Below are 121,896 nucleotides of genomic sequence, written 5' to 3' on the forward strand. Positions count from 1 at the left end.
CTCCTCTGTTTAGAGTAAAGCCATGCCAGTGCTTTTAGGTTTGGGTGGAAGGTGAACTTTACTTTTCCCAGGAGTCCCATCATCTGCTGACCCCAGAGGCCCCCAAGGTGGCCTTAACCAGAAGTTACAACCTCCTCCCACACTGTCAGGCAGACCCAGTAGATTTCTACTTTAAGACTCTAAGATCACCAAAAAGAGACATAACCTCTTTGGGAAATGTCTTGGTTGTTAAGATATAACAACAAACTTGGCTTATTGAATATTGTCAACATCATCTCTTTGGACACAAAATAGCTTCCCAGGAGAGTTAGTTTGATAAAATAAAAACGAGAGGCCAGTGTTATGATTCAGTAGAAAGACAACCCTTGCAGAAGTCACACCCAGGCCCCTGAGGAAAGGCTGATAAACATTTGGCAGACAGGACATTGAGCCCTGGAAAAGCCTGGTATCTGCTGTGCATGTCTGTGGGAAAATAGGAGCTTAAGAAAAGCAAGTCCAAGTCTGTGTTTCCTAAGCTCTGCAGACACATATGCTTGTATGCATGTATGTACATGTGTGTACACACACACACACACACACACAGAGCACCCTGGATTTGTCTTAATCAGGGATGGTGAGACACCCAGACATGGAAATGACCGACAAGAAGAAGAAAGTTCATCACACTCACAGACAAACAGGAGGCCCAGCGAGCCACACAGGGCCACTAGGGTCTGTCGGGAGTTAGAGGAAGTGAGGGGAAAAAGAAGCAAGAGCCTTTCTTGTGGTTTTTGCAGGAAGGAGAGAGTGAGGTAAGCAGGTTTAGGATTGACTGTTCTGCATGGCTTTGGTGAGCTCTAAGGTACAAAGTCACATCCTAGTTGTTGAGTACCCGGTCCTGGTGTGACAAGAGCAGGTAGATAGTGGCCTGGAGTGTGGGAGTCTGAGAGGGTGGTGGTTGGGTCTGGATTTCTGGATTTGAAAGTCATCCTCCTGAGGAGTTTGCTCCCTCTAGAAATTAGCTCACCCCGGGGAAAGGCAACCTTCATGGGGGTCAGGAAGTTCCCAGGGATCAAACCATCCAAATACAGAAAATGAATCTCTCTCTCTCTCTCTCTCTCTCTCTCTCTCTCTCTCTCTCTCTCTCTCTCTGTCACACACACACACACACACACACACACACACACACACACGCAGAGCACTGTCGTGGAGCTGGTCTTGGCAGCACAATGGTGCATGCCAGGAAGCTGTCTGGTTTCTGGTGCTTCTTCAATAGACCCTCTGTTGGCAGTGTAGACACTGCTGCCTCCCCCTCTGAGTGCGGCCTTCTGGTAGCAGACGCTGCTGCCCTGTCTCGGCACAGGCATAAGGTTCTGCGTAGCGGTGGGAGAGGAGGGGTGAAAGAACAGGCGACACCAACTGCCAGTCCACCGGAGAAGTTCCGCTTTATTCGGAGACTACACGCCCTTTTATAGAGTGGAGAGAAGCCTCATGGGCCAGGGTATGGGACAGGGCGGTAGGTGATTGGGCAAGCTTCGTCGCTGGGGGATTGAGGCAGGGCGGTGGAGAGTGATTGGGTGCGGCCCCCGGCGGGAAACTGACACTCCGGAAGAGAAGCAGGATATGCGCCTTATTGCCCAGGTGTGGTCCCAAGGCGGGGGGTGCTTTTGCAGCTGCTTGTGGGGGGTTAGGCCTTATAAGGGGCCAGGATGGACTTTGCAGGTTCTTTAGGAGCTGCCTCAGCACCAAGAGAGGATAAGACCCAACATGGTGTGAGTCTGAGAAGATGGATCAAAGCCGGGGCAGACTGATGAGAACGCTGATGATAACAATTCCTTAAATTATTGCTATGCCAAGTTGCTGAGATCTTAGCAGACATATAGGCTCCAGGATCCTCCTGAGGCAAACCATGGGCATGGGGAGTGTTAGTGTTGGCTTGCCCAGCCCTCACCTCCTTGGTGCTCTCTGATAACACTATCACCACCTCTCACCACTGTCACCACCAACCAGGGCGTGTGACCAGGCGAGGTCCATCGCTCTAGCCACCTGGAATTTTGCCTGAGCTGGAACTACCCCAGGCTCTCCCTGGGATTTCTCTGCTGGTGTCTCTGGGTTCACAGAGCTAACTTTTTTTTTTAAACAATAACTAGTACTCGCTGATTCTTAAGTACCAGTCATGTCAGAACACTCAGCATAGTTCACCTCTTTTAACTGGATCTTTGCAGTTATCCTAGAAGGTGAGTGCTATTATCATCCTATTGTACACCGGGGGAAACTGGCACAGGGGACAGTTGAGTCATGAGTTCACTGTCACAGGCTGTGAGTGGTGGAGTCGGGATTCTGCCTCTGCCAGCCTGGCCCAGAACCTTGGCTTGCTATCAATGATGCATATTTTCTCTGGAGTTGCTAGCAATTGTGTTCCCAGCTGTTTGGGGAAAGCTGATCTGTGGTAGAAAGGAATAAACTGCTTCCATTAGGAATAATTTTCAGCTTTATATAACAGAAAACCCAAATCATAGGTTTACTTAGGAGGTTACTTTTCTCTTATATACTATGAAGTACAGAAGTAGGCAGGACAGGCTAGGATACAGGTTTTCCATGCCAACTCCATCCTTAGTGCCCGGTGTCCATCAGCAAGTCTGCTTTCATTATCCAAGATGACTGCTAGAGCACCAGCCATCGGGTTATGATTCCAGGAAAGAAACAGGAAGTAGAAAAAAGGGAAGAAATGATGATTCTCCCAGCAGACACTTCTCCCTGTACATTTTGCTTAAATTTCACTGGCTACTCTGGACTGAAGGGAACTTGGAAATAGAGTCATGGAATGGTAATGTGTAGCAACTGCCAGTATCGACCACAAGCACAGATACCTTCTAATAAGGACAGTAATGAAAAAGCTTCCATTTAAGAAAATACTTCAGTCTTCTGAAGTCCAGAACATAGAATTTGTCATTACAAAGAGCTTACCTCCTAGAAATAGCAATTTAGCATTCTTTTAACCTCATGAAAATTTGGCCAAGTTTAGCAGAATCCTCCAGCATGAAAACCTAGTGCAGGAGAACCAGGTTGTGAGCAAGGAAATGTGCAGCCTGCTGATGCCAGCTTTCTCTAGGGGTTGCCAGACAGCAATTCCAGACACCCCCGGCAAAGCACATGAGTAGACTTTGAAGTCCTTTTGCATATCCCAACCCACCAAGGGACTCAGACCACCAGATCCATGCCATAAGAACCTAATGATGCAGCTACAAAAAGATCCCCAGAGCAAATGAGAATGCTTTGTTCACCAAATCAAATAGCCCTTGTAAACACATCCTGAATTAGACTTCTCTCTAAGTTTACGAGAGCAGTGAATTTCTGTTATTTCATATATCAAATAAAAACGGACAGTGCTGTGACATTTTTAAGACCCTTCCCTCCTGTACTATACTTTCCTTAATATATATTCATATGCACACGTAGTGTTAGACTTGACTCATTCTTTAGGAAATAGGTCAAGAATGCAAGAGGGAAAGAATTGCTAAATGTCTCTCTGCGGTTAAGATGGAAGAAGACACTGATTCCTCGCAGATGCATACACACCCTACACATGCATTCAGATAATCTTAAATGGCCCTCTCCAGACCCCTAAATACCCCCACAGGCTTACTTTTTTTTTTTTTTTTTTTTTTTTTTTGCTCATTTCTGCTTCCAAGACTTTGCAAATGCTATCCTCTCTGACTAGAGTAATTTTCTCTTCCTTTCAGTCTGGTGAATTCCAATCTTTCCTTTAAAACTCTACTTAGATGTCCTAAAAATTCCTAGGGGAAATTCCCAGGACCCCCCAATACAAATTCACTGCTTTTTCTCTTATTCCATTCAGATAATTCATGTTAGCATAATCCTCATAATAAGTTGTGTCTTTTTGTCTGTTTGTTTTTATGTCTCCCTCCCTGGCGTGACTGTGAGCTCACCAACAAGAGCTATGCCCTATTTACTTCTGGGTCCAATACTAGGCATCCAGGAAGTGCTCATGAATGTGACTGAATTTCAGAATGAATCAAATTGGGTGTTAGCTCCTGTTTTATACTAGTTTTCCTTGAATTTCTGTTTTCCTCACTCATTTACTTTGGCTCTTCTAGGAATGATGTCAAATCTTATAAGGCTCAAGTTGCCCCATTTGCCTAAGCAGCTGAGTCCAAAATTCTGAAATTTTCAAATTCTGATGTAGAAAATGCTCTTTTCGCTTTGTACCCCAGCTATTTGTATTAGCTTCTCTGGTCTAAAATATCAATACCTGGGAAAATGGGAAATGTGTCTTATAGGTATTAACTTTAACAATAACTCTCTATTGGGTCCAGGAAAGTAAAGTGAACATTATTGGATCAGTAAAGTGATGAAAAGCATGCCAGTTCTCTAAGAGAGATTGGCAAGCTCTGAGCTAGGCCGGAGCCTAGCTGGCCGCAGAGCTTGGCTGGATGGAATGAAAGACTGAATGAATGTTTTGGCAAAGGACATTGAAGGAAGAAGAGCGAGGTGCCTGGATCAGATGTGGTTCATTTACAAGGTTGCTGGCTTAGTTTTCAGATTCATTTTTATCTGGTTAACGGAGGCCCAGCTTGGAGTTGGGCACATTAAAGCTTGAGTGACGGATGGCTCAATTACTAAGATGTGTGAATTTGGGCACATTCTTTACTGGTCCTCAATTTTCTCATCAGTAAAATGAGAACAGTGAGACTTTAATTCCCCTGTTGGAAAACAACAAATGTATCCCTTTCCTGTGTCCAGGGTCACAGACCTGGAACATAGCAGGCTGAGTGTCAATCTTCTTTCATGTTTGAAAGGTTTGGATCAAGAGAAGCAGAGGCCATTGTCCCTAAATGTTGTCCCGGTTCACCCTTCTCCCACCACTTTTGGAAAAAAAAAAAAATTGCTTGTCTTGCTATCATATAGAAACAGCGTAGGAGCTTTTTTTCATTTGAAAAAATTAAATATTTGAAAAATTAAATATTTAATTATGAATTGACTACAGTCCCTTCTCTCAAAGGACTTGCAGTCTAGAGAGAAGACAGATGTGATCTAGAAGTTGAAACATGGGACTCAAAATATAGACAGTAGATGATCAGCTGGGATTTTATTTTTTTATTTGTTCTTTTTAGATATACATGACAGTAGAGTGTATTTTGACATATTATAAATACATGGCATATAATGTATTCTAATTAGGATCCCATTCTTATGGTTGTACACAATGTGGAGTTTCACTGGTGTTGTATTCATATATGAACACAGGAAAGGTATGTCTGATTCATTCTACTGTCTTTTTTATTCCCATCTCCTCTCCCTTCCTTCATTCTCCTTTGTCAAATTCACTGAACTTCAATTCTTCCCCACCAATCCCCCTTGTTGTGTGTTAGCATCCGCATAATGGAGAAAACATTCAGCTTTTGATTTGGGGAGATTGGCTTATTTCACTTTGCATGATATTCTCCAGATCCATTCATTTATCTGCAAATGCCATAATTTCATGCTTCTTTATAACTGAGTAATATTCGTGTGTGCGTATATGTGTGTGTGTGTGTGTGTGTGTGTGTATGTGTGTGTGTGTGTGTGTGTATCTCACATGTTCTTTATCCATTCATCTGTTGAAGGACACATTGGTTGGTTCCACAGTTTGGCCACTGTGAATTGAGCTGCTATATACATCGATGTGGCTGCATCACTGTACTATGTTGATTTAAACTCCTTTGGTTATATACTGAGGAGTGCTTTAACCAGGTCAAATGGTGTTCCTGCCCCTAGTCTTTTGAGGAATATTTATACTTCAGCTGGGATTATCTAAGAAGGGACGGGAAAGTGCCATTGCATCAAAAATCTATAATTGGTTTTATATGGTTTGAAGGTGGTGGCTGTGCCTGGCTTTGTGGGCACCTCTTCCCCAAACAAGTCTGGATTTGATCACTACTTAGATAAAAGCCAGAGATGCAGTTGAGCTGATTCATGTCATATATACCTGTCTTCCTAATTCAAATTTTCACAAAGAATTGTAAGATGCAAATGAGTATGGGCAAATGCTATAACAAGACTTCATGTCAATTTGCAAACAAGATGATCCTTCTCTCAATGAGTAACCTTCTTTATAAAGATATCTTCCAATTAGATCTTTGGTTTTCAAAATTCAACTCAGTGTGTTCTAGGTACAGGGGTGGTTTCTACCTGGACCAGTTGGCCACGTGAGTAGCACATGAGCAAGCCCCCACAATAGGAGCACACCTGGAATAATGTATGACCTCAAGATGTCCTTGAGGGTCACATTACACAGCAAGATATTCATCCCAAGAAAATGGATCCAACCTTAACTGCTCTCTTCTTGACCAAAGGACTCTCCAGGCATTTTTACAAATAGCATAGGTCTATTGAATGCAAGTCTTAGCATATATAACACTGAGGTCACTGTCTAAGAAAGCTAATGTTGGCAGGTCTATTCACTCAAAATTAAATCCCATATGAGGAAATACAGTTTATCATGGATGCAGTCAATCTCCTATAATGACTATTTGGCAGTCTTAAGCTCAGGCTTCATTGATACATGGACTAGCTTCCCTCTGTGGCTTCATATCTATTAGCAGTAACCTTGGCATCTGTTTCCCAATATTTAAAATGCAAATAATAATAGAGCTGGGGATATACGTCAGTGATAACACACTCGCTTATCATGCACAAGGCCCTGTGTTGGAACCCCAGTAACAGAAAAAGAAAGTTGATAAAATTAAAATAATAATCCTACCCACTTCACTGGGTTATTGTGAATTAAATACATGTAAATTTTTATAGTGCCTGGTACATAATAAATGCTCAATAAATGTTAGGAACTATTATATCTATGACTATTTCCACAACCTTTCTAGAAGGAGGATTGTGTACTCAAAGTTGTCTCAGTCTCACATAGTTATCCAAGGAAAACAGCCGCACAAATATGGGATTAATTAAGAAAAGGTGCGTGGGAGTATGTCATAGACCAACTTAGAAGAGCCGTAGTGGCAATGCCAGCAGTTGGTGACAACTTGCAGGAGCTAAGATCATCCCTGTGTCATGAAGAGGCCAGAGCAAGACGCAGGGTCCAGTTAGCTCTGACTAACCACATTCTAATGACCTGGGCACAAATCAGTAAAAAACACATGGACTAGATTTCCTTTTGAATACACATGGGTTTAAAAATTAAGGGGAAAGGGTGCTTGCCAAAATGCATTTCATAATAAGCACTGTAATAATAAATGGTTCACTAAGCCAGAAACATCAATGGATCATCTGTGATGCTCATTAAACCCACGAGGCAACAGGTTGAAATACTCAGGAAATACTTAGAAAGAGATCAAAGAAGCTCTGACCCAGCAACCATTGACATTGAAGCATAAATAGATTTGGGAAGGAAGAGAGAGGGTGTTTCCTAACTCTGGTGAGGAACACAGCTTTAAAAAAGAGAAAAAAGGACAGAGAGGTGACAATATTACCTCTCTGACCAAATGCAGTAATGCATGCTGGGAGACTGGTTCCTGCTTCCAAATCCACCTTAGTTAGTGACTGGGCCTTGGATCCTTCCTTCTTCCTGGCCTCATTCCTTTTCTGCAAAATGAAGAACTTCCATACATACTTTGAAGGTCTCTTACAGTTTGAAACATGAACAGACAGTTTTCAGCAGAAAATAAGGAATTGTATTCTTTGTACAGTAAGCAAACATCATATCTAAATTAGAAATAGTAAGTTAGGTATTGGAAATGAAGAGACAGTTCAAGAAGAGAAAACATTCCTAAGAAAAGCTCTCAGCCTTTATAAACTGAAGGACCCTCTGGGAACGCAGACAAACCCACATTTGGGCTGCAATGTTTTCATAAGGCAATTCTGGCTCAATCTCCCACTGAGGCAGCCAGCAGCAGTTTTGCTAATGAGCTTTGACAGCATCAGAAAAATTAAAGTAAATTCAAGATGTGCCAAATTCATATTTGACTCAATTCCGTGTCTAGATGAAAAAACATTCAATATTCATCCAAAGTCAAATATCCCTATCAGAAAATGTATTTCTGGAATAACAACAATAAATCTAAAGTTTTAGGATTACCATTATTGTAACTTTTTTATTAAACTCATTATTACCTCAATTTTATGAATTTGCCATTAAGATATTGGTGCAATAATTTCTGAGCTTTGTTAGTTGCACTAAATAGTTGTTCATTTTAAACTGAGGGTAGAAGAAAAGGAAGAATTCTTTTACTATATTTTCCTCTACCACTTTCTTGGTTTCATCACAAGTTTTTCTTTTGTCTATTTGGATACTGCCACACGTGATTATCAAGGTTTTCACATTATCAAGGTTTTCCTCCATATAAAAATGTGAGGTAGAAAAGTTGGCATTCTGCCTTGAATTCATTCATGAAACTCTATAAAGTTATTTTTCTTGAATCAGAGCCTAAATGAGATTAAACCACTCAAAATGAAATAACTTATTTAAAGTTATTTTGTTTAAGGTTAGGAATGTTAGTACTCAAAAAGATTTGGCAAAAATTTAAATCATGATAAAAACCTGATCTCTATTGTTCTGCCTTTTATTATAAGTTTAATTTGTATAAGCATCTGTTGGCTAGAAAAGGACATCATGTTCTTCCTGAAATTGTCTAGCAAATGTGTTCTTTTAGTGTTCATATTAAAATGAATCAATTTACCTACTTAACAGTTGCAATTCTCATTGTACATAAGAATGTTTGAAATTCTTATTGTACCAACTGTCAACAGCTTTTACAGTAATCAGTAATTATTGCAATATTCTTGTAATGAATTGGGATACACATACTTCAAATAAATAATAAGATTTTCACACATAAAATACATAAAGATTTTTTTTACTCCAATTTTCATCAAGAGCACTTACTTCCATTTAAAAGTAAGCATTCAAACATCAATAAGTTTGACTGACATGCATTGTTCCAATTTTGACTTTGTTAGGATGATTAGATGAGATAGAACCTAATTACAAAACCATTGGGCTTGCACAAGCTCAAAGACCAGAATGACTCTTCAGCCTTCCAAAGATGGAAAGGGAAGTCAAACCTGAATGGCAGCCTTTGACCAAAACCAGCATAGAGGACATTCCTGCAATGTCCAGGGGCTTCCCCTCCCAAACTTCTTAAGAGAATTCTTTACTTCTTCCATTTCTGGACCCTCTTTGCACTAATCAAAAGTATGGCTGGAAATAAAAGTTACAGAGGCAGAAGAACTTGGGTTTTTTTACACACACAAGGCATAGACCTGGACCTGGAAAGAAGAAGCCCCGAATGAATGAAGTCCCCTGAGCTGGAGAAAGCCTGAGACCAGGGACCTGGAGAGCAGCAGCTGCTGTCAAGATGCCACTCTGAGGAGGCAGACTTCAAGATCATTTCTAAGAAGCTGTGCTGTCTATTGGGTGGCAGAGTTTTCTGTCTGCTGCTTCTTCAAAGCTACTCTCATTGATGTTCTTTGGAGACTTTGATGCGAAATTTCTTTTCTGTCTAGATGAATCGCAGGCATCTTATTTTTGACAACAAGAAGGCTGAGTCTCATTCAAATGGCAAGGAAGAAAGTCCTGTTGTCCTTGCCACAGTGTCACATTTAAATACATTTAAATGCCTCTTAATTAGGAATGACAAATGCAAATATGTTTCAAGCACATGAGAAATGTTCATTTTGACTCAGCAATTCCACTTCTAATAATCTGGACAATTAGAAACGTGGGAAAGACCTTGTAGCTCAGTGGTAGAGCGCTTGCCTAGCATGTGTGAGGTACTGGGTTCAATGCTCAGCACCACATAAAAATAAATGAATAAAATAAAGGTCCATCAACAACTAAAAAGTATTTTTTAAAAAAGAAACATGGGTAAGATCTATGTGCTCAGGTATTTATTGTATCATTATTTATTGGAGCAAAATGGGGGAAATCTCCACAAGGGATGTAACTCAGTTAATTATGTACAATCACAAGATGGAATACTATGTATCTATTAATAGGCTGTTTACAAAGAGCCACTTGTTGATTTGGATACATCTCATGTACAATTTAAGAGTTTATAACAGTATAGATTATAATTTTATGAAACCGTGGTTTATTGTTACCAATATGAAATATACGTCTGTCATAGGTGTTTGGTTTACATCTTCCTGAAACTTTTCTAGGTTAAAACTTTTGGCTAGGCCAATGAAATAGAACTTTGGGCTTCAATACTTACCTATTTGCTCTTTGTAGCCCTTTGAAAACAATTTCCCCAGGGAAGGGTCTGATCCAACGGGGAACAAGCATTTCTTCAACTCACTTAAATGGAAATAAAATGACTTTCTTAGGAAGCAGATAAGATTAGGCCACTCAGTTTTCAAAAGATGTTAGCCTTTCCCTCAGCATTCCTTTTCCACTGGATGGAATTCCACGCCCCAACCCGCTCCAGAGTCACCCTGAACTGTCCCTCAAGGATCGTGTATGGGACTGTATTAATGGTTCTCAGGAGAACCACTGGGGCAGCCAAAGCATCATCTGAGAACTTGCCAGAAGTTGCAGGTTCTCAGGTCCCAACTCAAACCCTCTATCAGAAAATTGTAGGGTGGGTGGGTAATTTTAAGTTTTAAGAAGCCCTCCTAGGGAGTATAGTGAGGCTGAAGTTTGAGAACCACTGGCCCGTATTTAACTTCCATTGATCTTTTTTTTTTTTTTTTTTTTTTATTCCTTTGCTTTGTTTTAATGGACAAATAATCATTCATACCTATAAGGTGACGTGTAACGGTCGATACACATATGCATTTTATAATGATCAAATCAGGGTCATTAGCTTTCATCACCTCAAACACTGTTTCTCTGTGGTGAGATTATTCAAAATCCTCTTTTCTACGTATTTTGAAATCTTAAAGTATATCATTAACTACAATCATGCTGTTGTGCAACAGGACACCAGAATTCACCCCTCCTAACTGGGACTATACACGGGACATCGTCTCCCCTCCCCCCACCCAGCCCCCACCCACCTTTGGTGACCACGGTTCTTCTCTCCACTTCTATGCATTCAGTCCTGTTTAGATCCCACAGATGAGTGAGATCCCACAGTGACTGTCTCTCCATGCCTGACTTAATTTCCTTCACATAGTGTCCTTGGGTTCCATTTCTGCTGCTGCACTTGGTGTGAGTCTCACCAACATACTTACCAATCCCAATGAAAAACATTTTAAAACTGTTTTTATAGATGAGTCGTTACAGGATATGAAGTCCACCTATGTTTCCTTGTTATCTAGAATCTGCCTGTGTAGATCAATCGACTTGTGCTGGTCCCCATGTTATCACCTTTCCTGAAATGCCATTGGTCTTTATGGAAGACCATAAGACACAGGCCACAGAATTCCTCATTGACCCCAGGTGGGAGATTCCTGAGGTAGGCCGTCGCTTCTTTCTCCCTGGTAACATTCTCAGTTCTCTCCCCCTCCTTGAGATGATATTTTAAATTTAATTACTTGCTTATTATTTCTTCTACTACAATGTGAGATCTTTAGCACAAAACTAATCTTACTCATTGGTGCTTTGCTAACACTTAAAATAGTGCCTGATTCCTAGCAGGTACCTGATAATAAAAAATTATAATTGGATAAATGATGAGCGTCATCCATTGATCACACGTTTGCCAAGTTTCATGAAATGACTTCTAACTGGCCACTATATTAGCAGCAGCAGTATTTTTACAGTCCATTTGATCTGCTTTAATCTTATGAACACCAGGAATTTTGTAATTGACCAGGTTCCCTCTTTGGAATTGGTGACTTACAAACTTAGAGTAAACTTGGTGGAGCACCAGAAGTACGGTTTGATATTTTTATGGTTCAGAATTTTTAGTCAGTTCCTGAATTGTTTTCCAATCTCACCTGGGTTTTTCCATATGCCATTCCTATTTTTAGCCCATGTCTGATCACCAAGTTTTGTAACTTCAAATGCCAGCGCGAGTGTTCCGGTTCAAATCCCTGTCCCAGTACTTACCTGCCATGTGCCCTAGGGTAAATGATCACTTTAGTCTGCCTCACATGGCTCGTATGTAAAATGAAGATCCTAAGAATAGCTGCTACCATGGTAAGTGCTGAAAAAAAGGTCAAACCCTCAGTCGGAGCTCAGGAGTCTTTGGCAGCCATGGTGGTGGCGATTATTTTAAAAGAAGCCAATAAATAAACACAGAAACATAAAGAAAATATGCTGAAGTGCTCATGGGACCTCTATCTAGAGGTGGGGGCTTGGGGAATCATTGTCCTCTCATTTTCTGTTTTTAAAATCTTAAAGAGTATGTTAAAAAAAAAATGGCACCCAGCATCCTGGACTTTGGTAGCTGAATTTAAAACATATGACAGGAGGATTTACTTCAATCTAATCCCTAAAAAGCAATATACAAATCTGTCAGAAAAAAACCCAGCCCTCTAGTTTATCCTAGGCTACGTGGAGGGAGCACAGAGCTGGGGGAGAGACAGAGAGATGTCCAGTGGTAGACATAATGGTGGTGGGCAGTTTCCCTAAGAATTCCTAATATCTGCTTATGGACATGAGGGAAGGCAGCAGTGGTCTTATATGTCTCTTATGTGTTTTCAATCACAATAAATGGTGTTATTTTAGGATTCACTGCTATTCCTAAATCTGTACCCATTTATTTGTTATACTCAGGCTAATTTCAAATTAAAAAAAAATAATGAGATAAGTAGCAAACAATAACAGGAAATCACAGTTGTAATGAAACCCACTTAAAATGTGAGACCTATCACTGGCGAAGGAGGTGGGCCAGATGAGTGTGGATCGTCCTCACTTGCTCTTTGACCCTTGACCCTTCACCCAGAGCTGCAGCCTCTGGAGACTGCCCTCTCTAGCCTGTCTCACTTGAGCTCCTTTAGTCTCTGGTTTCTCTCTGTTCTGGATAGTGGGTATTCCTGGCAAGTGGTTGGAGGGAAGGAAGAGAAGGACATGGGGATGTTTGGTCCAGGTCCCTTCCCTGGATGGTCTTCCACCAGCGGCCGCAGCTCGCCTCAGGCCGCCCACTTCAGCAGCTGTAAGCTCCTGCCATTTCTTCTCTAGGCCCAGGCTGGAATGGCTTGCTTCCAGCTTCAGAAAGCCCCAGAATGTTCCACCAAAACATGTTGCTTGCCCTTCATTTTCCCCAGAACTTTGTTGAACTCTCCACAATGACTTTGCTCAAGGGGCTGTTTCTCTCCAACTAGGAGTTCTAGTAAGACCCCCAACTGTTACAGAAGGAAATATATCAGAAGAGACACAACAAAGAAACCAACAGGACTTGCACACAAAACAGCGAGCCTCCTAGCAGCCAAGTCAAAAAGAACAAAGCATATCAGGTAGCAGAATAAGATTTTTTCTCTTTACGCTGAGCTCTGAGTAGAATTTTCCATGTGTCTTTACACAGTGGACAATGTCTCAATACACATGCATTCCGCCACTATGATGCATGAATTCTCACAGAAGAGGAAAGCGATCGGCATCAGGGGCTAGCTGAGAAGGGTATGAGTGAGGAAGACTAGGCACCATGAGAGAAGGTCACCATGTGGTGACCATGTGGAGTCATGCCAGTGGGGTAGCCAGACTTGCCAGCTATTTGTCTGTGTTGTTCTGAGGTGTCCCCATCCCCTTCTAAAACTGTACCTGGCACAGAGAAGATTCTCAGTAAATCACGGGTGAGCAGAACAGTCAGTATCCTAACATCTCTACGGGGTCCCCTTTTGGCTTCTCGTTATCTCACAGCTTCTAGATGCACCCTTCCCTCAAGAAGGAAGTGCGGTGCTGTAGGATCAGAGCTGTGCGGTGGGGCTGCACCTGAGAGGTGCTCCAGTTGCTGCGCCAGTTCTGTGTGTCACCGGGCACGCTGCCCGGTCATTCTGATTCCACTGGTCCGGAGCTCAGCAAGGCATCGGGCTGTTTTTTAAGTATCCAGATGCTTATGATGTGCAACCCAGATTGAGACTGTGAGTGTGCAAAACGTTCTGAAACTAAAGGCAGGACCCTGGAGTCCAGGCCTTCGTCGGCAGGGACAGGCTGGCCTGTCGCGAGCACAGCGTTCAACTCCTCTGAGCCTCAGTTTTCCTACATGCAAAATGAAAACAGCAACACTTTCCAGGAGTGCTTCGCAGGTCTGCCATATTGATTAAATAAAATTATCTGTAAAAATGCTTAGTAAATTCTAGAACACTCTATGCAGACATCATCGTCAACAGGCATGTGAAATGGGTTAATGTGTTAACAATAAACATAAAAACCTGCTCAGAGTATTCAATACTTTTCCTCTGCTTGGATTTTAAACTCCCCACAAAAGTCCATGTGAAGGGTTTTCTTTTGTTTTGTTTTCCTTCCCACCGCCCCCCTTTTCTTTGCAGTACTGGGAACTGAACCCAGGGCCTCACGCGTACTAGACAAGTGGTCTACCACTGAATTACACCCCCAGTTCTGAAAGATTTTTCTTGAGATAGTACTAGAAGTTCCTAGATCATCATCCCTCAAGTGAAACAAAACACCTCTTATGCAGCCCAAGACCAAGAGCTCAAACTACCCAGGAGAAGGCCTTTTCTCCAAATTTGATAAGCTTAGTTAAAAAAAAAACCACCACCAACAACAAAAAAACATGACTGGGCACCATGACACAGTCCTGTAATCCCAGCAGCTCAGGAGGCTGAGGCAGGAGGATTGCCAAGTTCAAAGCCAGCCTCAGTAACTTAGCCAGACCCTGTCTCAAAATAAAAAATAAAAAGGACTGGAGATGTGGTTCAGTGGTTCAGTGCCCTAAATTCAATCCCCAGGACCCCCCCAATAAAAAGGGCTCAGAATGTGTGTTTCCATTCTTGTCTTATTGCGTGTACATTTAATTTCAAGTTTTATCATGTCGGAAAGTCTGTGGCCCCGGTGGCTGGACCTGACCCAGCATTGTTCTCTCCCTTGCAGGTGTGCGCCTTGGTGGAGATCTTTATCTGTGGTCCTCCCGCCCACTGGTCTGCTGGCCCCCTTCAACTGTTTATCCATCCTAGTAATAATATGTGTGATCGTTGGAGATTACATTATTTTCCTTTCCACAAACCCCAGTAGATATTTATAAGAATTCAGTCCAAAAATGTTAGTATTCTACATTCTGCAAGTATAATTCTCTTTAAATCCAATGAAATATTTTGAAACTCTGGAGTCTAACCAATAGCAGAATTCAAATAACACATTTCTATAAAAATATAAATTGTCTTCTATTCAACTTGAAAAATCTGTTTCAATTAAAAAGAGTTGCATGATTAGAGCTCTTAATTTGCCAAGATGGGGGTATAAGGAGGTGAACCCTATAGGGCTTTTCCAACCTAAAATAGTCTGTAAGTTCCTTTCACCATGCAAATCTCATGTTGGCTCATCACACAGCCATTTCCTAGAGGAAAAAAAAAAAATTCTCAATTTCCCTTACAAGTCTGCAAGCCTTGTCAATCAAGACAAATTCCTTAGGAAAGCTACTTCCTGTTCATGTCATGATTTTAATTGGACCAAGTGCCCTTTGGCATCTCTTGAAGCTTACTCTATGCCCGGCTGTCAACTCACTTGTACAGATCCTACTGAATCAGGATGGTGGAAACTCTAAGTGGCCTGGGGGACTCTGAGGGTGCAAAAGGAAGGTGGGTGTAGAGAAGGTCACTTTGCCTGAAGAATATGCCTGAGGAGACCTAACTAAACATGAGTTCTGTAGACAGAAAACAACAGTATCCTTGCAACTTCAAAAATATAAGTAAACGTGCTTAGAGACTGGAGAAATCAGATATGAAGCAAGATAGGTTTCGGGGAAATTTAGAAAAGCCTTTGTACATTTCTGATACGATATGTTGGAATACTTTTATTTCTTGGTGACATTTGCCTGTGTGCCAATGATGTTGTATTTTCACTTGAAAGCTTAATAATTAGGGGGTAAATTAAAAGTACGGTCATGCCAAGATATATTTAAAGAGACTTATTTTAAATTGAAATAAAAGATATTTATGCATAAAATATTTTTAAAAGTTAAACTGTAATAATAGTTATATTGAGATATAATTCAAGCAATATAAAATTCTCCCTTTTAAAGTGTAAGATACAATGGGTTTTAGTAAATTCACAGAATTCACATCTATCATCACTATCTAGTTATAAGAACATTGTCATCATCCCCAAAATAAAACTAGACCCGTTGGCAGTCACTCTTCCATTTTCCCACACCCTAAAACCTGGTAACCACTAACCAACTTTCCATCTCTATGGATTTGCCTATTTTGGACATTTAATAGAAAGGAAGTCACCAACATGTGGTCTTTTGTTTCTGGCTTCTTTCATTTAGCATGCTTTCAAGTGTTGTCCATGTTGAAGCTTGGATAAGAATTTCATTCTTTTTTTCATTCATTCATTTTTATTACCGAGTAATATTCCATTGGATAGATATATCACATGTTGTTTATCCACTCATCAGTTTATGGGCACTTGGGTTGTTTATACTTTTTGGCTATTATGAATATTCACATGCAGGTCTTGTGCAGATATATGCCCCACCCTCTCTCTGTCTCTCTCTCTCATACCAGGGACTGAATACAGGGGTATTTAACCACTGAGCCACACCCCCAGTCATTTTTATTTTGAGAAAGGATATTACTAAGTTGCTTAGGTCCTCACTAATCTGCTGAGGCTGGCCTCAAAATTGCAACCCTCCCATCTTAGTCTCCCAAGTAGCTGGGATTATAGGTGTTCACCACTGCACCTAGCTTGCTTTCGTTTCTCTTGATTCTATACATAGGAGTAGAATTGCTGGGTCATAAGACAACTCTGTGTGTAACATTTCAAGGGGTGCCATGCTTTTTTTAAAGTGGCTGCACCATTTTCCAATTCCAGTAGCAATATATAAGGATTCCAGTTTCTTTATATGCTCACCAACACTTGCCATTTTCTGTATTTTTTTATTTTAGCCATCCTAGTAAGTTATTAAGTGGTGTTTAGAATGCCTGTCATTTATATTTTCTGAGTGGTTAATGATACTTAGCGTTTTCCATGTGCTTATTAGCTGTGTGAATATCTTTGGGAAAATGTCCATTCGAATCCTTAGTCCACGTTTAAATTGGTTTTGTTGTTGATGTTTTCTTGCTGAGTTGACGAATCCCTCGCCAGATCATGCTTTACCCATATTTTCTCCTATTCTATAAGTCATCTTTTCATTTTCTTGATGGTGTTCTTTGAAATTCAAAAGCTTTTTTCATTTCAGTAAAGTCTAGTTTTCTCATTTCTTTCATTTATTGTTGGTGTTTTGCAGCCATATGCAGAAGCCATAGGCTATTTCTGGGCAGCAAGTATTTATTCCTATGATTTCTTTAAAGAGTTTTATAGTTTTCTCTCTTATATTTAAGTCTATGGCCCATTTTGTATTCATTTTACCTATGTTATGAGGTAAGGATCCAACTTGATCCTTTTGTGTGTAGATATCCAGTCTCTTTCACCCATTCTGAAATCTCTGCCATTGATTGAAATGTTTAATGAATTTGTTTAATTACTGACAAGGTGGGATTCATATCTATGATTTTGCTATTTGTTTTCTATATGGCCTTCTTTACTTCTCTATCCCTCCATTCCTGTCTTCTTTGTGGTTAAATAGGTGTTTCAACCATACCATTTTATTTCTCTTGTTTATTTTACTATGTATTTTTTTAGATAGTTTCATTGGTTATAGTGGAGATTAAAATTAACATCTTAAAACAACCAACTTTGTATTTACATCATCTTAACATTGCATTATTTCATATTCTTAACTGGTATACAAAATCTTGGTTTCTACAGAGCTCCATTCCTTGGAACATTATTTTCATACAATTTATATCTTTATACACTATAACCTGTCAACATAGTTTTATAATTATTGCAGAATGCAGTTGTCTTTTAAATGAGATACTAGAAAAGACTTTAAACACTGCTTTTATACTGTCCTTTCTACTTCCCGTTTATACTTTCTTTATATTTACCTATCCAAACTTATGGTTGTTAATTTTACTGTGGCTCTTTATTTCCTAGTGGGACATAGAGTAACTGGTGTCATTTCGGTCTGAACATTTCCCTTTAGTATTTCATGTCCAGAAGGTCTGACAATAATGAGTTCTCCCGACATTTGCTTATTTGAGAATGTCTTAACTTCTCCTTAAAAAAAAAACAGGACTTTGTTTTTTTAGAACACTTTCACATTTACCAAAAAGTATAGGAAGATAGTCCAACGCCCCAAATGCTCCAGACACAGTTCCTCCTGTTAACCACATGGCACATGAGTCTAGTGCATTTGCTATAGTTAATGAACTGCTACTGATACATTACTAACTACAGTGCAGTTTATTTAGATCTCCGCAGATTTTACCTAGTGCTCTTTTCTTGTTCTGGGATTCCATCCAGGATACTGTAATGTATTTAGCTGTCCTGTCTCTTTAGGCTCCTCTTGCCTGACTGGCTCAGCTCTCCTTGGCTCAGACCTCCCTTGTTTTTATTACCTTGACAGTTTTTTAAAGTACTAGTAGGGTGTTTTGTATTTTCCTCCTGTTGGAATTTGTCTGTCTCTCTCGGTGAGATGGGGTGATGGGTTTTGGAGAGAAAGATCACAGTAGTCAAGTTCCATTTTCAGCACATCTGATCAAGGGCACATCGGATCAGCATGACTTACCACGCTTGATTTTGACCTGGGTCACCTGACCAATTATTATTTCTCAGGTTTTCCTGCTATAAAATTACTTTCCCCCATTCTTCATATTATATATTTTGGAAGGAAGTCCTGTGTACAGGATTTATGCTCCCCCTCCCTGACAGCAAAGTATTCACATAAATTACTTAGAATTCTGCTGCAAGGGAAATTTGTCTCTTATTTATTTATTTATTTATTTATTTATATCAGTATAGACTTGTGGATATTTATTTTGTATTTTAGTTTACGATCCAATAATACTTTATTCTGTTGCTCCAATTGTGCCTGCTTGGATTCTAGTTCTTTCCATCAGTTTCTGTGCTTCTTCGACATACCCCACCAATATAAGCTTGGCTTTGGGGGTTTGTGACAATTTTTGAATACTCACTTCCTGTCACTACAAGATACTCCTTGTATCTTTCCTGCTCCAGTCCTAGACTTGACCATTTCTCCAAGAAGCCCTGGAGAATGGGGTCTAGACACCGAGGTGTCTAAATGATTACTGGGTCTGCTCATTTCTCCTGCAGCATTGTGACTTTAGGCCCACTCAGACAGGAGGGGAAGGAAACACAGAGTATAGTCTAACTCTTGTATTTACATACGATTATTTTAAGTTACCATGAGTTCATACTAATGCCTAGTACTGCCTGAATCATCCTAACCTGCTCCTTGCTTAGAAGTAAATTCCTGACTCCCACCATCCCCAACTTAATTGCTCAATTCCTATGCCTCCATGGGAAAGAATTTTATCAATTAGCATGCGATGCTTAGGGACAATCCCCACTGTCTTTAGTCTTACAAACTCCATTAACATTTAAAGTCACCTAGTCACCTAGGCCACCATCCCTGAAGTTTCAGGCATTTGTAATACAGTTAGATTCTCTTGTCAAAGTCAACATTCCTTCCTTGGACTCTATGACCTCCTAAATTACTTTTCAATTTTTATACATTCTGGTTTATTCTTTAAACTCTAAAGTCTTATGGGTTCTGACAAATTCATAACATCATGCACCTACCATTATAGTAGCATGCAGAATAGTTTCACTGACCCAGAAATCCTCTGGGCTTTTCCTATTCATTCCTTCTCTTGCCCCTGAATTCCTGGAAACCACTGATAAGTTCAGTGTCTATATATTTACTTTATCCAGACATTGCTTCCTATCATTATTGGCACATATTAATATTTATCCAGAATAAGATAGAGTTAGAATCATAATGTGTAGCCTTGTCAGACTGACTTTTTTTTTTTTTTTAGCAATATGCATTGAAAGTTCATCCTCGTATTTTTGTAGCTTCTAGTTCATTTCTGTTTTCACTAAATAACCTTCCACTGTAGGATTTTACCACAGTTTGTTTAACTTTTTACCTTTTGAAGGACATGTTGGTTCCAGTTTTTGGTGATTGTGAATAGAACTGCTATGAATAATCACATGCTAACTTTTGTGTGGACATGTTTTTTAAACCAGTTGAGTAAAGAGCAAGGAGCATAAATTTTTAATTATATGCTAAATTTTTGTCTATCTTCATAAAAAAAAATTCCTAAACTCTTCAAGAGTAGCTATACTTCTCATTTTTGTGAGATAGTTGTGCTGGATATGGAATTCTTGATGACATTCTTCTTTCTTTCAGAATCTTGAAGGTGTCTTTTTTCCTTTGGGGTTTTTGATGAGATGTCAGTTGTTACCCTTGAGGATACCTTGTACATGGTGCATCATTTTTCTCTTGCTGCTTTCCAGGTCCCTTTCCCCTTTGCTTTGGCTGCAATAGTTTGACTATGATGTGTCTAGATATAAATTTATAAATTTTTCCTACATAGACTTCTTTGAATTTCTTAGATATGTAAATTAATGTTTTCCACCAAAATTGGGAAGCATTTGGCCTTGACTATGCAACAATTCTTTCATCCCCTTCCTCTCCTTCTCTTCTTCTGGAATCCCCCATGTGCACGTGTTGATGTGCTTCATGGTATCCCACAGTCCTCTGAGGATCTTTCATTTCTTTTATTTATTTTCTCTTCTGCTCTTCAGACTAAATTATCTCAGCTAACCCATCTTCAACCCATCAAGTTTATTGTGCCAACTTAAATCTGCTATTGAATTTCCCTAGTAATATTTTTTTTAATTTTTTCACATTAGTTATTGGATTTTCAACCCCAGACTTTCTATTTGTTGTTTTCAATAATTTCTCTCATTATTGATATGGTCTATTGGATGATACATTTCATTTTTACCTTCCTTTAACTTTTTAGACGTTGTTTCCTATCATTCTTGGCACATAATAATAGCTGATTTAAAGTCTTTATCTAGGAAACCCAACATTTGTACATCTTTACAGATAGCTTCTATTGACTTCTTTTCCTCCTGTGTGTGGGCTGTGTATTTCTGTTTTTAGTTCATGTCTCATAATTTTTTGTTGGGTATTTTATACAATATCATATGGTAGACCCAGAAATAAGATTCTCTCCCTCTCCAGGGTCTATTTAGGCTGCTCTTTGTTAATCACTTTCCTAATTTTGCAAATGCTATATTGTTTTATTTGCGGTCACTAAAATATTGCTTTGGTTAGCTTAGTCATCATCTAATGATTGGACAGAGATGTCCTCAAATGACCTTTAAAAAAAAAAGTTAGGAGAACTTTTCTGAAGGGCTGTGTGTGTGTGTGTGCGTGTGTGTATAGTAGTTTATTTTGGAAGTTTACAGTTCTGCCCTAGTCTTCAATAATTGCTTATACAGAGTCCCAAGATCAACCAGACAAAGATATTAAGGTCATCTTGGATCTCTCCTGGGCAGACAGATGTGTGTGACCTTCTAGACTCCCGGGAAAACGTTGAGGTTTTTCCAAGTCCCTTGTGGACTTCACATTCTTCAGCTTTTCCTATTGAAAAATCTATCTGCTGTCACTACCTCCAGCAGCTGTGATGTAAAACAGTTGCCACTGATTATTTTCAACACACATCCTAGGGGAAAAAAGGACTACTGCCACTGAGTAAGGTCTGAGGTTAAAAATAAGTGAGGGATATAAAGGCAGTTTTCAGGTAACTAACAGCCATGATAAATCTCTGGACATGGACTTGGGGGAGCACAAACCTATCTTCAATCTCCAGATACTGCTGGGCTGTGGATTTCCATAGTCACTGCGGTTGTGCTTGTTCTCAAGTCCGCTCTAAAGCTGAGAGGAGGTCAATAGGGATAGAGATAATTAAAATGCCACAAATCTTTCTGTTCTTATGAAGATTCAACCATTTTTCATGAATAAACACTCCTCAGATTATTCCTTAGATGCCTTTGATTAATTTCCATAGTTCTGAAAAGTTAATTTTGACCTTTTTTTCCCCATTGTTCCTGTTGTTTTTATTCTTGTTTAGAGGTTCTTTCTGTGCTGTTTGGAAGTGCTTCTCTCTTGCAGTCAGCAAGCTCTTAAATTTTATTGATGGAAATAGTCCTGGTTTTGATCATAGCTCCCACCCTTGTCAGCCATGTGACCTTGGGCTGGATATTCACCTTCCTAGCCTTGGTTCCCATTTCATAAGATTTCTGTGAGGATTCTCTAGGAAAACACATGCAAGAGCCCACAGCAAATGCTTGATGAATGTTTATTTTTCTTTTCACTTTGCCCAATATGAAATGCACTCCACTCTAGGAACAGATCTGCTATCCATTAACTGTCAGCCTAGACATATTACTTAACTTTCAGGTTTGTGGTGTGGTTTATTTACCTCCCAAGTCCATTCTAACACTCTGTTTCTATGCAAACTTTGTGTTTTGCTTTTTTGCTAAGCAAATTGATAATGCAAACAAAGCAGAACACTATCTGCACAGTATCTCTAAGCTTTTTCAAGGTCACTACAGCATGATTGCTTACATACACAAAATATGTTCATTGAAAATTATTTTTGTCAGTTTATTAAATCAGGAATTTGTTTAAGCAGAGTCTTATTAACTTTGGTGGTATTAAATCATTTGTTATTAGTGGCATTTCAACTTTTAAGTCTGATTTTTCATGAATACAAACTGAGAATCTACAAATATTTTTTCTGAATTTCTAAAGACACCTTAAACTAAAAAGTAAACATTCAACTATCCAAGAATAATAAAAGTTTTAATATAGAATAAAAATATAAGTGGTTATATTAAGAGATAAAAATTATCTTATGTATATGTGCACATAACATTTTTTCATTCAAAAATGAAAAGCATGTTTAATCTTTATCTGAAAGGAAGTAAAACAAAATCACTAATAATTTCACCTCACCTGGAAGGGCAGTCTTTTCCTACAGAGGTTTTGAGTAATTACATTTCTAAGTCACAGGATCTCTGAGATTTGATTACAGTTAAGTACACTAATACATGCATCTACAGTACATCTCTCTTCATTCTGAAATCCATTCTGAAAGAAACAACATGGTTTCAGACTGCGATGAGTCATATGGTCTACTGACAGTCTTCTGGAATCACTGTGTATGAAGTTACTCTTTACTCATTTCTCATGTCTATGTGAAAAACTGTGTTTTATGTCAATAAATCCCCCTTTCCCAAGCAGCTGAAAATGCTGGGCAAATTGAGGATGGGAGGGCACAAAATTCATATCTTAAATGTAATGGTGGGTTCTTCCAAAATTTTTTTGCTTTCAATTGCAGAAATGTTATATTTCATGGTTAAAATTATTTTAAAATATCTGCAAGTACAATAAGAATAAAGACATCTATAATCCGATTAGATAGATATAAACATTTTTAATAGTATGGTACCTTTATCTTCTGTGCTGCACACAGGCACACACACACACACACACACACACACACACACTCAACTGCCTTATCATTTTGTGATGCTGATTCCAGTCAGACAGCATGCAGAAAAGGAGTTATTTTACTGATGGAGGGAGCCAACCATGAGAAGCTAAGGTTTCTACGACGTGGAAGCAGAAAAGTGTATGGCACTGGTGAATTCACTGCAGTGGTGGTGGTGGCAGGGAGATGTGGGAACAGATGTGGTGATAAAGAGTAGGTCTTGATCCTGCTCTGTTCAATCATAATTGTGACCAGCTAACTATGCTATCAAAGCTTCACAAGGGCAAGGTAACCAGGGCTCAGACACTTTAGAGAAGAAGGTCTGGGTCATTCCACTGTGCAAGCAGCCTAGGCCTGAAATGCTGGCCCAGAGTAAAAGGAATCTAGAAAGAATGGGGGCGAGTGACGGATTTCAATGGCCTCAGATCCAGCTGCAACAACAGGACAGGGACTGCACTTTGTTTTGTAAGCCCTTTCAATTTATTCTTTTTCTCCTTTTTGAGTTTGTGCCTGACCACTCCTTTGAAGATAACAGAGTGGGCTCATGGGATATAAACGCATCCCAGTGGTGCAAAGTGTAGACTGTAACCATATTGTTGCCCTTCCACCCCTGACCCCAGAGAGGACTCCAGGCAGGACACTGGCTGCCTTTCTTAGTCACCCACCTCTTTCTGCTTCTCTGCCTGAGGGCTTTCTCCAGCATCCCCAGGATAGTTGCCCAGCCTGCTCAAGGGCAGGGCAAAAGCAAGGGATGTTGCAAACCCAGGAACAACCCCCAACCAGTGAGGCAAAAGAAACAAATACTTAAGCTTCCTTGCCCTGATGAAGGTCAATTCTGAGGCATATACCATGTCCCTGCTCAAATGGTCCCAGAGGGACTGAGCCCCATCACCCCCGTGTTAAGTCCTCATTACTGCATCCTTTATCAGCTTTTATCCCTACTCTGACTTGCTTGTGCTTCTTGAGATCATCTTCCTAAATGGCCTATCTGTAGTTCACTCTCAAATGGCTTCTGTGTCTACTTTTGGGAAAACTCAAATTAAGACAGTACTTTAAACATTAAAAACAAAACAAAAAGCCAACAGGGAGTGGACTGAGACAGAGAAGGTGCCCAGGAAATATGGGTGGGCAGTGCAGAGACCATGGGCACATCCTCACCCTAAGTCTAGGTCAAGGACTAGAAAGAGGGACGTGAGTCCACATAGACACTCTTCAAAGACAGAGTCTTAGGCAGGACACTCTTACCCACTCAAATGATAAGAAAATCGGAGGGAAACATTCACTGGAATCTCATCAAAGGCAAGGAACGCAAGTCTGGCAGGATACATAGAGCTTGAAAAGGCATCGAACATTCATTCAACAAAGACCGATTGAGGGTTTACTATGTACCAAGCACCATCCTTGGCACCGGGGGATAGAACTAAGAACAAAATAGGAAAAAAAAAAAAAAAAAGGATAAAATCTGCCACATGACACTGTATTCAAGGCCTTGGTGACAGGATTGCATGTGTCCGCTCACTTTCTCTCTCATCAATACACTCCCTTAGTTTATGCTCAGAGATTCTGGACTATTTGCAGTTTCCTTACAATCCCTGCATTCTCAAACCTCGGCCTGTCTGCTAACTCTTCTTTCATGTCCTAAACCTCCCACCCCATGTCTCCACTTGTCTCCCTGAAAAACTGAAGTCAAGGCAATCTAAAGTTTTTCTATAATGAAAGTATATTTTAGAAGAAAATAGCAAGCAAGTTGAGTAGCTTGTGACTGTGTGATCTGTGAGCCTCTAAAATTCTTGTCAGTATTTCTTCACTTTGTTCAAAATGGTTATTTAGAGACCCGTGTCTTCTGTGTCATGAAAGGTAGGAAAGAAATGGGAGAGGGAGCAGGTGAGGTCAGAGAGCTGGGTGTTTCCTGTCAAGCATTTCATGTTCTTCATCCTTGGTACAGGAGATCCTTGACTAAAATGAACAGACTTAAGAACCCGTGGCTTGTGTGCCCCAGCAACCAGGTATGATACCCGCCCAGACACACAACTCCCAAACCCAGCTGTGCCCCAGGACTGCTTAAAATGACCAATGCCTGTGCCAGGGCCCAAACCTACTGAATCAAAATCTCTAAGAAAATCTCTAAGAGACCTGCACTTCAAGGTCCCAAAAGTGATTCCGATGCCCAGCCACTGCTTAGCAACCATGTACATCTCATCGGTTACGTCCCATGCAGACACACACAGTGGTGATTGAACCTTTCACCAAATTGCAAACCAAGATTAACAAATTCAAAATTCCCAGACGATAGAGAACAGCAGGGATTATAGGAAACGGAACACCCTTACCCAACCACTGCTTAGCTTCAGGCAATGCCCATCCCAAAGTTGTGGTGTGTCGGATGGTGACTCCAAAAGTGATTTAACCATGTCTTAGTCTCCAGAACAGTATTTAGAAAGGGAGCTTTGCTGATGTCATCAAGTGAAGGAAGATCCGCTTCCTTCCAAGAAGAGATTGTCCTGGATTTTCTATGTAGACCCTAAATCCAATGACCCTAAATTCAATTTAACACAGAGGAAAGACAACATGGAAGCAGAGGCAGAGACTGGAGGCCTGCAACCACAAACCAAGGAATGCCTCCTACGCCAGAGGCTAGGAGAAGCAGAGAAGAATTTTCCCTCAGTGTCTTCAGAATGAGTGCAGATCTGCCAACACCTTGATTTCAGACTCTGGCCCCCAGAAATGTGATGAAATAAATATTTGTTATTTTAAGCCACATAGTTTGTAGTAATTTGCTATAGCACCCTTGGAAACTAATATGGGAGTACAGCTAATGTTACTGGGTTTTCTCACTTTCTAACAGAAAGCAGAAACCCAGAATTCTTTACATGTGAAATCTCCTTATATTTAAATGTTGACAATTTTAAACACTGAGCTGGCCAACCAATACAACTTTTCTGGCCAAATAATGCCACTTTTCTGTTAAATATTCCCAAAGCCTTCCCTGTGCCTGACCACTCATTAGTCAACTTCGAGTTCAATACACATCCAAAAATTATCTCTCTCTTCTATTTACTTATTTATTTATTCATTCTTTTTGTTCTTTAGGAGACTTGTTCTGGTAATAGGCTTATTTGATTTCTTTATTCACAAGGTAGGAAGCAAAATAGTATTTACATTCATCATTTTTTAACATTAAAAGTGGAAACATTTCAGATAGCCCATCCAATAAACTTGGGAATATAAGCATATTGATTGTTTTTAGTTCTTTTTTTTTTTTTTTTTTTTTTTACTTGACATGTTTTATTGGACTGTTTCAATGCCTACCCTTATTCAAGTTTGTCCAGCAAACACTGATTTGAAGTCCAATGGCCCCATCAGAAGAAATCAGTCATCAGCCATGGGTCCATCTCAGTTACCTCTTTGTATTCCCAGGAAACCCTGAATAATAGCTGTGAGATACATTCCTCTAAGTAGTTTTAACTTGGCACTTTTAGATTGCTAAATCTTTTTGCCTGGATTTTAAAGGATTTTTGCAAGAGGAAATAGCAACTATGCTTCTCCTTATTTGGGCTAGGACTGGCCAGCAGGAGACCTGGGCTTCAGTCCCAATTTGCCACTAAACAGCTGCATGACCTTGGCCAACTCTCTTGACCTCTCTAGGCCTCAATTTCCTGTAGTTGATCTCTGAATTTCCTTTTAGCTTTCAAAATTATTTTGACAGTGTAATTTAATTATGTAATAAAATCTCAAATCTAGTTCATCTTTCCTCAGGCTTACCCAAGGGTGGAGAAAGCAGGACGCGAGCTTTCATTTATTCACCAAACACTCATTAGGATTCTACCATGTGCCAGATAGGCTGTCAAGAGCTGGGGGCACAAACTTGAGTGTAAGACAGACATTGCCTCAAAGTTGCAGTCTTTTGGGGGTTAGGGATGCAGCTCCAAAGAAATCAGCAATTGCAACATAGCCTTATGTTAGAGGGATGTAGAGAGCTCAAGGGAAACCTAGGGAAGATTCTGCAATTCATGTAGGAAGAGTCAGGGGAGTGTCCCTTGAGGGAATGATGCTGAGATTGTGTTTGCAGAACAAGCAGAAGCTATGCATTCAAAGAAGAGACAAAATAGCCCATGCAAAAACATAAAGGAATAAAATAACCTGGAAAATACATAGTACTCAGAGAATGACCAATAATTATTAGCTAGACAAGCAAAAACAAAGCTGCAGCCTATTATTTCCTGAGACTTCAGGCAGCAGCTGGATCTGCGACTGCCCCACCTCCAGCTTTTTCAACTCCTGGGCCAGATGTGCTTTTGGCTTCATGATAGAGACAACTTCTCCTGCAAGGTGCCCAGCATCAATTCGGAACTGAACTAGGTTCCAGGTGGTCCTCAAGGGCTCCAGCTTGCCCTTGCTCTCTCCCACTCTCATCTGTCTTCCCTTCCCAGGTACCTCCCCTGTGAACTTCAAGTTCACACATCAGACATGCAGACAACAGCCAGAGCATCAGACAGAAAATACATCTTGAAATAAACATGGCGTAAATATGACACGCAAAAACATACCCACATATGCATATATGTGTATATAAATGATTCTGCTGTGATCATTGACTGATTCAGGACTCTGCAGGGTGGGCCCAGATGCTACCCTGGACATGCACTCTTCTCAGGTCACATTAATTTCCACCCAGATTGTTATGAGCAAACCATGGGACATGCTTCTCTGCCCACTAGAGCCCAGTCATTTTTTATAATTCTATTTTTTATTAGAGCACTGAAGTTATACTGATAGTTGGGTTCATCCCGACAAAATCATACTTTCATAGAATTCAGTTTCAGTTCATGATCGCTCCCTTTTTCCTTCCCCTCTTTCCCATCCTCCCTTCCCTTCTCTGTCCTCCCTTCTCTACTCTGCTAGACTTCCTTCCATTCCTCTATTTATTTATACTTGGTTGGTTCTTTCCACTTATTCATAAAGGTGAAATTCCCTGTGGTATATTTATGTATACTTAACATGATTTTTTAAGAATTCCTTCAACATTGCTTTCCCTTTCACATTCTCCCACTCTGCCTCTCCTGCTCCTTCTTCTACACTTCTAATCTTCCCCATGTCTTTAAAATATCCTATCCTTTCTTCCCCTTTCCTTTATTTTACTCCAGCTTCCACATATGAGGGAAAACATTTGATCTTTGAGTTTCTGAGTCTGGCTTATTTCACTTAGCATGATGTTCTCCATTTCCATCCATTTACCAGCAAATGCCATAAATTTGTTCTTCTTTATGACTAAGTAGAATTCCACTGAGTATAAATACCACAATTTCTTAATCCACTTGTCTATTGGTGGGCATATGGGGTTGATTCCATAATTTAGTTATTATAAGACCCTAGTCATTTCTGAACAATGTTTCAGATAGTCCCAGCTGGTAATTTGCATTAAATATTCTATTTCTCATTGCAAATGAGAAAAACTAATTATTCTTACACTGATAATTTTTTTAAATCTCTCTTTATAGTAAAAAGTCAATGATGAGCTATGCCATCTCTGTGACTCCATTTTTTCACCTGTGAAATGGAGCTACAGTGGGATTGTTCTGGTCAATAAAAATAATGCAAGCAGAAAAATTTTTACAACTTTGGGCACATGATAATTTTTTTAATTAAAAAAAGGAGAGAAAATCAAGGAGGTCTTGATTTTGTATGAAGGAAGGAGAGAAACTGAAATCTAAAGAGAACCTGAAATTTAAAGATCAGGTGCAGGTAATTGCAAATGAACCCAGGAACTTTCATACTCATTCCAATATCTTGACTAAAGAATATTTGAAGATCTTTTAAAAATGGAAAAGGACTGAGAACTTCTTCAGTTAGTTGATGATTGTGCTTGAGAGACAGAGGAGCCTGCTTCTAGAGACCACAGGATAAATGTAAGACCTTCAGGATACTGAGAAACAAATAACACTTTGACTTTTAAAAAATTAATTGCATTTACCGTTTTAAATTAGAACAATTGTTTGTGGTACAAAATATACCAACAGATGTAGAGAAAAACAGTTCTCCTCCCCGTACTCCAGCACCCAACTTCCCTTTCCTCTATTGCCCATTTCTTGTGTATCAATCCAGAGAAATTCTATACCCATACAATTATACACACACACACACACACACAAAATACACATATATCCATCAACAGAGTACAAATCAGATAATTACATAGGTCTTTTATACATAATTTTACTTGCAATTGGATGTTCTGCATAGTCTTCTCTATTTTGCTTCTTGTACTTTACAATGTCCCTTGGTACATCTCCATATCAGGTACAAATATGCCTCATTCTTTTTGTGTGTGTGTGTGTGTCTTCTGCCATCAGGATCAGTGTGGGTACTTCTTTTATTGTTGTTCTAATTAGTTATACATGACATTAGAATGCATTTTGACACATCATATATAAATGGAGTATAACTTCTCATTCTTCTGGTTATACATGATGTAGAGGTACACAGTTGGTGTAATCATATATGCATAATGTCCAGTTCATTCTACTATCATTCCTATGCCCATACCCCCACCCCTCCCTTCACTCCCTACTGTCTAATCCAAAGTACCTCTATTCTTCCCTAGCTCCCATCCCCCCTTATTGTGTATTAGCATCCGCATATCAGAGGAAACATTCAGCCTTTGGTTCTTTGGGATTGGCTTCTTTCACTTAGCATGATATTCTTCAGTTCTATCGATTTACTGACAAATGCCATAATTCCATTTCTTTAAGGTTGAGTAATATTCCATTGTGTATATATACCTCATTTTCTTTATCCACTCATCTGTTGAATGACTCCTAGGTTGGTTCCATAGTTTAACCATTGTGAATTGAGCTGCTATAAACATTAATATGGCTACATCACTGCTGTACACTTATTTTAAATTCTCTGGGTATATACGGAGGAGTGGGGATAGCTGGCTCAAATGGTGGTTCCATTCCAAGTTTTCTGAGGAATCTCCATACTGTTTTTCATAGTGGTTGCACCAATTTGCAGTCCCACTAGCAATGTAGCCTCATTCTTTTTAGTGGTTGCATAACACTCAATTGTCTAGATGTGCAAGCATCACAATAACTTTTGATGTGTACATTTACATTGTTGCCAATCTTTTACTATTAAAAGAATGCTGCAACAAGGAGACTTGTACACATATATGAGTGACAGTATCTTAGGATAAAATCCTAGAAAAGAAAATCTTTGAGTTAAAAAGTTCAGACTGCAAATGGAATTTTGTCAAAAATGTATCAATTTATACTCCCACTATCAAGTTACCTATTTCCTGATACTGACAACACTGTGTGCAAGCATAAGTTTGTTTTTATCATTCTGATTAGCAAAAGATCTATCTCATTTTCATTACTGCTAGCCTTTCTCTTGTCATGAGAAAAGGCAGAATCTTTTCATGTATTTAGAGTTACAAAAAATTTTCTCTTTTGTGAAGTACCTTCTAATATGTTCACCCAATTTTTTATTCAGTGACTGATCTTCCTTGTACCCAACTACAAGAACACTTTCTATGTCAAAAAAATATAAATGATATGAGTTGCAAATATAGTTTGTCTTTGGGCTTCTGACTTACAGTGGTTTTTACCATTAGATTAAAACTCCCAAATAATATGAATTTAATAAAATATGTTTGGGTCTAACCTAATTTTGAAATTACATGGGACAGTTTCTCTAAAAATGCCTATCACAAAAAAAAGGTAGGGAAATTCCATAAATGTATATTGGCTGTTTTAAAATGTCAAGTTTGGGACCAAAAAAACCTTCTTAAGCATATTTCTGTTTTAAATTTCAATGTTTTAGATCAGAGAGAAGTATTAATTTATAATAATGAAATTTTTATTGGTGTAAAAAAAATTAAGAGTAGTGCCAATAGCTGCAAGACACACTGATACCCTGACTAGATTATAACACTTTGCACCCATGTGTGGAATTACTTAAATTTACTCCATAAAGATGTATAACTATTATGATTCAATAAAAAGAAGACACACTGATGTCTCATAGGAAGAATACCCCTACCCCCAAAAAACCCAAAACTTTGAATCTGCAAACGCCAAGCTAGCCTAGAAACACTTCAAAAACCTGCATCCTCCCGGAGACTCTTCCACACGAGCTGTTCAGAGAAGTTTATGCTAGGTAGCAAAAGAAAACCCATCTCCGGAAACCAGAGCCACTGACCTCTTGTAGCATCTCTGACTGCACAAAGGAGTCTCAGTGAACTTTGTCCCCTGAGATGGGAAGAAAATGGAATCATTCTATTCTCCATTGTGCAGTAAGAGCTGTTCCAGAGCCAAAACTGCAGAAAGGATACAGGAAGAAAGATACAGGCAACCCCGGCAAAACAGGAAGGGCAAGCGGAGCCTACAGATTTGAATGGACAAAAAGCAAACCCAGCAGGTAGTCAGAAAAGAAAACATCTATCCCCCTGGAACAGGTTGCATTGCTATCCTGGGAAAGGAGCCATCATTTAGCAAGACCTCTCTTTCTAGCCCTCCCTGAAAAACAGTCGAACTCTCAGCTGTGGAGTCGCATGTCTGTGACCTAAGACTTCCAACCATTGCTTCTATTCATGCCTGGTGGTGTGGTGGACACTCCTATTTGCCTTGCAGTCTCTGTCTGACTCAAGGACACTTTTCCATTCCTCCATGTTGACTTCCCTTTGGATTCCCTTTCCAGTTTCTACCAATTCTGGTTCTGGAGATAGCTTTTCAGTTTGTGGTCTTCCATTTCAGTAGCTAAAGGGGACACTATCAAGAGGTGCAAGAAAATAATATTGTGAAAAGAAGCTACTTTCTACCCCCTCTTAGTCAACAGAAAGCCAGAAAAAGCAATGCATTCTTTTTATTGTTTTGATCTGGGTCAATGTGTCAAAAATTTGGTCGGGGAGAATGGCAGTCAAGTGGATTCTCCTGTGGCCAACGACAGAGGAAACTTTCTAAACTCAGCATAATTGACTCACCACCAGTTCACACTTTGAATCTTGATCAGACTTTCTGCCCCTTTCCTTGTCTGCTCACACATTCTGCTTGAAAGCACTTCAGATTTCACAGAACATTGAGCAGCTAAGAAATATTAGGACTTATGGAGGTAACAAATTATGCAGATGCTGTTGATAATTTGGGTCTCTAAAACCAGCTGCTTGTAGATATGCCAAAGTCTTGGTTAAAAAAATGTAGGTCAGAGCTCTTAGAACCAGCAGGGACCCTGGAGACCAAGCGACATGAACTCCCTTCTTTCAGTTGAGTCTAATCGGCCAGGGGAAGTTAGATGTCTTGTCCCACATCATTCAGCAGCAGAGGCAGACCCAGGATCCTGATCCAGAACTTCTGGCTATAGGTACAGTGCTGTTTCCGTAGCACAGCTGTTAAATGATGGTGCAATGAACATCTCACTGTATATAGGTTGATTTCTGTAAAAGATTCGCTATACTTTGAACCACAATGAGCAATGGAAATGTCACACACACACACACACACACACACACACACACTTTCCCTGAAGTCAGACAGCAAACCTTTAAGCCCTTGAGCCTCTAGCAAGTTGTATATAATTCTCCATCCCAGAAGTTGGAATGCTTTCTGTAGTATCAAACCACACACAATTTATTGGAGTCAGTTAAAAATTTTAACCAATCCACAGAAGTTCATTTCATAAATACCTCCAATACCATTGCTCAGAGGAGGTATTTTCAAAATTTGAGAATTAAAAATAGCTTAATAAGCACATGTTGCTCTTTGATTTTTAACCTTGGTGACACTACAATGAGTGTTGTCCAAAAAAAAAAAAAAAAAAAAAAAATTAGGGAAAGGAACTTTTAACAAAAGCCTGGAATTAAACGTTTTATTTGGCTCACATTATTTTGGACCTTGGGAAGCCAGAGTTTTGCATTTATTTTACCCTAATATTGAATGTCTTAACCACCTTCCTATTTAACAGATATTTCATCTTTAAAACTGCAAACTTGGAGTAAATCCTAAGACCGGCTAGGAGCAGTCAAAGTGCACAGAGAAATCCGGAGCAGCAATCTAACTGGCGAAGGTCACCTTCCTCTGCAGACAGCGGGAGCTGCCAGTCAGCCCCAGCTGCTGGCTGAGTCTCCTACCACAGGGACTAGACACCTTCAACTTCCTTAACTCCTAAGAAAGGAAAGGGCTCTGCTGAGGTTGAGTATAGGGGGCTCCTGTCACCCACCCACAGCTGCTGTAGGCAAAGTAATGAAATCAGACCTTGTCAGTTCACCATGCTCTTCCCTGCTGATGACCTCAGAGGAAGTCACTTGCCACAGAGGAAGTGTGCCAGGATCCGTCTCAGGAGAGGCCTTATCTCTCTCCTCTTGTACTGAGAACAGAGTTGGGAGGTCAATGGCTGTGGATGACAGGTGGGGACAAGTTGGTGGTCCATGCTATTGGCACACAACTGTCCCTCTCTCAGCCAGCTCTGACTATCACGGGGTCTGCCCTTGACCTTCAGCTGTAGCTCCCTCCCTCTTAAGAGCAACCATGAAGGTCAAACCTCAAGGCCTCCCTGAGAAGGACCCCTGTCTCTCTTGTCTTCTTAATACATTCTGTTAGAAAACCAAATCTCATTCCATCAGTCTGTAGCTGGGAAAAAAGGAAGAGTGAGCATAGTCCAAGGTCTGTCATAATTTATCATTTCTCTAAATCGTAAACAATTTCAACTTAAAATACATAAATATTATTTAAATTATACATTTTCAATATGTTGTATATTAAAGAACAAATGACAAATGTTCCTTACCTTATCATGGAGTTTCCTTCTGATAAATCCATTACAAGTTAAAAATATCTTAAATCAAAAATGTATTTGAATCATCATCCAATTATCAGGGAAAACATTTGGCCTTTGGTTTTTTGGGCTTGGCTTATTTCACTTAGCATGGTAGTCTCCAATTCCATCCATTTATCTGCAAATGCCATAATATTATTCTTCTTTATGGCTGAATAATATTCCATTGTGTATATGTACTGTAATTTCTTTATCCATTCATCTGTTGAAGGGCATCTAGGTCAGTACATAAGGGGGGTGAGGGGTGGGGGTAAGAGAAGAATGAAGGAACTTTGGATTACATAGAAGAAAACAAGATGGGGGAGGGGTGGGGATAAGAAAGTTGGTGGAATGAAACAGACATCATTACCCTATGCACATGTATGATTACCCAAATGGCATGAATCTACATTGTGCACAACCATAGAAACAAAAGTTGTACCCCATTTGTGTACAATGAATCAAATACAGTCTGTATAAATAAAAAAACAAATAAATAAATAAAATGTATTCGACACACCTAACCTTTCAAACATCATGGCTCTGCCTGGTACCTTTAAAGTTCAGAACACTTACATTAGCCTAAAGTTGGGCAGAATTACCTCTCAGAAAGCCTATTTTATCATGAAGTGTTGACTATCTCATCTAATTCACTGACTACTATACTGAAAATGAAAAACAGAATGCTCACATGGGTACTCACTATAGAGTGCAGTTAAGGTACAGTAAAGCATGGTTCCTACTAAACGCACTTCATTTGAAAAGAAGAGCCATCCTAACCCGGGGACAATCCATATGTGTATACATTAACATATATATTTATAATATAAATATATAAAAGTACAATTTATTAATAGGTAGGGTCAAAGCATTGTCTTTCCTTGTGAGTTCACCATTCACTGATCCATAGAATCTTCCTGACATCGACCAAACATGTAAGCACCGTCCACTGCTCCTCACATCAATGCTTTAAGGATCAACGGAGGAGCTGGGAATGTGGCTCAGTGGTGTGGGGGAGGCCCTGGGTTCAATCCCCAGCACAGCATTTAATCAATAAATAAGAACAGAACGTTTAAGGCACATCCTCATCACTCAAAGTGTAGAATTCCTGAGCCTCTATAGTTTTCTCACACATACAGCAAAACCTTTTCATTTCTAGTAATGAATACTTTTTGTGATTTTTTATCTATGATCGTAGAAAAAATAGAACCATCACCATTTACTTAACTGATTTCCTGTATGATCTTGCTTTACGTCACATTTGTGATTTTGTTTTCACCGTTAGCACACTGAGAAGGCAGAATATAACATTGTACGGTGGGGGCAGGGGGAAATGTCCAAAAACACTTGTGCATAACTGTTCATAGCGGCAGCATTCACAATAGCCTAGAGGTGGAAGCACCCCAAACGCCATCCCTGATGGATGGATAAACAATCTGTGGTATATGCATACTATGGAACCATTACTCACCCCAAAAAGGAATTAAGTACACCCACAGTAAGGTTGCACCTAAAAAAGATGATGCTATGTACAAGAGCTACACACGAAGATCACATTTTGTATGACTCCGTTTACATGAAACACCCAAGTAGATAAAGTCATCAAATCAGAGAGCACATGCGTGGTTTCTGGGGGCTTGGAGGAAGAGGGATGTGAGAGAGATTGCTTATGGGTACAGGGATAAAACCCTCTTGGGGTGGCAAAGCGTTGATAGAGGTGATGGTCACGCAGCATTGTGACTGTACTAAGTGCCATGGAGTTCTGTATTTAAATGCTTAATTTTGTTCTGTGAATTTTAGGTCCCAAGAATCGACAACTGTCCTCCCCACGCGCGCATGCCACACACATTCGCACAGCCTGCGTGTGCAAGCAGGAGCACACTGCCATCCTTGGCAGCAGTCCTCTGCCTTCCCAGGCTCACTGCTCAGTCACTCCTCCTTTCCGTACCAGGGCCTGGAGATCTCTCAGAGCCCTAGAGACTTTGCAACCATCACATGAGTTTCTCGTCCTCCCTCCCAGACTAAATTCCATCCTTCTCAAGTCTGCATTAAAGGAACTCTCAGGATCAGTTTGAGGGGCCTTTTGGACAGTTAGGAGACCTGACAGGTCCCTCTGGGCCTCTTACTGCTCCGTGAAAGTGAATAGGAACATTGGCTGCATGGCCCCCTCCACCTGCACTCCCGAGGGCCACTGTTTCTTTTCAGCAGCACAGATGTGCCGCATCTGCAGAGCGAGTCGAACACACCTATTGCCTCTGGAAAGATGCAGACCCTAAGGTAAGCCCTGCTGGTAAGCACACGTTGCCTGAAATGTGTATCTTGAGATAGGACAGGCTCAACCACCTTTAACTGAGGCTTCCAGATGTTCCACAAGGAGGAAGAGGAAGAACTCCAATGAGACAGCTGAGCTCTGACTGGGAGAGTCTCCCATCCTTATCTCTGAAAGCCGCACACAAAGCAGACCTGGCCCTGGGAGCCCATTGTGAGACCATTGTGAGCCTAGGAGAGGGGGATTAAAGCTAACAGAAAGCAAATGTCTACTTTGGCAAGGTCCACAGCTGACGTCAGTTTATTTTCCTCTCCATTGTTAATGGAAAAAAAAAAAAAAAAGTTGTAACAAGACAGTTCTGGTGGAAATGCTAAATACAAAGTGTTCTGTTTGACTTTGATCATCTGTGCTTACTGTGATAAGCAACACATCGCAGCAGCCTTGACTTCTGTAGTAAATTATCAATTTAAACATCTTTTCCACAAAAGTTTACCTGCTAAGGAAAGAAAATGTCAAAGAACTAAGACAAGAAGAGTTACCTCAACAAAGACACAAAAACATGCTTGAATTTACACATTAGTGTGCGCTGCTAAACACAGGCTCCACCTCTTCTTAATAGAAAGCCCTCACAGAAACTTCCAAGTTTCAGGACTTTCGTGACCATCGTCATATCCTTTTTGGTGTGTGTGGCTAAATATTTATAACACAAAATTTACAATTTAACCAGTTTTAATTGTGCAGTTCAGTGACATTAAGTACATTCACATTGCTGTGATTTGCAAATATTCTTCTCTCATACAATGGAATGAATGGATTGTCTTTTCCCTCTCTTGATATATCATTTGATGTACAAAAGTTTTCTAAAGTTGGTAATGTACAAGTTATCTACATTTTCTTTTGTCGTCTGTGTTTTGTTGTTATCCAAAAAAATCAGTCGAATCTACTGTCATGAAGATTTTTCCCCTTTTTATCATTTTTACTCTTATATTTAAGTCTTTGATTCATTTTGAGTTAATTTTTATATATCATATAAGGTAAATGTTCAACTTCATTCTTTTGTTTGTGGATATCCAGTTCTCCCAGTTCTTAGTATTTAGCATTTCCACCAGTTCTCTATTTTAATTTTTTTAAAAGATTGTCCTTTCTCCACTGAATGCTGTTGGCACCATTGTCGAAAATCAATTCACCATACAGACAAGGATTTATTTCTGGGATCTCTACTTTATTCCATTAGTCTATATGTCCAGATTCATGCCAATATAATACTGTTTTGATTACTGTAGCATTGTAGTAAGTTTCAAAATTATAAAGTAGGAACCTTCCAACTTTACTCTTGTTTTTCAAGATTATTTTGACTATTCAGTCCTCTGGAGATTTCATATGAATTTTCAGGCAGATTTTCCTTTCTCTGTGAAGTAAAATCATTAGGACTTTAATAAGGATATCATTGAATCTTTAAGTTTCAAGATGGTTGCAGTCTTTTTTTTTTTTTTTTTTTTTTTTTTTTTGGTAAAGAAATTGTGTCTTTAATTGTCTCTTTTTTTTTTTTTTTTTTTTTTTTTTATTTTTTTCATTCTGTTATTTTTTTCCCCTTCCCCCCACCCCTCCCATCCCTCTTTTCCCTCTATACAGTCCTTCCTTCCCCCATTCTTGCCCCCCTCCCTAACCCTCACTCTAACCCTAAAACTAACCCCTCCCACACCCCATTATGTATCATCATCCACTTATCAGCGAGATCATTCTTCCTTTGGTTTTTTGAGATTGGCTTATCTCACTTAGCATGATATTCTCCAATTTCGTCCATTTGCTTGCAAATGCCATAATTTTATCATTCTTTATGGCTGAGTAATATTCCATTGTATATATATGCCACAGTTTCTTTATCCATTCATCAACTGAAGGGCATCTAGGTTGGTTCCACAATCTGGCTATGGTGAATTGAGCAGCAATGAACATTGATGTGGCTGTATCTCTGTAGTATGCTGATTTTAAGTCCTTTGGGTATAGGCCAAGGAGTGGGATAGCTGGGTCAAATGGTAGTTCCATTCCAAGTTTTTTAAGGAATCTCCATACTGCCTTCCAGAGTGGTTGCACTAATTTGCAACCCCACCAGCAATGTATGAGTGTACCTTTTTCCCCACATCCTCGCCAACACCTGTTGTTGCTTGTGTTCTTGATAATCGCCATTCTGATTGGGGTGAGATGGAATCTTAGGGTAGTTTTGATTTGCATTTCTTTTATTACTAGAGATGTTGAACATTTTTCCATATGTTTGTTGATTGTTTGTAGGTCTTCTTCTGTGAAGTGTCTGTTCATTTCCTTAGACCATTTGTCGATTGGATTATTTGTAGTCTTGGTGTTGAGTTTTTTGAGTTCTTTATAGATTCTGGAGATTAGTGCTCTATCTGAAGTATGATTGGCAAAGATTTTCTCCCACTCTGTAGGCTCTTTCTTCACATTGCTGATAGTTTCCTTTGCTGAGAGAAAGCTTTTTAGTTTGAATCTATCCCAGTTGTTGATTCTTACTTTTATTTCTTGTGCTATGGGAGTCCTGTTGAGAAAGTCTGGTCCTAAGCCGACATGTTGAAGATCTGGACCTACATTTTCTTCTATAAGATGCAGGGTCTCTGGTCTGATTCCGAGGTCCTTAATCCATTTTGAGTTTAGTTTTGTGCACGGTGAGAGATATGGGTTTATTTTCATTTTGTTGCATATGGATTTCCAATTCTCCCAGCACCATTTGTTGAAGAGGCTATCTTTTCTCCATTGCATATTTTTGGCCCCTTTGTCTAGTATGAGGAAATTATATTTGTTTGGGTTTGTGTCCGTGTCTTCTATTCTGTACCATTGATCTACCTGTCTATTTTGGTACCAATACCATGCCGTTTTTGTTACTATTGCTTTGTAGTAAAGTTGAAGTTCAGGTATTGCAATACCCCCTGCTTCATTTTTCCTGCGAAGGATTGCTTTAGCAATTCTGGGTTTCTTATTCTTCCAGATGAATTTCATAATTGCTTGCTCTATTTCTGCAAGGTACATCATTGGGATTTTAATTGGAATTGCATTGAATCTGTATAGCACTTTTGGTAGTATGGCCATTTTGACAATATTAATTCTGCCTATCCAGGAACATGGGAGATCTTTCCATCTTCTAAGGTGTTCTTTAATTTCTTTCTTTAGTGTTCTGTAGTTCTCATTGTAGAGGTCTTTCACCTCTTTTGTGAGATTGATTCCCAAGTATTTTATTTTTTTTGAGGCTATTGTGAATGGAGTAGTTTTCCTAACTTCTCTTTCTGAAGATTCATCACTTATGTATAAAAATGCATTGGATTTATGAGCATTGATCTTGTATCCTGCTACTTTACTGAATTCACTTATGAGTTCTAAGAGTTTTCTGGTGGAATTTTCTGGTTCCTCTAAGTATACAATCATATCATCAGCAAATAGGGATAGTTTGAGTTCTTCTTTTCCAATTCGTATCCCTTTAATTTCTTTGGTCTGTCTAATTGCTCTGGCTAGAGTTTCAAGGACGATATTGAATAGGAGTGGTGAGAGAGGGCATCCCTGCCTTGTTCCAGATTTTAGGGGGAATGCTTTCAGTTTTTCACCATTAAGAATAATATTAGCCATGGGCTTAGCATAGATGGCCTTTACAATGTTAAGGAACGTTCCCACTATCCCTATTTTTTCTAGTGTTTTGAGCATGAAGGGGTGCTGTATTTTATCAAATGCTTTTTCTGCATCTATTGAAATAATCATGTGGTTCTTGACTTTAAGTCTGTTGATATGGTGAATTACATTTATTGATTTCCTGATGTTGAACCAACCTTGCATCCCTGGGATGAAACCCACTTGATCATGATGCACTATCTTTTTAATACATTTTTGTATGCGATTTGCTAAAATTTTGTTTAGAATTTTTGCGTCGATGTTCATTAAGGAAATTGGTCTGAAATTTTCTTTCCTCGATGTGTCTCTGTCTGGTTTAGGTATCAGGGTGATATTGGCTTCGTAGAATGAGTTTGGGAGGGTTCCCTCCTCTTCTATTTCATGGAATACTTTGAAAAGTATTGGAATGAGCTCTTCTTTAAAGGTTTTGTAGAACTCGGCTGAGAAACCATCAGGTCCTGGACTTTTCTTTGTTGGTAGGCTTTTGATGACTTCTTCTATTTCATTACTTGAAATTGGTCTATTTAAATTGTGCATGTCCTCCTCGTTTAGTTTAGGCAATTCATAGGTCTCTAGAAACTTGTTGATATCTTCGAAATTTTCTATTTTGTTGGAATATAGATTTTCAAAATAGCTTCTAATTATGTTTTGTATTTCAGTCGTGTCTGTTGTGATACTTCCTTGTTCATTCCGAATTTTGGTGATTTGGGTTTTCTCTCGTCTTCTCTTTGTTAGTGTGGCTAAAGGTTTATCAATTTTGTTTATTTTTTCGAAGAACCAACTATTTATTTTGTCAATTTTTTGTATTGTTTCTTTCGTTTCAATTTCGTTGATTTCAGCTCTGAGTTTAACTATTTCCTGTCTTCTACTACTTCTGGTGTTGGTCTGTTCTTCTTTTTCTAGGGCTTTGAGCTGTAGTGTTAGTTCATTTATTTTTTGAGTTTTACTTCTTTTATTAAATGCGCTCCATGAAATAAATCTTCCTCTAAGTACGGCTTTCATAGTGTCCCAGAGATTTTGATACGATGTTTCTTTGTTCTCGTTTACCTCTAAGAATTTTTTAATTTCCTTCCTAATATCTTCTGTTATCCATTCCTCATATAATAGCATATTGTTTAATCTCCAGGTGTTGGAGTAATTTCTGTTTTTTGCTCTTTCATTTATTTCTAGTTTCAATCCATTATGGTCTGATAAAATACAAGGAAGTGTCTCTATCTTCTTGTATTTGCTAACATTAGCTTTGTGGCATAATATATGGTCTATTTTAGAGAAGGATCCATGTGCTGCTGAGAAGAAAGTGTATTCACTCTTCGTTGGATGGTATATTCTATAAATGTCTGTTAAGTCTAAATTATTGATTGTGTTATTGAGATCTAAGGTTTCTTTATTCAATTTTTGTTTGGAAGATCTGTCCAGTGGAGAGAGAGGCGTGTTAAAATCACCTAGTATTATTGTATTGTGGTCTATTTGGTTTCTGAGATTGAGAAGGATTTGTTTGACATACATGGGTGAGCCACTGTTTGGGGCATAGATATTTATGATTGTTATGTCTTGCTGATTTATGGTTCCCTTAAGCATTATGAAATGTCCTTCTTTATCCCTTCTGATTAACTTTGGCTTGAAGTCCACTTTATCTGAAATGAGGATGGATACCCCAGCTTTTTTGCTGGGTCCATGTGCATGGTAAGTTTTTTCCCATCCTTTCACCTTTAGTCTTTGGGTATCTCTTTCTAAGAGATGAGTCTCTTGCAGGCAACATATTGTTGGATCTTTCTTTTTTATCCAATCTGCCAGTCTATGTCTTTTGATTGATGAATTCAGGCCGTTAATATTCAGGGTAATTATTGAGATATGATTTGTATTCCCGGTCATTTGACTCATTTTATTCATTTATTTGCTTATTTTTGACACGACTTGGTTCCTCTTTATTTGAGAGTTCCTTTAGGATATCTCCTCCCTTTGCTGATTTGCTTCTTTGTTTTTCATTTCTTCTTCATGGAATATTTTGCTGAGAATGTTCTGTAATGCTGGCTTTCTTTTTGTATATTCTTTTAGCTTTTGTTTATCATGGAAGGATTTTATTTCGTTGTCAAATCTGAAGGTAAGTTTTGCTGGGTATAAGATTCTTGGTTGGCATCCATTTTCTTTTAGGGCTTGAAAAATGTTATTCCAGGCCCTTCTAGCTTTTAGGGTCTGGATTGAAAAATCTGCTGATATCCGTATTGGCTTCCCCCTGAATGTAATTGGTTCTTTTCTCTCACAGCCTTTAAGATTCTGTCTTTATTTTGTATGTTAGGTATTTTCATTATAATGTGCCTTGGTGTGGGTCTGTTGTAATTTTGTGTATTTGGAGTCCTGTAAGCCTCTTGAACTTGATTTTCCATTTCGTTCTTCAGATTTGGGAAATTTTCTGAAATTATCTCATTGAATAGGTTGTTCATTCCTTTGGTTTGTTTCTCTAAGCCTTCCTCAATCCCAATAATTCTCAAATTTGGCCTTTTCATGATATCCCATAGTTCTTGGAGATTCTGTTCATGATTTCTTACCATCTTCTCTGTTTGTTCGACTTTGTTTTCGAGGTTAAATATTTTGTCTTCAATATCTGAGGTTCTGTCTTCCAGGTGTTCTATCCTATTGGTTGTGCTTTCTATGGAGTTCTTAATTTGGTTTATTGTTTCCTTCATTTCAAGGATTTCTGTTTGGTTTTTTTTCAATATCTCTAACTCTTTATTGAAATGGTCTTTTGCTTCCTGTATTTGCTCTTTTAACTGTCTATTGGTGCGTTCATTCAATGCCTGCATTTGCTCTTTCATTTCATCGTTTGCTTCCCTTATCATGTTGATTATGTACATTCTGAACTCCCTTTCTGACATTTCTTCTGCCATGCTGTCATTGGATTTTATTGATATAACATCCAGATTTGTTTGAGGCATTTTCTTCCCTTGTTTTCTCATATTGTTCAGGTATCAGTGGACTGCAGAGATGTTGCAGATTTCCTCTATTGACTTATAATGTCCCTGAAGATTGCTAGTGTATCCCCTCTTATCCTTCAGTAGCCTGAAGTCTTAGAGGAAGTTGATACTTTGGTGTTCCCCTAGGTAGCTGCCTCTCTAGGGGTGGTGGTCTTCATGTGGGGTATATTCCCTGCTAGAGGGCAGAGGTGCCTCTACTTGTTGACCAATGGTCATCCAAAGGGGAGCTAGACTGCGGGCTAAGGCAATGCCTGTTTGGGCCTGTGTCTCTGGTTTTACTGTCTTTGTGGGAAAACCTCACTCTGCGGGGAAGACCCACCCGGTGGGGAGGTCTCACTAGTCCGTTCCCCTCCTAGAGGTTCTCCTCAGTCCACAACTACCGCCTGTGCAGGGCAGCCTTCCCAAGCAGCGTTTCCAGGGGCCTGGACCTACCTCCTGGGCTTGGGAGCCCTGCCCTTTGCAGACGAGTCTCCTTTGGTGGCCCCTCCTCAGAGAAGCTGCCCACAGTCCTGGAACCTTCGCTCCACCCCTCAGCTGGTCTCTGTGTAGCTCTTTCAAGAAAAGGTGCTTAGATCCCCGGCTCAGACCGTGCTTTGCACCTAATCACTTGGCTATGCGACCCCTCCTCTGAAGAGTCACTTGGAGCCTCGTACATATGCTCCAAGCCCCAGTGACCCGTCACTCGTCTCTTCCTCCAGGCAGGTGTTCTGTGTGGGCGCTTGGAGACCAAGCCACTCACTGCGCTCCTCCACCTCCTCAGGACAGCCCCCTCCCCGTTGTTCAGGCAGTTGCTGAATCCAAATAGTTCGCCACCCAACTCTTTCTCTGGCAGCCCCCGGAGCCCTGGCAGATTGGTCCAAAAAACCAAAAAACCAAGCGGTGTGCTGCTCGGCCTCCTCTGCAAGGTCTCCCACTTTCCGAGCTCACTGTTCCAATGAGGGTAGATGTGTCTTGCTGCCTGGGCAGGGCAGCCTTCCCAGGGGCCCAGACCTACCTCCTGGGCCTGGGAGCCTCACCCTTCGTAGACGAGTCTCCTTAGGTTGTCCCTTCTCAGAGACGCTGCCTGAAGTCCTGGAACCTTCACTTCGCCCCTCAGTTTGTCTCTGTGTAGTTCATTCAAGAAAAGGTGCCTAGGTCCCTGGACCGGACCTTGCTATGCACCTAATCGCCTGGCTATGCGACCCGCCCTCTGAGCAGTCACTTGGAGCCTCGTACATATGCTCCAAGCCCCAGTGACCCGTCGCTCGTCTCTTCCTCCAGGTGTGGGCGCTTGGAGACCAAGGCACTCACTGCGTACCTCCACCTCCTCTGGGCAGCCCCCTCCCCGTTGCTCAGGCGGTTGCTGGATCCAAACAACTCGCCGCCCCACTCTTTCTCTGGCAGCCGCTGGAGCCCTGGCAGATCGCTTCAAAACCAAGCAGTGTGTCGCACAACCTCCCTTGCAAAGATCCCCGCTTTCCGAGTTCACTGCTCCAGCAGGGGAGTGTGTCTTGCCGCCTGGGCAGGGGCAGCCTTTGCAGGCAACGTTCCCAGGGGCCCGGACCTCCCTCCTGGGCTTGAGAGCCTCACCCTTCGCAGACGAGTCTCCTTAGGTTAGAGAATCTGCCCGCGGTCCTGGAAACTTCAATCCGCCATTTTTCGCTCCGCTTCGCTGTCCGTTTTTACCGCTCCGGCGGGGGAGGGGCGACCCGCCGAGTCACTGTACTTCACAAAGTTCTCTGCGTTCCAGGGCTACTGCCCCTTCGGGGACGCCTCCCCTATGGGAGAAACTCCCCGGGCGGCTTTGAGTTGGTCCCAAGTCACTATCTCCTCTTTTGAATCTTGAGTCCTGGAGCAACATGAAATGCAGCCACCCTCTAGTCCGCCATCTTGAACCCCCGGTTGCAGTCTTTTATAAGTTAAAATGCTGTTGGCTTTAAGTACCGAAGCCCATCTCCACCTCAAGAGATAAGGTGGGCCCAGATGTGTGTCAATCTGGAGTCCCTTGCTCTAGAATTACCTGGGTTCTGGTAGCTTAATGGTAGGGACTTGCTTAGCATGTGCAAGGTGGTGTCCCCTAGATTTCTACATCTATGGTCTTTGGGTTTGATCCCTACCACCACAAAAAAATTAAAATAAAAGTCCAAGAATTCTCTTGGCCCTTCCCTTGTAATAAATTATATTTATTCCCTGCAATCTAACTGCACTGGTTAAAATTAACCATGCACCCAGTTATCAATAATGGTAAAGACAGATGTTGATTACCTTAGTTCCTGAGCCAATCACAAGAAAGATAATAGAATTACTACAACTGGAGGCTGGGGAGATAGCTCAGCTGGTAGAGAGCTTGCCTAACAAGCACAAAGCCCTGAGCTCGATCCCCAGTACCGAAAAAAAAAAAAAAAAAAAAAGAATTACTACAACTGTAATGAGTCAAATTATACCATTGGAGGTAAGGAGGGGGGTAGTTTCCTGAGTTGTGCAGCAAAAAGAGATGCTTAATCAATAGTATGATGCTCTTGGAGTGGAAGGGGATGAAGATGAATCCTACATAGTGAACTGGTGGTGTCCCCTAGATTTCTACATCTATGGTCTTTGGAAATGGGCTGGGGTTTGTGAATAATAAAAGATGTCTTACAGCATCGACAAAGTAAGGGGGAAAGGGGGAGATTTGACACCATAAAGCTATAGGGAAGATCAGTGGAGTAGAAGGATTAGACAGAGGGAGGAGGGATGGGAAAGGGGAGGAAATGCAGAATGAATTTGACAAAACTGCACTATGTGCATGTGTAAATATATCACAACAAATTCACCTTTATGTATATCTATAAAGCACCGATTAAAACTAAATAAATAAATGAGTGAAAGGAAGTCCAGAGGAAGAAAGGGAATGAGGGAAGGAGAAAAGAAGGGAAAGCAGAGGTGCAGGAACTGAAATGAAGTAAACTGAATTCCATGCATGCATAATTATGTCTACTTGAACCCGCTGTTATGTATAACAATAATGCACTAATGAAAATAAAAATAAAAAAGATCTTTTACAAATAAGAGATGTTTGCCCTTAGGTGCAATAAGTCCAAATATTGTCAAATATGGAGGGAGAATACAACTGTGGAATCAAGGTGATTTTATGTAGCAATAGCAATGGATTATGTAAAAGTACTAAGAAATCTCCAAACAGATCAAACTCCAAAGGTCCTAAATTTAAACCATCTGGAACAATGTTTATGCCTTAAACTTCAGAAATAATATTTTGCCTAAGTCAATACATAGGAAAGTGCACAGTGGTGGAACAATAATGAACTTGTATGGCACTTTAATACTTAATATCTGAATTTTAATCTAATTTCCCATCTGATCACGCTTAAAAGGGCCACAACTAGGTGGTTCATTCTGCCTGTTGGACTTTTAAATATTTCATTTCTTTTTTATGTACCACCATTTTATAGAGGTATTCAACCTCCTCCAGCACATTCTGGCCTGAACAAGCCCTGAGAAGATAGAGGAACATGCAGTGGCTGATTGTTTCCATTTGGAAAAGGAAGAAAGATCCGCCATGTTGGTAGTGCTTTCTAGAGGAATCAACTGAAACTGAACAATCACATGTGAGTATTGACAGTAGTTCTTCCTCTTTGTGAAATACTTGATGCTTCTAAATATATATTTTTAAATATAACCTTCTAAAAACTTTTTAATTCTTGAGTGCGAATATAGCTGAGCCAGTGTTTTATTGTTAGCAACAAATCGTATTAAAACATCTGAGAAGCATTCACCTGGACAGAAATTGATTATGAAAATGATGCCACTGGAAATGGTGACATCAGAACCCTTCTGAGGGAAGTGTCACGGATGGATGGACCAATAGCCATTTCTCAGCTTAAATTGTCACTGAGTTCATCAGAACAAAATCCTCAGAATACTTATTTCCGGCGAACTATGGTAAATCCCTTTAGGATGTTGATTATGCCTGTTGAAAGACATTTACATTAAAGATTATAAAAGCCTAAGACAAATTAGGCTACCTGGAGTTTGTGGGATGTGCTCTTTAAATTAACTTAGACCGGTGTGCACTGCGAACAAATTAATATTTCACAAAATCAGGTCAGCTTGACATCTCCAATTCATGTATGCTCCTGAAGACCAGAGATCTGTTTCTCTAGCGGATCCAAAGAGAGAAATCCCTGAGGAAAGATTTCAGGCAGAACATTTCAGAGCTTATGTTTCATTGCAATTATCTCTTTGCTTCCTGTGGATATTTGATTTATTACTGCTGTCAAGAAACACCTCAGTTTCCAGTAAGAAAATGAAGAAAGGCTGAGCCGCCCACATCCCAGCTGGCCAAGGTTTTAGTCACGTGGCATCTGTAAAAATATGTGATAAAATTCTGGTCTCCGATGTTAGTTGAAAAAAAATCAAGCTTTCAATTTTGCCTATCCATCTAGTGGTTTTATGTCTTTCGAGCCTCAGACTTTAAAGTAATAACTTTAAGAATAGTATCAACGAGGGATGCAAACACATTTTGGGAAAGTATAATTATTCTACAAAATATTCTTCCACAAAAACAATACCCACCCCTAAGCCCTCCGAAGTCGATTTAGTAAAACAATACAAATCTCAAATAACTAAAAGCCTCAAGAAATAAATGCCTTGTCCTCAGGTGGAGTAAGACATACATAAAGGGAAGGAAATCTACATTCAAAAATGTTTGAATCTGATACAGTCTGGCCAACTGAAGCCTTGGATGCTTATTCAGAAGACTTTATATCTATTTGTTACAGATCAAGCTTCCAGAAACTCTAAAAATTTGCATTTTGTCAGAAAGTTTGTATGTATACTTGGAAATGCTGGGGTTTAGTCTTAGTTTGGGGGCCATTTGGGGAGATTGTAGTTGGAGACCAATAAATATGAACCCTTGGGGCTTTTACAAGGTTCCAGAGTGACCATGGGCATGCAGTAGACTGCTAGTCTTCTACACAGAACCCATCCCTCCCTCTTCCTCCTACCAACTTTGGTTGAGCTCCTCCAGCAACAAACACTGAAGTAAGGACTTGTGCACAAGTCGTTTGTCTGAGCAGTGATAACAGAGGACACTTGGTAGGTAAGTAAGGTAGTGACCCAAGAAAGGAGGCAGCCCCAGTCCAGAGTGTATCAACAGACTAAATTTGAGGGCCCCTGGAGTTTAATACCACTGGGGACCTGTGGGAGGCAGGGAGAATATACCACAGAGTTTTTCCACTGCTGACTGAGAGACCCTCTGGAACATCGATGCTCTGCACTTTACAGCCTGCCCCATATGCACAGCAAGCAAGGTTCTGTCCAGAGAATTCCTCAGACAGACAGCAGTAGGTGCAGCCGGCAGCTATCAGTGGATACCAGAAACAGTGCACCTCAGAAAGATAAGGGCAGTCACCGATGGCCCTTGCTACACTACACAGATTCCAGTTTGACCAGGCATTACTTCTCTCTAAAACATCCATTGCCCATCTGGAGGTTTGGCTTCCTCCTTTCCTGGGACTAGTATTGGGTATTATATGTAATACATGACTATGTGTTAAGTATTTTATAATACATGGCTATTGTATTTACAAGTATGTATTTATAGGGACACAGGTAGTTCATCCAAAACCTTATAATTTTTATTCGTGTTTACCAGGATAGTGTAATAAGATATTTATAATCAGAAAAACCTCATTTTGTACTCTAGCTCTGCTAGATTTACTAAACAGTGCCATGGTTTGGATGTGCCCACACACACACAAACACAAATTCATATGTTGGAATCCTAATTACCAGTGCAATCGTGCTGGGAGGGGAAGCCCTAATAAGAGGTGATTAGGTAAGAGTAGATTAGTTATAAAAGCAACTTCAGCCTCTCTTGTTCACTCAGTCTTGCCCTCTGTTGCCCTTGTACCTTCTGACATGTGGTGATGCCAATGCCATGCTCTTGAACTTTCCAGCCTCCAGACTGTTGTCAAACGCATCTGTTTTAAATAAATTACCCAGCCTCAGGTATTCTGTTATAGAAGCAGAAAATGAACTTAAGACAGTAAGCACTCACAGACAAGCTTGGAGTTCCATTTTCTCTAGCATAAAATATAAAGAATAATATTAACTGTCCTTCTATCTTACTAATTTGTCAAAAAAACAAATAACATGGTATATGTAAAAGCATCTACAAACTGCATAGCTCTACAAAAAAAAAATCACTTTTTATTTCTATCAATGATACGTCCTCTGGCTTTGTTACCTAGTACATGAAGGATAATATTTTAAGTTGATAAATTAGGGTTTTCTCTTCCAGACTTGAGGATACCAGTACCTTTCTCTGCCTTTCCTTTACTTGGCTCATAAAATCTGCACCCTAGGGGAAGCCCTGACTTTACCGTGTGGAAAGAAACCAAAGAGAGGAGGAATCAGGCTTTGAGCCTCTGTGTCCCTTTGCAGCCTCACTGCCTGCCAAGGGGGCAGGTGTGGGGACCCCTGGGATCCAAGAGAACAGCCTGAGATTCCAGGAGAGGAGATGGGGGAGCAGAGGGGAACATGAACCCAGGCGGGTCCCAGCTGGGAAATAAAACAAGCCAAACCAAGAGCGCTGCTCACTCACAAATCAAAGGAAAGCCCTCTGGGGGGAAGTTGTCGGGAGCAACCTGGATGCTGGCCAGAGGGAACACAGGCAGGATTACAGAGCCCCATTAGAACGCATCCACAGAAGAAAGCAGATCCGTCCCCTAATGAGGAGCGGGGTGGCGTCAGTGCGGCCTCTGTCCACGCAGGTTGTCTCCCTCCTTCCTTCCAGCACACTTACAGGACGGGGTGCCTCATCACACATGTGCCTTGCAGTGCCGGGCACAACAACTCGTATTTGTTATCGGAATTCTATCGAACCAAACTTGTGGTCAACAAAAAGAAATCACTTAAGAACCATTTCTGAGCATGCGCCCTGCACAATGAACGCTGAGCGTAAGGGTTGGACGGCCAAGGGGCCGACTTCCCTGCGTGCTGGTGCGAGCAGCTCAGTGACTGCACAGTGCCACTCACACTTTACCCACACCAAGCCCACTTGTGTGACAAGGATCAGGGACCTCATCTCAAGATGAAGTACCCAAAAGTGTCAAGAACCTCCTCCCCGCCTTGAGTTGTGTCCAGGTTGAAGATCATCCCTTTGACAAAAGAGGAAACTCGGCATGGAGCTAAGTGAGGTAACCGAGATTCAAACTCAAATGTGTGGCATCCCAGGGTTATGCTGACCACTAGGAAGTCTCTGTCACTGGACAGCAGAAGACCTAGAAAAGTGGGCCACCCGAGAACTCCATCCAAACAGATCTGAGCATACAGAAGCAGTAATGCCTGGGCCATCAGCAGGGGGAAACAGGCCACGGTGACTCTGGCTTAATGTGGAAGGTGAGAGGGCCCCGAGAAGATGAGTTCTGGACTCTGAGAAGAAACTTTTAATGACCCTTCTCACATCCTTCATCCAAAATTTCCTCATTCTCAAATATCTCCATCTTCACTATTTACACTTAGGAATGCCCATACTTGATGCTCCAGAAGGTAATTCAGCATTTCCAGGATGCAATTACCATGATCACAAGTGTGATCTTCTGAATGGGCCACATGCCTACCTCCAGATGGGAGCTGACCCGCAACACTCCATCTGGAAACTGTCACCAGACAAACCAAGCTGTGGACCAGAGGAAGACGAGATGGATAGTGGATGGGCAAAAGCAGCAAATGTCTGCTGCCTGGATGGTATTTTATATGCATAAGTCTTATCCCTACCCACCTGTGAAAAGATGGCCCAGGCCTAAAAATAGAAATACAAGGGACAGAAACAAGAAACTTCCTATTTTCATTCAGTAAAAGATAATTCCATACTTCCTTTCTTTTTTGACCATCTTCAATGCTGACTATCTTTTTGTATTTTTTCTCAAATAATCGTACAGACTCTGGCTTAACAGTTTGAAGTACAACATATTTAGAAGGAGTTTATTCCATTTGAGTGATTCGTTTGTTTTTTGACCAGATTCTGTTTTCTTCCGCTCCCCACCCCTGCCTCACTCTCCAGGGACTAAGGCTGAGTATAAGATTTTGGCTCAGCCATGGATCCACTCCTGCTGGGGTGGATGGCAGAGGTGACTCACACTGTTGGTGGTAGGCAACTGCTATGGTTTCAATATGGTTTGAGTATGTCCCCCATGTGACAGGGTGAGAGATGGTGGAACCTTTAAGAAGTGGGCTCAGTAGACAACTAGGTCAGTGAGGGATTCATATAGTTATTTTGGGACTCCAGTTATTTTCAGCAATTTCAAGTAGTTATCAAAAGGTCAAGACAAGCCCTCCATTGTCCCTGACTTCCTGTGTCACCATATAACCTTTTCTGAACATGCTCCCACCATATCCTCCTTCATGACACTACTGGGGATGTGTGGTTCATTAGAGCCAGTATTATGCTATTGGGACTTTCAGACTCCAAAACTGTAGGATAAATATACCTCTTTTCTTTATAAGGTACCCATCCTCGGGTATTTTGTTACAGCAACAGAAAGCAGACTAAAAGAGCCACTCCACGTAGTTCACAGAGCAGCACTAGCAGATCTGGCATTGGCAGAGCATAGATTGAGATAAGAGGGACCCTATCCTAAGTTTCCAGTTTAGTAGATCTCTGCTGGCTCTCCTTTTTTTGTACTTCACCCCTTGAAACAAGGAATCTACAAGTCCAAAGGATGTGCCCACTCAGAGCCTAATATCATTCCTGCTTCTTAACTGTACTCCAAGCACACAGGTTCCCTAAAGTTCTTGCCCAAATGACCCTAAGGTCATTTCCAGAACCTGTGTGCTCCTCTGGCCTGTATCTATTCCCCTGACTACAGACCTTTCACACATATAGCCCCAAAGGGAGGTCAAGAGATGACTTTAGCAGATAACATGACTGATACTTTTATATCTGGCTAATGTAATAAGAAGAGGGATATGCTTAGGGCTGGGAACAAGGTCTGATTTCCCCCTTTAAGATGTCAGAAACCCTAAATTTGAACCTGACTTTTCAGCTGATTATAAAAGTATATTGGTCAAGAAAAGATGATGTAACATTTTTCTTAAAAGATTATCTTTTGACTTATAACTTATTTATAACCTATGTCATATTTAGATGTATATTGGGTATCCACTGAACTCTTGACACAGGTCCTTCACTTGTTGGAATGGTGGCCAGCAGCAAGACAGGGTTGAAGTCCTCACTAGTTTCTTCCAGTTTTGTTAGCATACTCTGCCTGCCTGCGACCTCTGCTGCCTACTTTCTAAGCCTCATTCCCTCACCTTGATAGAAATTGCCTCTCAGCAATATTCTTTTTTGCTTTAGTGAGTCAGAATTGATTTCTTTGCATGCAACTCAATATACCAAATGGGAAACAAAAACTTCAGTGGTCTGTGAATTAGCTAAATGGCATGGAATCATCTAGTAGAAATCTTTCTATCCTGCTAACTTACCCTACCTAGATTCTTTTAAAAGGTTATTCTCGATTCATGAAACTCCAGCTTTTCTAGTCCTCACATGATCCAGGGAGAGTGAAGTGCTCTCTGGAATCACAGCCTTGGTTAGAGGGCCTCTGGGGACTATAACCTACACAGCTGCAGGTCTGGAAAATATTGTTCCAACTCTTTGCAGCCCAGTTCTTGAGCCAGAGTCGCCTTTGGGACTTCCATGCAATGTATCACTCTCCAATCACAGGTTTAGGCATCTCATCTCGGGGGATGTCACAAAAGTCAAAAGTTGAGAGGATTTAGATAGAGAATAAAAAACAACTTATAAAAAAAATATCGTGCTTTGGCAGGGACCCCTCTAACCCAGATTTCGACTAAGATATCAGACCTTTCCTCATCTCGTACCATGAATCCAAACACATTATGAATCTCTGTCTAATGGCATTATCAACTGTCTTAGAATTATAAATTACACACACACACCACCATGTTGAAAAACCTTCTGGAGCATCAAGTATGTACATTCCTACCTGTAAACAGTGAAGATGGAGATATTTAAGAAAGAGGAAATTTTGGATGAAGGATATGAGAAGGGTCATTAAAAGTTTCTTCTCAGAATTCAGAACTGTATGTTCATTGTGATTATTGATGGCTGACAAGATTACAGATTTTTTTTCCTTCTGCTTATTTATATTTCCTACTTTTCAACAATAAATAGATTTCAATTACATAATTAGAATTCAACACATATGAAAAAAAAAAAAAGCAAAAGGAGACTGAAAAAAATTCAAATCTAAAACTGAGAGTTCACGATTTATGCAGAAGTACTAGACCAAGGCTCATGAGTCTCCATCCCTGAGAGGACATGGCCAAAATCTCATTAGTTTTGTTTGTTGAGAACTTCAGAATTATATTCAAATTTGCCCCCAAATCACCTGGCTCATCATGTGTTAATATTCTCCTCAAAAAGATTTGGAACAAGTCATCTCTGCCTCTGTGTCCATGGTGTTGGCCTGTGTGTCCTCCCATTCTGTAGAGCTTATGGAGAATTCTTGGAACTGCTGTCAACATGCACCACTGGATCTCTCAACAGAGAAGCCTTCTCACCAATTTTCACATAAAAGCTGGAAGTTCACCTGAAAAGTTAGGGGCCATTTTTCCTTTCATTCAAACTTTAGGGACATCCTCAAAGAGCTCTCAAAAGCAGCCATTTTTAGACAGTCTTCTAATTTTCAAGGAACTGAAATCATTTGATCAATGCTAGTATGTTTGCAGAGGAAATTTACTATTTTTTAAACTCTCAACCTAAATCTGCCTGATATGCAAGGAGAAAAAGTCAAGATTCTCAATAAACTGATGTTCTGTACAAAAGGAAAACCTGAAAACAGTCTCTGACATGATGGAGCCTGTAGCATTCTCCAGCTGTCACTCAGTGGAGGGAGAACAGAAAGTTGAGAACGAGTTTTCTGCAAAGGATAAGCTCTGTGACAATGGGCATATGACAAATCAAGACATTTTTCACAGTTTCCTTTAAGCAATAATTGGTAGATACAGCAGAAATAGAAAGAGACTAGTTAAGAACATGCTTTTGGCAGCAATCACACCTGGATGCAAACCCCAATCTCAAAAATATTGGCCTTATCAGACGTTGAAAACACCACTCGCTCTCTCTGTATCCTGATCTCCCCACTTATAGAATGAGAAATATAATAGTACCCTTTTATAATTCTATTTTTATGTGCTTTTTTCCAGAAAGTCAATAGTCACATGTTTTCTTTCATATGTGGAAGTTAGAAAAAAGTGTGTGTGGGGGGGTGTCTTATGAAATTTGAAGGAAGAGCAGTAGGTAGAGGAAGGAGGGAAGAGGAGACAGGAGGAAGAAGAGGGCACATAAAGGGGAGGTACTGGGGAATGAAAGAGACCAAATTCTGTTGTTCTGTTGTGTGCACGTACGAATACGTAACAACAGATCCCACTGTTATCTGTAACAATAATGCACCAATTAAAAATCCATCTAGAGCTGGGGTTGTGGCTTGCCTAGCATGTGTGAGGCACTGGGTTCGTTTCTCAGCACCACATATAAATAAATGAATAAAAGAAAGGTCCATCGACAACTAAAAAATAAATTAAAAAAAATAAATAAATAGCTTTTTAAAAAAACAATCTAATGGGAAAATAGTGGAGGAAAATCATATGATTAATAAATGCCAAAATTCAAAAGCACATTGGAAAACACTGGAAAAGAAATGGACAGATGAGAGAAAAAAGACAGCAGGGATCCTTTTAAAATCAATTGAAAATCTATATTGAAATCTTTCTTAAACTTTAAATTTTTTTTGAAAAATCTGTCTGAGAGCTGCAAGAAAAGAGAATTTCTGCTGATAATTCTGTTCAGGAATCTGGAAACAAATACTTTGTGTCAAACTTCACAGCTTTCTCAGCCAAGAGAAAAAAGTAAGCAAAATAACTAAACTTCAAAAACTACTCTTTTTTTCGAGACTTTTCCCCTGATTTCTGAGATTTCATACTGAATTGCATAATAATTCAGTGGAAATACACAAGAATTACAGTTCCAGTTTTCCCATGTATCCTCATGAATTTATAGTCCCACAGTATCTTCTTAATATGGATCAAAACCATTAACAACTGTATAATGTAGATGAAAATTCTTTTTGTTGCTATATTCCTAACAGATCAGGATTAACTATTTAAGACATTTGAGAGACATACATTTGTTCTTTCTCTGCTTCTCTCACTCTTTTCTGTTCTCCTTTTATTTGGCACAAACATTAAACAGTGAATGTCAAAAGTCCCTGGCAGACAAATAAAGAAATAAAATAATTGCTATTTTTTCAAGCAACAATTGTTTCACCCATGTGAAAACGAGTGGTTAACTGTGCTTGATCTTATTAAATGAAAAAGAAAGGGTATTGAAAGCATCACAGTCACATAAATAAGGAATTATTAAATCTCATTTATAATGCAATGAAATCTATGCTGGAAAACTTTTGCCCATGGATAGTTGTCTCACTATGAGCATCTGAACCTTCAAAGAATTTTAGCAATAATAGATGAAGAGCTTTCTAAATATAATTTTAAATATATAGTAATATACATTTACATTTATATGTTACCAATAGACCAATGGCATACATCCATTTTAATTTGGAATTTAATTTCCTCTTGATTGTCTTGATCTGTCTAATAAATTTCAAGCAATTGTTGGGTTGCACCATATTCCAAAACTGAATGGGTTTGGCAAGAAATAAATAGAAGTTTGATATTTATCTTCATCTGTTCATCAAGGCTATTGTTTGATATTTGTTTTGTTCTCCAGTCCCCTAGCTCAAAAATCTATTTTATTGGAAAGCAATATATGATTTATAGAAATTTAATCCAGGTTGACCTCCTGGAAATCAGCAGGCAAAAGTGAAGACCAAATTTGTCAGCCCTTGTTGCCTTAAGGAGCATTTTTGAGAAAAGAGCATTTCTTTTTTCCTTCTTTATTTGCAACAGAAAATGAAAAAGTAAACCCTGGAATCATCTCCTTGCCAACACTCAGGTCTTCATTTTCTCTGATTCTAGTGGAAAATGCTTCAATTCACCTAAGATGCCTTCAACCAAATTTTGAAAAGAGATAATTGTGAGGTTATGTTCTTAGGTGGATTTATTCTTCATAAATGATACCCCCCTTTTTTTTTCTTTCCTTTTAACTCTCTTTTTAAACAAATATTTCATTGGCTTTTCCAAAAGTAAGAAATTGAACTAATTTATTTTGTACATGCTTTCTTCTTAAAACCTTCTAATTTCAGCAACTTGGTTCCAGCCAGCTTCCTAGGTATGTGATTTGTGCTTCACTCAGAAACTTCCATTGGAAGGGCCCCAGGCTTGGCTCAATGCTCTGCCTTTGCCATCTTGAAATTCTTTGAACCAGGAGCCCTGAATTGTTGTTTTGTACTGAGCTCCCACAAATTATGTAGCAAGTCCTGCTCAGTTCATGTAATTAATCACTAGAATTCAAATGAAAGACTATATGAGCTTTATAGAATATAATAATAATAATAGAGAATATTTGTTGACCTTTTTATATTAGAACACTAAGAACTTCATAGGCATTAATTCATTCGAACCTTGAACAAAACTGTAACAGTATTATCAGGAGCTCCATTCTATAGATGAGGAAATTGAAATACAAAGAGGATCATGAAATAGCCTAGAATCACTTCTAATTATAGGGCCAAAATTCGACCCCTGAAAGCCTAACTCCAGAGCCTGTTATGCTAAAAATAGTGAAAATGGTTTACAGAAAATTTCAGGATCACCTGGCTTCCATAACACAGCCCCTATCCCCAGAAACTCATAAAGCCAAACTTGTTTCGTGTGTCTACTTCCCTTATTTGCCCCCAAGTTTCAGACTTTAAATTATAGGTACACTGTGTATGTTGTAGCAGAATTTATAGGGTGCCCCCATTTCTTTGATCCATGAAGTAGCCCACTTGCAGTTTGTCGATGGACCAAAGGATTACAATTTAATGCTTCTGGGAGCATCCACGTTAATGTAGATGCATTTCAGAGGTTTCAGGTTGATTTCCCAACTCATGTATTTGCTAACCCAAGAGACATTCTTACTTTTTACTTCTTATTTAAGATGGGTTCAGTTCCTTGGCTGCACTAAAAGTGCTTTTTGCCCCATAAAACTTGCTCCAGCAGGCTTCTAATTAGTTTGCCTTCTGCCAAAATGGGAAACCAGCTTCTGAAGTCTAGTGTTTTTTAGGCAGGGAAGGTAATAAACCTAGCAGTCAGCATCTATGAATAAAAACAAAGAAAGGACAAAGGAATTCCCATTTCATGAGAGGTGGTAATAATTCAAGGCCAAAATGTCTATGTACTAAGTGATTTATTCAAAGTATTTTTAAAGAAAGGAAGTTATAGCGTAACTACCTCATTGGAAGAATCATGACTGACGTGCTGGAAGGGATTGCCAGGACAGGTCCAATACAGATAGAGAGTAGAGTGTATCCTGCTATCCCTGAGCTGTGTAGTCCAAAGACCAGGCATTAAACCCTGGCTTTACCATTTGCTAGAAAGTAAAACCTTACGCAAAGCTTTCTCACATGTAAAGCAAATATATATCAAGTGCCAGGTATTGCACTAGATTCTGGATATGCAGATGTGCCTAAGAAACAAACAAAGATGGCGCCCTGTCTCAAGGCTCTTGTGGTCAAGTGGGACACGACAATCGCCCTTATGTATATTAAGTACAGAAGACATATAGGGGATTCATCTTATAGGTCTATCTCTGAGGAACTTGTTCTTATAAGCCTTCATGAGCTAAAAGAATGCCTTCTGCTACCATCCCTGACTAGGCAGGCATGATGCAGTAGGTACAGGTCAATTCTTATTGCTAGGTGTTTCCATGAAAAACATGAGAAAAACACAGATCCACCTTATTCTTGAGCACATTCCCACATCACCCAACACATTTAAAGCTAGAATTTTCAATCTAAAAGACGCTTTAGAAACCATGTCATTTGGAAGTCTTCAACCTGTACGTTGACAAGGCCAGTGCAAAGGCAGCATGAGGCCAAGTGGGAACGCTGTGTCCCCGACCTCAGCCCCTCTCTACCCCATTGCCCCTCTCCCATGTCAGCCACATCAGTAGGATCCACTTTTATTCTCTTTCTATTTGTCTTGGATTTCCAAGTCAGATTTCATTTAAGGAAACTGTTCTGGGGGTGAAGGAGTGGGGCTTAAAATATTTGATCTAGTCCAACCTTTTTGATTTTTTGACTATAACAGTCACATTATGCCCCATCTCAGTTCCACCCACCCTGCCCTAAAACCAGTAAGTACTTAACTACAGGGACCCAGAGAGAGACCACTTTCAGCTTCAGCTTCAGCACAACAGGAAAAGATCTCCAGTGTCATGTATATAGCTGTTGCCAGGATATTTTTTTTCCAGTGTTGGGGATGGAACTCAGGGCCTTACCCGTGCTAGGCAAGTGCTCTGCCACGGAGAGACACCTCCAGCTCTAGGAATTTCTTTTCATGGTACTGCTGATTGAACCCAGTTTGTCATTCATGTACCCCCTTTACAATTTTTTTCACATCTCTCTACCGATCACTCTTTCATTTACTGAATATTTTCTTTAAATCAGTTCATGTTTCAATTTTAGGCATGCCCTAAGCAATGACATCCACGAAATCATGGAAAAGTGTGTGATTTGACTAATACATTTTAAAATAAATACAAAATCATTAAAATACAAAATTTTGCATCCAAGTTAAATCATCTTGTGCAATATTTTTTGGAAAACAGTGATAAAATTCAGTCATTCAGCAAATATCCTTTAAATCCCTACTTCCTGCCAGATACTGCACTAGGTGTCAGTAATACACCAATCAGCAAGGGGTTATGGTGAGTTTGTTATTTCTGGTTAAGGTGATGTGCATGGTACTGAGGTTCCAGGTGCCAAAATGAAGTTATGTTCTCACTTTATGCCAGAGGTAAACCTGTATCCTTGAAAGAATCCATTTCATGAAAGGTATGCCAGTGCATTTAATTTTTTCACTTTATTTTGTTTTTTAATCATGGCATGTTACCATATCATTCAACATTCAGAGTTTAATCATTGTCACTAAAAATTCCTGGAATAAGAAAAGTGCATGCTTTTTTTTTTTTTTTTTTTTTTTTTTTTTTTGTACTAGGGATTTAAACCAGGGTTGCTCAACCACTGAGTCACATCCCAGTCCTTTTTATTTATTTTGAGACAGGGTCTCCCTAAGTTCCTTAGGGCCTCACTAATTGCTGAGGCTGGCCTTGAACTTGCAATCCTCCTGCCTCAGCCTCCCAAATCACTGGGATGATTTGGTAGGTAGGTGAGTGCTACTGCGCCCAGCTGAGTTTGTGCTCTTTGAAAACACTTTTGGAAGGAAAGGGGATGCCCACGCCTCAATGGGTCAGGCACATAAGTGGCCAAAGACCAACCCCCCAGCTCCTACTTCAGTATAATGACAGAATTTGCCAAACTTCTTAGAGTCTTTATTATTATTCTTAAAAAGATTCCCTGGACAAACAAGTGGAAACCACTGAATTATAAAAGGAGAAGATGTGGTTCTTTACTGGAAAACCTCTCAGAGCATTTATCTGCTAATATGTATTGTAACTTTCCAAAAGAGGGTTGTGGCTTCATTGTTCTCAAAGTCATCTGATTCTGGAACCCTTTCTTAAGAATCATTGTATTGGACTTGTTTCTCATAAATACACTTTGGGAAAATATTCTGGAAACATCCTGCAGTATAACATCAGTCAAGATCAAAAGACTTGGGAGAAGAGAGGCAGAAATTTTGTCCCTTTCTCCTTCACAATGGATCCTGACTGGCAGAGAACTTTCCTATGCTCGATTCCTGAGTGTTGGAGAAATGGAGTTTCATTAAGAATTAATAATTCTCAGGCTCAATTAGAATAAGAAGAGAAATTCTAGAGTTTAGAACATACCCTGAGCCCCAGCAGAAGGGAAGAGCTTCAGCTCACTCAGGAGACATGTCCTAGATGCTGGGGTCAAGAGAGGACAGACAGCTTGAGGTGTATTTGGGGCAGAGGTGGGCTCAACACTGACCTTCAGAAGTTGATGGTGTTTGGAGTTCTTCCCTTGGAACATCTGAAGTCCCACACAGAGCCAATGAAGATGATTCCAAATATTTTCCTAGGGCTGAGAATATAAATTCAACTACAAAATTGGAAAATTTTCAAACCTATTTCTCCATAATGTGGGTGTTTGGGCTTCTTTTAAAATACCGTTCCAGTAAAATTGCACAGTGCTTATCCACAGACATAAACAGCGGCCCAAGGGCAGATGGTGAAAACCATGGCTGTCCGACCACGAGTTGTAAGAACATTTCTCCCTCGCTCGTCACTGGACTTCTGAAGCCAAGTGAAGCACAACATGTGTGCCATATTTATTCCCAAGGCAGCTCTTACTCTTATTCTCACCAGCAAAGGTTGTGAGTCATGTTTGGGTGTCTCGGGACTTCATAAATTATGGTAAATTGAGTCAAATTTGTCTTTTTTCCAATGTAATTGAGCAACAAAAATCACTACTCTTGAAAACACAAAATTTGAGATGTTGGCATGGGCTTACGGGACCTGTGACAGGTTTATAGGCACCTTTCACAAGATCTCCCATATTTTAAGGTCTACGCATTTCCAGGGAAGACTTGAGTGCCTGCTAGAGTGATTTATTATTATTATTATTCTATTGGTCTCTTGCATTAAAATCCTAGGCTCTGGTCAAGTTCGACTTTTCAATTAAAAGCCTTTAAATAGATAAAATAAAAAGTGCCAGGGATATAGTCAAGTGCATCTAGAAAAAGGGTCTAAAGGCCCTAAGTAACCTCACAGGGACAGATAAGCAGAAAATTTCCTTTCATATCAATTTGGTAGATTTCCTGAACAAAGATGATGGTAACTATCCCCTCTCTGCACCCAAATCCCTTGCAGAATGATACAGCACTTCCTATTATTAAGAGGTATAGTCTGTTTCTTCAGTCCTTGGATTCAGGCTGAACTCATAACTGTGGCCAATAAAATGTAAAAGAAGTAACAATATGCTAGGTCTTGCACACTTGCCCTCCCTTGGACACTTGTGAATAACCTAAACCAGCTGCTGGAGGACTCAAGAACAAATGGCCTGTGGTCAGTCAATGCCAGCAGACCAGCTGAGGCCTGAGCTGTTACATTTGGTACATGTGGTATATAGTACAGGAACCCCATGCAACAAAGCTCAGCCAACATGAGCAGCCTGGCTTAGATCAGCCAAGCCTGCCCAGATCATCAGAACCCACCCTGTTGCTCCATTAACTTGTGAGCAATAATGCTTAGTTATTGTCTTAAACCACTCAAGTTTGGAATGGCTTGGTAGGCAGCCTTAACTAACTGATACAAGCTTAACTATCATAATCATCTTCATTGCCAATACCATCATTCATTTTAACAGTGTACACCCTCCCCACAAGTTCCCTCTATTATTAACCTTTTGCATGAATCGTGGTACCATTTTTTTTACAAGTGTTGAGCTAATATTGACACTGTATTTTTAATTAAAGTCCACAGCTCCATGAGGGTTCACGTGTTGTACATCCTGTGTGTTTTGACAAAAGTATAAAGACGCATATCCACCATCACAGAATAGTTTCACTGCCCTTTAAAATCCCTGATACTCTACCTATTTGTCCTTCTTTCTCTCCCCTGGATTCATGGCGACTACTCAACATTTTACTGTCTCCATCATTTCCAGAATATCGTATGGTTGGAATCATACACTACATAGCCTTTTCAGATTGACTTATCTTACCAGATTCTATGTGTCTAGCACTATACTTCTTTTAACCCTGGAGTTATGATGCTTAACCCCACAAGGCGTTATTAGTATTATGTTCAGTTTACTAAACTCAGAGAAGATAAGTTAGACACACAGCTAATAAACGCTGGAGCTCAGGAAACGCCAACCTATCTTTAGAGTCTGAACTCATAACTACCACAACACAAGTAGCAAAGGGTGACCTAGAGGCCACATGCAGCCTCCTGCTTTGTTTCATTTGGCTCACCTAGTATTTGAAATACGAGAAAATGTCAGCTTTTCTTTAAAAATTGTAGGGTGTGACAACTGTAGGCCTGCATTCTCACAGAGCAATTGTCTTAGTCAGCTTGGGTGATATAACGGACCCATCGACTAGGGAGCTTAAACAACAGACTTTTCTTTCTCACAGTTCTGAAGGCTGGAAGGTCAAGCTCAAGGTGCCAGGAGTATTAGTTCTTCGTAAAGACTCTTCCTGGCTTGTGGGTTACCCCCACACACACTATGTCCTCACATAGCAGAGAAAGGGAACTCTGGTCTCTCTACTTCTTACAAGGACACTAATCCCTTCATGGGACCCCACCCTCATGAACTCATTGAACCCTGATTACTTCCCAAAGGCCCTAATCACACTATCCAAATGCTGTCACATTGGAGGTTAGGGCATCAACCTGTGAATTTTGTGGGGACACAAGCATTCAGTCTACGACAGCAATAATTGGCTAGTGTTAAGTAGCAGCTGTGCCAGGAGGTCCTGATATTGTCCTTTTCCAGAGTCCTTACCATTCCCTAGGGCAATGATCTGATCCTAGTCACTTGATCTCTCTGGCACCAGGAGTATTTGAGTTTGGGGTTTGTTGTTGTTGTTGTTTTGTTTGGGTTTTGGTTTTCTCCCCCCACCCCCAACCCCCAGTGAATTCCCTCCCAGAGATGTCCCTGACCCTGGCTGGGAGTCGTGCCGGGCATGAATACAGTTTGGTTGTAAATAGGAGGCAGTTCTTCTGGGTCTTGGAACATAATGGTGACTGAGATATCTTGCTGCCTCAGGACTGTGCTGCGCTCATGGGCAGTCCCCACCTGCAGTGTGGACACCTTAAATGAGACATGTCACTGGCGTGGTTCTTTTGGCCTGAAAACTCTTCCTAAAGCGGTGTGGGTTCATGAGGACTTCTCACCTCTGAGCACTGCAGGGTGATAGGACACTGTGAGTCTGACCTAATGACAAGGCCAAGCTACAAGGGAAAGCACAGCTACACTCTGGTCCCTCAGAAGGTCACCTCATGTCAACCAGCTCCCAGCCTCTAAGCATTCCCCACCGACCAAAGTACTCTCCATAAAACCTCCTGAAGAGTTAGTTTCTTAGATTTGTTCATGAAATATACTCTAACATCCAAGAGTTCCATCACTTCTGCGGTTTTCATGCTTGGTGGTCAGGTGGATTATACCCTTACTGCAGTTTCTAATGCTATTAGCTTTGAATGTGAAAACAGTACTTGGGTTTATCCCCAGTTCTTTTAGGAATGACTTTTAGCTGTGACCTCTTAATATGGGTACTCCTGAATCCTTTCAAAAAATCTCCACTGCCTTGTAAGGAGAAGAGTCCAGTGAAAGGAATTTCTATTCAGCCTCACACCTTGATGCACATTGGACTTGGGAAGGCAGGCCTGGAGCTGAACTGGGAACAAGAGGAGGAAACAATTGAGTCAGAGGGAATGGGGAGTTCTGGAAGCAATCTGGGAGATAAGCAGAAATCAAGGAAGAAGAAAAGTAACTGATATCAGGGAAATTAAGACAGAAGAAGAGTTATCAAGAGTGAAGAGAAACCTAAGTGTCACATGATGTTGCAGAACTGGTGAGACATCCGGTAATGGTAGGTGTCTTAAAACAAGATAGAAGAATAAAATGATTTAATATGAAATTTGATGCTGGTACTATAGTGTGGTGACATGAATCTCCCCCATTGTAACCCACAGACTTTTGGTAAAAGTTCTACAATCCACACTTGTGTATTCAAAATCATGAATTAGGGGGATAATCAAGAAGGTCTTAAGTTTGGGGTCATATGGGACAGAAAAATTGGAGCAGCTTTAAGATAGAGAGCAAAACAAGACTTCAGGGAACAAGGGAACACAGGAAATAGAGCCAGAGGTGACAGTGAGGTTTAGAATCTTGGGCAGGCATTGAACTTTCTTAGTCTTTATGAGGGGGGCTGGGCACCACTCTTATCTAGATCTTGAGGGTTCAGAACACTCTGGATGATACCCAAGTTACATAACCATTGGGTTTCATCTAGAATTTTCCACTGAGATCTCCCAGCTGTTTCCATTCAACCTGCCCCAGGCATATGCAAACAAACCACAGGTATTTGACCCTGTAGGAGGGACACAGTGTCCAGACAGAATGAATGTGTGGGCCCTGGTGTGTGTGTGTTTTCCCAGCAGCCTCTGCAACTGGAGAAATTTGTAATTCAAGATTTGCATAGTAGTTGCCTAAGAGAAAATGGAATCTGCTTGAGGTTTCTGGATGGGGTATGAATAATGCAAATCCTTAATTTTCACTGAGCTATTTACTTTTATAAGCTTGTCTTCAGAGTACAGGACATTATGCCATCTTGGTGAAAATTTACATCCCAAATTTTGGTAGTAAAGGGCTATTTCATTACACATTTTCATCAGAAGTATATCAATATTGATGAATCTTCATAAATCACTTTTCAGAACAAATATAAGTAAGTCTGTGGGGCAGTTAGGAACTCTATTCAGGTGTGAATAGACTAAGACTTGGGGGGAAAAAAAAAAACAGCCTACTGATCATATAGAGTTTACTCTTTCTTGAAAAGGAGTCTGGAGATAGACCCTCCAGGGATGATGCTGTGATTCCATGATGTTGTCATAACCCGTGCCTCTTCCAGGATCTAACTCCATCCTCAGCTTTTCCATCCATCCTTCAGGTCCCCTTTTCTACTCTGAAGACTGCTGGAAATTCAGCCAGGACAGGAGGGAAAAGGAAGAGCCTATTTCCTTTTCTTAATGAGCCTTTCGGAAATACCACTCAGCAGCTCTGCTACACATGGTTGGCCAGAGCCCAGACCCAGGCTACACCTGACAGCAAGGGTGGGGTTTCCCAGCAGGACACCTTGCCCAGGACTCTGCTGAGAAAGTGGGAAAATCAGATATGGGAGGCAGCCAGCCCTCCCTCTCACCACACCGCTGCACTCCTTGATTAATTCTCTTTGGGGGGCAGCTAAAGGCTTCCAGATCTTTTTTTGTTTGTTTGTTTGTTTGTTGGATTGTTGGTTTTTGTTTTTATTTTGCTGAAATTATTTAATTAGTATTAATTCCTTTTAATAAGTTCATAATGATGATTTAATTCATTCCTTCATTTTAGACCATCAGGTTTCACCCACATAGAGGTAAGATTTCACCTCATAGATTCTCATAGATTGTGAGATTTCTTTTGCATACATTATTTCTACCAAAGTTAAATTTTCTAATATCCAATGTTGTACTTTAAATTACCTCAAAAATATTACTCCACCTTCTATCATTTGATATTGAATGTCCCCCAAAGGTCCAAGGGTTAAGGACTTGATTCCCAGGCCTTCCTGGGAGGCACTGTGGAGCTCTAGGAGGAGGGACCCCATGCAACGTCCTTAGGTCATTGGCAGAGTGCCCCTAAGGGGATCTTGGGACATCCACCCCTTCCTGTATTTGTTTGTTCATTTGTTTGTTTATCTTCCTGGCCATGAGGTTAGCAGGTTGCTCTACTTCCTGTCCCCCACCATTGCATCCAACATATTCACCAGAGACTTGTGAATGGCAATGGGTCTGCCCGATCTTAGGCCAGGACCTCCAAAACTATGAGCCAAAACAAACTTTCTCTTTATACATTAATTATCTCAGGTTATTATCATTATAGTGATGGAAAGTCAACACACGCCCCTATTAATATTCCATAAAAAGTAAAATAATCACTATCAAACAATTTTGTGGTCCTTCTAGGAAAAGCTAAAGGTAGACCCAGGTGTGGTGACACACACCTGTAATCCCAGTCCTTCAGGAAGCAAGCCTCAGGCATTTAGTGAGGCCCTGTCTCAAAATTTAAAAAGCAAAATAAAATGAAAAGGGCTGAGAATGTGGTTCAGTGGTAGAACACCCTGGTTCCATCCCCAGTACCAAAAATAAATAAATAAAAAAGATTAAGTATGTATTATGTTTATTACATTTATTTCTTAGCTAATCTATGAGAAAGAAGTAGAATAATTTAGTAAGAAAGAACATCAGAGAAGCAGAGAAGAAAAAGACTGCGGGAGAGAATGACAGAAGGAGTTGACACAAGGAATTCCAAGCAGATAAGAAGGTGAATAAAGAAGAGCCCAGCCACCGAGCCTAGAAGGACTGTGGGGTGAGACAGATGTGACAGTGTGGGCAAGACAAAAGGTCAGATATGTGCCTATCTCCCTGTCCTGAGTCGGAGAAATGCAATGACTAAGTTAATGCTAATTCTTGCCTTGCTGGCTGTTCAAGATAACCCTGTGAGGTGACCTGGAAGGGATGGATGCTTGGACAGTCTAGGGTTCAGTGCACCCTCCTAGTTTCTGTGTTTCATGAATACTGGGTTAAAATAAGTCCACATGCAAGATGCCCACAAGTACACCCACAGCCCTTAAGTGCAGGATGGACAGCCTTACCTGTGAACTAAGATGGACTTATGACAAGGACCCTCAAGAGGCTGGGAGAAAGGCGAGAGGTATCCTCTGACCCTTTGAGGAAGACTAGGCCATACAGGTATCACCCACAAACATCAGCTGAGATGCAGCAGAACCAGGCCAGTCACACCTTGGGGTTCGAAAGGCCTACATGCCAAAGACCATCAGGAGATCTCAAGAAGCCCATCCCACACTCACTTTGGTTTCATCTTGAGAAAAGTAGGGGAAGAAGGAAGGAATTTAAAATGCTAAGAGATGACTCCCTAAGGCATGGGATTAAACATAAATAAGTATAAATAATTTTAAATTATGAGTTTAAATTGGGTTGAGGTCTATCAGTTCCCACTCCCCTTTCATACTCCCCAGAAAAGTAGGAAGGAGAGGAGCGCTGGAGGCAGGGCTCAGCAGTCACACATAAAGACAGGCACTTTCTTTGCTCACTTGACGAGGGAGAGACATCTGTGACTGCACCAGAACTGCTAAATTCTTTAATAAGCTAAGGGGTCCAAGTGTTCTGCTTCCTTCCACAACATTGTCTCGTGTGAGTCTCACATGAAGTAAGGGTGGACAACATTTTTACCTCCTTTGCACAATGAATGAAGAGACATGGGTCATAGATGAGAAAGTGACAGGGTTAGAGGAAGGATTCAGTTTCTCCAGCTAGTTCTCTGTCCACTGAGCAAGGGAATGCAAAAGGCTCCAGATGTTTCCAAGAGGGACTCAGCAAACAGGCTGTCCAGGCAATGGACATGAATGGGCACTGCTCTCTAGACATCCTGATGGTTCTCACTGTGACCCAAAAGTAAACTCTGGACAGAGATAGCCCCACACAGCAAGCCCTGGGAGAACCACCCAGCTGCCTGTGCCTCAGTGTTCTGTTCTCCCCAAGCATCCACAAAGCACTGTTCAAGTTCCAGACTCAGCTTCTCATTTCATTTTGTGCCAAGGACATTTTATTTGCAGTTTTCTCAACTCCCACAAGGCCTCATTGTAGCTCTATTGGTCTGATTTAATTAAAATCAATTCTTGAAAAGACTCAGATACAAGACTGAACTTAAAACAATGTTCATTGTTCTTTCTTGCTAACTTGCTGGAAAACTACACATAAACCCCACTGAACCCAGTCGCAGCAGACCCAACCACATCATCATCCAAAAGTCATTTGTCACTTCCTAAACTAGTTATAAGCCAAGTTCAAGTTCACAGGAAGCCCCAAGATCTCAACAACTTTTCCAGGGTCCCAAGATTTCAGCTGTGTTTCCTTTAACCCGTTAAGTCTCGAGTTTTCAATTCTCTGAACATTTCAATGAAATTAACATAGATGCATTAAAATAGGCTGGAAATCCCAATCTAGAGTTTATATAATTTATTATCATTAGTGATATTAATGATATTATTGCGAATCATTCACCTGTTACTTTTCTCCAAATAATAAAACTCTAAAAATGTAAATATTTATTTCAAAGTTACCACAGTGGCATGTGTGCTGCTCAGTTTAAGTTTTCAGGTGTCTCATCAATGGGACTCTGGGACATAACGGGTTAAGATGGACTGGGAATCTAGAATTGAAATGATGTTTGTAAATCAGCCTCTCTCGGTCTGTGGGCTCCAGCTGCTCGAGTTTCATTAGGATGACTTCTCAGGGCCTTCAGATCTTATTTCACATCAGGCTAAATCTGGTCTTGATTAAAGCTTCAGTGGGGAAAGCATATGGCAGTCAGAGAGGCAGAGGCCCAGTTACAAGCCCCTGCAGGTTCACGCCGAAGAAAGTCAGAGCCCATAAACTGTCTGCCATTCCTTCAAGTTGGGCTCCAAATGAAACGTGAGCTCGTGCCCTGCCTTTTGTTTATGTATTTGAGTTAATTGAGTTTTTAATTATTAAAAGTAAGACCAGTCAGGCAAGGAATGTAGCGAACCAAGCATTAAAATAACACATCATGGAGGCAAATTTACTCCTAAGTCCTCCTAAAACAAATTAGTTTGTAGACTCTGCTGTCATCTATTTTAATAGGAAAATAGGAAGGGGTGGGACTGTGACCATTTGAATTTTGCTAAGCTTTTGCATCTGCAGAGTGAAAGGGATAATGGTTTAGCTTTTGAATTCCATTGGGCCGGACAAAATTTTTTTTTCTAGGAAATACTTCCATTTGACTCCAGGACTAGCCATACAAAGAGGAAATGGATCCTTGCTTCCTGTCATCACAGCTCCCGACCGGAGCAGACCAGAAATTACACAGCTTACTTCCACAGATACAGGATGGGGAGAGATTTTGCAGAGTGTTCTCATTACTGAAGGAACTGATGCATGAAATTTTGTTCTGCATGCTCTTGAGTTCTTTATGTTGTAGAAGAAAAGCATTAGAGGTAGAATTTTCTTTCATCTGACATTTTTCCTTTTGCAAAATAAATGCTATCACAGCGTACTCCTGGTATGATTTTTATTTTTAGTTTCATTTTATTTTTAGTTTCATTTTATTTTTAATCAACATACAATAATTGTACAAATTTGAGTAGAAAATTATATTTTAATGCACCTTGTGTATTACAATGATGTTTTAATTACACCTTGTGTAATGATCAGATCACATAATTAGTATAGTCATCATCTTAAACATCTATAGTTTCTTTGTGGTGAAACATTCAAAATCCTCTCCTCTGCTGTTTTGTTTAAGGTCTCTGCTTCCTTTCCTCTTAAAACAATATTATTTAGTCCTTTTTCTTATGAACAATTCCTGTTACTTTTCAAAAAATGTTAATTCCTTCTAAAGAAAGAGCAGCAGTGTGTTTTCGCTGCAGCTTATAGGAAAACTGGATCCGTGCTGGCAACCTCTACACTGTCCTCAGCTAGCACAGGGTCCTGTCTCTACTGGTAGTTTCAGCCAGGGAAAATCCTAGGATTCCTAGAAATGCCCACAACAGCCCATTCCCAGGAACTGAAAACCAGAACACACAGCTGGAGACGACCCAGGAACATCAGGGAAAAGCAGCAGAGCTCACTGGGAGAGAGGGATGGGGCTGGGGTTGGGGGTGACATAGGGGAGCAAGATGGAAGACAACTTGTCACTTATAGATGTTTCTTTGATGTTCTATGGATATCTGTGTTCTCAGAGCATTTATTTAACACCTGCTCTGTATTGTTTCAAATTTAGTTCTCACAAATGTTCGATTTTATCCATCATATTCCCTCTCAGGAATCATGACATCCTATTTCTGAAACTTCTGACCTGAGGATTATTTTAGAGCTGCCATCAACTCAATTCGGAAACAACTCAAAGAAGGAGCCAATGTCATACTTCATGAGGCATGAGTGATTTCCTTTTGAAGACTCATGGCCAGGGTGAATCTTTGAACCATCCCTCTCTGGGACAGCCTTTTCTACCTAGAATACTTTACATTTTCCAAGTGAAATTGTCCATAGCCATGTCTCCAGCCTTTGTCAGCATGTCTGTGGTAGAGTGTGTCTCTGTGGACCAAAGCCCACACTCCCAGGGCTGGCTCAATAAGGCCTTGCTCTATGCCAGGAGAGAAACCAACCCTGTGAAAGAACATGTTATAGTCAGCTTTTGCATTACTGTGACTGAAAGACCTGACAAGAACAATTGGAAAAGGAGGAAAAGTTTATTTGGGGGCTCATGGTTTCAGAGGTCTCAGTCCACAGACAGCAGGCTCCATTCCTCAGAACTTGAGGTGAAGCAGAGCAACATGGTGGAAGAGTGTGGCAGAGGGAAGTAGCTCACATGATGACCATGAAGCCGAGAGAGATTCCACTCACCAGAAACAAAATACATACCCCAAAGGCAAGCCCCCAATGACCACCTCCTCCTGCCATACCCTACTGGCCTTCAGTTACCACTCAGTTAATCCTGTCAGGGATTAATTCACCGATTGGGTTAAGGCCTTCATAACCCAGTCTTTTTCCTCTAAACCTCTTTGCATTTTCACACATGTGAACTTTTGGAGGATACTTCACATCCAAACCATATCAGAACAGTATCTGCACCTCAGCCCATTTGTCTCCCTTGTTACCTGAGCCCCACTTTTTGTATCGAACATCAACTGGCTGCTGCTTTCAAAACCTGGCCAGAGGGGAAGTGATGAAGTAGACACCCAGCTATCTCCTCTCAAAAAAATCCAGAGAAATATTCTATTTACCACTGCCTGTTTCCACAGCCTTTGGTGTGACTCCCTCAGAGCTCTGGAACATCATATGCAAAACTGCCTTGTGATGGGAACTCCCCAGCCAGGCCAAAGCTGTGGGTCTGGCACTGGAGTCAGGATGTGTACCTGGACGCTGCTGGGCAGTGTGAAGAGGGCTCCAGATGTCAGCCAGATTGTAGCTACGTGTGTGCAGAAAAGGGAGCTTAAGACGTGTTGTCAGGCATCTGGGTGTTCTGATCCAGGTTTCTAATAATAAAAAGTGGGCCCCTCAAGAATGGAGGAAGGAGGGACTGTATAGAGGGATAAGAGGGGTCGGAGGGGCGGGGGAGAGGAAAAAAATAACAGAATAAATCAAAAACTATTATCCTAGGTAAATGTATGATTGCAAAAACGGTATGCCTCTACTCCATGTACAAACAGAGAAACAAGATGTATCCCATTTGTTTACAATAAAAATGAATTAAAAAAAAAAAAGTGGGTCCCTAACCCATGGAAACTTCTGGAGACAGACACAAGAGGCTTTCGGGACAGCACAAGTTGACCATTTCCTATAAAGTCATCAGATTCTTGAAGAAATAATGTTGCATCACACCCATTTATAATGGTTTTATTTGTTCCTTACAAACAAACAAAAGTTTAAAATTAAGGGAGTATAATAAAATTCTGTTTTTTTCCTAAAGTAGCTTAGAATCATTTTTTAAAGTAACAGAATTTGCTGTGCTATTAGACTACTTCCATTAAGTCTGACTAAAAGGTAGCCCAGGATTAGTCCTGTTTCTCTTTTTCCAACATTAAATATTGAAACAGAACATTGCTACAGGTCACCTCTGTGACAAGTGAAGATAGATAACTTGGCTCGAAGGAAGAAGAAAAAAAGCTCTTCTTTGGTTTCAATAACTTTATTACCACCATTCAGAATATTTTGCAATTAATGTTAAATACATTAAATATATTTTCTGTTCTTGGAAAAGGGATGTTCCCAGAGGAGGCTTCATGAGACATCAGAATTATATCCAAATGGACTGTCTTTCTGAGGTCTCTTCATAAAGTACTCACTGTTTTTCAAAATGGAGCTGGTTCAAGTTCTAGTACACACTGCGCCATCTTGCAATTACTAGGTTAATTCTGAAGGCAACTCTCCAACATAGATAGACTAAAGTCAGACGAGACACATATTTCAGAAGCTCTGTCGAAGAATGTACAGTGGAGCTGCAGCCAGTAGTTTACAAACCTCTGTTATCTCATGCTTTCCCAAGGAAATGTCTATCTTTCTGGCATGAGAAGTTTTCTTTCAGCATGAATGTTGACAATTATATTTTACTCAAATAAAACAGTCCCTGTGTAGTGGAATTTCTTTACATTTTAATTCAATATTTCCCTGAAAGATTAAAAATGCTTTTTAGGGCAGCCAGTAATCATGTCTGCACATCAGACTGGCAGGGTGGTCCTGTTGTCTGTGCTAGGACTAAAATGCTCCTAAGAATAAGGCTGAATTGTGCAGATCAGATCCACGTAACACACTTCGTATCAGAAGTGAAACTTCAGAAACTGAAGTTGCTCAAGTCCTAATTATGACTTAAATGTACTACTCTTTGTTTTTGTGGCAACAGAGAAAAAGTTACTAGTAAATGTAATTTTGTCTGGTGTAAGAAACTGGTTTCTTGGGTTTTGCTTTGTTTTCAACACGTCTTACTGAAAAGACCCAGATTGCAGCAGGTCTGTTCCATCAAAGCCCAGGGATGGAAACCAACTAAGCTAATTTGCCACAACTCAGAGTGCACATTCAGAACCTAGGAGAATATGTTACCATTACCATTTCTCTTTAGTTAAAATGTTGGGCTGGGGAGATAGCTCAGTTGGTAGAGTGCTTGTCTTGCATGCACAAGGCCCTGGGTTCAATCCCCAGCACTGCAAAAAAAAAAAAAAAAAAAATGTTGACACTCCTCATCGTGATTTTTTTCTCATTAACCCATTTCCTTAAATATTGAATTAAAATATTATTTGACACATTAACATCTGATGCAACTAACTTGCCTCACCCTCATCTAAAGGCTGATCCATTGTTCTCTTCCTTAAAAAACCTGGAAGAAAGGCAGAAGCCCTGTTTGAAGAATATAGTTTGAAAGGGGAAAACGGGCCATGGTCTGAGGAACGTCAGCTATTCAACACGGAGGTGGAGGTAATAAGCTCGAACTGATGTTCCAGAAAGCTGACTCTGATCTGGATTATATTCAGTACAGGTTGGAATAAGAAATCAAGACAAATTAGCCTGATTCAGGGGGTCAGAAAAATCCAGTTACAGTCTTAAAGGAATTGTCAGTGATAAAGTCTCCCTATCAAACCTTATATGCTCGTTTTAAACCAGCTGCTATTGAGCAGAAAGAGACTAAGAGCCACATTTATGCTACTTTGAATAAGACTATGACCACGATACAAGAACGACAAAAGCAAACAGAGCTGAAACTGGCACCACTGATGGAGGAAGAGAAAACTGTGACAGAGCAATTAAAATCTCACATAACAGACTGATGAAGTGGACTCACAAAAGGAAACTAATGAAGAGATCAGTTCCAGAAAAAGTTAGGAAGATGTCTTGATCACACTTGATGGTTAGAGGTGGGGGCTGGTAAAGGAGAGGGAAATTTGGTTTGAATGACAGGGTAGGGATGCTTTTAATATGAGCAGAAAATATAAGAGCAGATATTACCTATATAAAATTTGCCCCCCCCAAATTGGAATGGGAATGAAGGGATTTAAATATATATTTGTAGTTTTAACCAAGGAAATCTCTTAACACTATGTTGGACCCATTTTCTTTTTGTAGAGTTGAGAAAATGTAGAGATTCTGCCCTGTCATAAAATAATGTCTATATATATTTTGGACTGTCAATGTGTGAATGAATATGATTTAGAAATTAAAGAACAAGCAACATATTTGTTTATATGTGTGTGTGTGTGTGTATGTGCATGTATATAAAACTTCCATTTTTTGAAATGTTGATTGCAGATGGGAATTATTGTTGGTGAGACCATTAATGTATGATGTGTAATCTCACATAAAACCTGGCTAATGTAATAAGTTGGCTTTTCTGTGATAGTGTCACTTTTATTTTTTTCCCTATTCCTTCTGCCTGCTAATGTTGAACAACATGAGCTTGTCTGCAAAAGCGGTTTCAGACTGTCCCTGTGGTATTTCATTAATCCCTTTGTTTTCCTTCAGCCTATGTTTGTTACTCTTTTTTGTTTGTTTTTGCGACAATTAGGGATTGAACTCAGGGCCTCGCACAAGCTACATCCCTATCAGCCTGAACTACATCCCTAGCCCAGTAATTGTTCATTCTATATGAAAGAAAGCCAGGTGTAGTTGTGCATACCTATAATCCCAGCTACCCAGGAGACTGAGGTTGGAGGATTTGGAGTTCAAGGCTAGCCTGGGCAACATGGACAGGCCCGGTATTAGCAAAAGAAAAAAAAAATGTAGATGAAAGCTACATTGGAGCATGTATCTGCTACTTGCCAGTTTGGTATATGTGAGCCAATTTCCCTACTTATTTCCAAACTACTGGCAACAAGGTAATTGTCCAAAGTGTGGACAGGACTGGGGAGGTAGCTCAGTGGCAAAGTGCTTGTCTAGCATGTGGAAGAGCCTGGGTTCATTCCCCAGCACCACCAAAATAAACAAACAAAAAATCAAAATAGGGACAGATTAAAAAAAAAAATTGTGGGATAGAAGTATAGGCCAGTGGTAGTGCATATGCTGAGCATGTGTGAGGCTCTGGGTTTAATTTTCAGTACTAAAAAAAAAAAAAAAAAAATTACTGAGGACTTATTTATAATAGCATAACAGCAATGCATATACATATCTGGCTCAAAGTACATGAATAGGAAAATAAATCACAGTGTATCTATATAATAAGATTATTGAGTAATCAAGAAATTATTACAGAAATGCTGAAGCTATGCCAAATTAGGGAGAGGAGAAGCAGGAACTGCAGTTTTATAGTTAAAATTGGGCTTTGGAGTCATACCTGAGATATAAACATGGTAGTCCCCCTGTTAGCACAGTTTTGCTGTCCCTGGTTGTAGTTACCAATGGCCAATTGCAGTTCAAAAATAATAAACATCAAATTCTGGACAGACACAAAAAAAGGGGGGAATGAACAATAATTCTGATGATCTCTTCTTAGATATGGATCTCTAAATGTCATCAAACCATTACTAAATCATTCTCCTCCTACCCAGGTCCACTGCATGCTGTTGGGCACTGCTCAATTCTAGGGGACATGGTCCTCAGCATGGCCTACAGCAGTGCTACTCAGTGCTACTGCCAAAGCCCAGCTTTGGTTATAGGTCCACAGTCAATAAGAAATTTGCACCAAAAACCAGCCATGTCCCTAAGCAAATTGTTCAATGAAGCCTTTCATTTATTTATTTTTTTTTTTAATTTTACTTGTAGCAAGATTTCCTTGATGAAGGAAACAATATATCAGTTTATATTCTGGTCCAAGCTCCTTCTTGTATACTGCTTTGAGTAACTACCATCCAAATGAGGGGTACTCCCAGGAATTGTGAAAAGTAAAATCCACACAACCAAATGTGGAACTCCCATTCTCACCTCTCTTTGCCTTCTTGGTAGTGAGATATCATCCAGCAGCAAAAGTAGCAAAGATATCTTTTTGAAAAAGTTCCTCCTTCAGCTTCTCCTTTAATACCCTCTTATCTTTACATCTTTCACATTTGAAATGTTTCCCTTCCCTTTATCAAATTAAGTACAGATAAAGTTGGTGCTCAAGTCACTAGAAATTACAGATCTAGACTTGATGGCTTATGATCTCAATTAGCAGCTTCCCTTATTGTTGAGAATAAACCCACACCAAAGAAATTTCCTTTCATATAGTTACCAGACTATACATCCCAAAACCATTCCATCAGGGAGGATACTAGGAAAGTTGAAGATGGAGTCCCCTCCCCAAGTCTGACCCAGATGGTTGAGGCCCTAGAGGGCTAAGGACAGAGCCTAGATGAGGGATGGTGGGGATAGAAAGCCCTTTGAAAATTTTGCTTGTAGACTTCTATTTCCATTTACACTTAGCTGTGTGGTCATTGGCCAAAGGCAGATTTAACTGATCTACTCACTGTAAAGACAAATTTTATGATCAATGTTAGCTCGCAAAAAATGAAACACACACACACACACACACACACACACACATACACACACACTCACACACTTACAGGCCTAGAGAAGTCAAACTGGAAATCATTATTTTTGACAGGAAACTTCTGCAGAAGTAATTATTAATGTTATAATTTTTTTTTCTTACATCCACACAGAATTTTGGCTTTTTCAAACATCCTAGAAATATCACTCTGGTGAGTCCCTACCATTTTCTTTGAGAACTGGTTAGCTATATCATTCCGTCTTGTAGGTGAAAAATCTTTACTTGAAATAATTCTGTAAAGATTTCTGAATTGGAGTCTCCTGCCCATAATCTGGACAGTTTGAACAATGTAAATATGAAGCATTTGGAAAATCTTGGAAATCTTTGAGGACCGTGAAAGAAATCCACCAGTTTTTCCTCTGCCATGTTTGAGCCAAGAGCTGCATTCCAAACATTTATTGACACTACTTTAAGAACTCTAAGTTGATAAGACAATGGTATAAAATTATACAATATTATACATTTTGAAAAGTATCAAATTTTTTTCTGGCAGAGAAATTGTTTCCTGAGCCTTAATAGAATCAAATTCATAAAACCTTTATTAGTTATAATGATATATAATCTCACACATCACATTTTTTATCACACTCTTTGTTCTTTATGCCTGACCATCCTCCACCAATTTAAGTCATTCTCCAAATTTATAGAGGGCAGTAAAACCTGTAATTAAGTTACAGATGTTATCTGAGGAAATGCTATTTGAATCTTGTTACCAACGTCTAGCAGTCACATTTCCTACGCAACATTGCCATCTTGTGGCTGATCCATTAATTTCCAAGGGACATTCAAGACGTATGTGAGCTAAAGACATCCAGAGAGTTCCACAGATTGGAACGGATTTATGACCCTAGAATATCCTCCAATTGTGGGTCAGGTTGGTTAGGGAGGAAGACCTGATCCCAAGAAATTTTACAACTTTGGTTTCCAGGAATCCATGCTTTTTTATATTACATTACCACCTTTGGTTATTCTATGAAGAAAAGCTAAGTTCAGATCAAGGGAAACATTAAGAAGGAAATCCATCATTTCCATCAAACACTCCTTTTAGAATGATTAGTCCATCTGTTTCAAAATGCCTCACACTCAAATTGGATTACATGTATGCTTGTTCTTTCCTGAAGATTTTTAGAAGCTACTTTTTTCAACATTAAGACACTAAGGTGATGAGACATTGTATCAGGCTCTTAAAGAAAAAAGTGAAAAATGTTTTGTCGCTCATGAGTGGAAACTGAGCAGTTAATTTCCATCTTCTCTTTGGGACATTTGGTATTTTGCCAAGTAAATAGAAAAGACCAGATTTCTCTATTCAATGTTTGGGAGAATTCCAGTTGAGTTGGGCCACCTGTGAGGTCTAATGTTTGAATGTCAGTTTCACTCATGTTAGATTTTTCTCTGCAGATGCATACAAATGATCATGAAGCCATTCCCCAGTCTGGATCATCCAGGTGACTTCTGACTCCCTTTGGCAGACAATCATGACTTCAAACTATGACCAATGGGGACTCATTATTCTAACTATGACTCCAACTTTCAATTACACACAGTGAACAAGAGGTCTATAGGATGGAAAGGAATGACTTCTAAGTTTAGTAAGAGATACACATTCTGACAGCTCAATAGCGAAGCTGTCCAAATATGAAACACAAAAGGGGATATTTTTGGCCACAGGGAACAGAAACAGAATTGCTTTTCTGTCTCTCCCTTCTCATTTATTGAAAATTGAATTTCATAACCCATAATTTGTCATTTATTTGTATGTATGTATGCAGACAAAGAACAAATATGTTCAATTTTCGGTAATTTACCTATTTATGGATTGAGGCAAATAGTTTAATATGCTCAGAGGTTTTTAAATTACAACATCATTTTTCATTTAGAAAGTTAGGAGCAGCATAATATAGGCAATATAATATATGCAATAAATTATTTCTGCAATATTCTGCTTGTGGCTTATTAAAGCTTGGTCTAGGTCAGGGTCTTTCAAACCTGCTTGCTGATATTAAAAATGAAGATGCTCCTGGAGATGCTTATTCAGTAAACTTGGGGGGAATCCAAGAATTTATCTCTGATAAGCACACCAAGTAATTTTCATCATCCAACAAATGTGGAAAATACTATTCAACATTTTCATTAAAGTGACTCAAGACCTAAGACTATTCATAGTTCAGACATATTATAATCTATTTTAAAGGTTGTCACTTTTTAATAATCCAAATATTCAAAAAGTTGGAAAATATTTATTTATAATTTTCATGGAATATATGAACCAGGATATAAAAAAATTGTTTTATGGAATGCTACTCAGTGTGTTCTGATTCTGAATATTTGCCTCTTTCATTAACAAAGAATTAAAGGTTAGGTACTTCTATTTAAGAAGTGTAAATGGATTTGTATCAAGGAGATCAACTAGGAAAACTGGAACCCCGAAAAGGAACTCAGAACTAGAAAGAGAAAATAGAAGTGGATATGAAAACATATAAAAGGTAAAGGATGAAGGGAAAATGTGAATGTTGGAAAAACAACACTGACAAAAATATTGGGAATCAAGGGAATTTTATTTATGATACAATTGGTGTGGAAAATGAATTGAAGAAAAATACAAAGCATATATAAAAAGAACAGGAATAAAAAGATGATTTCTGGTTTGGGCATTTTATTTAGTAAGTAATTGTATTTGTCCATTTTTCAAGACTATAATGAAAGATTGAGGCCATCTACTTTGTAAAGAAAAGAGGTTTGTTTAGCTAAATGCTCTGGAGGTGCAAGGTCTGGAGCTAGCCTTCTGCTGACAGAGGTCCAAGACAATGCAGAGCAACACATAGCAAGGGATAGATATCACGTGTGTGTGTGTGTGTGTGTGTGTGTGTGTGTGCGTGCGCTGTGTCTTTTCTGGTCTTTCTTCTTCTTCTTATAAAGTCACCAGGATTCAGTCATGGGAACCCTACCCTAATGACTTTACTCAATCCTAATCACTTCTGGAAGTCTCCACCTCTAAACACCATAGTACGATTAGGTTTCTTTCTCATAAAAAAGATTAAATTTTAAGACATGGTCAGCAGCATCTCTAATTTTAAAAAAGAGTTTCCTGAAATAGTTTTTCTAGAACAATACCTCTACAGACGCTCCATGAACAAAAGGCTCCCTTGGTAAGGAAAGTCTGGAGAATGCTGCACCTGACACTTGCTTCTAAGAGAGTCCCTTGCATAGAAAAAAAGAAAATCTATTTGACTGCTTTTAACTCGGCATTTTAATTCAGTACTTTCCAAACCTACCTGACCCAGGACACTTTTTTCATTCCACATCTTATTACCCTTCCAGTGAGAAGAGGGTAGACTCAACATCAGAAAAGCGGGGTTTGAACTTCGCTCCCACATTTACTAGCTATGTGACCTTGGGTAGGTTACCTAGTAATGACCTTGAGCCTCCATTGCTTCATCTGTGAAATGGGTTTAATAATGTAAGGTGCTTATCACAATGCCTGGCACCTGGTAAATACCTATTATTAATATTCTGAGGACATCCTGGGAAAGTTAAGGACATGTTAAGTCCTGTCAAATTATCAATATACAGTATTAAATTACATCATCCTTATGATATCTAGAATGAATTTATTTTTCCAAACGAACCAAACCAAGCCCCCCCCCAAAAAAAAAAAAAAACTCCAGAAAGTTTCTTATTTTTCCTTCATCAGAAGAAAGGTAAGAAGTTAGTCACACCACAAACAGGCCAGTGACTTGCAGCAAATGGGTGACATAAGCAACAGGACACTGTATAGATACTAACAGGTCTTGGACCATTTCTAAGGTGAAGTGCTTTACTAGAGGGCCCTCCCACCAGCCAGGAAGCAAGACTGTGCTCCTGCCAAACACCACAGAGGAAGAGGTGGCTCCTGCTTTGCCCACCCTCCTGGCTCATTCCCTGGACCTTCCCATTCCGAGGGAAAAGGCTTCCTGTGACACACCCTGCCACTCCTAATCGCATATTAAGCCTCCAAAAGTCTGTCCTCACTTTCTCTATTCATATGATTTTTAGGAAAAATCTAATACCTCATCCATATTATAAGGCCACTGCTCCAAGTCTTTGGCATCCTAAGATCCTTCAAAGTCTTCAGCTGGAGTAAGGCCCAGAAGTAAAATATCAAACACTTGCTAAAAACAGTGGGTGGTTGGGAAGGCTTCTTAAAATTAGCACCCAGTCCTTAGAGAAAGCAGAGGCTCCCATCTTGACTGTGTCTGCTCTGGTTCTAATTAAGGCCTCCTTTCCAAGGATGAGTGCAAAGTCCTTTGGGTCCTGCTTGCCATTTTCAGCACAGTGTCACCTGTGTTTTCTAGATCCACTCACTGTATGTTACGCTGAGCTGGGACAGCCCCTGTCTGGATCCCTGAATGAGTATCACATGGTGGCGAGTCCAGGTTTCCAGGTGACAGTGTCAGGGAAACCACTGACCCTACTCACTATGGACAGAAGGTTCTTAACATTATCTCCCAAGCAAGGGGTCATTAATGGTCATGCCCCTACTTTCAGAGACCACAGGTCCAGCCCTGAGGTGCACACTGCCGAGGAGGGCCAACAGTCTCTTCACAACTAAAGCTTTGTTCACCGTGGTGGGCCTGACAGTGCCCAGAATGCCATTTAACAAAACAAAGGCAAAAGCTCCTTAAATGATTGGATGATGAATGAATAGATAACCTCTCTCCATTCTAACTTCAACCTCACGACCCACAAGGTGGGCGCATCCTGGAATCCATTTTTAAAGATATGACTGTTAAATTTACTCCCTGGGCTAAGAAGATAGAAGGAAGTAGGAGGAATATGATGTCCCATCCCCCAGCATCCCAATAGCAGAAACCCCTTGAAAGATCTGATTCATCAAATGACACTCAAGTTCTAACCAACGTCCAACCACAAAATGATTTTCCTCATATATATTTTATGCCATATTTCAATTCACTATTTCATTTGTATCAATTAAAATGCTAAATGACTCAGGCTGGGAATGTAGCTCAGTGGTAGAACACACCCTTAGCATGCAGGAGGCCCTGAGTTCAATCCCCAGCATCACCCCCACAAAAATTTCAACTATATTAAAGCAAAACATACTGATTTGTTGTTCACCCCATAGAAAGTAGAAAGAGGTGTCTGGTTGTGATGGGCAACTGTCAGTGATACCATGGAAAGTCTGATGTTCCAGCTGATCCCCAGTGGGCAGTTTTTTAAGTATGGAATTGTTCTATCACATTTTATTTTGAAATAAGAAAATTAGTTCCTGTCTTATTTTCAAGGCCCCTGCTTACTCACTGTATTAAGGCCAACATACTTCACTGTTTTGGTATTTAAATGGCATATACTAAATGTCACTTACCCATATGGTTCCTGAGCTCATATTTCAATGACCTAATGCAGTTTGTCATGCCAGCATCTTTAAAGCTCCATAACACCTTACCCTTGATTATGGGTATGAAATTATTCAAAGCAATACTATTAAGAAATCTTCCACTCGACTTTAACTTTATAGAATGCTATTGGCAGTGATCTGCCTCTTGCAGGATTTGTGGGGTTCTTAAAAGCAAATTAGAAGGGTCTGCAAATTGCCCTGTAACTTACAAATACAGCAGATGGAGCACACAGCTGTGGTGATGGGAGGTGCTGGAACTGATCCTGCCTCTCCTCGCTTCACCTACTCATTTTATTATTATTAATGATGCCAGGAGTATAAGCTCAACAGATATTTGTTAAAAGTCTGAGTAATTCACCTGCGGATGACATGAGTTACATTCTCTTGAGTTCATCAAACTATTTTTACACTCTTCATTTTAGTTGCTTTTTATGTTGAGATATTTGCCTGATAAATTAATGTTTTTGAATCCTTGAATTGATATCTAATATTTTCCCATTTACATTTGCTGGACTCTCGACTCCATTTTTCCCCCTCATACTTGCTCTGCATGACAAGAAAATCATCATGGCATGCAACTGGCCATGACATTAAACTCCATAAAAACCAGCACCTTGTCCCCTCCTACATCCCTAGCATAGAGGAGGTATTCTGTAAGCATATGAATAAGTAGATGAACGAACCAAATTAAGATCGCCAGATGACATAGAGGAACAAAAGAGAACAGATTGAATCTTATTCTGAAATAAAAGACTTTGAAACAAGAATGCAGTGTGTTGGATGAACAGGTTCTGTCTCTGTGAGGTTGAAGCCACACCTCGTTCTTGTGGGGAGCAACTGAAGCAATGTAAGTGAAAACTCCTAAAAATGGAAGAGTTTGGAATAGGAGGAGGAACTGGGAAGAATAGTAAATTAGAATTAAGTTATAGTATGGAATTGCAGAAATCCCAGGATCAATAATTGACTGCAGGGTGCAGTCAATTATTTTTTGAATGAATCTGGTCATGGTTCAGGGCTGTTATGGTTTGGATGTGAGGTGTCCCCCAAAAGCTCATGTGTGAGACAGTACAAGAACATTCAGAGGTGAAATGCTTGGGTTATGAGCACCTTAACCCAATCAGGGAATTTATCCCCTGATGGAATTAACTGAGTGGAAACTGAAGGCCAGTAGGGTGTGGCTAGAGGAGGTGGGTCATTGGGGGCGTGCCTTTGGGGTATATATTTTGTATCTTTTGAGTGGAGTCTGTCTCTCTACTTCTTGATCATCACCTGAGCTGCTTCTCCCTCTGCCACACTCTTCCACCATGATGTTCTGCTTCACTTCCAACCCCGAGGAATGGAGCCTGCTGTCTATGGACTGAGACCTTTGAAACTGTGAGCCCCCAAATAAACTTTTCCTCCTCTACAATTGTCTGGTTGGGTCTTCTAGTCAAAGCAGCAAAAAAGCTGATTAAAAAAGGCCTCACAGATTAGAGAGAGGTGAAGGATATCACTAATCAGGAACCTGGGAGGAGAGTGCTTCATTGCAAAGAACTGACAATTACAAAAAAACACTTTTTCTTGAATTTATTATTACATGTTAAGTCAATAATACAGAAACTAACATTTACCCAGAATACAAAACAAGATTTTTTTCATTTTTCAAAGTTTCTAAGTTAAGGCACATGCTCAGATGAAATGAGTCCAGACCAGCTTCCTTTGATTTCATGTATTCTTTCCAAAAATGATTCTAGAATATTCTGCTTTCCCTCTGTAGTTGGAGTTCAAATCAGAAACTTGACAAATGTCAAGTGGCCAGACTGAGCTAGGAGCAAATAACTGAGCTGTGGGACCATTTTCCAAATTAGATTATACATTTGTCTCCTGCAAAGAAATTGTGGCACATAGGCATTCTCATTGCTTAGACTTTAGAAAAGACCTTTCAACACATAACACAAAGTAACAATTGCATGGTTTTAATATACAATAAATCGTCCAGGAATGCAATGTGCTGAGTAAGTCAAGCAAGACTGTTTCGTTGTTGTTGTTCAAAACATTACCAAGCAAGCCATCTAATTGTACCCTTTTAATACGACTCTTCCCACTTCAGAAAGTCACATCCAATGACAACACTATCATCTTCTGTTGCCAACACAACACACATTGATCTGCAGCTGTAGCCAATGATTTCACAGGCAAGTACTGCATAAAATTAAGCATCCAACACCTTATCTTCCAGGGTAATTATACTCATTCTTTTTTAAAAAATAAATTTTATTAAATTTTCTTTCTTTTCCCTCTGTTTTATTTTACAGTTTAGGATACTATATTCATTTTAAAAATTCTATGTGATATAAATTATATTAACTTTGGCTTTCATCTCAGGACATCCAGAATAAAATATTTGCTACAAAAGGTATTAATCCTGGCAGGGTTAAAAGAACCACTAATTTCATCCAACATTCTCACTCTACAATGAAACAGATTCAGAGAGGAGACATAACTTGCTCAAGTTCACAAAGCAAGCTAATGATCAGAGGGGCTTTAGGAGCTACCTAGGGTACCTATGCTCCTTCCAACACCCTGCAAGGTCTCTAAGAGGTGATGACAAAAATGCACAAAGAGAGAAAATTAAAGCCACACCTCAGAGTGAGCCAGTGACCACTGGACTCAAGGAACAGGGACTAAGGAAGTCCGCCCACTCCCAGTACAGGAGCAAGATGCTCTAGAGAAGTTGTTTTTTGGTTTTGGTTCTGTCCACTGATGAGCATCAGGTGCTGGTTTGGGTGCCGAACTTAAACAAACTATGCTATGACCAATTCAAGATTTCTCTCTAAAAGGTGTATGGAGGCAGCAGTCGATGGTGAAGCACAGGAGTTAAGGGTGGCTTGAGAGGGGTGGCGGGAAGCAAAAAGAACTTCATGCATCTAGAGAAATCACAGTCCCTTATTATCCTGAATGTGAACTTTCAAGAGTACTTCACTGTGAAGAAGTCAAGTGAGAAAATCTTGATTTAAAATCAATAAACGATGCACCTCGTTTTACTTCTTGAGTTCAGGTATTTTTAGTCAGTTGGAGCTTACAGGAGGAAGAGAACAGGTAAAGAACACATCCCACAGATGACTTGTATATTTAACACATGCATTTAAACAGTTCAAGACACTTCTAGGAGATAATGCAAGGTGATCAACATTTATCTCAAAGCTGCTTCTAATCAAATCACTGCTCTGTGTTTATGAAGCAAGAAAATTCTCTCATATAAGTAGCTTCCATATTTGGTACTCCACAAAACCAAACTGGTTAACTCTCAAAGCAAAAAGTAAGCCAACGAGTTACATTCTTTTAAATCATTACAGTTTACACAGTCTGACATCGCTGCTATGATTGGCATTTTCTTCCAAACTTTAAAATGCAATTAAAGCACCCAATTTTTTCAGGTTAAAAGCTGATACTAACAATTATAACATTTATGATCAACCTGTAAGCTAAAATGCCTCACACTTTCTTTTGGACTCAGCATGGTAAAGACTTTGTACTGTTGTTCATATAGTTGCTATAAAAGAGCCTAGTATTTCAAGATGGAAATCCTGAATCTTTGTAATGGACTTTGCTTCAAATGAATATAATCCTAAATGCCTATGCAATCGTTTTTTTATGAAATTAATGGAATTTGTATCTATAAAATAAAATAAAATGCAATATATCTAAAGTTACAGATGCGCTAAGCCAAAACATTTAACTCTGTGTGTAGAGGGATACACAGAATGCCCGTTCACATCATGCTAAGTGAAGTCGGAGGCAGCCAAGGCAGGCAGCTGGAGGTCCAGGGGACGGAGGCTGCATGATGGGATGTGCTGCGGCCTGGGGCACCTGTGGGTGATTTTAAAACCCTAGGGAGAAAAACAAACAGTCATCACTATGGCCACTTCCTTAGAGTTTTCTTTTGAAAGTGTCTAAATGAAAAAGGGGTGATTAATCTAGGTTTATAGAAAATGAGGCTCCTCCTGGCTAACTCAGAGGACCCTTGTAGGTCCCATCAGTAAGAGGACCCAGAAATGGATGCTATGGAGGGAAGGGGTGTTCTCTAGGGAGCCAGACACCCATCATGCTGCACAATGCTGGGTTCTAGGAAGAGTATTAAAAAGCAGAAAACTCGATCTATCTTAACTATCCACTTACTTGGCAATGTACATCTTATTGGAGAAGGACTCCGACTTCGAGATATCTGGAAAATAAGACAAAATGTAACACAAACCACACAGTAGACAGAGCTCAAAGGATGAATCCTTTGGACATATTTACTTTCCCCTAAAACTATCTAATTAGTTGTTCTGAGGTCCTTCAGAGCTATGATTTCTCCCCTGAGGCTGACCACTATGAGTCCTTTCATGCTTTTTGAAGTAAATGGGCACTCAATTTGGTTTAAATAATATTATTAATTACAAACTGGGTTCAATGGCCATAATGAACTCAATGCTTTTCGGAAAATAATAATTACATTAATGAAATCTAAAATAATGATATCATTGTTTATTACACAGACATAATAAGTTATCTCATGTCTCCAAAATCCTGCCCTATTAAGCAGTCAGAAGAGAATAATTTCTCAAATCTCACTTTTACTTTCAAACAGCAGAAGCTGCAACTGAAACTATCAGCTTGTGTCACTCCTGCTTTGAGCAACCAACACTTTAGATAAATAGATGCTAACAAAGATGAAGTCTGTTTTGGATGACCTCAAGTGAGTCAAAAAGCCAGACTAACCAAAAGCATTCACATTTTATTTTGCAGGTGTACCCAGTTTTGTTGTAGGGAGAGGCTGATGGAAAGAGAAGCAACATTGGCAGAACTTTCACCTTTGAGAATGCATTCTAATTCCTTGTCTAAAGTTCAAATTACTTAGTTCTCCCTGAGCACAAAAGGAGAAATAGAGAGGAGGTTCAGACATGTCTAAGGGCTCATCACAGAGGACACTGCCCATGGATGAAATGTCTAATCAGAGCTCAGAGTGACAGTCTGCCCTGGCTGTCACACAAGAGGTGTCTAACATTTTATTTTCCTCTGATGTGCCATTTCCTCTTGGAATGGGAGGACTATGATTCTCCCGGTACAATGCTCCCGAGATGTCCCTTTTGTTTATCAGTCCGCTACACGCATGTTCTTTTGCTTTTACCTTTTGTCAATACTTAATCAGAAATACAGATAATCAAGTTACGCTAAAATCCTCAAGAGCAAAATGACTACCAGATGCATGCCTCTTCCACCTCCCCACCATTCTTGGGCTATTTTCCTCCCCTGAATATTTTCCCCAAGTTCTCAGTCCATTGAAATTCTATCCATTCTAAAAGACCAAATCAAATACCAGCTCCCCAAAGAGTCTTTTTTTTTTTTTTTTTTTTTTTTTTTTTTACGACCATGGTTCAAGGCCTTTGTTTTACAGACTGTATCAATTTATATAGACTGGATTACATTCCGTTAATTTGTTTAAATTATAATGATCTTCTTAAATGGAGGTCCATTCAGGAAAAAAAAAAACTAAGCATGATTAGTTGTTTTTGTGTCCCTCCAAAATCTGAATCTATCAGTTACAGAAGGAATATCTGAGAAGGAGCCAGCTGCGGAAATCAGATGCTTGCTAAACTCATTAAGAAAGGTGGGTCTCATTCACTGTAGGTTGGTTTTTTTCTTTTTGTTTTTGTTTTGTTTTTGGTGTGGAGATCTTGCCCCTTTGGGGGTGCAGCTGCAATGTTAGAGACAATTTCAGAGGCTTCTGACATTATCAAGTGTGGTTCTCCTCCTCTGCTCTCTCTTCTAAAACAAGGCTGAATGCATATGTAAACAAATTTTATTTGAAGGAACAGACAATTGTTAGCCTCTCTGACATATATATGCCCTGTGTACATGTCCAGCCCTGTGTTCAAAGTCTTGACAAAATATTATTTGTTGAATAAATGGACTATGGCAAGTTGTAATGTTTCTAGGGATGCTATCTTCAAAGTTTTCAGATGTTTTTCTGTAATTTTTTTAACTTGATGAAAGTGTGAATAATTCTTCCAAGAACTAATACACAAAGAAACTAATTTTTCCTACTTTGAAAGTTGGGGATAAATAAATATCTTTAATAAAGTAATAAGATCCAGATCATTTGAGCAATTTCCCCAAACTCATACAGTAATTGCTAGAGGAACTAGAGACCTGTGCCCAATCAGTTGACTAAGGCATCTCCTCTCTCTTCAGAAAGCTATCTGATCTCTAATGGCCAATAAAACTACTAAGTAAGTAAAGTCTATCATTGCTTGAACTAATTAAAAATACAAAAACCCCACCCTCCCTCTTCCTTCATTCTAGAATGGTAAAACTCCTTAGCCCACAGTAGTATAAAAATCACTTTAGGGTTAGTGTTATTGCCACAAGTTCTCTTTATACCTATAATAGACTTACAATCACCAAAGAGACTGTTGAAGTAAACTGTGGACCATGGACATTTTGTGTAAAAATGATTAGACAGATAAGTACCGTGCTTAAACCAATGCGGTTACGGGGGCAAATGGGACTTAAACTCCTGCTTCGACATCGACTCACAGTTCTCACTGAATTCCACTAAAAAAAAGAAAATGAGAGAGGGAAATTGTTAAGAGTGTACAAAAGCTGACATGGCTTAAAACAACATGCATATGCCATGAAATGAGAGGTTTACAGGAGTATACTTGCCCATGCCTGGTCACCAGTATGGGCTACATTCTTCTTATTTCCTATAACTGCCCAATATTTGGCAAAAATTTTTCAAGTAAAATCACACTATGATGAACTCAGGGTTATTCAGATTCTTGGTACTAGTTGAATTTTTTTTTAAAAAAAAAATTTTAGAGTAAACTGTTAGAAATCACACTTGAGTTTGCAAGTGTTAGAGAATGTAAGTTCCAAGTGGGCAGGAATTTGTATCTATTTTATTCATTGCTGAACCCCCTAGCATTTAGTTGCAGTGCTCAGGTCTTAGATAACTACTGAATAAATATCATTGAAGGAAATACCACTGCTGCACATCTGTTCTCTAACTAAATGGACAAAGATGAGACCTGTACGTCAAATTCATCTGATTGCATATACTACACACGTGCTGTTTTTATTGTTTCAATAAAAATAGAACAAAACTGTCTAGAAAATTTCTGTTCACTCAGATGAGATCTTACAAGTAAAATCCCTTCTGGAGATTTCTCCTTCCACTCAACCCTTTTCCTTTCCAAGTTCTTCCTTTTTGGGTATTATCGTTTGATTTTGGATTTTAAATTTGGGCAAAGGTTGGTGATATACTTGATGGGAGAAAGGAAACTGATGGAGCACATGAGAACAGTGGCTGTTTCCTCTCTCTCTCCCTTCCAAACTGCACTGCAGTGGATTCTTTAGGAGACAGGGACATTGGAGGGCAGGAGGCCCTTGTGAGATCACTGTGGAGCATGTGCAGTTGTCAGTTCAACAAAACCCAAGTTTGATGGGCTCCACTATCAGATCACAAAACATTTGATTGAGATACTATTCACCACAATGGGATCTTTAAGCTACAAAAACCATTTTCCTAAGTTCTTTGAAAACAAAATACACCCCTTTCTCCACTATATGCTGCCATAAGGCACTTCCCCTATTGTCTAGCTCAAAAAGAATAGAATCAGGGCTGGGGAGATAGCTCAGTTGGTAGAGTGCTTGACTTGCATGCACAGGGCCCTGGGTTCAATCCCCAGCACCGCAAAAAAAAAAAAAGAATAGTATCAGATATCACCCGGATGATGACTTTGCCCTGGACCAAAGGGTTTCCCTTTAGAATTCAACCTTTCCAGGTAAGGCCAGGTTAACACTGCATCCCACGAACTATGCACAAGTACCTATGGCCACCAGTCTCAGGGCCCAGTCCTCCTACAGCAAACACGCTCACACGACTAGGTGCCCAGGACTCCCTTATGGAGTTTGCTCAATTATTTAATATGTTTAACACTTCGATAGCCCTGAATATAGGAGGCCATCTTCCAAAATTGATCTGCTCCTCTCTCCCTAACTCCTCTGCCGACTTTTGCTCCATCCCTCCCCTCTCTACCTGTCATACCAAGGAGAGAAGAATGGCACATTCATAGCTTCCCAAAACAAAGACTTATCAGTAAAAAATTGGCCAATTGTTTCCTGAAAGTTCATTTGTCACTTTCAAATGCTTAGGATGATAGAAAGCCTCCAACAAGATGACTTCAAAGGGTTTTCCCTTACAATAGCATAATCTCTCAAAGATCGAAGAGGTAAATTTGACTAGTTCTGCCTTATAAATAGAACAATAAAGAAATTACTGCCAGGGAATAAAGCAGAATGATGGAAGAAACAATAAAAACAATCTGTTTTTCCAAGACCATCTCCTTCTCCTTTGTATGAAATCTTATCAAATAACCCTTCATCAACTTCTTTTATAGAATCTTTGTGTTTATAAAGGTTCTCGAACTTGTGCATCAAACACTGGGGATGAAGTGTCATTATGCAAGGCCACCGTACAAAAGCCCCTCTTCTGGTGACAGCTTCTCCCTTCATAATGACACAGTCATTCTCCATGAGAGCAGGCCACACGTGATAATAGACCAAGGGAGCGGTGAAATCCGAGTCATAGCTGCGGCGATACCTACGGTAAACACAAAAGAACAGAGAAGAGAACTTAAGCAATTATGCAGCATAACTGGGAAAAACCTCAGTGTGAAGTTTCTTTTTGGATTATGCTTAGATCTAGATAAATATGGATCCCAATTCTGTTGTTAAAGAGATAGCTGCAGGCTCTTAAAACAAAAACCAATGATAACTAGGACCTGCCATGAAATCACTAAGACCAAGTCCTGGCCACTAATCTTATCCCTTTTCTGCTCAGGATTATAAGATTCACAAGACAGGGAAATGCTAGCAGAGTAGACTATCTGAAGTCCCATAAGACTTCTTATAAGATTCCCCATGCTGTCTTCTGTGGACAAAGTAAAAGAAATACAGGTGGATGGCTAACTTCTGTAGGTGACCTGGAAACTGGTTCCATGATCCTATCCAAAGAGTAATGAATGGATCAACTCAAACCTGACCGAAGATGCTGAAGGTTCTCTTTCAATCCTGTATGTCAACACATTTACCAGTGACTTGTACCAAACACAGAAATACACTCAGAGGTGGGGAGGATAGGAAAGAAAAAACAGATGATGATATCCAAAAAATAGCTCAACAGGCTAGAACAGTATGTTGGATTTTATGATAAATTCAAGATTAATGTATATGAGGTCCTGCAATTGAGTCTAAAGAGCTTTGTTAAAACTGAACAAATAAAGGAAGCATGGTTTAGTCACAGCATGAAAGGAAATAAAGAAGCAGGTTTTAGTTAGCAGGTTTTTGCACTCAAAAAATGTCAACAGTGTTTTAAGGCTAAAAATGAGTAAGGAAAAAAAAAAAAGGACTGCAAGTTATCTGACTTAATAGATAGGGAATAAGAATAAAGAGACCCCTCTCGGTTGGTAGTTCAAACTCACCTATATTTAATTACAGACACTTTTGCTAAAAGGAATACTCAGTAGAGCACAGAGCAAGAAAAGAGATCTATTTGTCAAAAAAAGTCTCCAATCCAGCCTGGGGTTGTGGCTCAGTAGTAACGTGCTCACCTTGCATGCATGAGACACTGGGTTCCATGCTTAGCACCACATAAAAAGTAAAATAAAGTTAGTGTGCCCACCTGCAACTAAAAAATATATATGTATATATTTTAAAAGTCTCCAACCCACTTCATATTAAAAAAAAAAAATCTTGAAGCCACAAGGCCAAGAGAAGGAGAGTTTGAGTTAATATCTTCAATTTTGTGTGAAAAAAAGATTTAACTAGTTCAAAGAAATCTTAGAAGTGCATGGTCCCTTGGCATCTACAGGGTATTGGAGAATGAACTCCACAGATGCTCAAGTCCCTTATTAAAATTATATAATATTTTCAGACAACCTAAACACATCCTCCCAGATACTTCATTTTTTATTTTATTATTTTTTTTTAAGTAAAGTAGGGCTGAGGATTGAACCCATGGGTGCTTTGCCTCTGAGCTACATCCCCAGCCTTTTGTTTTTATAACTTCATTTTTTATTTATTTGTTTTTATGTGGTGCTGAGGATTGAACCCAGTGCTTCAAATGTGCTAGGCAAGCACTCTACCACTGAGCCACAACTCTAGCCCTCCTGGATACCTTAAATCATCTCTAGATTATATAATACCTGACACAATGTAAATGTTGTATGAACAGTGGTTATACTGTATTAGAGAATAACAGCATGGAAAAATTATTTGTATGTGGTTCAGGGCAGATGCATATTTTTTCCTGAATATTTTTGGTCCCTGGTTGGTTGAATCTACAGATGGACACCCCGTGGATGCAGAGGGCTGAAGATAAAAACAAAGCCAGTCCTTGTTCAGAACCCCGATTTTAACTGGAAGGCCATCCAGGCAAGAAATGCAGTAGTGGCCTCCGGTTAGCTGGGCAGACAGTCTGGGAAATGAGCAAATTCTACAAACTAAAATGGGTGAAGGTGTGAGTAGTACTATCCGTCCTCCAAAAGAGAGAAGAAAAGGAAGGTGGATGATGACGATGATATATGCTCTATAAAAGAATCAAAAAGCTCCACCTGTGATGTAATGTTCTAATACCTTCCATGAGTGGATGCATGCTGGGATTAGTGACCTAAAAGAAAATAGAAACAAATTAAAGTTGCACTGTAAGGCAACCAGAAAGCCCAATCACTGATGTGATTTGCCTAAGCAAAAGAAAGGTACGTGATCCCCCTCAACAACATGCTGTCAAGAGTCCTGGATAGCCCCCTCCGCATGACTCCATGGCTTCAACAAACTCCCAGAGCTGGTATCTCCTGAGCATTCACTACATGCCAGCAGCTACCTCAGCTAAGCTTCTGTGTTCCTAAGGAGCAGGCAGTATGATTTCCCCCATGACAGAGAAGAAATTAAGGAACAGAAAAATGAAGTAACACGTCCAGGATTACCCAGCTAATAGGAGGTGGAGCTGAGATTTGAACCCAGGAAGCCTGAGACAGAGTCAGGGTTCTTGGCCTCTTCCCAGATAATCTCCAGTTATAGCTAAGATTTCATCAAATTTCAATTTTTGAAATTAATTTAATGTCTTTTCCTTTATAAAAAGAATATCTGTAAAGCAGTAAAATCTAATGGTCCTAGATAAGAATGCAGTGCAGCCTCTCAAAATTCAGTGTGCACAAAGCACAGTGGGGACTTTTTAAACTGCAGCTTCCTAAGCTCCACCACAGACTGATGGTATGAAATAGCACCTCATGGAATGTGGTGCAGAATGCACATTTTTCACAAGCACCTTGAGTGATTCTGATGCCAGTGAACTGCACACCGTACTTTGAGGAACCCAGCCTAAATAATTCATTAAAAGCCAATAAAAAGTAATACACATTTGCATTTATAGAGCACCTTTCTTTGAAAATGTTCCAGACAGGTTCCAGGTAGCATGAGTTCTCCCCAAAGGTCAATCTGTTCAGTGGAGGATGAGCCCAGGAGGGCCCTGCTCAGAAGTACAGAGAAGTCTACAGCAGGGCCTGGACAGAAGATTGTCTACTGATCTCCCCTACCCTCCCCTGTATTGTTTCCAGGAACAAAAGCAAGACAGTTTCCTAAGGAGGAATCCCTTAGCTTCTGTTCCTGTGTCTCTTACTTGGAGTCATTAAAAACTTCTCCATCTGCCCCAAAGGCAATGTCAAGGGGTGGTTCTAAGGACTGCATGGCAAAGGCGATGCAGCAAATCTCCTGGATAAAGTCGCTGAGGAGGCAAAAGTCAACCTCAGGGGGGAACGAGATCTTGGGGTTGACATTCATAGCGCGGATCACATCCTGAAATACAAAAAGAAAAAAAAATGGTATTATCTGGTGGCCAACCTGTGACAAGACACTCTGACACCCTGAGGACTCTGACATCAGCTATGACCAAGGGGAGAAAAGAAAAGAGTGTGTCAGTGAAAATAAACCAGAAAAAACAGCACAGGTGCTACAGAGAGAAGGATGTTGTCACGCGTTGATGGGGAAGAAGGGAAGATACAAAGAGCACAAAAAACACGCTAAAGACCCGAAACTAAGGGGGTAAGTAGTCCATGGCTTTTGAAATTATTTTCTTATTTTTCTTTTCTGTGTAAGTGTACATAATGTCAACATAGAACTCTGACATGTTCCTAATTCGTAAGAATAATTAAAATAGCTTGCTTATATTGAGGGTTTACTATGGGCAAAGACTCGGGCTAAGCCAATGACCTGCTTTCTTTCATTAAACCCTCTCAATGACTGTAGGGTAATGATTATTGTTGTTTCCATTTAAAGACTGGAAAATCTAAGCCCAGAAAGGTTATGTAAACATGTAACATCATCACACAGCAGTCAAGTGGCAGGGTCAGTATGCAAATCTACACATACTTCCCAAGGCCCTTCCTCTTAAGAACTATGATAGTCTCTCTCCCAACCTCAAGGGCCCCATTTGAAGAACAGAACTCTAATGCTCAGAACATTTTCCTCCATAAAATTTCTAAGAAAGAAATAGACAGTAATGACTAGTGCTACATGACTGACTGAATGCTGTTCCTTCTACTCTTCTGTTACGTAGAAGCAACACTAATGGATTCCTGAACTGTAAATAGCCAATGCAAATGTCATCCATCACAAGCCAGTTCTAACAAGAGACCCAACACTTACATTAACGCTGCTTACGGAATCATACAGATCAAGATGGCAAATGATATATTCGGAGACAGCATTCTCAAAGTCATTCGACCCTCCATAAGATGGTGTTAATGTCTTCCTCACCCGGATCTTGAAGTGTCTGAATGCCATCTTAGCGACATGGAATGCCTCCTACATGTAAAACCACAGTTACATTTATCTGATGAGAACAGGAGGGTGAAGAAGTTCAAAGACATGAATTCAAAAGAATAACATATTCCACATCATGTTAGTCTTCAGATAACTAAACGCAGCTGGTCCGGAAAAAAATATACATATATATATATTAGTTGTAGATGGACACAATATCTTTACTTATTTATTTTTAGGTGGTTCTGAGGATCAAACCCAGTGCTTCACACATGTGAGGCAAGCGCCTTACCACTGGGCTACAACCCCAGCCTCTGCAAATGTTTTAAATTTGATAGAAAATAACATCTCTCAATTTTGAAAAGCATGCAAGTATATACATAGCAGCCCATGTTCACCAACTGGAAGACCACTGGCCACTGTTCTGGTCAGTCTGAGTGCAGGGAAGCAGGCCAGTAGAGATTCAAGGACTGAGGTCCTCTGCAGGAGCCCCCTGTGACAGCATATTACTGACCAAGGAATGACAGAAAATTATCAGTCTAGAGTGATACGTAAGCATATTATCAAGAAGCAGGCATATTTCCTGGTACATATCAATTCAATAACTCTTTCTAAATATCTTTTATATAGTAGGCCTTGGGAAAACTCAGTTATGAAAGAAAGATCTGGCTTCTATGTTTGCACAGCTCTAACCAACTCAGTAAGTGATTCATAGTTATAAAAACCAGTGTTGGCAAAAATATTTTGTTTGAGGAGTCAAATATTTTACGTTTTGCAAACTACCTACAGTCGCTCTCACATTTTTTTTTTTCTTACAGTCCTTTAAAAATGTAAACTCATTCTTCCATTCTTAGCTTTGGGGCAGTATTTCTCATAGAAATACAAGCCAGGTCCAGGTATCGATCCACAGGGCCATAGTTTGCTGATCTCTGCTATCAATGAATAGAACAGGATTCCTGACAATTCTGCTGCCATAGTAACATCTTATTTTTATATTTAATTATTTTCATAATATCCCTTAGTATCCTGGTATGACATCCACCCATTAAACAAATGAATTTGCTTTGGAAACTAAGGACTGTGCTTGTGTATGCTTTTAATTTGCCATAGTCAAGTAGCTGACATATTAGCAGTTTCAGTAACTGCTCTCATTAAATAAACATAAGAGCAACACAATTGCAACCTCTGATGTTTCTAAGACCCAAAGGAAACAAATCAAGCAACAGTCATTTGCAGCAATATATATATAGTGTGTGTGCTCATATTAGTCAAAGGTACAGTGCAAATCGACTTAGTATATACCCATTGAAAACAGTAAGCTGCAGTTATGGATACTTCTTCAACAAATTGTCACGATTAATGTGTATGAACAGTTACTGCTTGTGAAAAGCAATTCACCCCCAAATATTTGTATTGAAAGGAAAAGGAAGGAAGGAAAGAAGGAGTGAAGGAGGAGAGGGAGGGGACAGATGGGAAGACTGGAATGTCCCCATTCAGTGACCTCAAGATGCACAAGTCCCTTAAAGTCGTACCATTCACTTTACCCAAGTGTCATCTCCCCACTGCACCCAGGACAGCTCAAGTCAGGTCACAGAAATGTCACATACCACAGTGGCAATGTAGATGATCCGCTGCACGGTCTCCGCTTTGTCGATGCAGCGCCGCAGCAAGCACTGTGCATCCAGGCGGGCCTGGGAATAGGCGTCGCTGAACCGGGACAGGAGGGCAGCCTTGCGCGCCACACTGGACATTTTGGAACCATTTGGGGACGCGCTTCTGATTTTGGCGATTTTGTTGGAGGGGCTAGTGGACCTGCTCCTGCTGGGGCTGTGGATGGGGCTGTGGCTGCGGCTGTGGCTGCGGCTGTGGCTGTGGCTTCGACTTTGGCTGCGGCTGTGGCTGTGGCTGCGGCTGTGGGGGCGGCTGCGCTGGCTGGGGCTAGGAGACCGGCTCCTGGTTGCCCTGTGGATGAGCGGGAATCAGCTGGGGACACTCTGAGTCCCTGCCCTCTGCTGCTCCCGGCATTTGGTTCTTCTCCCCACACCAACCGCAAATGACATGCCCAGGGAGGTCAAGTACCTGTCTGGGTGACCTTCCCCCTGGGTCTCAAAGGTCATCACAAGCATGAAATTAGTGGAAGAAATATTCCATATCTGCATACAGGTTAGAATTTATAAAGTAGTTCACTTCGTGTGGCACCTCCATTTATCCTTTAAACAACCCAGTGAGGCCAGCTCTGCCTCTTGGCCATTTTACAGAGAAGCAACTCGAAGCTCTGAAAAACTAAAGGCCCATCCTCAAGGAGCACAGCCAGTGAAAGCCAGAGAGTTCAAGAGCAGAAGTCAGATGTTGGTATTCTGACCCTGACCTTGGAATACTAACACACGAGGAGCACATCACACGAATCTCATGGTACAAACTGGATTGCTACCCAGTAGGAAGTGAAGTAATCAACCAGCTAGTCCAGAGAAAAAGGCCTGGAAAAGGGAAGTTTTACACAAGAAGCTGTACCGTGCTGTCAGTGCTGACTGACAGGCTGTCGGAAGGGATGAGAGGGCATTGTCTGCTTGCCAATTCCCAGCCATGGCAGAAAGGCACAGGTTCTTGGGAGCAAGTACACATCAGCACCAGAGCAGCATGGAGGGAGTTCCAAACCTGACATTTAGGGAAATGGGTACAGGCAGGAATGATGTTTCAGTAGCCTGAATTAGGGCCTGCTGGGAGCCTGGGACAGGCTGGGTAGAAAGAATAAAGGAGATGAAAAGACTCTCCAGACCAACATGCTGCTACATCTTTACCTCACACTGTCTTCATGACCCACCTCAGTACACCTGCCCATTAGTGGAAAAGGACTTCATAAGAACATTTAACCTATACATACCAGCCATAACGTGAAAGAGAAAAAAGAAATACCATGCCTTCCACAGATGAATGGATAAAGAAAATACACGGAATATTACTCAACCATAAAGAAGAATGAAATTATGGCATTTGTTGGCAAATGGATGGAACTGGGGACTATCATACTAAGAGAAATAAGCCAGTCCCAAAAAAACCAAAGGCAAAATGTTCTCTCTGCTATGTGGATGCTAACACACAATAAATGGGCGGGGGAGGGAAGAATAGAAGTTCATTGGATTAGACAAAGGGGAATGGAGGGAACGGAGGGGGATGGGAATAGGAAAGACAGTGGAATGAAGCAGACATCACTTTCCTTTGTTCATATATGAATATACGACCAGTGAAACTCCATCATGTACAACCTCAAGAATGGGATCCTAATTAGGATAAGTTATACTCCATGTATGTATAATGTGTCAAAATACATGTGTATTTAAAAATTATAAATTTCAAAGATTTTTAAAGAGAAATACCATTCAGTGAAACAGACAGTTGGCCCTGGAGGGAAGACTCCTAGGCCTCGGAGAAAAAGACCCTTATATTATGAGCACTCTTTCAACTTGGGCACCTCCTCTGACCTTACCAGTGCTCGCAAGCCTGGTTTCAAGTCAAAGATCCGCCCTCCTCATATCTCTCCACCCAACATAAATTACTGCCAAGTATGGGCAATCCAGGAGTTGTTTTCTCTCTCTGGAAAAGTACAGTCAAATAAAATAATCTCTTCATAAGCAAAGATTCCCAGATTGTTGAGGTTTGGGGTTTACACTGTCATTTTAGTCCCCAACTCCACCATCCAGGCTTTTACCACTAATTCAGAAAAAAAAAAAAAAAAAAGCCCAATGAAAAGATCGGTGAGAGTCTGTCAGACCTTCCTTGCAGACCAGCTTTTTCAGCATTCAGGACAGCGATCTCATCCTTCAGGTTTCGGAGTTGCTTCTCATAGTCGCATATCACCTCCGCGTTCCGCTGCTCTGCGCTCCGCTGCTCTAAGCACCGCTGCTCTGCGCTCCGCTGCTCTAAGCACCACTGCTCTGAGCTCCTCTGGTCTGAGCTCCGCTGATCTGAGCTCCGCTGATCTGAGCTCCGCTCTGAGCTCCTGTGGTCTGAGCTCCGCTGCTCTGCACTCCTCCTGATCGTACTCCTGCGATCAGGTTTGCTCAGGTCTGCACGCCTAGGGTCTAAGTTCCTGTGACGAGCATCCTCCTGGGCTTGAAGAGATTTAAGCCTGAAGAGAAGAGAGAGGGGGCAGGGAGGAAAGGGAAAAGATTAAACAAAGGAAAGGGAAAAGGAAATGAAGAGAAAGAAGAAGTGAGAGAGTGTGGGGGGCAATAAGCAACAACTGGTATACCTAACATCAGGGACTAATCAGTCTGTCATTCTTTGCATTGGAAAGGTCAGATGGAAATACACATAACAAACACATATAAGCAAAGAGCTGAATTGCCAGTGTCTGAGTGCTAGTCCACATCTGCAGCTTGAACAGGGAAAGGTCCCTAAAGAAAGAATGCTCATAACAGGGCCTCTAAGGAAAGTAGAGTGGACCTAAACTCACACTGTTCCACATTGGCCTCCGTTCTGTGAAATTCTGAAAACATTTGACCTTCAAATCCTAGTCCAGGGCTGAAGGTGTTTGCTCAGTGGTGGAGCACTTGCCTAGCAAACGTGAAGCTCTGGGTTCACGCCTCAGTCTCTCAAAAAAAGTGGGGAGAACTTCAGTGGAAATTGAATGGTATTCACAAGACTACCTAGGAGTACAAACCTATGAAAAGAATGGAGTACAGAAACGAACAAAAATCTTTAGAAATAAAATGGGCATCCTCACTAAGATCCAAAGAGACATGGCCTCCATAAAACAGAAGCAAAAACCACAGGAGGACATGCTGTGGCAATAATGACAACAGTGCAAGATGAGAAGGTAAGAAGTAAGATTCAGAAGGATGACGAGAAGAGAAAAAATATCATAGGGTTAAAAGCTGGCACCAGAAACAGGAGAGAACAGACTCAGAACTAGGGGAGACCAACGATCCATGGATCTGAGGTGGAGTACCAAATAGGAAACAAGAGATTAAAATGATGATGAGGGAGAAGCCAGAAGTGGAAAACAGAACAGCTTCCAAGCTAAGATGAATGGGTACTCCTGAGGACAGGAGAGCAACCGGGGCGTGTGGCACCCATCGGGCCATGTGAGTGAGAGTGAGTGCGTGTGTGTGTAGGTGTAAGTGAGTAAAATACACTTCTGGGGGGAAATCAAAATTAATACCAAGAAAGGCATAACCTTGAAGGAGCTACACGTCTATTGTTCCCTTCTAGAAACTGATCTTCAGGAAATAATCTGAAATTTAAACTAAGATTTTTCCACAAAATTATCACAACGTTGTTTCCAGTACTGAAAATCAGCATCTAAGTCAATACTCAACATGAAGGAAATATCCAAATGATGGGAAATGATGAACCTACTTGAAACTAAGTTCTGTAATCATTTTTTCATGGTGATAGAGGAAAACGATAAAAGATAGAGGGATCAAAAAAATCATATACTTTATTCTGTGTTCTAGACTATATCATATTAATTATAAGGAACATTAAATGGTAACAGTTACTGAATTATGAGAGGGTTTTTATATGTATTCATATCATGTTGTACTTTAGTGACTGTCTGTATCATAGAAGTAATAGTTTTGTTTTGTTTTTGTGGTACTGGGACTGAACCCAGGACCTCAGGCATCCTAAGCGAACACTCTACCACTGAGCTACATCCCAAGCCTTAGGTAACATTTTTGAGGTAAGAAAGATATATAAAACATTAATAGAAATGTTGCTGCCTTTTCTCTCTAATTATGAACAAAATTCTTTCATATTGTAACAGAACATCAAAAAAACTAGTCAATGATTAATCAGCAGGCTGCAATAATCCTATCATTTTTCTTACTGCTTTTTTAGCTGATTTATTTCCTCCTCTGCAGCCAAAAGGGATATGGCAGATCTGTTCTTGGTTTCTTCGAGAGCCTTTCCAGTTTCAGCCAGACTGTAAGAGAAATCAGTAACTAAAGACAGATTTTCCAAAATCAGCAGACTTTCCAAATCTAGGCCTAGGTTCTCTTGGGGACCTTTGTCATATGATATAAATTCAACATAAACAAAACCAAATTATAAGACATCTGCACTCAATCACATAATAATGCAGATATTATGGTGGACATGCATAGAAAAAAACAATGCCAGCACCCTTAGCTCAAGGTCAAACACAAAGGACAGAGCTACTTTAAAGACTGTGTGATAACTACTAATGTTAAAATGTAAAGGATGAAGAAACTCATTCAGTTCCTCCTTCTCGTATTCCTAATTCATCTACTCTATTTATACCCAATCCCAGGTTGCCTCTCTATAAAATCTCCATTCTTCTGCAATATACCAATACCTATTCCTGTTACTATGCACTGTGGCCCTGCATTTGCCTTATATTTCCCAGACTTCATAATATAAAAAAGTTTATTGCCCACCTACAAAAGTCCTCCACAATCACACCAGACTACAAGTATTTCATGTCTTCCTCCTGCTTCTGACATCTGCCCAATTTTCTTGAGTTTTTATTGTTAGTTTCAAGGACTCCCTTCATTGTAAAAAAAAATCATAATAATATACTCTCTTTTCTTAAGCCTATCTAAATTTAAAAAATAAGTGGGAGTGGGATGGGTGACAGTGGATGAAGATCGGTAGTTCTAAGTGAAGTTACCCTAGAACAATGAGATATCATGGGTTCTTGGGTCCTTGACTCCCTGGATCAGGCAAATTCTTTCATCACAGTAATCCTGAGATTAAGAAAACACAGGTAGAAAAAGAGTGGAAAATGAGACCCAGAATTCTGCTGTGGTTTGGATCTTAAATGTCCTCCCAAAGCTCATGTGTTAAAATCTTGGTCTCCGGCTGATGGCACTATTGAGAAGTTGGGGAAACATTAAGAAGGGGTGCCTTGTTGGAGGAAACAGGTCATTGGGGCAGCGTCCTTAAAGAGAATATTGGAGGGCTGGGGTTCTAGCTCAATGGTAGAGCATTTGCCTAAGTATGTGTGAGACACCAGGGTTCAATTCTCAGCACCATATATAAAGAAATAAAATAAAGGTCCATCAACAACTTTAAAAAAAAATTTTTTAAAGAGTGTATTGGGACCTCACCCCCTTTCTCTCTTCCTCTCTTTTTGCATTCGACTACCATGACGTGAGCAGCTTTGCTTCACCACATGTTCCCGGCCATAGTACTCAGCCTCACCACAAGTCCAAAGGGACAGGGGCAAAGTGACCAAGGATTGAAACCTCCGAAACCATGAACCAAAATAAATCTTTCCTCCTTTAAGTTGTTTACATTGGATATTTTGTCAGAGAGATGGAAATCTGACTAAAACAGAAAATTGCTACTGAGAATATAGTGGTTGCTAGGATCATACCTGACCATGTGGCTCAGAAGCTTTTGGAATTGGTTTGCAGGAGGAGTTTGGATCAATTTGAAGCAGCAGACTGGAAAAAGCTTAGAATGTCATAGAGAATTTAATGAGTGATTCTGGTGGGAGCTCAAAAAACCAGAATGCCGATAGGGATGTGAACAGTAAAGACTGTGCTCACGTGGTTCCAGATGGAAATGAGGACTCTAGGGTGCTCCGCATTCTGGCAAAGAATTTGTCTGCATTTTGCTCATGCCCTGAGACTTATAGGAAGTTGAGTTTAGAGGTGATGGATGATGTGTTTGAGAAAATTTCAAGGCAACACAGCATACAGGCAGTAAGAGGGGTATTGCTGGCTGCATTTAGCCAGATTTACAGTGAGAATCAAAAGTAAAAATCAGTATGGAAAGAAATGAAGAACTTGGAGTTTGACCCAAAATAAAGCACATTGTAAGTTGCATCCAAGGAGAGTACAGCTGCTAAAGAGATTAATGCCATTTAAAAAGAAGCTGAATCTGGATCAGTGGCCCATCCCTGTAATCTCAGCTACTTGGGACACTGAGGCAGAAGAATCATAAGTGAGGCCATCCTGGGCAATATAGAGAGACCCCCATCTCAAAAGAAGTAGAAGAAGCAGTGGCAGCAGAAGCCACCAAGTATTTTGCATCAGGACAATAGGAGGGCATCTCAGGAGTTAGTAAGACCCTACCCAGTCAGGACTTTTGTTTGAGAAGAGAGTTTTGGGACACACTGCTTACAAAGGGCCATCCGGGGAACTGGAGAAAAGGAAGCCAGAATGAGAGAGGGAAGAGGGGGTGTTTATCATAGAATCTTGGGACCAGACTCTCAATTGAGATACCTTAAATAAAAACAGAGAATAAGAACTGCATGGAGGCTGAGCACAGTGGCACATATCTGTAATCTCAGTGGCTCAGGAGGCTGAGACAGGAGGATCACAAGTTCAAAGCCAGCCTCAGCAACTTAATGAGACCCTAAGCAACTCAGTGAGACCCTATCTCTACATAAAATATTAAAAGGGTAGGGGATGTGGCTCAGTATTTAAGCACACCTGGGTTCAATCCCCATACCAAAAAAAACCAAAAAACAAAAAAAAAACAAAAAACTATCGAAGTGTTGAATCCCTGCTTCACAAATAGAAGCATCTGGAGAGGCTCTTATCCCCTGAAGCAGTTGTCAGCTAATGTCCCGGGAAACCTAAGCAGACAAAGCACAACTCAGGACCCCCTCAGCACAAGACACTAGTGCCAAGGTCACTAAGGCTGAGAGGACAGTAGACCAAAGGATCTTACCTGTAGCACCAGGACACTATTCAAGCATTCCTTCCCTAGATGCCAATCTAAAGAAGTATAAGGGGAAAGGAAACTCCGTGCCAGGGCAAAAACAGCTCGGAATAGAAGTTTGCACTATTAACTTCATATTTTACACAAAAGTGACTATAATAAACCAGAAAAGACCTAGAAGAGGCAAATATAAGGATCAGTTGACATGGGTTGAATAAAGAGATTCAGAGAAATCATGTTCTTGCACATTACGGTTATACATTTTGACTTCTGCAGATGTACAACTGCTCACTGCCTGATTTCAAGTGGGAAAGTGCATGGATGCATGTAAAGGCATAAGTACATAGAAAAATGTCTGGAGCCAAATATACCAAAATGTTGACAGGGGTGAGGTAACAGTTATTTTCATTCTTACATTTTTAAGAGTTGTATATATTTGATGAGGAAATTTGTACTGCTTTTATAATCAAGCAAAACTAAATCAATAGGGATATTTTTATTTGGGGGAAAAGACAGGTCATCCCATGAGAACAAGGCAGAGAGTTACACACTATTCCATCACAGTCTTAATTAGTTAAAACAGACTTCCTTGCTGTCCCACCCCCTGAAGCAACAGAGCAATACTGTGGAAGTGGAAAGACCTTATTAATAGACTTTTGTCAAGTTATGTCAAAGGCAATTTCATGCATATTTGTCTATCTTCCTCAAGAACAAATCCAAACCTGCAATTCTCTTTGCTGTGATTCCCTGTGCTTGCTACCCTGACTACCCAAAGCCTCATTTGACATCTGCTGTTGCCTGCCATTAATTTTTTTAAATACATCATTATACCTAATAGTTATTCCAAAATCTTATTTTTTTTCACTCTAACTCTCTCCATCAGGCATCAATAGGCCCCTAAAAGAACAATTGTACAGCTGCTTTATCTTTTATTCTCTTCCTTTTCCTCTTTAGCTGATCTTTGATCCTCTTTAACTCTTCCCCTTCTGCATCTTTTTTAAAAAGATCTTTCCTCCCAAGCATAGATTTTCATCTACAGTCTTTACTTATTTACAGTTGTGATCTGATGGTGGTCTACAGAGGAGGAAGAGCTCTGCAGATGGAGGTGAGGGACCAGGGATCACAGACTATATTGGTGTCTTGTCCCCATACTCAGACACTGACTCTCAACTTACACAAATGTGCACAAGTGTGCATGCACGTGCACAAACACACACACGCACACACACGCACACACACACAAATCATGTTACTTATTTGAAAACACCCACATTTCACACCAGTCATTATTCTCCTTCAAATTTAAACCAAAGTTAAATTGAGAACAATTCTTTTTGAAAAAAGATAACTTGCATTCCTCTTACTCGTCTTTAACCTGGTTGAGTTGATTACGGGTTGTGTTCAAGTCAGAATCTAGTAGTTGTAGGTCCCGAGGACTACTCCCTTTAAGTCTCTCCCTATCAAATGTGTCCTGAAAAGATAACACAAATCAAAAGTTAGTCTGAACATGTGAAATGACATGGACTGCAAAACACAGTACCGAGCAAAAGAAGTCAGACACAGAAGAGCACATCATGTGTGCTTCCATTTGCATGATGTTCTAGAGCAGGCAAAACTGATCTAGAGTGATAAAAATCAGAAGAGAGTTTGCCCTGGAGTGGCACAAAGAACACTCTGGAGTGACAGAAATGCTTCATCTCTAAATAAGGGTGTGAGGTGCACCCCTACATGCATTTGTCAAAACTCACTGACCTGGGGTTTCACTGTATGTAAATTACACTTTGATTTACAAAAGAAAAAAAAAAAAAAAACACTTTTAAAGCATCATCCTACATCTCTACACCCAGACTAATACCCAAAGGAGTGAAAATTTGAGAAGCATTCAAAAATCCTCAGGGAGAAAACTTGCTTAGTGACAACTGACATCCATAGAGTCTTTACCATATGCCAGAACTTCTGCAAGCGTTCTTCATGTTTATTGCACTTCATACTCACAATGACCCCATTATTAGGTAGGTAAAATCATTGTCCTAATTCAGTCAGATCTAAATGGTTAGACCCTACCAAGACCCATGGGACCAGGACAGATTTTCTGCCCCGGAATCTCCAAGCAAGAATCCTTCAACCACTGTCTTCTTAGGACCTCTTCATTAAAATAGTGGCCTCTAGAAAGGGATTTATGTACATCCATTTAAAAGTAAAGCTGGTGATCACTGTAGTTTGAATATGGTTCGAGTGTGCCCTATGAGGGTTCGTGTGTTGGAAGTTTGGATCCCAGAGTGGCAAGGTAAGAGGTGATGTGGAACCTTAAATGACTTTTAGGTCATTGAGCGCACTGTCCTCAGAAGGAACTGATGTAGTTCTCAGAAAGGGTTGTTTAAAAAGCAATCCTGGCCCTCCTCACATACTGGATTCCTGCCTCTATTTGATCTCTATTATCTCCCACATACGTTCCCACCACAGTGACATCCTCTAAGAAGTTCCCCTAGAACCAGCACTCTGCTATTTGGACTTTCAGCCTTCAGAACTTTGAGCTAAATTAACCTTCTTTCTTTATATTTTATTCCAGCTTCAAGTATTTTGTTGTGATTCTGGAAAACAAACTAATATAACGATGTTTTATTTACCCAGACATAATGATATTGATGCCTTAAGCAATGTCCATGTTCTTTTCTAGTCTGGTTTCCAGCTGTTGGAATTGACACCGTCCAATGGAAACCAGCAATCCCAAATTATGATATTTTTTGCTAAGTTTTCTTCTAATCTCGGTTTTATTGCACTGCTTCAGGAAATCAAGGGTTGTTCTTTAGCATTCCTACCTGTAGAGAAGGAACCTTGCTGTCAACAGGTTTTCCCATGGAAGCAGCAGTAAAAGAAGCCTCCAGCCAAGGCAAAAGACGGGACTTGATTGTTTCCACACCATCATTATGTCCTCCTACAAGAGCACACACAGAGGTCAGAGAGAGAAAGCAAACTGCACACCAACGCAGTCAGCAAACACAAAAACAAAGGAAAGAGACAAGTAGCGGGGAGTGGGACAGGAAAACGTGCGCCTTTCTCACCTTCTTGGGCTGCAATAGTGAGGATCCCAAAGAGCTGTCCCTGCACCCTGGCAACTTGTTCAATGAGTTCAAGGCAGTAATTTAGATTTTGATCACACGAGTTTGTCTGTAAAGTCAAAACAGCAGTAATCAGTGTGATTCCTTTACTCTGGGACCCGCTGCAGATAGACAAGGGTCTTCTTGATCCAGGGGCTGCCTGGCTCTGAAATGCTGGCTGGGCAGCACCCAAAACCTGCTGGGCAGGCACCAAAACCTGTTCCCCTTTTCCCCTGGACACACGTTGGGCCATTTGCCCCAGAGTCCCAGGATTGTGCGTGGCCCTGAAACTGTTCAGTTAGTGGTCTGGGAAGTGGCCAAGAAGAAAACCTCCTGAGCGATCTCTCGTTCCCATTGGCCAGTCAAATGCAGAAGGGGCCATCAGAGGACCCAGGGACATCAGGGATGGTGGAGCCACAAGATTTGTAATGCTTCTGACTGCGCACTTGTGCTGAACTAGTACATGATTGAGAAAGTCGGTTTGTCTGTGTTAAACCACTAAGAGTTGGGGTTGCTTTTATGGCAATATTCTTACCCAGTGGAGTCTGCAAAAAGCCCTCTTATAAAATGAACATGCCTTCTGTAGCACAGTACAAATTGCTAATTTACCTGCTTTAGTGGCTCTTGTCCTCTGCATAAATTCAATTTTTATTACACATGCAAAGAGAACACTAATTTTTTTCTTATAATTAACCTTTCTTTTTATTTGTTCTTTTTAGATATACATGACAGCAGAGTGTATTTTGGCACATTATACACACATGGAGTATAACTTCCCATTCCGGTGGTGGTACATGATGTGGAGTTACGCTTGTGTATTCATATATGAGCATCAGAGAGAACATTCAGTCTTTGGTTTCTTGGGGATTGACTTATTTTACTTAGCATGATAATCTCCAGATCCATCCTTTTACTGGCAAATGTCATAATGTCATAATTTTATTCTTCTTTATGGTTGAGTAATACACCATTGTGTACATATACCAGTTTCTTCATCCATTCATCTGTTGAAGGATACCTAGGTGGGTTCCATAGCTTAGCTATTGTGAATTGAGCTGCTATAAACATTGGTGTGGCTGCATTACTATAGTATGCTGATTTTAAGTCCTTTGGATATAAACTGAGGACTGGGATAACTGGGTCAAACAGTGAGAAGACCAATTTTTAACAGCAAAAAATAATAAAAAGTCTGCATTAAAGATACACTGGAGAATAAGAGAAAAAGACGCAGGGGCTGACTGGTGGGCAAGTAGATAGCTCCCCTGCAGTGGAACAAAAAGTCTCCTTACGCAGCTTGAGTGCGAGGTCTTTCTGAGTCCATTGTCTCAGAAAGTCAGGGAAGGCTTCTGAGAGGAAGTGAAAACCAGCCCAAGAAGATATTCGGCAGACTTGGGGAAGAGGTAGATCCAGTATCTATGGAACCTTCGAGGTGATGAACGCAGAAGACGAGGAGGTTGGGAAGAGTGCCTTTAGTTATGATTTTGCTTTGGTCATTCTGTCGTGAGATTTTACCATTTCACCATTAGCCAAACTTCTAATTGAATATAATTCTAAAATAAGGATTAAAACTCTAAGCAAGAAATAAATCACGTGGGTGTAAACCTGTGTAGATTTATGTGTCACTCAGGTTACAATCAAGCATTGGCCATCAGTGTCCCCCAAGCACCACAAATCCCAGAACAGGAAGCGAAGCACAAGGAGGATAGTAACCAGAATGGAGAGCAACAGTTGCTCTGGGCGAAAGTTTACAAGTAAAATTCATTATCTGTGCCAACAAGGGAAGTGGCTTGGACAGGCTGAAGCCCCCTCTAGGGCAGAGACTGTGCTTGTCCTGTTCCTGCAAGATCAGCCCTGCGTTCTGCCCTGTCTATCATTCAAACTCTGGCAGGCGCTGGATGGATGAATGAAATGAGATGACTCAGTCTTTATTTGAATGCACACCTCCATAGGTCAGGCACTAGTGTGCTTCACCCACAGAATCCCAGTTAATCCCTGAAATGGTTACCTAATGAGAGAAAAGTGCTATTATTATCATTCCCATTTTCAGATGAGAACACTGAGGCACAGAGAGGTTAAGAAGCTTGCCCACGGCTATCCAGCTAATGAGCTGTCAGAGCTGAGAGTGGAACCCTGTTTCCAGAGCCCATGCTCTTGATAAGTGACTTACACTGACATTTTGATTGTGGTTAGTGTTTGGTGAGGAATGGCTGGTGGGACAAAGAGTGAATGGGAAGGGCCATCAGGAAGGGCTCTGTGAGGAGGGGACACGTGAGCTAAAACCTGGCTGATTCAGGGATGTGAAGCAAAAGGGAAAAAGCCTGCCAGGCAGTGGGCACAGCAAGTCAAAGGCCCTGAGGCAGGAACACATCAGACAACCTGGAGGACAACAAGCAGGTGAGGGTGACAGAAGCATAGGTCGGAGAGTTTGGCAGGGCAGACCCTGGGGGGCCTTGTGGGACTAGTGAGGAAGGCGGATGGGCTGGGCTGGTAACTGAGGGGCTGCTGGGTTATTTTCTGTGCCTGGCAACTAGCTCTGTTGCAACCCTGCTTCCTCCCTCCCTTCATCTTGTCCTTCCATCCTCTCCTTCCAAACAGACTGAGTTCTACTAATGAGTTTGCCTTTCTTTCCTGTGACTGCATCTATTGTTACTAGTATGCGGCAAACTGAAGGGTCGAACACTGCTGAATGAGTGACTGAACAACACAGTATTGACCCGACCAGAACACAGCAACCCACACCCTGAGCAGCTATGTCTGCACCAGCCGCTCCTTGGCTAGGTCATCGTGTGTCTCACAATTACACTGAACTTCAGTTGCCTGCTTATAAGACTGTTGCTCTCTGGCTAGATCGTGCCATTTGCAAAGAGGACAGAGAATAAGTTGAGGAGTCAAGGAGACCCCAGTGAGAATCTTAGCTCTGCCACCTGCCACAGTTCTCTGTGATCCTTCATAAGTTCTGTAACTTTTCTGAGCCCATTTCATCTCTTATACATAGGGACAATAAGAGGGTTAGGAGAACTAAATGGAAGCCACACATGCCTAGCACCTCAGAGACAGGAGGTGTTCAACAATCAGAAACCATGAGGTAGTTTGCAGCAAGGCAGGGAGTCAGTAACTTAGGGACAGAGCAGGGCTTGGTTCAAATCTGGATTCCTTGCACTAGCTGAATTCTTTTAGAAAAGCCATTTAGATAGAAGGCTCCATTGCCTGACATTTAGGAGGTGATTGATCTCTCCAGCTAACTCAGGCATGGAGTCTAGCATAAAGGAGAAACACAGTTAAATCAGAAGCAGGATTACAGTGTCATTAAGATCTGCTCCTGACGTCTTGCCCAGTGCCTGGGCATAATTGCACACCCAAAGGAATGTTTGTCAAATGAGTTTGCATACACAACTTAAATCATGGGATACAATATACTATGTCACAATTCTGTCCCCAAGACCTGTCACAACATGCCACAGCTCCTCACACAAAGCACTGCACATGATATTCAAGACATAGTAAGGTCACATTTTTCTACTAAGTACATTTCCACACAGGATAAAAAGGACAAAGACATGAACTCTTTGGAACTCTGTTGCCAACGCATAGCCTCACCAGATTCATTCCTTCATAAATCATTGAGTTCCTATTACATGTAAGTCCCAGGACTGGCAGCTCCAATGACAAAGTTACATTAAAAAAAAAAAGAAGAAGAAGAAGAAGAAGTTGCCTATCATCAGTGAGTTCACCAGCTGTGGAAGGGGGGTGGAGAACAAGAAGCATACAGGGAGTAAATGACCAGGAGAGCAGGTTAGGGCTTTGTGTCGATCATGAACTTCAGACAGAAAAAGCTCTGGTGAGGGGTTGCGGGGAGGAGGGAAGGGCATTTCAAAAGGAGAAACAACAGGTACAAGGACAAGCAGCAGGAACACTAGGGAAAAGTGAGTTCAGGGTTCAAAGATCAAATTTGAAAGCGTTGACTTGCCATATGAAGGGTTCTGGGTTTTGTCCTATCATTGGAAGATCTCTGAGGAAAGTATGGAAGGGTGGAGAGGCAAGGCCAGATTTGCTTGGCATTTTGTAAAAATACCTTTGCAGGAGCAGACCACACAGAGTTTGTGTTAGAGAGCGAGCCTGGTGGGGAGGTAGGCAGATATAACTATCCAGCCAAGAGACGCTGAAGGCTGTGGACAAAGCAAAGGTCCCTAAAGGTCTTTCCCAGTCCCAAATTACACCTGGGAAACTCAAGGTTAACTGATTCCTGTATTACCTTGGAGGAGGTCAGAAGATTTAGAAACAGAGGTAGGAGAAGGCTGAGACTAAGTTTGGGTTTGGATAGTTTAGGAGGCCCAAAAGACCCTCAGGTGGAAATGTCTAGTAATAGTATCTAGCAATTATTGAGCACTCACTGTATGCCAGCCAGCCACTGCACAAGAAGCTTTATATACACTGTTGTTTCATCAAATCCTCAAAACAACCTTACAAAGTGAATGTCATCATCAACCAGAGTTCACCAATGCAGGAAAACAAAACAAAGTAATTTGAAAAGACAATGGTTGAACAGGGCCCTAAACCCATTCCTGCAGCCTCCAGCACTAGAACCTAGCTCTCCCCTGGATGCTTTACCAAAGACAGATGCAGGACAGGTCTAGAACTCATCTGAGAGGTGGGAGTTGGAGATGTGGCCTTGGAAACCCTTTGCCGATGGAATTGGAAGCCACAAGCACTGTGGCTTGTGGAGGTGTGTGGTGGGAAGAGGGTTGAGGGCAGAGTGCAGGGCCATCTTGCTATATCAGAAGCGGGTTGAAGAAGGACCAGTGAATGAAAAATAAAACAAAAACAGGAAGTAGCTGACAATCAGCAATAAAAATGAAAAAGAACTAGGGAGCCATGGAAGAAAGTGGCTTCCAGAAGTAGAAGACATACATAAGTTTACTCTCTGCTTCACTCAGGTACTTATTTCTCCACTAATCTTTATGGAGGGGCTTACTAGTGCTAGATGCTAGGGACACACTGGTTGAGAGAAGCAGTCTCTCACCCTCAAGGAATGCATAGTCTAAGATAAGCATAAATAAATGCAAAGCCATGTGCCATCTACTGTAATAAAACTAGTTCCAGATTTCAGAGTTCAGACTCAAAAGAAGTAGTAAGAGCCAAGAAGATAACAGGAAGGTCTTTATCTGAGGAGCCTGGGGAGAAGCCATCACACTAGAAATTCTGCTTTAATGTCTCTAGCGTGGGACCTGGGCCTGGTTCCTATGTTCAACCAAGATTGAGTATCACAAAATCAGTGGTTAGTGAAATCAGCACTAGTGAGCCTCAGGTGACAACTACGAATTATAAAATAGAAAAATAAAATACATCATAATGAATAAAGATAAGAATTATTTGTGTAACTTTTGTTTCCAGTCATTTAACAATGGTGATATGTTCTGAGACCTGTGTTGTTAGGCAACTTTATCATTGTGGGATAATCTTAGAGTACACTTACACAAACCTAGACAGCCATGTCAATCATTTAATGTGTCCTCTTGATGCAATCTAGAATCATGGTAAGCAGGATGTCTGAGGCTGCTGTTGGAGTATCACAGCAAACTGTTTTATGGTAAACTGCTTTTATAAGTAGGACTACATTCTAATGTTAAAAAGTACAGTAATTTATTATTTCTTTCAAGTGTATTCTGTACATAATTGTGTGTGCTATTTTTTTTTTCAGTATCAGGATTGAACTCAGGGGCACTCGACCACTGAGCCACATCCTCAGTCCTACTTTGTCTTTCATTTAGAGAAAGGGTCTCACTGAGTTGTTTAACACCTTGTGTTTTTCTGAGGCTGGCTTTGAACTCATGACCCTCCCAAGCCACTGGGATTACAGGTGTGTGCCACCACGCCTAACTGTGTGTGTTATAGAATAATACAGATAGTTAATGAGCCCCAATTAAATTTATTTTAATGTAAAGGCTATTCCATGAGGTTAACTGATAGAAAATTTCCAAATACTCCAGCCAAACCTTTGTCCCAGAGCAGCAGTAAAAACAGAAGTGGGGACAGACCCTAATGGAGGTTACAGGAAAGTTCAAACTCAAGGTCTAAGAGGACATAGCCAATTAGAAGGTCATGGACCAAACCAATGGAGTTGGTACTTTTCCAGTATCTGGTTGGCATAGATTTTGTCCAATAGAGTTGGTTCTTTTCCCATAATTGATTAGCATAGATATTTATCAATGCCCCTACAGTAGCTATATAAGCCCCTAGACAAGTACCTTTAAGTGGCAACCCTACCAGGCCCCCTAGCATCCCATAAGAGTTCTATCTCTTTTCTTCTCACTTGAATAAATTCTACTCCTTTCATTCTTGCCTTCCATTAGCATCCATGGATTTTATTCATTGAATTTGCAAGACAAGGACCCAGAAAGAAATTGGTGGTGAGCTGCTGGTATTTGCTCTGACACTGAAGGTCATAGTCTGCCATTAAGAGCCACAACACACCACTCAACAGTAGCAGAGAAGAATCCAGCTTTGCCCACTGCAACTCTAGGAGAGCTGATACCAACAGGCATCCCCTGCTGTGATTAGCTGCTAACACTGAAATGGGCTTTCTTGGCTGCAGATCCTGCAACTTAAGCAAACCCCACCCACCAACAGGAACAGAGAATCGAGTTTCATCTCAAACTCTGGTTTCACTATACTTCCATTCAACCAACAGGGCAATAGGTTTGCTTAACCAGCATCTCCACAAACACATGAGTAATATGATGTGCTTACCAGGTCAATGGGCCATGATGTCACTGGGTGGTAGGATTCTTCAGCTCCATTAAGTTGTAGGGGACCACCAGTTGTACCTATAGTCTAATGTAGTTATGTGGCTTTTGACTGTATAAATACAAGAGTTTATATGTGCTGTGTGGTGAAATAAAATGCACTGACTCCTGTGGGTTAGTTTTTAAAACAGGGCCCTAGAAGATGGAGTCTTGCCTGTGTTGAGAACTCCTGGTGTGGGCAATGAAAGTCACAAAAATGATTCCTTGGAGACCTGTATCAAATTTGGATTGGAAGTGGGCATGCATAAAGGCAGGGAGATCAATAAGAATATGTCACGTTATAGGAGTGAACTTCAACAAATAGACCAAACAAATTCTAGTGGCTCTGTGTAGATAAGATAGTGACAGGAAATAAAAAGGAGTAGAATATTCAGGAAAGTAACCCCAGCCTTATTAACATAAAGAAAATGTGTCCTTTTCTACAAAACAGTTATGGGCTTCTTGTCTCCTTTTGTAAACATGATGACTGTAAAAACATTCAGTTTTGTTAGAGTAGAATTATTTGTATTGCATGAAGCTATGATGCCTGGGAGGTTGTTGTTTGCTTGTTTGTTTGTTGTTTGTTTTGCAACAAAGTTCTCTCTTCTCCTTAAATATTAAACTTGAAATGCTTATATTAAAAAGTTTGTCCAAGAAGAAAACAAGAAAAGTCAAATTGAAAAAGTTGATAGCCTCTGTTAAAAAATAAAATGTTCTACCTTAGTCACTCATCAATTTGTTTTGCAATAAGTTGATCGTTAGAAATTATGACAGAAAGGGCAGCACCAATTCAATATCCTGCATGCCTTCCCACATTTCTTCACAATTAGATTGGGGTCACATAACTACAGTCACATGCTGCATAATGTGACCGGAATCACGTGTGGCATAATGTGCTGTTTCAGTCGACCTCAGGCCACTTACAAGATGGTGGTCCATGGATTAAACAGCCTAGTGACCATGCAGCTTAGTTTGTGTAAGCACACTCTATTGTGTTTGCACAACTACAAAAATCACCTCGTCATGCATTTCTTAGGACTTATCTGTACCATCAAATGATGGCTGGCTGGCACTTCTGGCTAAGGGATGACGAGTCGGGTGGCAGGCATCACTCAAGAGCAGTACAAGTTTACACTGCTCTTCCCTGCAGTCACTTGAGGTCACATGATGGAATGGTGGCACCACTAGATGGAGGGTGCTGCACTTAAGCCAGGGACAGAGCTGTCTCTGAACTCCAGGGGAAGTCAAGTTTTAAAGACATAACCCCAAAGTGATGGAGGAGAACCACCAGCAGACAGACTACGTCAAGGAAAAATATCTCTTCCATTTGGACACTGAGATGTGGGGAGCTCTTCATCACTACAGCTTGGTCTGGTCAGTAAAGAAATAAAGGTCTTAAATGGAAGAAAATTTTTCTCTAGAAATTTACTAATTAGATTGAATCCTCAAGAATGTACAAGTATGTCTCCCAAAGAGGAGGGTGAAGGCAGGCAGGGAGTCTGTTTGTATGCACCATAGCAACTACAACAACCTTCTGTACTAAGAATCAGGCGTATTTTGGCATAGATTCTTATTTCAACCACAAAGCTTATCCTAAACCAAACAGAAGACATATCTCAAATAATACTTCCTTTTTATGTGTGGGTATTTAATAATGCTGTTTCCCCCTATTCGTGTAGACATCTATAACACAAATGAAGACTAATGTACATGGAAATCTTGCATTTCCAGTACTTCCCAATAGCCCCACTCACACATTAAATAATGCAAGATTTCTAGACTGTGCTATCTTGGTGTCTATTATTTTACTTTAAGAAATTTCATCAATCCTACTTTGGAGTTGGGATTATCAAAGGTACAGTAAAGTATTTACATTTGCTACTATAACTAAACAGAGGAAATTTTTTGAAATAACAAATCTCAGAGCATCTAACACAGCTTAACTCCCTAATCCACAGGGCTCTGAAGGGAAATAAAAGCATCTCAGATGGAGGAGGGATTCAGGCCAGAGTTGACTTACCCCGGAGCTGCTAATTTGGTAAGGGGAATTTCTCTTCTCATGCTAAAACTTTCATGAAGTAATTAGGTATTCAGAATTCAGTTCCACATAGAAGGTGATTTGAGATTTTTGCAGTTTGTCAATAAAAGATACAGATGTTGCAAGATAAATTGCGGGTATTCTGGCACTATACTCTTGCAGGATCCCTAAGAACCATTCTTGGAATCATCTTGTTGACTAAGCAAGTTTATGACAGATTGATTCATACAATCTCTTGCCTAAAGTATTACCCAGCTGTTACGCCACCTGCAATTCCCCTCAGTGCTTGACAAGGATTCCGCTGAGTAATAAGGGTGTTTGCAAAGTCTCATCATATTGGGAATTCGGTTGCAGACTTTTCCTTCCTTGCTTGCTTAATATGTGTAGGTTTACTATTAATATTTTATGTGTTTTCCCTGAAAATAGGGGTCTCAACAGAACCAGGGTTAAAACATAAAAACCAGACTTCTAATGGAACAGTGATTTCAGATTTAGTCATTGTAATGAAACTTTGAGTAACCAAGAATATTATGAGAAAATACAAAAATAGATTCTAGCTGCCGATCCCCTGTTGACTACTCTCAGATGACCTGAAGTATGTAGGCAAATAACTCCAACCCCATCAGGAAGGATTAACAGGAACAGAAGAAATAAAGAAAATAGAGTTTCTACAGTTAAAACACCTTATGACAATGCTTATTTAATTAATGGAAAGCCATGACATCCTTACAGAGGGATACCTCTTAAGCCCCTGGATTTAGACCCTCCTTTTTCTCCCACGGGATATTTAGATGTAAAATCAGGACATGTTATAATCTGGTTTGAAAGTATACATACAAGAGTGCAAGATATTCCATTTCTTAAAGATTAGGATTTACTAAATGCTGTAAATATTACTGGCCACCTATCCCCCGGAGAAAAAGTTCCTCAATGTTAAGTTCACACAGTAGAAGATGATGTCATATTATTGTTAGCTTAAACTGTCTAGCACTTATTAACCACAGCAGTAGCCACACAACTGACATTTACTCAACCCTGCTGAACTTGCTTTAACCTTTACGATTAGTTAAGCAATATTAATATGTCATTGTTTAGTTATAGGTTATCACGAGTAAACAATTACTAAAAATAATTAGAATACTTCATTGCCTGGTCTAGTAATGATCATACAAGATATTTTTTTTATTTTTCCTTGTGATCTTTTCCTGTTCTGGAAAAACACGTGTAACTGTCAACCTTTTAATGTATAAAAAGCTGGCTGAGAAAAATAAAATTTAGAACTTAGCATCCATTCCTTGAGTTTGTGTTGCTTTGTTCTCCACCTCACCTACGCCTACTCCATCACCTATGACCACTACGACCCCTGCTAGGGCTGGACCCCAGCACCCAGCCTCATCCACTCTCCCTAGAGTTTCAAATTTCTCCATCATGGGACAACGAGAACAACATTTCCAAAATATGATCCAAACCTCTCTCTTCTTGCATTACACTTTTAGCTTCTCCCCAGAACTCCTCACCATTTCACTCCTACTTAGAGTTACCTCACTTCCGCCCCCTGCTCTGAACCAATCACAGCACACCACCCCATGTCGGCTTCTTCAGTTTTCCCTGCCTTTGTACATGCTGTTTCCTCTATCCTTCCTCCTTTTTGTCAGTTGGAGGTTCATCATTAAGATGCAGCTCACTGGGCTGGAGTTGTGGTTCAGTGGTAGAGCACTTGCCTAGCACATGCAAGGCACTGGGTTTAATCCTCAGCACCCCATTAAAAACTAAATAAATAAAATATATTGTGTCCATTTAAAAAAAGATGCAGCTCACATTGCTAATAAGCAAGCTCTGAAAAACTTGTAAATAGTACGTAACCCACTGAGTAACCATTTGTAAATCACCATTTGTTGACTGCATTAGTAGGCTTTCAATAATTGGTGTAGTTCTTGGTTCAACAAGAAGGAATTCTCTATGACTCTCTCACCATAAAGGCTCTCTTAACCACAAAGGAGGAAAATAACTTCCAAAAGTCACATGTGCAAACTAAGTTCCTGAATTTCAGAGGAAGTCAAGTTTTAAAGGCATAACCCTCAAACATTTGGAATGGGGCTTACTCTAAGGCAATATCACCACAATGACTAAAAGAAAATGAGTCCACAATGTTTGCTGCTGTTTTTAGTATTTGCTTCTCTTAAGGTGGTTGAAAAATACCCCTTTTCTGAAAAATTTTTTTAAATAAGCAAGTAGTTTTTCCTTGGACCCAGAAAACTGCTAGATGTTGTAAAATTAAAAACAAGTCAAGTTAAATATGTGTGTGTGTGTGTGTTCAAATGTGAGGCAGAAAATTATATTTTTAAAGAACTTATTGTCTAATAACATATACAGTAGTACCCCCTCATCCATGGAGGATATATTTAAGACCCCTGTGGATGCCTAAAATAACAAATGATACCAAATCCTATACATACTGTACTATACTCAATGTTTTTAAATTGTATATGTCCTGCAGTATTGTAATAGTGCAAGAGCTAATCTGTCCCTCTGTGTTTTATCCCAATGCCTTCTTTGCTTGACTACTTTTGTTCTTTGACGCTTAATAATAATTAATAAAATATTACTTGAACTCATGCACTGCAATACAGCAAGAGTCAGTCTGGAAATTGAGTCACTAAGCTACTAACAAGCAGGTAGCATATACAGCATGAACACTCTGGACAAAGGGATGATTCATGTCCCAGGTGAGACTGAATTGCTGAACAGTAAGAGATTTCATCATACTACTGAGAATGGCACACAATTTAAAATTTATGAATTGTTTATTTCTGGAACTTTTTGTTTAATATTTTTAGACTATAGTTAACTGCAAGTAACTGAAACTGAGGAAAGTGGAACCATGGCTAAGGAGAGACTGTTTTGAAGGATAAAATGAAACAGGTCATTGTATAAAACAGATCATTGCGAAATGCTAGTGATGCTCCTTACAGTTGGTGTGGTGAGAGGATAAGAAGAAAATAGCAGGGAAATTTAAAGGAAAAACTAAATGGGATCTGTTAATACAAATATTAGCTAGTTGGAAGAAAATCCAAATTGTGCATTATGTTTTAGAATTAATCTGTCATTTATTTGTTTTCCTTGAAAAGAAATTTCTGAGAATAATTGCTCTCCAGGGGGGAACAATTTTAATTATATTCCTAATTCTTAAGGAGTATACATGGGCTTTTATTTTGCTCAAGTTAATTAGAACTGAGCCAAAGTGGTCATAGTCAGCAAAATCAACCTTCCATAGCAGGTATAATTTATAGCTTTTAATAAACACACTTCTCTACAACAGATTTTAACAAAGGGAGTTTGCTACAATGAATATTATTCATCCTAAGGTTTAAGTCAAAAGTCCCTGGTACTAATAAAACAGGCTTGCTGTATTGCAGGAACATACTTAGCAATTGGTCAAAACCCAAACTTTCGATGAAAAGACACAAAATAATTTTAGATGGGACTTAAAATTTTATGCTAGGTGGTATGTAGATGACTTTCTCGCCCTCTCTCTTTATGTATCCAAAGACTGCTTGCAAAAAAACATGTGTATCTTCTCACTTGTGCTCCTAATTGAAATGTGTGGCTTCTGGTTTCAATTTAATTTCAACAAAGGCTGAATTAAAGATATTTGGGGAACATTTTTAATTCTGTATTGGATATACGGTTTTAAGAAGAAAAATGAGTCAAAGAAACTGGCTGGCTGGCATACATTCAGTTGTTAAGAATTTGTTGAGCAACTATTAGGTGCTAAGCATTGTTCTAAATGCTGAGAAGACAGCAAAGCAGAATACACTGCCCTCTGGAACTTACATTATAGGGAAAACTGCTAATAAAATAAATAAGTAGGCAAAAATTAGAAGATGTAGGTATTATTAAAGAAATAGAGAAGGGAAATAGCAAATGCCAGTGGTGAGGGAAGGAGATCACATTTGTGAACAGGATGTCCTGGTGGCCTCTCTGAGAAGGTGACATTTAAGCAAAGACTTGAAGGAAGTCAGAACTTGAGGATTTTGACATTTCACTCAAAAATATCAACAAGTGAAAAGTTTTCTAGGCAAGTGCAAAATACCCCAAAGCAGAAATTATGCTGTCCGTGCCAGTAGCCATTAGCCATATGTAACAATTTAAAAATAAATTGAAATAAGTGAAATTAAAAATTCAGTTCTTCTGTGTATAATTGCCACATTTCAAGAACCCATTAGTCCCCTATTGGGCAGTGCAGAACCTGCCCATCATCATAGAAAGTTCCAGGGGATAGTGAGTATTGCCAGTATTGCTGGAGTGAATTAAGCAAGGTGAATAGTAATAAATGAGGTCAGAGAGGTCAAAGGCCATTGAAGAAACTTTGGTTTTTATTCCTAGTGAAACAGGAAATTTGAAGAGGTTTGACAAAAAAAAAAAAAAAAAAAAAAAGAGTAACTTGATCGACTTAACATTCATTAGAATCACTTTGGATTATTGTTTTTGCAATAGTCCAGGGTGGTAGCAGCAGAGGTGGTGAAAAGTGTTCAGAGTCTGTATGAATTCTGAGAGTGGAACCAACAGATCCTGATGGTGAAAGAGGCGTGGAGTATGTCATGATGAAGACAATTAAGTTAGGAAGGAGATCTATGTTGGGGCTGTAGAGAGGCTAAATTCAATTTTAGGCTAATTTGATTTTGACATGACAATAGCACTCACTATTTAAAATGTCCATAGGCAATCAAAGAAGTGGCAGCTCAGAAGAGAACGAGTCCTGAATATAGATATGAGATTCATCAGCAAGAGTAAGAGATGAAATAGGAGTGGAGGGAGAAGGGTTTGGAAACCTGCTGGTCCCTGTGAGTGCAGTCTTTAGAGTGTGAAGGGGAAGCTACATTGAAATGGTTTTAATGCCAACAGAGAAACAGGTTGCTACCAAAAATAGAAAAATGGAATAATCAATGGCATTTCTCAGAACCTGCAGGGAATTTCTAAAACAATCATTTAATTTGTTCCACCAAATGCCAATGCCATTTGTGTTAAACACTGTGAAAAAAAGTGCTTTTTAAAATTCAGAGCTCAGGCCACACTAGGATTTCTTACTCTCAACTTTCTGAGATTAGGTAGCAAATAGGTACTTTAAAAAGTGGTGGAGAGAACCCAAATCCTTTGTGATAATTTTTTTTTTTTCTGAATTCTAGGTGGAAAAGGAATGGTCAGTGCTGGTTCTTTAAAAAAGAGCAAAGAGAGAAACTACTAGACACTAGAAGGGAAAGTGAAGGAAAAGCTCTAGCTGTTTTCTGAGCCACCCTCCACTTCAGAAGCCCTGATTAAAGGGTGAACTAGGACCCCAAAGGACTCCTGAGAAGCCAGAGCTCAGAAACTGAGCTGATCTAAATGCAAAAAATTGTGAGATGAGGAATGGAACTTTACATCTAGTCCAACCCTTTCCATTGAACAGATGAGGCACTGTGACCCAGAGAGGTTAAGTAAATTGCCTGTGGGTAATTTACTTAAATTGCTAGCTTTACTGAGAGCCGGCCTGGAACCTAGGACAGGGTCAGGGGACCAGGAGAGGTGTTAAATTCCAGTTAGCATCTTTTTTTCTGCCCAATGGCTCTACCTGCTATCTAAGAGTGGGAATCTCCTATTTAAAGCACACAGACCCGAATGTAAGGCAGATCCAAAACTCTTAATTTTATTTTCTGGGGGCGAGCGGCAGGGGTGATTACAGGAAGCCCGAGTGGAAGTAGGGATTAATGAGATCTGAACAGAGCATGGATTTGATGATAGAGATAGAATATTGGCTTCTCGCAAAAGCCCTCCTGAACTCTGCGTTGGTATGGAAACTCTCACTTTAATTGCCACACTAACCAGCAAGGAAATGTTAACTGGTGTCCTTTTCACCAACTTCTGGGCAATAACTCCTGGGTATAAGTTTATAAAAATTCGTTCTGATGCGTCTGGATATCTCAGAGTGGGAGACTTGGGGGAATGCAGGAGGAGAGGTGTAGAAAAACATAAATCTGTGGTGGGGTGGGCAACGAGGATTCCGCCCGCTGGGGGCGGAAGGGAGAGAGGCAGGCTTGGACCAGGCACAGGTTTTCCCGTTGCTAAGGTCGCCGGCGTCCTTGGTTACCACTCTAGGTAAGGTGCTCTGCTAACTTCCCGGTGGCCGCGGAGTCCCGCGCTCCGCAGGAAGCGCCACTCCAGCGCCAAAAGGCACCGGACACGTGCCCTTCCTTCCCGCCATCCCAGTCCAAGGCTCAGGTTCCCGTTAGGAATCACAAACACCCGGGCTCTGCAAAGCGGCCTCACCGAGGCCTGTCCCAGGAAAGCCCGGCGAGTGAGGACTGTGCAGGGAACTACCACAGGGCGAGCCCCGGGGACCCCGCCCTGACTCACGTTGTACTCTTTGGCCCAGGAGTCTACTCTGTCCTGCAACCGTCGTAAAGTTTCGTTCGAGACCAGCCTCCTCAGGTTTTCCGCCATCGCTCGCCTTTCTGCGGGGCTCCGCTCTGGGAGACCAAGACGTGGAGGGGCCGAAGCAGTGGCCTCCGCAGGACCGCAGCCTGGTGTAGCGGGAGGGATGATATCTTCCAGGGGGGCTCAGATAGCGGCTGGTGTTTCCATCCTCCCCCTCGGGTCGGACCGGGCAGGGTTCGGGATGCCAGGGGGGGTGCCCTGGGCCGCAGCGGTCGCGCCTCATCCGCTGCCCGGCGCGCCCTCCTGGTTCCCCCGCGCCCGCCGGCCAGCCCCGGCCATATATACCCTGGCGATTATTAAACAAACCTTGACGTGGGCGGGCGGCTGCCAGGGACGCCGCGTCGGGGCAACGCTGGTACCACCCCGCCCCACCCTGCAGCGCCCGGCCGCTGGGACTCACCCACTGCGCACCGCGGTGCTGGTTGTCCTCCTGCTCCTGCTTGTGTTGCTACTTCTGGTGCAGCGGGGCGAAGGCGAGGGGCGCCAAAGCCACCCGGATTCGGATGGGACAGGGAAGTGGAAGGCG

General features: G+C 40.4%; 2 protein-coding genes across 3 annotated transcripts; one reads left to right on the forward strand and one right to left on the reverse strand.

Annotated features, from left to right (window-relative positions):
* Positions 1-66,655: 66,655 nt before the first annotated feature.
* On the forward strand, positions 66,656-73,410 carry LOC124994292 (spindle and kinetochore-associated protein 2-like). The gene is given in 2 exon segments (XM_047566043.1): positions 66,656-66,764; positions 73,055-73,410. Coding segments are annotated over 2 exon segments (465 nt in total).
* A 10,817-nt stretch (positions 73,411-84,227) lies between these two features.
* Positions 84,228-121,635, reverse strand: Spata18 (spermatogenesis associated 18). Of its 2 annotated transcripts, XM_047565649.1 has the most exons (13): positions 121,290-121,635; positions 106,044-106,149; positions 105,801-105,916; positions 104,346-104,452; positions 100,175-100,270; positions 98,114-98,470; positions 95,952-96,306; positions 94,228-94,386; positions 93,203-93,378; positions 90,004-90,127; positions 87,994-88,077; positions 85,657-85,702; positions 84,228-85,367 (listed from the first exon to the last, which is right to left on the reverse strand). In XM_047565649.1, exons 1-13 carry the CDS (start codon positions 121,374-121,376, stop codon positions 85,360-85,362), a joined length of 1,821 nt encoding a protein of 606 aa, XP_047421605.1. In that variant the 5' UTR covers positions 121,377-121,635; the 3' UTR covers positions 84,228-85,359. The 2 variants fall into 2 exon arrangements, with proteins under 2 accessions (XP_047421605.1, XP_047421606.1); XM_047565650.1 differs by lacking the exon at positions 100,175-100,270.
* Between the last annotated feature and the right edge of the window lie 261 nt (positions 121,636-121,896).

The sequence above is a fragment of the Sciurus carolinensis genome, chromosome 10 (genome assembly GCF_902686445.1).
Source record: "Sciurus carolinensis chromosome 10, mSciCar1.2, whole genome shotgun sequence".
Taxonomy (NCBI): Eukaryota; Metazoa; Chordata; class Mammalia; order Rodentia; family Sciuridae; genus Sciurus; species Sciurus carolinensis.

Bases quoted from the DNA above. Each gene is read 5' to 3' on its own strand.
- Spata18 (XM_047565649.1), bottom strand. From the start codon at position 121,376: ATGGCGGAAAACCTGAGGAGGCTGGTCTCGAACGAAACTTTACGACGG. The intron at 104,453-105,800 runs GTAGGAATGCTA...TTATCTTTTCAG, and splicing joins GCAAGGTTCCTTCTCTACAG to GACACATTTGATAGGGAGAG. The intron at 94,387-95,951 runs GTATGTGACATT...TTTTACATGTAG, and splicing joins TCATCTACATTGCCACTGTG to GAGGCATTCCATGTCGCTAA.